Raw genomic sequence first — 117630 nt, 5'->3', positions numbered from 1 at the left:
AAGGAGGGGTCCAGTGCGTTCACAGCCTGAGTTGAAGCCAGGAATCGGGCTTAGATTTCTGGCTCTAGCGCCAGGCTTGTTAAAGTAATTTTGGGGCCATAGGACATAACATGAGTTCTGTTCAGAACACAAAGGATTGCAACAGAGAATAAAGGAATGGCTTGGGAGTTGGGTGAATTATCAGGAGAAACCCATACAAATGAGAGTGTACTGACTGAATTACCAGAGAACAGTACAAGGACAGAAACGTGAGAGCTTGACACTGTGTCATACCTTTGGGAATTTTGGGACAATGGGTTTTGAACGTTAAGGGAGTGGAAGACGGAACTCCAAATTAAGGCCATTGTTAACCAAGGGGGCAGTCAACCCTGTGTGATTAGGTTGCCTGTGAGCTGGCCAGCTCAAGCCTATTGAACGAAGGCTGGGCAGGGCTTGAGCTTGTGACTGAACCACCTGAGGGGCAATCCTGCCTAACAAAAGGTATGGGATGGCTGATGGCCCTGCCCTACCTGCGATTAGGTTTCCAGGGATCTCTGCACTGCAAGGCAGATTCCTGGATTGTCTCAGAAGGTCTGTTATTGTCCCGCAAACCTTGATCTTTGAACTTGGCCTGAATTTTGATGAGCCCTCAAGAAGCCAAAGAGTAGAACTATTGTCAGGCCCCCTGGAGAACTTGGGTCGGTCTTTCTGTTGTCTGGAACCTGATATCAATTTCTCAGTTATATTATCATACATGGGTTCCTTCCCTCAATCTCAGATAACATGTGGCCTGAGAAGATATGAAGGTGACCCAAAACCAGGCTTCCAACTCCAGACGGCTTTCAAGGTTACACTGTTGAGTGTATTTGATGTACAATGTGTAATCCGTCGTGAATCTCAGTGAGAAAGGTGGGCTATAAATAACGTAAACAAATAAACAGAAGTCCAGTTTTTCTTTTTAAAAAATCACTGAATATTACCATATGCACACCTTTATTTACTTAATTTATAGCTCACCTTTCTTGTTGAGACTCAAGGAATATAGTATAGAAAACAATTCTATCAGACAGCATAAGATATCTAATAAACAATGCAGTAGGACTAGGATTACAGAAATAGAGAACAGTGCAAATGGGAAACTGCCCCAAACACGACACATCAGAATGCAGAAAGTGTATCACAGAGACAGAAGAAACTGCAGTCAAAGCAGGTGATACATACAATCAACATGGCCACAGACTATAATCCCATTCCTTTATAAAAGTCTTTTCCTGTGCTGTCCCATTACACTGCAGTTCTAATCCCTTTATAAAAATGCCCTCCTGAAAACTGTTTTCTCTTTTTCACAAAGAATGGGACAGAGATATCCGTTACAATTCATGCGTCAGCTGTTCTACAAGCAAAGTGATAATATATTATTTACCTTTCTCACTAAGAGAACCAAAGCAGTTTACCAAAGTTAAAATGGTTAATACCCAAATCTGCCAAAAAAAAAGCAAGCAATTAAAACGGGGTACATCATCTGAAGGACCGCTCAGTGATCCGGGGAAGTCAGCATGGTTTTGTTCCTAACAGATCTTGCCAGACCAACTTGGTTTCCTTTTTTGATCGAGTGACCAGCTTACTGGATCGGGGGAACTCTGTTGACATGATTTATCTGGATTTCAGTAAAGCTTTTGATAAGGTCCCCCATGACATTCTGATGGGCAAACTGGAAGACTGTGGACTATAGGACAGTTGGGTGGATAGGGAACTGGTTGGAGGACCGCACTCAGAGTGGTGGTCAACGGCGTTTCATCAGATTGGAGGGAGGTGTCCAGTGGAGTGCCGCAGGGCTCAGTTTTGGGCCTGGTACTTTTCAATATTTTTATCAATGATCTGGATGAAGGAGTGGAAGGGCTGCTCATTAAATTTACTGATGATACCAATTTGGGAGGGGTAGCAAACACCCAAGAAGATAGAATTAAAATTCAACAAGACCTGAATACGCTGGAGAAGTGGGCAGCTGTGAATAGGATGCAATTCAACAAAGACAAGTGCACAGTATTACATCTGGGCCACAAAAATGGGAAGCACAAATACTGGATGGGGGATACACTTCTGGGCAGCAGTATATGTGAAAGGGATCTCAGGGACTGTAAACTAAATATGAGCAGTCAGTGTGATGGGGTGGCAAAAAAGGCTAATTCAATCTTGGGTTGTATCAAAGGGGCCATAGTGTTGAAATCGCAGGAGGTCATAGCCCCTCTCTATACTGCCTTGGTCAGGCCACACCTGGAGTATTGTGTGCAGTTCTGGAGGCCTCACTTCAAAAAGGATGTGGATAAAATCGAGAGGGTGCAGAGGAGAGCGACAAGAATGATCAGGGGTCTGGAGACTGAGGCCTACGAGGAAAGGCTGAGGGCCTTGGGAATGTTTAGTTTGGAGGAGGCTGAGGGGGGACATGATTGCTCTCTTTAAATATTTGAAAGGCTGTCATTTGGAGGAGGGCAGGGAGCTGTTCCAGTTGGCAGCAGAGGGTAGGACCTGAAGCAATGGGCTTAAATTACATGCACAAAGGTACCGGCTGGATATTAGGAAAAACTTTTTCACAGTCAGAGTAGTTCAAAAGTGGAATCAGCTGCCTAGGGAGGTGGTGAGCTCCCCCTCACTGGCAGTTTTCAAGAAGAAGCTGGATGAATACTTGTCAGAGATGCTTTAGGCTGATCCTGCACTGGGCAGGGGGTTGGACTAGATGGTCTGTATGGCCCCTTCCAACTCTATGATTCTATGATTTCCCACATCTCACAATTATATTCTGAATGCTGAACCCTTCCCACATCAGTTACGGGAAACATACTTTTGCCCTCTTTCTGAATAATTCTATAGGGCAAAAATTCCATAATGGATGGGGCCCCACTGGAGAAGGCCCGACTTTGAAGACATGTACAAAGAGCGGTGCTCCATAAGGCACAAAGGTCCCAGGCTATACATGCTTGTAAGGATGTGCAAAATGTCTTACCCTTAATAATAATATTTGATTTATATACTGCCCTTCAGGATGACTTAACATCCAGAGTGGTTTACAAAGTATGTTGTTATTATCCCCACAACAAGGTCACCCAGCTGGCTTCAGGCAGAGGAGTGGAGAATCAAACCAGGTTCTCCAGATTAGAGTCCCGACGCTCTTAACCACTACACCAAACTGACTGAATAACCACCAAGCGATCCCATAGTTCTCAGATCTTCAAGCAGTGACCCAGAGGCCACGTATGTGCTTGGCTGCACAATCCTATTTTGCCTGGTGAATGATCAGGCTCTATAATGAACTATCCATGGCTATGTAAAATCAATAAATATAACATGAAGGCATGGGACATCTCTTTTTCTCACCGCTGTCCCTCTGTGTTTCTTACAACTTTCAAAACTCCTTGTCTTTTCCAGTGCAGCTCCCCCAACCCCACTGATTAAAATTTGGCAGGCCTGTCAGGGACTTGGTGAGTGTTGCTTAGGTTGCCAGATCCACATCCACACTGTGCATAATAATGATGAAGGCAACAGTGCCTCTGAGTGTGCACGGGAGTGTACCATTCTGCTGTCTAATGGTGCCTCTCTGTGCTGGTCTCTGTCTTGACACTGTCTCCCAGAGGGCCTGCATAGTGCCAACCTTCTCACTTAACTTCAGCTCAAAACCATAAAGCCTTTGGCTGGCGCATGTATGTGCGCACATGTGCGCGCGCACACACTTCCTTATTGAAACAAAGCCTAAATTCACATACTAGAATTAACCGGTATTCTTCTCCTATTTGTTTCTCTCCCCTTCTTTTGTAGTCTCAAAATGTATATTGTAAGTTTCCTGCCCCTGACCTGGAAAACCCAGGCAGGCCCAATCTCATCAGGTCTCGGAACCTAAGATGGATTGTTCTTGGTTAGTAATTGGATGGGAGATCGCCAAAGAAAGTCACAGTTGCAGAGGCAGGCAATGGCAAACCACTTCTGTTACAACAAATCTGTTGGTCTTTAAGGTGTCCCAAGATTCCTTTTGGTTTTGCTGCAGCAGGAATATAGCTACTCTCTCTGGATTTTGTGATGACCAGGGTAAGTATAACATATGTGACATTAATGCAAGGTGATGGCCAAAAGACTGAGCTGTTAACTGGGAAGTCCCAGCTTCATATCTTGCCTCCACCATGAACTCAGCCACCACCAGGAGAATTCCTGGCTCAGAATTCAGTCTCTGAACTTACACCTATCATGAATGGGGTGTCTGCGGTCATAACAAACTGGCCCTGCAGTATGCAATCACGAATAGATGCAAACATGTTACAAATGCTACTCTATAAATAGCAGCTCTCCACCGCACTGAACGACTGCACGGCTGCAGCTGACCCTTTCATATCTACAATGTAGAAAAAGGTCTCCCGAGGTGGAAAATGCCACCATTCGTTTTACGGTTCCCCTTTTCAGATCCGGCACCTTTCCCTTCTCGAAGTGGAAGCACCGCCTGCCCCAGGGAACAGCCTGCCACTTCAGTCTCCAGTGCCAAACTCGGCGCCTGTATTGGATAAGCCCCACGGCTATCTGCCATGTCCAGAACCGTCACTCCTCTCTTTTCCCGGGACTCCCCAACTCGAGCGGAGCAGAACCCAGCCTGAGAAGAGGGACTCAGCCGTCCCCAGCGGTCTGTGGACATCAGCAGGCCAAGCTTGCGATTCGCAGCGGCAGATTCGCCCGCGGTCGTGGGTCGGCTGTGGCAGAGGAGAGAGCCGGATCGGCGCGCGGTCGAGAAGGACGGGGTCGGGGGAGACGGCAGCCGGCCTGCCACGGTCCAACTCGGCTGCCTGTCCGGGCCCGCTCGGTGGCGAAAGTGCGGTTGCCAAGGAGCCGCTTTACCCAGCGGGGCCTCCCCGCGCAGGAGCTGCTGCCGCCGCCGCCGCCGCCGCCGCCGGAGTCTCCTCCATTGTCCGGGCCGGGCTGGGCCCATGGGCCCCGCCGCCACCCGCACCGCCGCTCTGCAGCCCAGCCACAGCCGGCCCGGGGCCTGAGCCGCGCTCGGTGAGGGAGCCTGCGCCCGGGCGGAGAGGAGGGCAAGCGCCACGGCCTGGAGCCGCCGGCCCCGCGGGAAGGGAAGGAAGGGAAGGGGAAAGCAGCTCCATTGGAGCAGGAAGAGGTGGGGGCTGCCCGGGCAGGCAGGCGAGGGGGCAGATCCTGAGCAGGGAGGGACAGCAAGCAGGGGGCACTGCTGCTCCCTTCCAAGCCCTTCCCCACCATTCCCGTCCCTCGCATCATCAGAGTGTGACATGGAGGGAGGAAGAGGAGGGAAGGGAGACAGCCTCAGTGGTGGGGATCCTGGCGCTGCTGGCTTGCCTACTCGGAAGTAAGCGCTGCTGCGTGCAGGGGGGCTCACTCTCTTGTCAAAGCGGGCTCAGGATTGAGTCGGGACCCTGTGGAATCAGAGAGGTCGTGGAGGGTCGTTGTTTTGCTTGCATGACCCAGGGATGCAGTTTGTATACCGGCTCCTGCCCTGCACGGCCGGGGTCACCACACTGGTGGGGCAGGCAGCTCTCTTGTTCAAGGGATGTTGCGTGCCAATTGACACCTGTCTTTTTGCCCCAGCCTTCACAGCTTGGGGTGGTGGTGGTGGTGGTGCCACACAGCTGAGGAAGGCTGTTAGCATGAAAAAGGGGGGTAGCAGGTCCATTGGCATCCTACCCCCTTCCACTTGATTTCCAGTTCCCTACAGGGTCTAAGGGACCACTGAATTGAGATGGTAAGTGTGTGGGGGTGACAGAAGGCTGGCATTTCCACACCGCTCCTTCCCCGGGCTTTCTATCCAGAAGTGTACCATAGTGGTGAGGAAGACAATATAGTGTGGTTTGCTTGGCATCCCTTCCCTTTGTTGTCATTTCCTCTATACTGAGTGGGACACCATGGCACGAGTGAGGCAGTGTATACAGTGGCACTTTCCCACTTCCTTTTCTCCCGGGACTTACGTTTCCATCCCTGATGGACCCAGGGGTGCATCAGAGATAAAGAACCATGTGATATGGGTAACCAGATATCGTGGTTGTTGTTTCCTCTACAGTTAGTGGAACACTATGGGATGAAAGAGGCAGTATGCAGGATTAGCTTGAGTAAGAAAAGAAGTCCGCCACACTCACCTCATTTTCTGTCTGACTCTGTCCCATTATTTCTGTTCATATTCAGGCAAGGCAGATGTAGATAGTCTGACAACGAGGCCCTAGAGAGGCTGTGTGGAGGATTTGTATGAGTAAGAAGTTATAGTATGTGGGTATCCCTTGTTCTCGCCTTTGATTACAGTTCCTACATCTCTCTGTCTGTTACATTTTTATCATGTGGCAGAATTTGCACTCGTGTCTCTAGTCCTAATCTAACACTAGTACACCAGCTGTCACACTACATAACTAGTGGGGTACTATGGGATTGGGAGGTATTGGTGTACAGAAGTATCCTGGTTAGACTGGCACATCTCCCCCTGTGAGACAGAGAGAAAGAGATGTGGCCCCAAGAGCTTTGGAGTATGTTGTAACAGAACCACAATTGTATGGTTTATATGAGTTGTGTGTTTGGAGTCCTGTTTCTCCCCTTCACAATTTATTGTGATGATTTTAATTATGATTGTACCATGCTTTTCTTCCCAATGGGATCCAAAGTGGCTTATTTCTGTTTTCCCATCCTTCCTTTTTATCCTAACAACAGCAATCCTGTGAAGTGGGTTGGGCTGAAAGAGCGTACCTGGCCCTGTGAGCTTCCGTAACACAGTGGGGATTTGAACCTGTGTCTCCCAGATCCTAGACCAGTGCTGAATCCCTAAATCACACTTGCTGTTTCCATGTTCACCATGGCAAACAGTAGTGTTTTCACTGTGCCACACAATATGTCATCTGGCAGCGAAGAGGCAAATAAGGAGGTTCAGAAAGGCTTTGGTGAAGAAGAGGAAAGGCTTGGAAGATGGAAAACAGGAGGCTGATCAAGTCTCTGCATAGAAAGCAGAAGATATTTAGGCAAAAAATGTGGTCAGGGTGTGATGTGGGTAAACTGTCAGCCCACCTCTCTCATACTGTGTTCAGGTGACTGCTTCCCATTTTACTGGTTGTATGATTTACTACTCTAATAATAATAATAATAATTGCGCTTACATACTGCTCTTCTAGATAGATTAGTGCCTCAGCCAGGGCGGTTAGTGTTATTATTATCCCCACAATACAGCTGGGGAGCTGGGACTGAGAGGAGGGGCTGACCCAAGGCCACCTGCTGAGCTCATGGCAGTAGTGGGACTCGAACCACTACTGGTTCTAATTCACAGCCAAACCACTTAACTACAGCAGCTCTCTAAACCAAGAAGGAGTTGTACCCATTTTTTTAAAAGAAAAGTACAATTGCCCAGAGTTTTGCACGGGCGTCCCAATTTCGAACTGCAAAACCCCTGTGCAGGCCCTAGCATTCTCAGAAGTCTGTCATTTGGACTAGCAGAGATCACAGAAACAATATATCTTTCCAAGATGAGTAAGTTATGTCACAATAAACCAAGAGTCCTTTTTTCTAAGCTCCATATATGCAATTTGAGTTTGGGGTGGGAGGAGATAACTACTGGGCATTGACAGTCTAGCATCCCCACTCAATTACTTCCCCTGTATTACAGAGCTGACAGTCACCATGGGGGTGGACTTTGATGTGAAGACGTTCTGCCACAACTTACGGGCAACCAAGCCGCCGTACGAGTGTCCTGTGGGCTCCTGCCGAAAGATCTACAAGAGCTACAGCGGAATCGAGTACCATCTGTACCACTATGACCATGACAACCCACCACCCCCACAAAGCACCCCTTTGCGCAAGCACAAGAAGAAGGGCCGGCAGGGCCGCACTGCCAACAAACAATCGCCCAGCCCCTCGGAAACCTCTCAATCTCCAGGACGCGAGGTCATGACCTACGCGCAAGCCCAGCGCATGGTGGAGGTGGACCTGCATGGCCGAGTGCATCGCATCAGCATCTTTGACAATCTGGATGTGGTGTCGGAAGATGATGAGGCACCGGAAGAGGCCCCCGAGAATAACAGCAATAAAGAGAACACGGAAACCCCATCTGTGGCTCCCAAAGCTGGCAAGCACAAGAACAAGGAGAAACGCAAGGACTCCAATCACCACCACCACAGTGCCTCTGCTGGCAACACACCCAAGCTGCCAGAGGCTGTGTACCGCGAGCTGGACCAGGACACACCTGATGCGCCCCCTCGGCCCACTTCTTATTACAGGTACGACCTGAGAGCTGGGGTGCTTCATAGCACCCTAGTTGGGAAGGGCCTTCGGGAATCACTCTAACCTGATGTGTGTTGGGAGAAGGACTGCTTAAGGAGATGCCGGTGAGCATTGCTTTAAGCCACTCTACTTTCTTTTTCCAGGGTGCCTGCTCAGAATCAAACTGGACAGCCTTCCAGTGTCTTAACATGTACATTGCAGGCGCATACTGCCCTGATTCTGGTTGGGACCAGGGAGGGGGAAATTAAGAGTCTAATGCTCTTTTTGTGTGATTTTGTGTATCGAAACTGCCTTCCTGATACTGTTATTATGTATCTAGTATTTTCCGAGGAGCTCTAGGCAGTTTTCATGGTTCTCGCCTCCTCTGTTTTACCCTCAGAACAACTCTGTAATCACTGTTGCCCCTGGAATGGGGGAAAGATGAGCATCTGTTCTTTGCATGGCTTCTTTTTTCTTTTCTTTTGAGGACTGATATCCGAGGGGCCTCCCACATTGGATGAAATTGGTTTTGATTAATGGGACTGCTTGAGGTTTTGTGGAACAGTTAACTCCTCCTTCCCTCCCTCTGTGGCTCCAATCTGAACCTGCTTCCCATGTGGTTTTTATTATTTAAAAAATGTCAGGCTGATCCTGTAAGGGCTATACCATCTTGTCTGTTTTGTCCCTCACTGCACCAAGTTCCAATACAGAGACCAATGCAGTCTGTATCCCTTGGGCAAAATGAAACTTTTCCTTTCCTACAGGAGCTCTGTAGAAAGGGAACACACAGAAATGTCCTTGTCCAAATCTGTGGCATTTCATCCCACCCTTCTTCCAAGGATCTCAGGATGGACATCCATGTTGCCCTCTACTTCGTTTTATCTTCACGTCAACCCTGTGAGGTCTGCTAGGCTGTAAGAATGAATCGTCTCATTGTCACCTAGTGAACTTCATGGCAGACTTGGGATTTGATCTTGGGTCTCCCTGATTGTAGTCCAACACCCTAGCCACTATGCCATATTGGCTTCAGTTACCCCAGCACTTCCGACATAATAAAGACTTGCGGGAAGACATTGAGGGAAAAACAATTGTTAGCATATAGGGAGATGTATTTTGTTAATTTGAAAGCTTTGCTTCATCGTCACAAGTCTGGTTCACATACCCACAGTAGCAGAATATCCTGTGGCGGGAGGAAAGCCATGAGTTTTCATAATGTGGTATGGTGAGTGTTCCCCATGAGAAGCAAAATGAATCAGTTTGGCAAGAAGGCTGATGGCTTGGCTGGCAGCAGTCACAGACTTTTTCAGTCTAGTGGAAGGTCAGTTGGAACTCAGTGTTAAAATATCTGCCTTGCATGCAGAAAGTTCCAGGTTTAATCTGTGGCAGTAGGTGATGAGAAAGACCTCTACCTGAGATCCTGGAGAGATGCTGCCAGTTAGAGTAGGCAGCAGTGACCTTGATGGACCAACGGTCTGGTGCAGTAGCAGGGAGCTCATGTTTGGCCATCTTTGAGGCAATCATCAACAGCTTGCTGCAGTTACTTAGAAATTAGGGGTGAGGGTAACTTTCACCATGTGGTTGGAGGCTATTGTGATTTAGGCTACAGCTGCCAAGTTGTGTTTGAAAGCATCCACTGCATGACGCTGCAAAGCCACACAAGAGCTTAGTAACATGGGTGGGATGGAGAAATGCGGTGCTGCATAGCATCCCTGTGCACTCTCCAACCTCTTGTTTCCCCTTTGCTTTTTCTGGGTTGCACAGGTAAGACTTCCTTGGTTGTTCTCCAAACCAAGCCTGCCGCTGAGTCTCTGTTGTGTTTTTTCCCCTTCTCAGATACATTGAGAAATCAGCTGAGGAGCTGGATGAGGAGGTGGAGTATGATATGGATGAGGAAGACTACATCTGGCTGGACATTATGAATGAGCGCCGGAAGACGGAAGGTGTGACCCCCATTCCCCAGGAAGTCTTTGAATACCTGATGGACCGGCTAGAGAAGGAGTCTTACTTTGAGAGCCACAACAAGGGCGACCCCAATGCGTTGGTGGACGAGGATGCTGTCTGCTGCATCTGCAACGATGGGGAGTGTCAGAACAGCAACGTCATCCTCTTCTGCGACATGTGCAACTTGGCTGTGCACCAGGAGTGCTACGGCGTCCCTTACATCCCCGAGGGCCAGTGGTTGTGCCGCCGCTGCCTGCAATCGCCTTCCAGGGCCGTGGACTGCGCCTTGTGCCCAAACAAAGGGGGTGCTTTTAAACAGACGGACGATGGGCGTTGGGCCCATGTAGTATGTGCCCTCTGGATCCCAGAGGTTTGCTTTGCCAATACAGTGTTCCTGGAGCCCATAGACAGCATAGAGCACATCCCCCCAGCCCGCTGGAAGCTGACCTGCTACATCTGCAAGCAGCGAGGCTCCGGGGCCTGTATCCAGTGCCACAAAGCAAATTGCTACACGGCTTTCCACGTCACCTGTGCCCAGCAGGCAGGGCTGTACATGAAAATGGAGCCTGTCCGGGAGACAGGCGCGAATGGCACCTCCTTCAGCGTCCGCAAGACAGCTTACTGTGATATCCACACGCCTCCGGGCTCCATGCGGCGCCTGCCTGCTCTCTCACACAGTGAGGGGGAAGAGGAGGAAGAGGAGGAAGAGGAAGATGGGAAAGGCTGGAGCTCAGAGAAAGTGAAAAAGGCCAAGGCCAAGTCCCGAATTAAAATGAAGAAGGCGAGGAAGATTCTGGCGGAGAAAAGAGCAGCTGCTCCTGTGGTGTCAGTCCCGTGCATCCCTCCCCACAGGTAGGCACCTCCTCCATTCCCGTTGTTATATTTTGCATCTTAGTGGTTCAGAACTAGGAGAATGGCAGACCTGCTATTGTAGAAAAAGCTTCTTCTTTCAGGACCAGTGAAGAACGCCCTGGGAGGGCAGGCTGACTCTGTAGGCCTGTGTAAGTGGGGCCCAACCCACAATTCCCAGGTTTAGGTCACCTGATCATGAGACCTGAGTGTTGGCACTGCTTTTGGCTGCAATCAACATGAGATAAACAGCCTTCCCTCCTTATGAAGAGGTTATTCAGGGAGCACCTGTTTTATTTATTGCACGTGAATCCCAAGGGCTTTGTCCCATGTGGTTGCAGCTGACAACTGTTCATGCATAGACCTTGGGATCAGGTGACCTAAACCTGGGAATTCTGATTCCCCGCGCACACATAGGCCCAGCCTGCCTGTCTCTTGGTCTCTTTCAGAGGATTTCATCCAGACAGCGAAGTTCTAGTCCTGTATATCCCACGGTATTACAAAATCAGGTATCAGTTTTTCAGGCTCTGCAGCATTTTGCTTCATGAGTCATAAGATGTGTAGCAACTGTCTTCTGATTCAGAAGTCACACAAAGTATAAACAACACCTGATCGCCTGGGGCACAGTTGCCAATACATGTGGACCCTGTGACCCTTGTCCTCAGGTTCTCAAATTCAATGTCCCTATCAAGCAGCTGGTTTTCACTGCCTAAAGTCAGCTATAGGATATGTCATGCAAAAGTCATGTTGGCAAGAGGTCAACTTTATAGTCCAGTCTGACAAGCTGATATTAAATGTAGCTCCATTTGCAGCAGGCCCTACTTTGATAGTATAGTCCTAGACAAAGAGTTTAGTAGTTAGGCATATACATTCCTCTTTAGTGGAACTGGGATGCCTGTTTCTTTCTAACTAATTCCTCCCTCTGTTAGAAGAAGAGTTGAAATGTGTTAAGAATCTGAGAAATTGATGTGATAGTACAGTAGAAACTCACCTTTTGTAGGCTGGTGATTCATGGTGATTGTAGGAAATGTGGTGGTTTTGCCACTTGGAGACAGCAGGCCCTTGCGTTCCAGCTGCAAGCAGAATTCCTTCAGAATCCCCTGCCTACCAGTATTCTCAGATTTCACCATTCAGGGCGATCCCAGGAATGGATCCCCTGTGAATGGTGAGGGTCTACTGTATGCGTGAACACAGTGCAAAGCTCCTTTCTGTCATCTGTTTGGGTCCCTGTTTCATTCATCTTCTTGTGGAATTGCAAGATGGCAAAATATGCCAGGTGGAATGTTGGACCCCTTTGTCATGCTTTGTCATGCTGGCTACATTCAGACCTCTTGATATGGCACAATTTGATCAGACCCGAATTAATTGTGATGTCTGAAACCTGTGCCTGCTTGTTAACACTAAACTGGGATTTCAAACTAGGGTTTGTGGGTGGTTTGGTGGCTTGGTGTGACATCTGAATTCACATGCCATAGTCTGTTGCATTTCACTGCATCTGGCACTGACCTGGCCAGTATGGGGAGGATGGCCTCTCTGCAGGGAGGTTCAAAAGAGACAAGAAACAGACAAACCAGGGTTCAGCCTCTCAATTGAAAGACGGGGACATGCTCAGGTGAATTTGTGGCTGAGGAGGGATTTGAACTCAGGTCAGACCCAAATATTGCACACTACTTAAAATTTTTCCAGCATCATTGTCTTACGTGCTGAGTGCTTTAACGGGGGCCAAATAAAGTGGGGGAAGCATTTCCCTTCCCCCAGGCCTCTTGCTTTTTGTCCCACCACCATATTTTCCTCTATATGTCCTCAGAGACTGTTGGTGGGATGCTGGGTGAGGTACTTAGTGAGCTAAGGACAGTCTGTCTGGAGCTAGCTTGGCAAGTGTGTTTGGGTTCTGGTTCTGGGTGTTGACTGGAAGAAGCCTCATACCGTTCAGTTGAACTGAGGCTGGAGGAGACTGACTAGCCTCAGCCGTCGCCTCTCACAGCAATGGGTCTGTACACTTCTTTGCCCCCTTTTATGCCATCATGAGGCTCCTACGGGCAGCTTCTGAAGGAGGCAAAGATCAAGTGCAGCAAGATGGCTTTCATTTCTTAGTTATACACTTTTATGGTTGAAAGGTGTTGATTTCCCCTCTTGTTCCCATAAGGCTGTGAGCTATTACTATTACTTTACTGGAGGCAGCCCATGCCTTCCCTGGCTGAGTGTGAGATTTGAACTTGGGGCTTCCTCCCCACATACTGTCACTGCTTGGCTGTCCTCTTTCCCTTAGGCCTGTGGTTCAGGCAGAACGTGCCCTGCCGCTCTGGGCCTCGCCCTTCTCTATGTCTCTATGGCACAGCTGATCCCCTTCTCCTCTTCCCCTGCAGGCTTAGTAAGATCACCAACCGCTTGACCATCCAGAGGAAGAGCCAGTTCATGCAGCGTCTGCACAGCTACTGGACCTTGAAGAGACAGTCCCGCAATGGGGTCCCCTTGCTGCGCCGGCTCCAAACGCACCTCCAGTCCCACAGGAACTGCGAGCAAGGAAGAACTGCTCCTCCCCCTCCTGTATCCAAGACAGAGCAGGTGCCGCTTCTCTTGAAATTTGGGGCAGGGGATGGATATGGTTCTGGTTATTGAAGGGGGAGGGTGGGGGAGTGGCCACCTGGTGCCTGTGACTAACAGCATGGCCTCTCGCCTGGCAATCTGCTTGTGGTGCGAAGGAGCATGGGGCTGTTTAGGAAAAGTTAGGTGCAAGGTTTCCCTTAGGGTAGGGAGTGGCACTGTACTTCCCAGTTCATCTAATGGGGGGGTGAGGGGGTGGAAATGTTCAGGCTGTCACAGCGAGGCAGGTGGGGTAGTTCCTGGTTCCTGCCTTCCTTCGGGCCGTGGTTTAAATCCTTATGTCAAAAGTCCCAGGGTCAATCTGGACACCTCCCTTAAGGGATCAGCGTCAAAAAAAACTCTGCTAGGGTCGTGGAGAGTTGCTGCCCACAGGCATAAGTAACCTTGGCCAGGATATTCTGAACCCATCCTCCCCTTGCGAGCCCTCCAGATCGGCCTTTCTCACTCTGCTCTGGTGCACGCCCCCATCCTGCCCCCCGTTTTGTGGCTGCCGTGTTAGCAGGAGCGAGTGGATTGCTCTGTTTCAAGCTGTGGCAGACTGGCATGGGTGAGGGGATGCCCCTTCCTCTCATAGACTCTGATGTTCCTGCAGCGAGACAACACAGAGGATAAGAACTGGGCCTTGAAAGATCAGCTGAAATCCTGGCAGCGCCTCCGCCACGATCTGGAACGAGCGCGCTTGCTGGTGGAGTTAATTCGCAAGCGGGAGAAGCTCAAGAGAGAGACGGTAACTGCGCCGGGAAAGGGAGCTGGGGAAGGAGGCACAGGCTTCCCTTGGGAGGGGAGATGGGTGGGGCCTTCCCTGAGGGTCGAGGAGTGTGTGAGGCGGCAGGGGAAAGTATTGGACCGTGACAGGGTAGCTGGGTGGCACAGTAAGAGCAGAGCATGAGTCTTTTTCTAGGGGGAGTAGAGGGAAGAAACCACAGTCTTCCTGGGGAAGCTGTCAGGTAAGAGACGACGAGGTCTTTGGGGAGAAACAAAGATCTTCCTGGGGGAGGATCTTTGGATATGGTGCCTTCGCTGCTTGTCACTTGGTGGTAGCTAGTTCTCTCCATTGTCCTCTCCTCAAGGACCTGACTAGGGCATACAAAGCCATTACCTGACTAGGTCATACAAATGGGGACTAGGACTGCTCAGGAAGAACCTCTGTGTTTTCTAGAGCTGTGTTTTTCAGATATTGTTCCTGGGACTCCGTAAGAACACGTTGGGGGTTCTGTAACAAATTGGGCACGGGCAGCAAACTGCCCCAAAGATAGCATGCCGATCATGCCCGGGATTCTGTCGTATCGCCACCTCCTGGGGAGAAGGCCCGTGTTCCTATCTTGCATGGAGACGGCAAGGCCAACAGGCCTGCTGGCATTTAGGCAAACAGAAAGTGCACCCTAGGATATGCCATCAGGATCTACACTTACAAGAAGGAGTTTCTCCTCCAGCAGATTATTATAGAAAGTGTTCCCTGAGGGCAGGGAGTTTGAGCTCCAGTATCCTGTGAGATGAAGGCAGTATGGATCTTCAGAGCGCCTTGATCTCGTGGGCACAAATCTCAAGGGACCGGAATCTCAGGTCACAAAGCTTGTTAGCCACAAACCATCGGCAGGATAGAAGTGGCAGATAACACTGCTGAAGAATTGCTAGAATAGGCAACCTGCGGAAGGTGCCCTTTTGAACCCCCATACCCCTTCAAAGGGATGCTGCTTTTGCCACCAGTCCCCTCGCCCCCTCCTCTTTCCCGTGGGTGCTCTTGCTCTCTTTAACACCACGCTACTTCAGAGGGCCTGGCTTAGGTAAGAGCGGACCGGTCCTGAAGACTCAGGCGCTGAGCGGAACCTCCCCCTCTCTCTTTCAGATTAGAATCCAGCAAGTGGCGCTTGAGATGCAGCTGACCCCATTCCTCATCCTCCTGCGCCGGACGCTCGAGCAGCTCCAGGAGAAGGACACGGGCAACATCTTCAGCCAGCCGGTCCCGCTGTCTGAGGTAACAGAACTCTACGAAGTAAGAACCCCTCCACCCCCAATTTATACTTTGCTCTGTTCCCACCCAGCCCTGGTGCTGGTTTCTCTCCTCTCATTCATGTGCTGCACACACCCACACCATGACTTCTTGGGTCTCGTGACAGCCTTCCCTTGTGACACGTGTCTTAGCTTTGTCAAGAGGGCTGGCAGGTGCTCTGCCAGCTGCCCATATGCTGCAGCTGGGGTTGGAGTATGTTTTGAAAATTTTGGACCGGATTGTGGATAGTTTGTCACCTTGCTTCTTCATTTGCACCAGGGTGGGGTAGGGGAGAATTCCTTGATTTTTTAATTTCCTAATATTTTTGTTTTGGTCTGGGAAAAGAAAGATTGGGACAAAAGTCTTATCCCAAGCCAGGATTTGAGCCTGTTTTCAGGCTCAAGCCCAGAAAATATGAAATGGGATGAAATTGCATTCACAGGGCCAAATGTTGCCTCCGTTTCCTGCTAGTCACTGTGCTGTGTATTCCTCCTCAGTTCTATGAGACAGATTACTCTTTAAACAGAGAATCTGTGTATTCTATGGGTGACAGTAACAATACTCAGCTAGCATTGCATGGCAAAGAGTGCAGTCCTAAACAGAGTTTCCCCTTCTCACCCATTGGCTTCAAGGGGCACAGGGTACAACGCCGCTTAGGACTGCACTGCAAATTATTTTGAGAGCCAGAACAGCACAGCCATCTTTGATGGGGCTGGGCTCATTGGGCAGAGCACATGCTTTGCATGCAGAAGGTCTCCGGTTCAGTCCCTGGTGTCTCCAGTTAAAAAAGGACCTTCGGTAGCAGGTGTTAGCAGTTCAGTAGCAGGTATCTGGCTAATTGCCTAGAGAGGTGCTTCCAGTCAGAGTAGACAGCACTGAGCTAGAGGGACAAGTGGTTCAGCTTGGCAGAAGTTGGTTTCAGATGCTTAATTTTGCATTTACTGGCCTTACATCTGCGAACTTTTTCTCCATCTGCCTGCATGGACACATGTGCAGAAAACACTGGACCAAAGAGCGCACGTGCAGGGTGCCTTCACCCCAGTCTATTAATGATGGCACCTTGCACGTGCAGTCTTATGTCCAACAGTTTCTGCAAATTAACTAGGAACAGCATCTCCGTAAAGGGTGTTGAGGAGCACTCTGTCTACATTGCCTCTGGGACCCTCATGCTTTAATTTCTGATTAAAGGGTGAGGTTTCTGGGGTAATGTTGGTAGGTTGCACTTTAGCACCCTTTAAGGGCCTGCTTTTCCTTGAGTGTGTTCGGCTGAGCATAGGGATAACATAAGCCTCATTGAATTTTAGCCACTAGCAATGTGTCCTCCAGCCTGGCTGTAATATTCAAGGGTCCAAATTTAACACACAGATTTGTTAATAAGCCGTCCTAACAGTGCTTCCTTTGGGACAGTCATGTCCAAAGTCAATTATCTGTGTTTAAAAGGGAGATTTTGACTGCACTTTTAACTGTGGGGCTGTACTGGGAAAGAGGGAGTGCAGAAAGCTAACCCCACCAATCCGCTGCCTGTCCGCCTGGCAACCATCATAGGAATGAAGGGGTTAAATTTGCATGTCTCTTGTGACTAGAGATGAAACCAGCGTTTGAATGGAGGAACAAAGAGGTAGTGGACAAAGTTCGTAAGCCACCTCAAGCAGGTCTCTAGAGAAGCAGCAGATAAAAATTCCAAATAATTAAACCCCTGAGATACAAATCTGGGAAGAAGGAAGGCCTTGTCTTTACCCTCCTCAACCCTAGAATCTCGTGTTCTTCATCATATGTACTGAGCACTAAAATCTGACCTTTTAGGAGGACAACAAAGTTTGTCCCCAGCCTGGGATGTTTTAATATTTGTAGAACCTTCAGTAATGCCAAGAAGGTTTGTGTGCTATCCAAGGCCTTTTGAGAAAGGAAATTGGGGCTGAGATTAGTAGGTGGGTCACGGGAGCAGGGGCAAAGAGCTTGAGGTCTGGGCTCGTAACTATAATTGGGCCTTAGAAGACTAGCAGCACCTGCAGTGTGCTAAGGGATGAAGTAATTGAATTTGCAACTTGGGTTGAGGAATTTTTAGACATCTAGCTTGAGGTGTCTACACTGCAGCTTCCACTAAAACTAAATAAACCTGCTGTTATAAAGTGCATTAAGTTTTTGGACACTGTTCATAAACCACAGGATTGTAGCAATGCTTTGAAGTGTGTTTACTGATGTGCTGTGCGCCCACATGGACTGGCAGTACCCCTTGGAAGTGGGGAGATTGCAGCAGCTTGGGCAAGAGTTTTAAGGGCCTGTTTTTAGACTGCTTTAACGTCTCTTTTCTTGGAGCAGGTGTTTCCCTGGGTGCTGGACTCCAGGTCTCTTAGCCATGCCGCTGTCTGTCCTCTGCAGGTCCCTGACTATCTGGACCACATCAAGAAGCCAATGGACTTCTACACAATGAAGCAGAAGCTGGAGGGCTATCGCTATCTGAATCTTGATGAGTTTGAGGAAGACTTCAATCTGATCGTCAGCAACTGCTTGAAGTATAATGCCAAAGATACCATCTTTTACCGGGCAGCTGTCCGGTTGCGAGAGCAAGGGGGCGCTGTGTTGCGGCAGGCCCGCCGGCAAGCTGAAAAGATGGGCATTGATTTTGAAACTGGCATGCACTTCCCTGTGGCTGGGGATGAGGCACCACTGCGAAGCACTGAGAATGGTGAGCAGCAACACACTTGCTTCAATACCCTGAGACTGCTGGTGTTCTCAGGGAGGGCCAGAAGCGCCCGAATTGGCAGCTGCTCTGGGTTGCTAGGGCAAAATACTGCTTAGAGGCCGTGTTCAGCTAGATTGGGTCCTCCAGGAATAAAGGAGCGCCTCACTTGTCAGCCTGAAAACAACCCATATGAAATTGCAAGCCTCGCTCTATAATATCAGTAAATCACAAAGGGATTTGGCAGTGCTGGTGAAACTTCCGGCAATGCTGGACCTCTGCTTGTGCCACCAGTGTATGTTTTTAGAGAACATGAATCTCTGCTTGCTGTAGAAAAGAGCAAGAATCCAGTAACACCTGTAAGGCTAACAAAATTTGTGGTAGGGTATGAGTTTCGTGAGTCACAGCTCACTTCTTCAGATACCGTAGTTTGTGCTGCTCTGAGAGGCAGTGGCTTTTCAATCTGCCTTCAAAACAAAGTATAATCAAAAAGAGTCCAGTAGCACCTTTAAGACTAACCAATTTTATTGTAGCATAAGCTTTTGAGAATCAAGTTCTCTTCGTCAGATGCATGATACAGAGACTGGTCAAATATAGAAGAGGAGGGAGAGAAGGGGAGGAGAGAGAAGAGGCAAGTAGGGGGGGAGGGTGCAACCAAAACATTCCTTTGCTAGTATATGTAACTAGCAAAGGAATGTTTTGGTTGCACCCTCCCCTTTCCCCCCTAATTGCCTCTTCTCTCTCCCCTTCTCTCCCTCCTCTTCTATATTTGACCAGTCTCTGTATCATGCATCTGACGAAGAGAACTTGATTCTCAAAAGCTTATGCTACAATAAAATTGGTTAGTCTTAAAGGTGCTACTGGACTCTTTTTGATTTTGCTACCACAGACTAACACGGCTAACTCCTCTGCATCCAAAACAAAGTATGTAAAAATATTTGGTGTGCTTAAACATTGCTCCCCCACCCCCAATACAATATTTTGATGGAGGGGATAGAATTCAGAATTTTTTTAAAAGAAAAGATTATAAGGAGTGGTGTTGAAGAAAATGGTATAGGGAAGTGGAAATGTATGGGGAGGTGGGGCCATTCTTGCAGGAAAGTATATCCCTCTCCCACCAAAAAGGGATTTGGTCAGTGATGGCGATTTCTGAGTTTTCCAAAGACCAATTTTTCTCCATCTCTCTAGAGGTTGGAAGAGTGTTTTGCCACCCAAACTGCCCCCCCCCTTTTTTTAGAATCTGATCATTCAGTGAAGTTAGTGCCACCTAACAATTAAAGCTTTGCTTTTTTGGTGTACAGAAGGAAAACTCTGTTGGTTGAATCCTAAAGTTCACCTGTGCCTATGTCCTGTTTCTAGCAGTGGCCAGACAGATGCCACTGGGAATTTCAGTGATAACATAGCATGAAGCTCTGCACACGCACACATTACATGTATGAAAACAAAATTCAGGTCCAGTAGCACCTTAAAGACCAACTAGATTTCCAGGGTATGAGCTTTCAAGAGTCAAAGCTCCCTTCTTCAGATACATTACATATATCTTACAGACAAAATCCAAAACTGAGACATAATGGAGTGATTAGTGTGTTTCTTTCTTTACAGCATGAAAACATTTTACTTTTGCTTTATGAAAGAAATTGTGGGTGCACGTTTTACTATACCTTGACCTAAAGTATGGGCTACCAGGAGCCAGTTTGAAATGTCTGACCTGGTGGTGGAGCAGATCCAGTCCAGGGATCACCAGTTGGCCATCCCTGGACCAGCCCAGACTTTCACTTGCCTTGTTTGTGCATTGCCACCTGTTTATGTATGTATGTATGTATGTATGTATGTATGTATGTATGTATGTATGTATGTCATTTATAGTCTGCCTTTCTCACTGAGACCCAGGGTGGATTACATAGTGTGAGATTAGTATGTGGCCCCGTTGGTGAAATCCCCCTTATCAGGCTGTATTTCCCTAACCCAGATGAGGAGCGGCTGCTGTTGTCTGAGAACCAGAAGCACTTGCCCCTGGAAGACCAGCTGAACCTCCTCTTGGAGCGTCTGTCGGAGGTGAGTGCAGGGAAGCAGAGCGTAGGCCGCTGTCGACGTGCCAAGATGATCAAGAAGGAGATCACAGCGTTGCGGCGCAAGCTGGCACATCAGCGGGAGACAGGAAGAGACGGGCACTTGACCCGCATTATTCTGCCAAGCCACAATCCATGTGAAAAGGACACTCAGACTGACAGTGCGGCAGAAGAGAGCAGCAGCCAGGAAACTGGCAAAGGTAAGGGGGCTTTGAAGGCTAGTGGGTGGGCATTGACTGCATGGATTGCCTGGATTTGACTCTGGCCAGAGATTGTCTCAGGACACAAGAAGTGGCTAACAGATGTTGTGGAGTCATTCATGGGAGGATTTCCCACAAAGATTGGCATCTATCCAGGAAGCTTCAGGTGTGGGATAGCCCATCAATTTGAACTAGCTTAGGTTTCTTTCATTGATTCTGTGAAAAAGGATAGGAAGAGAGGGTCTGGGCTAAAGGTCACAGTGTAACTCTCCCTTTCTTGGCATCCATGCTTCCCAATCCAACTCCAGTCTCCACCCAGAATCTTTATAAGTGACACCTGCTGGTGCCCCATAGCCCTCTTGCATACCCTTGAAAGTGTGCACAGTCTCTCTTTTTCCCACCCCCTCCCCACACTCATTCTTTCCAAGCTCAATTGGGTGACCCATGGGCATCCTTCAACAGAATGCTCTGAAGAGCTGGTTTCCTTATAGAGAAATCGCACATTCTGCCAAAGGAGTGTCACAGACCCTGACTGTTAATGGTATAGAACAGCAGGCCTGAGAATTTCTGCAGCCGTATATTTCATTTTGCTGTGTCAGCATTTCTCACTGTTCCATCCATGAGAAAAGATAGTTGATGAATAAATGGCTACATGCCCAGACTAAATTTTACAATGACCAGAACGTAGTTTGAAACAATTATCCTTTAGAAAATCGCGCTCAGTTATCATAGGTGTCTCCGTAATGACTTCAGAAGAAACAAATTAGATGGTTTTAATACAATTGTTGCCCCATGGCGCAGAGTGGTAAGCTGCAGTACTGCAGCCCAAGCTCTGCTCACAACCTGAGTTCGATCCTGGCGGAATCCAGGTTCAGGTAACCGGCTCAAGGTTGACTCAGCCTTCCATCCTTCCGAGGTCAGTAAAATGAGTACCCAGTTTCCTGGAGGTAAAGCGTAGATGACTAGGGAAGGCAATGGCAAACCACCCCATAAAAAGTCTGCCAAGAAAATGTTGTGATGCAATGTCCCCCCGTGGGACAGTAATGACTCGGTGCTTGCACAGGGGACTACCTTTACCTAATACAATTGTGTGTGGTTCACATAATTAGACATATATAAGATAGCCATACCCTAAATACCCTTGCATCTCTCAGATTTGGGTTGCGTGAGACTCTTATCTTTCTGAAAGTGCATTAGTGAGAATTTTAGAAATGTTATTTAATTTTAAGATAGGATAAGAGATGACATGTATGCTTTTCTAGTTCTAGTTTCATTGGGATATGCTAGGATTTTTTATATTCTTGATAGTTTTATATTTAATCATTTCAAGAGTGATTAGACTGATTTTAAATAAAGATCTTAAAAGAGAACATTGAGTGATTTTTGGCTGGGATATAAAGTTTTCACAACACCTGGAATAAATAAACTTCTGACCTCTGTTCAATCAGCAGACTGATTAACTGTCAGAGATCGGTTGTTGGAGAGGATAGTCATCTCAATACAGCCCTGTGGCTTAGTGGTTAATGTGTTGCTTTAGAACAGACAAAGAGACTCCCAGTTTCCATGTGTCCATTTTGAAATTAATGCTTCCTCCGTGGGAGGGATAATACTTCGCATCAGGAGGGCAGATCTTATCTGTATGAAGGCATCAAAAAGAGCAGCTGCTCCAAGAATTTCCATGTTATATGAAACTAATAATGCAGATAAAAAATATTAATGGCCCTCCCAGAAATTGGGCACAGGAAAGATAGCTAAAAATGCCCCTTTTGGTCCTCCCCCTCCCCAGATACCTGTTTTATCTCATTGTATCCAGTCCTTCCTTTATCAGGGCAACATAATTGAGTGCCTCCTTTCTGTCTTCACCAAAAGTTTCATGTGTTGGGCAAGGATGCAAGATCTTTCCTAGCTCCATGTTGCCCAGGGACCTTCATGGCCAAGGGTGGAATTAATGCCCGTGACTCCCCCCCCTCCCCTGTCAAAATCCTTCTGCAACACCACTCTGATTTTAGGAGGGCACTTGGCTGATCAAAGGGATTACGATGGCCACCATTTTCAGTTTTTAGAGTATGTTCACTAGGTCAAAAGCAGCACCTTGAACTAGGCTTTTTAAGACTTTGCAAAGTGGATGCTGAAGTCTGCATTGAAAGTTGTTCTCTTCCCTTACGGGGACCTGAACAGCTTCTCAGCAGAGAGATCTCACAGATCAGAGAAACACTGAAACATGCCGTATAAACAGGAAAAATTGTCTTTCAAGTTCTGTCTGGCTGTCCTTCTGATGGTTCCCATTAAGTCTTGGGAAAGTAGCCCCAGTGAGAAGTGAACCAGCCCTTAGAATGGGCCCGTTCAGCTTCTCTAGGAGGAATGCTGAAATAGAATGCTCAGGTTCTGCTTCAGGCAGACTCTGGAGCGTGCGGGTTGGAAATCCTTTTAAATAAATACGAGTTCCTCTTTTGAGCAAATGCCGCCACTTGATTCCAGGCCTTGGCCCCAACTCCTCTTCTACCCCAGCACACGAAGTTGGCCGGAGGACGTCAGTGCTCTTCTCCAAGAAGAACCCCAAAACGGCTGGGCCCCCAAAGCGTCCTGGGCGGCCACCTAAGAATCGTGACAGCCAGTTGGCTGCAGGCCATGGGAACAGCCCTGTGGGACCCCCACAGCTACCGATCATGGGGGGGTCCCAACGTCAGCGCAAGAGGGTGAGGAGCCCACGACCCAGCTCCAGCTCAGATAGCGACAGCGACAAATCGGCAGAGGATGCCCCGATTGGTGAGTGAAGAATTAAATACAGATGGGGAAGGGCAGTTACAGTATGGATGCTCATGGGTCTTCCTTCTATAATGTATGCAGAGGGTACAATACACACAAGGACTTTTGCTTGCTTCAAACCAGAAGGCAGGATTCTGTACCAAAATCCACACACATGCAAGAGGGAAGTTAAATTTATTAGCTGGTGCATACAAATTTAGATTTGTTCTCAGAAGAAGTGGTAAAATTTAATGAATGTGAGTATGACCCATGCCAGGTTAAGTAGTAACTATAGTAGAATAGCACTGAGGGAAGAGGGGAGTTCTGGAGGTGACAGGAAGCACGTAGGGCACAGAAACATACACTGGGATGTATCTGGTGCAGTGGGCTTGTGAAAAGTAAAGCCCGTCTCTGGGTGACTGGAAGTTCTGCCAACCCCTTTTCTAGTCCAAGTTGCAAGCAGACAAAAGCCTGCACCTTTCAAAGCTTTTCTCTGTGATGAGGGCTAGAAACATCCTCTTTTTTAAAAGGGAAGCCAGGATTCCTTGAAGTATACACCCATCTCTGTGGTGAACTAGATTTTGCTGCTGGTAACATGATTGTTAGCTTGTCCAAAAGCAACTCTCAGTGCCGATTTGGGAGGTCACACATGGGAATGCAGAATGGGGCTTGTTTGATTTGTCCTTCCATCTGTCTGTCTCTGCCCAGACTTGGCAGCCAACGGCTTCAGCAGCAGCAACCAGCGAGAGAGTTTCCTAGTCTACCGCAATGACTACAGCCTCCCACGCAGCAGCTCTGACTCGGAGTCCAGCAGCACCAGCAGTAGCAGCGCCGCCTCCGACCATACCAGGTACCTCTGAGGCCCAGCCCGTTCCATAGAACCCGTCCCCTGCTGGCTGCAAAGATGAGAGAGCAGCGTGGATAGGAGTGGCCTGATGAGGCATTTCCCAGCTAGCAAGCTCAAAATCGGCTTTCTTTATTCTGTCACCCAAGATGGTCTTGTCTAACACTCTACTCCTTTACATCCCAACCCCTTTATAGATAAATTCACATGCTTCTGATGATGGTGTACCAAATTCACTGTGCGTAATTTAGCAAAGGTTTCAGGAGTATCTGAAGTGTGCCCACAGACTATTGTTGTGTTGTTGTAGGCACCACCATGCACTCATCCTTCCTCTTTAACTGTCCCAGTGAGAGGCAGAGATGTAAAAGAAATTTTGAAGTGCTGGAAAAACTGCCGCCCCCCCCCCCCTCCCAAAAAGAACATTTGAGGGAAAGTTTCTTACTTTCCTGTCAAACCTAAACTCATTTTACTGCTTTGACAAAGTAATATTCATTATTCTTAAAGCACACAAAATTGTAAGATTGGCATAATAATGGAATTTAAAAGTATAGAAGCCTTAGTTTTCTATAAGCAGAATTGCAAATATTTCCAGTACTTGAGAGAAAGCTGCAAATGGAATATATATTAATTTTTGACATGGGAAAAAAGTTGAACTTAAAAAACAAATTTTATGGCGAACAAAAGAAAGTGCTACTTGCAGAACCAGCCTTGTACAGTCTCAGTAGGACAACTGGCACATCTGGATATCACAGTAAACTTTATAACTTTGAAAACACAGGCCTCCTTAATGATGTATTATCATCCAATATGCTATAGCGTATTAATTGTTGCCAAAATGGTTTCTGTGTAAACAAGAAACATATCCTTTTAAATGCTGTATATGTACAGCATAGGTCGGTATTACCATTATCGTTGTCTTACATAAAAATGGTCATGGTATGCATTTTGAGTGAGTAAAGCCTTGTTGTAAAAAGCTTTTTATTGACTCCAAAAGAGAAAATATTATTTTGCCAGTGATCTCCCAAATTTCTCATTTTTCCATTAGTAAAAATTGGAGAACAGTCCTTTTAAAATCTTTTCCCCCTGTTTGGGGGGGGGGGGGGCTTTCTCAGGCCTTCACAGCACTAACAGAGGAGACCTGATTTTATTTCTTGTCCAGAATTCTACTGGAAAGGTTGGTAGTCAATCAAACTCCTGGAATGACCCTTCTCAGCACTCGTAGATTTAGGCATTCCCCACCCCTGGTCAACATTAAATGCTTTCAACGATATCCATAGGTCTGATACAGGCTCAAGCAAAAGGCAAGGGCTGGAAAATTAATATTCTCTTTCCTCCCCCTCAGCACAACTCCGTCCAAACAAGGCAGAGGGAAGCCTTCTTTCTCTCGTGTGAATTTCCCAGAGGATAGCAGTGAAGACACGTCAGGAACAGAAAACGAGTCCTATTCAGTGGGAACTGGCCGAAGTGTGGGCCATGGCAGTGAGTGTCTTGGATTGCCTTTCCCCCTGCATTCTTTCTTGAGCATACGTTCGCCAAGGGTGGCAGTGACTCCTTTGCACTCTTCTTGTGTCTCTGCGCAGTGGTGCGGAAAAGCATTAGCCGATCAGCTGGGTGGCTGTCTGAGGATGAAGATTCCCCTCTCGATGCTCTGGACCTTGTGTGGGCTAAATGCCGGGGTTACCCATCGTATCCAGCACTGGTGAGTTTTTATATATTCAACTGAAGGATCAAGTGCAGTGGGCACCTTGTTGGTCCCAGGAGTATCACGAGCAGGAAATAAAATTATGAACAAGTGGCCATCAGGAGGAACAAGACTAGAAGCCATCAGAGGTAAGTAATGAAAAGATGCGGAAATGTGCATGGCCATAACCACACTGTGTGCAGCACAGAAAAAACTACCTTATATAGAATCCAGCAGAAAAGGATATTAAACAAACAAACAAAACCCAGTGCTGCAGAGAAAAATGTGGAATGCATGCATTTTCCTTCTTAAATAAATGATTAAAAGGATGGGACTTGGTAACAACTACGAGTCACTCCCTGCCTGTGTCTGTCTCCTGGCCTGTTTGTAGCCCTGCTTTCTTCAAACTGTGCTTTTTGTATAGTGCCTGGTCAGAAAATGAGTATCAAACAATATGTAAGCTGTACCATTTCATACATATAAATGGATTTAATTTGCATAATTTGCTTCCAGCACACTGCTTGGTGCTAAGGTGGCGGTTTATTTAAGCTCACTGATGGGGGGCAGTGTTTGCAGAACCTGGGTTTTTAACATTTTTATTTATTTCGATTTATAAACTGCCCATCCTCAGGGGCTCTGGGCAGTGAACAACAGTTAAAATCAATAAAAACAAGAAAACAGTAATTCTAAAATCAACATAAAATAAGCAATAATAAAACAAATTAACCAAGTACATTAAAGTGCAATGGTGGGGAGAACCCCCCACCCCAAAGGTGGGAGGCCTACATGGCACCACCCCCTTCAACCACCAAACGCCTGGCGGAACAGCTGTCTTACAGGCCCGTTGGTTTTGCAGAATTGCCATGTTAAGCATGCATGGAAGAGAATCTGGAACTCATAAAAAATGACTTCTATGCAACCCTGAGGAATATGGACATTTGAGGGGAAATTACTTACTTTCCTATAAAACCTACACTTATTTTACTGCTTTGACAAAGTAAAATGCATTATTCTTGTATGATTGGCATAATAAAAAAGAAACCCTGAAAGCTGAAGCATTCAGGAACACCCAGTGTAGCACCCATACGTGTGCCCTTGCACCAGAAGCTGGGCAGCTTCAGGCTGTTCACAGGTAGAGGCTGTGACCCATAAACCCCGACGCCAAGTTGCCTGGGCTCCATATTACTAAGCTTCCTTTCTTTTAATGTTTGTATTTCGACATTATTTCCAAGAAATGCAGGATGTTAATGTACATGTTACGGAGAGAGTAGTCAAAACTTTGTGGGTAAATGGGGATTCAAAGCTAGAAGATTCCTGGGGATTCCTCAGTCCCGCCTTCAGGCTCCAACCCCTGTCTTTCATTCATTCCTGCAAGTGTAGCAGTGGCCTCTCTCTGGTATCTTGCATGTGCCTTCTTGTGCTTTTGTCCATGACTCTCCCTGTTGTGCTTCTTGATTGCTCTTCCTTGGTGTCTGATTTCCTCTCTCTTGCTCTTGGCAGATCATTGACCCTAAGATGCCACGGGAAGGGATGTTCCACCATGGTGTCCCCATCCCTGTACCCCCCCTTGAAGTGCTGAAGCTGGGAGAGCAGATGACTCAGGAAGCAAGGGAACATCTCTATCTGGTCCTCTTCTTTGATAACAAACGTACCTGGTAAGGGTTGAGCGTCACACTTCTATTTCTGCTTCTGGAGGGGGGAGGGATGGGTCTACCGCATAAGGAGAGGGATGGATCAAGATCTGGTAGGGAAAGTTATGAGTGGGGGTTATCCTACTATGCTGAAGTGTGGTGGTGTGTACAAGATGGGAAGAAGGGGAGGAGGAGAGAGATCCCCAATGAAGTTTGTTCCTTTTCTGCAGGCAGTGGTTGCCCCGCACCAAACTTGTGCCCCTGGGTGTGAACCAGGATCTGGACAAGGAGAAAATGCTGGAAGGGCGCAAGTCCAACATCCGCAAGTCTGTCCAGATTGCCTACCACCGCGCCATGCAGCATCGCAACAAAGTGCAAGGAGAGCAGAGCAGCGACTCCAGTGAGAGCGACTGACCCTTAACGGAGCTCCCGCCCTGGGTGCTCGCTCAGTGCAGCTGGACTGTACGGGAGAGGGGAGTGGGGAGCTCCAGCCTTGAGAAGCCTGAGCCCTTGGCCAGGCTGCGGGAACGAGTGCAGAGCACCCAGTGGCCCCTCCAGTGTGCTGGGCACACACGCAGAGCACTGTGCCCGTCACCTGGGCAAGCCTACCTCTTGTGCCAGCCTGCCCTTCCTTGTTCTATGCCTGGAATTGCCCTGACCGGCTGCATAAGCAACACCCAGCTGCCTGTATAGCTCCCAAGGACAATACCCCACTGTCTGGGTCTAGGCCTTTGTAAAATACTGTACAGTAGTGGGAGAATGTAAATTATTTGGGTTGCTCCATACACACAGAACCTGCTCCTCACCCCCCTGCCCCCCTTTCCCTGTAACGTAGCACCTAGTAGGTGCCCCGGCCTCCTCTTGGCCCAGCCCAGCCAACACTCTGCAGAGCAGGGCCCGCTGTCTTCTCACTCGCACATTTTGATACTATAGCTTTTTGGAACTCGGCTCTGCCTGACCCAACCCTGTAGGACCCCGGCTCCTCTTTCTGCAGCAGCCGGGTGGGCATTTGTACTTGTATTTATTTTGGAGGAAGATCTCTATCAATTCTTAGAAAATAAAATGACTCTTTTGGAATCAAGTGTCTCTGTCCCCTTCTTGTCAGAAAGGACAGAAGCTTTATCTTAAAAGTTCTTCCATCCATCATATGCTGTTGTCCAGTTTATTATCTGAAAGCAGGTAGCTATGTGGCACAACTCCAATTATACCACAAGACCAATTATACCACCTCTTCTGTCAGGATCACCAGTACTGTGACCACTTTGACTGTTCACTTAGCACTACTGATGTATGCTGAAAGTGGCAAAAAGTGACTCTGGAAATTCAAACATTTCTTCCCCCATGTCTACGTATGCATATGCTTCCTAGAGTTATGGGGCAGTAGATTAAAATGTCCTCAAGAGCATCTACTTAACCAAACCACACATACGACCAAATGAATTGTTTCATTACCTATCCATTGTGTTTTCCCCATACTTGTTCTAAGGAGCTTGGAGCAACACAGTGTGTTCTTCCCTCATTTTGTTCTCACAACTACAATGTGAGGTAGGTTAGGCCAAGAGTATGATTGGCCCAAGGTCACTCAATCAACTTCATGACAGAGTGAATATTTAAACCCAGGTCTCCCAGATCTTAGTCTGTAACCATTATTCAGTGCTGCATTATAGAAAACGTGTGGCCTAAACCTAAAATGTTGTAGCACTTCAGAGAATGCTTCCAGTGCTTCACTCTTTTAGATGACAGTAGCAATGGTCTTTTCTGTGCTCAGGAAAATATTCAAGCTCTGTCACATTAGAAGCACTACGTAACTGGAAGACAAACTTGCACAGCAGTAATTTTCAAAGATAAGGTGTTCATATGTTCATCCTTAGCAAGAGTAGGTGGTAGAATAAGACGGTAACTGCTAACACAGTGGTCATTTCAACAGCTGATGATGAATGGGTTGCATTTATTTGGTGCTGGTAATTCCAGAAGGGTGAGGAGCCAAGGCTCAGTAATAAGAGCATCTGCCTAGCATGCAGCATGTCCCATATTCAATCTTGCGTTAAAAGAGCTGGGTAGCAGACAATGTAAAAGACCTGCACCTAAGACCTTACAGAGCAGCTGCCAGGCACAGTAAACTGCTGACCTTGATATACCAAAGGCAACTTCATGTGTTCAGGAGGGTAGCTGTATTAATCTGTAGCAGCAAAGGTTTGTGGCACCTTAAAGACTTAACATACTTTTACTCTAGCATAAATGTATGTGGATTGGAACCCACTGCATACATCTGACAAACTCCACAAAAGCTTATGCTAGAATAAAATCTCTTGAGTCTTTAAAGTGCCACAGTTCCTTTTTGTTCCATGGCTTATTTTTAAAAGCTTTACCAGTATTCTACTTGACACTGTTGGTAGAAAGTTTGACCCTTGCTACTGCATTTGTTATGCAAGATAAGTGACAGATGACAAGAAACAAGGCCATGGAGTGATTTGAAGACAAAGCTGTACCTTGTAGTAAGTAGGAAGCCAGTGCAGGGATTTGAGGGGCATCGTATGGGCAGAGTGACCAAAGAAATAAAGAATTTTGGCAGAGTGCTGAGTAGCAAGGACCAAGATGCATCAGTGTAAAGCTAGAGATGAAGATGTTGCTATTGGACACCAGCTATCTTCAGTGTGGGAATTATCTTGTGGGTTTCCTCAAGGCACGGTCTTATCCCCCATGTTATTCAACCTCTATATAAAGCCTTTAGAACTCATTTGTAGCTATGGAATGGAATGCCATCAATATGCATCCCCAGGTCTTTTTTTATCTACGACGGACCAGGCAGCTTGTCCTGTACCTCAGCCAGCGACTTAACTACAGTGATCCAGGCAACAGTCATCTCTAGGCTGAACTACTGTAACTCACTCTACGTGGGGCTTCCCTTGAGCCTGACCCGGAAACTGCAGCTGGTTCAGAATGCAGCAGTGCGTTATTGTAACACCTATATCGCACCAGCTGCATTGGCGGTCAGTGGAGTACCTGATCAGGTTCAAGGTTTTGGTATTAACCTACAAAGCCCTATGCGGACTGGGACCAGCGTATCTGCAAGACTGCCTCTCCCCATATGTGACCCAGAGGACGCTCAGATCAGGAGAGAAACATCTATTGGTGGTCCCTGGCCCCAAGGAGGCCCACCTGACCTCAACCAGAGCATTCTTGGTCCTGGTTTCAGCCTGATGGAACTCTCTGTCCACTGAGACCAGAGCCCAGCAGGATGTGTTATTGTTTCGCTGGGCTTGTAAGACAGAGATGTTCCTCCAGGCATATGGTTGAGGTCAGGCTTGGCCTCCACTGGCCGAAAAAAAGGAGAATAAAATCTGAATCCCTCCCTACTAGGGTTGTCCACCACCTTATCTTGTTGAGCTGTCTCTGCTGCTATTGATTGCCACCATCTGAATGTATATTTTTACATGTGAGGTTTTTAAAAAGCTATTTATGGTTTTAATTGTATAAATTAATTTTAAATGTGTTTTAAAATGCTGCAATCCGCCCTGAGGCCTTCACGAGGAAGGCGGAATAGAAATCCAAATAAAATAAAAATTTTAAAAAATGTGCATGACACCCTGCTCTATATCTTGTTATCCAAATCCCCTGGTGATGCAGTAAAGTACTAAGTCCCTGCTTGACAGCTGTTGTCAACTAAGTGAAAGCAAACAGATTGTAATTGAACCCAGATAAAACATAAGTGTTTCTGGTTGGAAAAGCAGGTATCTTGAAGGATGTGCTTCCAACCTTTGACGAGGTTCAGTTGATTCTGGCTGACTCAATTAAGTATTTTTACTTCAGCGATGCTGCTAGAGAAACAAATACAGCTGCAAAAAAGGTCTTCTCACAACTCCGACTAGCCTGGAATATGGCCTTCTACCTTAACACAGCCAATCTGGCTACCTGGATTCATCGAGACTAGACTACTGTAATGCTCTCAACATAGGTCTCCCCTCAAAGTTGACTCAGAGGCTCCAGCTGATGCAGAACGCTGAGCTCATTTACTCTCAGGAGCTAGACGATGCATGCTGTTTTCTTTTGTATGGATTTTTTTATACGAAGGAGCATTCAAAGGCGGAAACAACCACCACTGTCTTCAGTCTAAAAAGGCACCAGGCATTCTACCACCTCATTCTGCTTGCGTGCTGCTCTTATCCCTTCCGTCGCCATTTCAGAGGCCCTGCCATTCGCCGCAGCCCGCTCCCATGTCAACCTAAGGCAGAAGAACTTCTTCCGGCGCCCTATACTCGCCATTTCCGCCTGGGCATAGAGACGCCAAAAGAACAGCCTAGAACGGCCAACACGGGCCTTTGTTTTCCTTCGCATGATTCCCCCCTCCCAAGGGGGGAAAGAGGGAAACTCTATGGTGATTTCGCGGGTTGGGAGCTGCGGCGCGCGCTCCCAGGGGCTGCTGCAGCGCGAGGGGCGCCGCCGCGTCGGCCGCGAGGGCACCAGAAGGAGCGACATGGACTCCCGCCCGGCGCCGCTGCCTCGCGCCACCCCCTGGCGCTCCCTGCCTTGCCCGCGCGCCGAACTCCGCCTAGACCTGGTGCTCAGCGGCGGGCAAACCTTCCGGTTAGTGCGCCGCCTGGCGGCTCCCGGTGCAGAATTGCGAGCTCCCCAGAAGGCGCTTAAGGTTTTGGGGGCAGGCAGGAACTCTGGAGGCGTCGCCCCAACCCACCCCTCTCCCATTTCTTGCCCCTAGCCAACGCCTAGGAGTCCCCATTTCTCTCTGCGTGTGTGCAGTGAGCAGATGTGTGACAGCCAGCAGTTCAGCGCGAGCAGCTTTTCTGGTCGTGGAGGTGCAGAGGTGGGGAAAGCTGTCTTAAAATTCTTGCCTCTTTTGCACTGCTTTGAGACACAAAAACTCTGCTGGATTTTTAAAAAAGGTTCAACGAGAGTTGTCAGTCTTTAATTTGGTCCCCCTAGCTGCTCATTCGATATCTCAAAGCAATGATCGGGTAAATGCTATTTACCTCCCTGCCATCCTGCTCGATTCTACCCCTTGAACCAAGACATTTCCCCCTGTCCAGTTGGTAACCTTAGTTGGAACCCTTGCTGAAAGGATAGGGAGCTGTGACTCAGTGGTGGACCACCTAGTTTGTATGCAGGTCTCAGGTTTGGCCCTTGGGAATCTCCAGTTAAAAGAGCTGGTAATAAGTGATTGGAAAAATGGCAGCCTAAGACTTGACTGCCAATGCCAGTTAAGAGTACCCAGTGCTGACCTTGATAAACTAATGTCACCATGTCAGGTTGCTGCCCATCTCCCTCCCATTTTAGCTGGCACTCTGCATGATTCTTTGCACAGTATAGTGTCTTCAAAGGACCTTCTGCCCTGCAGGTTGTTATTTATTCACCATTGTCTAAGTCTTACATGAGCCTTTGTGGTGTAGTGATTAGAGTTCAGCCTAGGAATGGGAAGATCCAGGCTCAAATCTTCACTTTGCTGTGAAGCTGGCTAGCTGACCTGGGGCCAATCACTCTTGGTGTCACCTGCCTCTGAAGTTTCTTGTAAAGATAAAATGAAGAGCCATGTTTGGTGCCTTGAGCACCTTGGAGGAAAAGCAGCATAAAACCGTGAGTGATAAATAATCAAGTAGGACAGAACTTTCTGGGAAAGCCATTTTGATTTTAGACCATTACAAGTGAGAGGACCATATCCTCTTTCCCCCCCTGAAAGCTCCTGTAATTTCTCCCTTCCTTCTCTCTTTCCCAGCCACCTAACAACCTACCTTTATTTGCCCTTCCTGTCTGCAGCTCTCTCCCCTCCCCACCCCTCAGCTGTCTCCCCCTGGTAAAACTGTGTAGTGCCAGGCTCTGGGCCGCACTAGACTCAGTTATGCAGTGCTGGCCACCAGGCTCACCCAGTTGCAGGATGTCTGCAAGGACTTGCAGAGGAACTTCACTGCTCCCTGTATCCCGCTCTCCACATTATTTCTTCTTTTCCTCCTCCTGGCAACCTGCATATCTTTACAATTCCATGCTTCATTTTCTCCTTTAATCTGCCCCCTCTCTTCTTCACTTAATCTTTTTGTGGCCCCAGGACACCCATTGAGCCCCACTTAATCTTTTTGTGGCCCCAGGAGCACCCCACCCATGGAAGAGTGGGGATTTGAATCTGGGTCTTCCAGATCCTAGTCCAAACCTAACCACTACTCCACACTGGCTTTTGTGTGGTGGCTGCTTTTGGCAAGCAGCCAGGCCTGGGTAAGTCATACAAGTCAGGTGATAACAAGTTGCCCAGCTATCAGGCCTGGGCCCATGAGGCTTTCATCTCTGAGTAGGTCCAGATCCGCCTCATTTAGCAATGTTGTTGCATCATGTGCTTTCAGAGGATGCCAGAGGTGTGTGTGTTAACCTCCAAAGCATCCTTGGAAATACAGGTCACTGTATCAGGAAATGCAGTTGTGAGATCTTAACCTCAAAAGAAGGAGACTGAGAATCCTACACAAATGAGAGTAAAGAACGTGTGTGTTATAATGGCTAGAATCTTGGACCTGTGCCCCAAACCACCACCTTATAAACCCTGGCCCAGCCATGAACCTTGCAGAGTGACTTTGGGCTGATGGCTGTCTGTTAACCTAACCTATCTCATTGAGTTACTGTGAGGATAAATTAGATTAAACTGTCCTGGGCTTCTTGGAGAAAGGATGAGAACGTGTAGATAGAAGTAATGTTTCCTCATGTGGTGAGTTGTTACTGTTTTGACTTAACATAAGAGGCACCCTGATGGTCCATCTGCTCCAGCAGCTGGTTGTTAAGTTAACTGGTTGCTGTGGAGAGCCTGCGGACAGGGCATAGAGACCTTCCCCTGAAGTTGCCTCCTAGCACTGATCTGTTGCTTCTGCATGTGAATAACAAAAACAACAACGCTTATATACCGCTCTTCTAGACAGATTAGTGCCTCACCCTGAGCGGTGAACAAGTTAGTGTTATTATTATCCCCGCAATACAGCTGTGAAGCTGAGGCTGTGAGGAGTGGCTTATCCAAGGCCACCTACTGAGCTCATGGCATTAGTGGGATTCGAACCAGTAGAGTGCTGATTCACAGCCGAACCACTTACAGGCTTTGGAGGGCTGTTTGGACCTGCCAGAATCAAAGTGAGCAAGCCAAGAGTTGCTTCGCTCAAAGTGAAAACAGGGGCCCTGTTGGGCTGTGCATAGTTGAAAACCTTAACCCCGCATTTTTTTTAAAGAATAAAGGAAGATCTTAGTCCTGATGGTTGCAGAGAGAGCATTGGAATTGTGCAGACAATGGTAGTGCTGCTGCTTCGTTTAAAGTGAGCGTGAAGATTCTACTGGGGTGGTGATTCCTCTGTTGGGCCTTGAGGCCCTGCACATGCCTGACCACTGTGTATAACCAGACCTGAGGGGTTCTCTTATAAAGAAAGCGAATAGCCTGGAGTTCTTAAATACCAGTCATCTGTGCCTGACGGCTAATTTGGCCTGTGTCCCTCTCAGGTGGTCTGAAACCAATCCTGGCTACTGGACTGGCGTGCTTGCAGGACGGGTGTGGACCCTCACACAGTCAGAGGAACATCTCTGGTACACGCTACATGAAGAGGAGAAGGAGGAGGACAGGAGAGAAGAAGACATTCTCTCCGAGCCACCGCTGAAGAAAGGCAGGAGGCATCAGCAGCTCGACACCAGCCGGGCAGGCCTGAGTGGACACTCTGGCAGAGAGCAGATCCGGGGGGTGGATGGCTTAGAGCCATCACAGATCCTCCGCGACTATTTCCAGCTACATATCAGCTTAGCTGCACTGTACCAGGGTTGGTCCTACACAGATGCCCACTTCCGGAATGTTGCGGTCAAGTTTCCTGGTAGGATTGCTCAGGAAGCAGTAGCTTGTAGGAGTTGTTTTAAGGCTGAGTATAGTGCCTTGGCTTGGAGAGCTCAGGCAAGCCCAGTCTTGTCAGATCTTGAAAGCTATGTGAGCAGAGCCGCCCTTAATTGCATGGGAGATCTCCAACAAAGATCAGGGCAGCAGAGGCAGGCAAGGCAAACCACCTCTGTTAGTCTCTTGCCATGAAAACACCACCAGGGGTCGCCATAAGTCAGCTATGACTTGGCAGCACTCTCCACCATAGTTCCAGGAAAGTGTACTGTATGTGCTCCATGGGGAATGAGCGAGAGGGTAGAAAACCTGGGTGCCTCCTGAGGTGGGGAAGCTGTACTTCATATTTTCTTTATCTGGTTGTAGAAGGCCTACAGCAATGCCCCATGATATCAGATGTGCAAGATTTCATACAAAAGCTGGTGAGGTATAGGGAATGCTTGTTTTAAGAAAACAAGCATTCTAGTCCTCATGGTGGCAGAAACAGATTTGGAATTATGTGGCAAACAAAGGGGAGGGGGAACCCACAACTCAACCTGAAATAGACTGTAAATGCTACAAGGGTCAAGCTAAAACCATAAAATATATTCAAAATAAATATTTATTATACAGTGTACACTGTCATTAAATTAAAAAATTAAAAACAAAGGGCTTGGATGTCAAGCTGCATAGAAAAGCTTTAGATAAGCTGTAACATTCTTCAAATACAGTTGATAAACATGTCAAATGACCACTCCATTGTGTGGTCTTGTGTGGGTCATTCTGTACACTGTATAATAAATATTTATTTTAAATATATTTTATGGTTTTAGCTTGACCGTTGGAATTGTGTGGGCCAGTTTTGGCTAAAGAGATGATCTGCTGCTTAGAGATCCCTGAGTGGATGCTAAGCTCTTGCAGCTACTACTGTGCATGTCAAAAGACCAGAAATATATAGCAGTCATCCAATTCATCCTGTGATATGAATCAAGGATTCCAACTTAAGTTCATCTGCACAATTGGCTTATTTTACATAATTTATACTGCCACTTATGGGGAGTTGTAGGAACATCCCATTCAGTTGCCTTGAGAACTGTAAACTTGCTTTTTTAAAAAAAGGAGTTTCTCTATGACTTGGTTACAGAATACACACACCGTCTTGGGGTTTATGAGTAGGACGACCCTATTTGTCTCTTTTCTGTGTTTGCCTGTCTGTCTGCTCAGGGGTGCGGGTGCTGCGACAGGACCCCGTGGAGTGCCTCTTCTCTTTCATTTGCACTTCCAACAACCACCTTTCGCGCATCACCAACATGATCCAGCACCTGTGCCAGGCCTTTGGGCGTCGCCTTTGTCAGCTGGACACCAAGACATACCACGCTTTCCCCTCCCTGCAGGCAATGGCAGGTAAGGATACCTTTTCACCTGGGGCACAGATTTGACCTGGACGGAAGCTGGAGAAAAATCTGTGCAGCTAAAGCCCTCGAACAGCAGAGGATGGTGTATTGGTGGTGTAGTAGTTGAAGGGTCAGACGATGGCCTGGGAGACCCAGGTTTGAATCTCTCACTCTGCCACGGAAATTCATTGGGTGAACTTGAGCCAGTCTCAATCTCAACCTGTTTTATTTAGGATAAATATTTATTTGGGTCCTCACTGGAAAGGAATGCAGGGTATAAATTTCTAAACATACAATATTACTCAGGAAGTTGTCTTTCCTTTAGAATAGTGGCAATAGATTATTCATAGTACCATGGAAAATTTGAGTGTGTTTAACAGTGCTAAAGGTCAGGTGAACGTGTAGCTCACTTTCAGAGAAACCTAAATCCACAAAGAACTCCGGAGGTAAGAATCACTCGGACTCCAAGCCTACAAGACTTAACTACTAATACTACTTTTTTAAAAGATTATTTATATATCATAGTGCAAAGTGCTAATAATGTGCAATAATTCTGAATATATTTACAGAAGAAGTAAGTCACTCTAAATCCAATATAAAGAGACATACAAAGTCAATAAACCAGCACAATCAATAAACAGTACAAGCAATAAATAGTTATAAATAATTCCTATAAAAGTCCAACTGGTGAGAAGTTCATGAATCAATAAATATTCCTTTGTTCCTTAATAGGTGATGTTTTCCGTTATGCAAAATTCCTGAGAGAGACCACCAATCGTTTTGAAAAGAACTGGGGCTGAACGTTTCTTCAATAATCTTTTTAAAATTGTAATATTAGTAGTTAAGTCTTGTAGGCTTGGAGTCTGAGTGATTCTTACCTCTGAAGTTCTTTGTGGATTTAGGTTGCTCTTTCTGGGGGAGCCCTTTTGGATTAGTATTGTCACTTTCAGAGAAAAGCAGGTCATGTCATCCAAGAATAACTGGTTTTTTTGTTGCCTGTAACACAATAGGGTGCTGCTTCTTGGATATCTAAAAAAATATGGAAATAGATTCGGGTCCAGAAGCAGTTTAAAGTCCAACTAGATTTCCAGGGCATGAGCTTTTGACTCTTGAAGGCTCGTACCCTGGAAATCTAGCTGGTCTTTAAGGTGCTACTGGACCTAAATCTTGCTCCTCTATGACAGACCAACACGGCTGCCCACCTGAAACTATCAATATGGACATAGTTACCATTTTCTTCCAGCTGCAAAAATGAAGATTGCTAAATGATGGAAATCTCTAAATGTGTCTTCAACAGAGGACTGAGAAACTGTTGGGGTGAAAGAACTACAGGGAAGGATGGTAACTTGTTCCTTCTGTGATTGGTGATTTATGAGTATTTACAAGTACAAGCATGAGGGTATAACAATAGGATGGTTTTGTTCCTGGGGTGTGTCCAACCTTGCACTTCCTTTTGCAGAAGAGGGGGTGGCGATTTCTGCCAATTCCCCACTTCCACTTTGCCCCCTGTCTATTTCCCGAGGGCCTGCTGACCCTAGAAGCACAATTGTGGGGGCTCAGTGAGCTGCAGCCGGAGGGGAAAACAGGAACGTGCCATTCTGCAAAGTCTCTGGACATTTGAATACTCCCTCTTGTCGCTATAAATTATCTATAAGCTGGGCAGTAATTTTTTTAGGTCACTGGCAAGTTAACCAGTGTTCCATTACCCATGTTTTGTACTGAAAAAAGATTAGTGTACTGTTCTTGATCTGTTTCTCTCTCTCTCTCTGTGTTTGATTATACCATTGAAAGTGAAACATACGATCTTTCTTTGGTTGTAGGGGCAGATGCAGAAGCCCGGCTGCGGGAGTTAGGTTTTGGGTATCGGGCACGGTTTGTTAGCGAGAGTGCCCGCGCTGTTTTGAAGACCCTTGGTGGTGCTGCAGGCCTGCAGCACTTGCGCACGGTTCCTTATGAGCAAGCTCGTCATGCCTTGTGTACCCTGCCTGGCGTGGGAGCCAAGGTGAGTGCTGTTGCCGTGATAACTAAAGAGCTTGTAACAAGGAGGCCTGTTATGTTACTTAGGAACTTATATGTCCCACCCTAGGGGGAAGTGAATGTGGCCCCCCAAAAACACAGCCTACCTTTATTTAGGAGAAATCATAGCTCAGCAGTGCAGAGCCCCTACTTTGCCTGCAGACTAAGTGAAATGTAGTTGCTGGCAACTCCAGTTACAAAAGACCTTGGGAAAGAGCTGTCAGAAAGGGCCTCCCAGCTAAAGAACTTGGGAGAGCTGTTGACAGCCAGCATGAATAGAACAGGGCAAGGGGACCGTGGTCAATCTGCCTCCCTTTCAGGCTGTTCCATGCAAGGATTATGGAGGGAGGTTAGGTACAGTGGTGGATATTTGTAGGGATGGCATGAGAACAACAATCACGGCGATTTGAGAGAAGAGGTTGTAGTCAAAGCGCGGAGCAGAGCTGAGTGCCCGTGAGGATTTTTAAAAATGTATTTTATTTAGACAAATGTTACGCTTCCTCTCCAGGAAATCTGCCTAAGGCATCTTACCAAATAAAACATAATAAAAATAAAACATTAAAAGACATTAATTAAAACCCAGCTTTAAAAACCTAGCCACAGTGTAAAGACATAGACTATAAAAACATAGACAGTGGCAGAAGTAGACAGACTTACGCTGTTCCAATGTCCCATGCAGGTGGCTGACTGTGTCTGTCTCATGGCACTGGACAAGGCTGAGGCGGTCCCCGTGGATACCCATATCTGGCAGGTAGCCAAGCGGTACTACGGCCAAGAGCTGGGCATGGGGGCTCGCAGTGTGACGGAACGTGTGCATCGAGAGATTGGTAAGAATGTTTGTGTGTGATGAACCAGCGTTTCTCAGAAAAGAATAGCAAAACACATCCCTCCCCAAATTCAGGCTTCAGCAGAGGGGCTATGGCACAGTGGTATGGCATCCTGCTTTGCATTGCAGAAAATCTCTGGTTCAATCCGAATCATCTTCAGTTTTTAAAAAAACACAACTGAACAGATGGGAGGGGATGTGAAAGACCTCTCCCCGAGGCCCTGGAGAGCTGCTTCCAGACCATAAAGACTATATTGGCTTTGATAGAACAATAGTGTGACTTCATATAAAGCAGCTTCCTGTGTCTGTGCATGTTCAACTTACTTGTCTACTTGTAGATATGCCATCAAGTATAGAGTGCAGTCCAGGGTATGGTGTGATACAGCAGCCTTAATTACGCTAAGCAGGTCTAGATTTTGTCCAGGCCTGGAATCGTCCTGTAAGCCACTTTGCATTCAGGATGGAAGAAAGGCAGGTTATACTTACAGTAAAATAATAGTTTGCTATAATTCTGTAGGATGTGGATTTCAGCTCCTTTCAGGAGCTGCTCGTTTTGCTTAAGGTAAAAAAGTGGAAACACTTTATTCCATGTTTATTTATTGATTACGTATATACAAGGCAAATTTTGGAGGGTGGCCCAAAGCTCTTCCATCCAGGCACTGCCCAAATCCAGCCTTACATGGCTTGAGTGGGGTGGTTGTATTGTACTTCTTCCAACTGTACCCTAGGCCAGTATGTCTGGCTGTTGCAAGTGCCCCCTGTGAGTGGCAGCCAGGATTCTTCAGATGGAAGGCGAGATTGGCTTGCAGTTAAAGAGCTTTCCGGTCAATGTGAATCAGTGGAGACCACGCACTCACCTCCCATTCCTGCCCTAACTGGAAAAGGTCACCTGTTTGCATAGGAAGCCTTAAAGTGAATTGCATTGCTACGAAACATGGCCTGGGCTCTCCCAAGAAGAGCGATCTCGCTACACCCTCTGGTCAGACTTATTCACATAGAACTCAGAAAGCTTGTTCTGTTAACAGATCCAGAGGAGTTCGCCGTGTTAGTCTGTAGTAGCAAAATAGTAAAGAGTCCAATAGCACCTTTAAGACTAACCAACTTTACTGTAGCATAAGCTTTTGAGAACCACAGTTCTCTTCGTCAGATGCATGCATCTGAAAAAGAGACCTGTGGTTCTCAAAAGCTTATGCTACAGTAAAGTTGGTTAGTCTTAAAGGTGCTACTGGACTCTACTGTTCTGTTAATGGCTCTCTTCTGCTTTCAGGGAACTTCTTCCGGAGCCTGTGGGGACCATATGCTGGCTGGGCCCAGGCGGTGAGTAACAAGCCTGAATCATGTTGATATATGTGCACATAGCTGTAGCTAATGTTGCTGTGGTGTGGCCATGGCTCAGTGTTAGGGAGTATCTTCTTTGTACAAAAAGGCTTGCATATTTTAGGCCGTGTTAAAGCAGAGTATATGCCATGTCTGGCTTGTCTTGCAAATATTGGATCTGAGTGGTGATTTCCTGCCCTCTCTTCAAAATGTCTTCAGAGAGGGGACTTCCCTTTGTGTCTGTGGCAATGCTCCCCCCTCCCTTTCCCCCTTCCAGCTAGCCTGTGGTTAGGCCAAATATTTTGCTAACTCTGATTTTCCTCCCTCACCAGGTCCTTTTTTGCGCTGATCTCAGAAAATATGAGTCTCCGGATTCAGATGCCAAATCCCAGTGTGCCAAACTCACCAAGGGCAGCCCCTCTATCCTGACATAGTAACCTCCCTTGTAACCCCTGTAGAGTTTGCAAGTCTGATCAGGCAAGTGGTATACTCTGCGGAACTGGTGCCCACTAGAAAACAGGGCCCTATTTTAACGAAGAGGGTTGCCGTGGAGCTATCCCTTAAAACTCTATGGTTTTTTCCCTCCACCAGGGGGCGTTTGTGGCATGAACTTGATGTGTAGCAGAAAAATAGGTTGTTTTTACTGTCGTCTGTCATTTTGCTTTGGCCTTGTGGGGTGCAGTGCTGGTGTGGCAGTTTGCTTGGAGGCTCATTCCATCTTTGTCAAAACCATGGCCATGGCTAGGCCTTAGCTGGAATAAGGACTGCGAGCAGTTCCCCTGCTACAAAAAAGCCGTACTTCTACGCAAAGTGATATGATGTAGAATGAGTGCCCAACAGAAACGGCTAGGCATGCTTGGGCTTCATGGAATATTGCATTCAAATGTCTGGGCCAGGGATGGCTGGCAGGCCTCCTGTAGGCCCGTAAGGGATTTCATTTGACTCCTGCTGGGCCTTGTGAGAATTCAGTCAAATTATAGTTAAAGAATTGTACCCCATTTTTTCTTGTAAACAAACGTGTGTTTTCAGACTTATATGTTCTACATTTTAGATACAACTCTCTCTGTGTATGTAAATGTATATTAATGTTTACACGTGTGCGCCAAGGGTTCTGCAAAGATGGCACCAACTGTTATTATGGAACAGACAGATTGTGAAGTGTCAGTAAAATAGAAGAGTCCAGTAGGACCTTTAAGACGAACCAACTTTACTGTAGCATAAGTTGGTTCGTCTTAAAAGGTGCTGCTGGACTCTTTTCTATTTTGCTAATACAGACTAACACGGCTAACTCCTCTGGAACTATGAAGTGTCAGTATGTGTGGCAGACTATGCTTTCATGACAGTGGGATGCTGCCTAGGGAATTCAGGGGGCTGAGGAGAAAAGTTAGCCATTCTTGTTCTTGGCCATGTTGTATATTTCTGCCCTCTGAATACTTCTGATGTGGGTCTCAATCCAGCTTAAGTTGATAATGACTAAAGTGCTTGGAAAATGATGGAACTGACTTATTGTGTGACTGTTGTGACTGACCCATTGTTTTCTGTGCGACTTTTTCATGACTAGCTTTAATAACATACTTTGTAAACCGCTCTGAGTGTATGTTAAGTTGCCCTGAAGTGTGATATATAAATCAAAGATTATTATTTAGCTGCTTATAGCCAATGTGCTTTGCTGGTGGGTTAGCACTCTGGCAACCAGGGCTTTTTTTCAGCAGGAACGCAGTGGAACGGAGTTCTGGAACCTCTTGAAAATGGTCACATGGCTGGTGGCCCCGCCCCCTGCTCTCCAGACAGAGGGGAGTTGAGATTGCCCTCCACACCGCTCAGCGGCGCGGAGGGCAATCTAAACTCCCCTCTGCCTGGAGATCAGGGGGCGGGGCCACCAGCCATGTGACCATTGTCTCCGAGTGCAACCCACTGAGTTCCACCACCTCTTTTCCCAGAAAAAAAGCCCTGCTGGCAACGGTCCCTCTGTTGTCCTGAGTGGACAGTGGAGCTGCTCAGGTTGTTTGCTGGCAGTCCAGGTGACAACACAGCTCAATCCTCATGCTTACAAAGGCCTCTTCCAAAGGGTGCCCCACTTCTGATGATGCTATGTCAGCCACTCTAGTTGCTTGGAGAAGTTGTGTCCAGAGACACTATTTCTCATCTTGTAAAATACATCTTTCTTTAGTGTCCTGGAGTTTCAACAGAAGAGCTCGCGCTTTATATGTACTGTTCTAGATTCAGTCCTTGGTGGCATCTCCAGTTTAAAGAACTTCTGGTAGCAGGATTAGCCATCTAAGACACTGAAGAGATGCTGCAAAGTGCGAGCACAAAATATGAGGCAAATGGACCAACCATCCTCTAACAGAGTATATGGCTGCCTCATAAGTTTATCTGTATGTTACTACGGCTTTTGTCTTTGGGGTTTACATAACTAGCCCCTCATGCTGTCTCTTTTTTATAGATTTCTTACTTCTTTCAGAAGCCAGAGTAGAGACTTCTCACGGTGTTGAAGTCTGGCTCTTCTCTTCATTCATCTTATCATCACCTCCATACTGAACCTAAGCTTTCTTGCCCTTCCTTCTTACTATGGTGAAATGCAGTTCACATTTGGCACTGCTCTGTAGTTAGCCTCCCCACCAGTCTTTTTTTTACTTCCTTTTTCTCTTATTCGTCTCAGTGACATGTTCTTTTTTTAATGATGAAGCTTTAAGTTATGAATTGTGTAAGCTGCCATTTGGTGGGCACAGTCTCGTCAATGTTAGAGCACTTTTGTCCTACTGATATTAGAGGGAAAGAGTTAAGGTTGTGCTCAAGTCTGGTTAAAAATCTGTGGACTTCAGAAATGTGCAGCTTTGGCAGACCCATGCCTGCGGGGTTTTGTTGTTGGTTTTTTAACCATCACTCTACCACTATCCAAACAGGCAGAAGCCTGGTCTACACATCCCAGAGAATGAGGTGGCAGAAAAGACTGTACCACTTCAGAGTGCTGGAGGTGAGGTATATTTTTCAAAGTTCTTATAGAATTAATAATTTTATGAAAATGAAAAATTAGCATAGCATGTATAGGGCTACAACAAAACCTTTTTACCCATTAGGCTAATTGTTAATATAGAGAACGTTACTACACAGAGAACTATTAAGCATATGACTCTCTTTCCCCATATTCTGAAATGGGTACAGCTCCATTCTACCAACTCATTCTATGGCCATCAGCAGTATACACTAGGGGTAAGCACTGGGGAAAATTTCGGCCCCAATTCGGGAACCCCGAATCTTTACAGATCAGGACTGATTCAGAAATTTAGACCAAGCCTGGATCAGATACCAAATCACACAGGGCAAGCCTCCCCAGATAGAAAAGCTGAAACAAAAAGTGGAAAACCACAATCCAGGAAATACTCACTGAAAGTTAACAAATTAATTAATGTCTTCTATTAAATATATAAGTGTAAAGTGTACAAGTGCAGAATCAATATAAACAATATTAATGTCTTACTCCATTAGTTGGAATAAGACATTAATATTGTTTATATTGATTCTGTATACTTTACACTTCTATATTTAATAGAAGGCATTAATTTATTAACTTTCAGTGAGTATTCTATTCCCTGGATTGTGGTTTTCCACTTTTTGTTTCAGCTGGATCAGATACCAAGCATACATCAGAACATGGTGGTAAAATTCTGAGTGGGCCGTACCACTTCTGATTGCCAGGGAACAGGACAGACTTAATGCTCCCCAATGTAAAACCTACCTGGGAAAAAAATCAGTGTATCAGGGGAAAGGTTCTAGCATAGTCTATCACAAGCGATGCCAGATTTCACTTACAGAGAATTATTAAAGTAGGGCAATATTTTGAAAAATGTACTTCTTCCCCTGTACAGTCCATTTTACCACCTCAGCACTCTGCCCCTGTAGTCCTGCCTCGTTCTTCTCCAGGTGTAGACCAGGCCTTATTCCTCATCTCATTTTTAAATTGCTTTGTGCTGTTTCTTAATATCCCTTTGTAAAGTACTTTATCTATTTCTAGGCGTTACACATGGTGGTAATAAAGTGTTTGCTCCTCTAAGCATCTCTCTTGTAGTCTTATTTGTCCTTTAGAGTGAGATCCAGAAAGATCTATAGGTGGGGTGTTGTGAAATCCATGGCAACTTCCTCCTTCCCCGCCCATCCCCCCTTCACACATACAGATGAAGTGGATAAAACCAAGCACACTTCCTTTTAATACAAGAACAAGCAACAAAATAAGAAACTTCAAGTTAGAAAGTTCCGCTTTCACCGAGAGCATAGAGGACGAGAGAGCACAATGGGGGAGCTCTGAGTTTCCAGAGGATGCAGGGGGAGCAAAGGAGGGGGAGACTAGACAGTAGGAAGGATCCAAGTTCTGCCAGATAGGTAGTGCCAGGAGCAGAGTGGGTGAAGACGGACATAGTATTTTCAGAGCAGTCACACTGGGATCTTTGCCCACAGTGTGAATCCAGCTTTGCAGACTGGTATTATGAACATACTCATCTCTGGATCGGTGAATTGCTTCCCAAGCCAAGGAGGTGTCAGCCCTCACTTTTCTCTCCCCCCATGCTTGAGCTGAGGTGTCCAATTTAAAAAAAAAAAGATGTTGGAAGATACGCACTAGCTTTTCCCCAACCTAAGAAAATTCACAAAACATTTTTAAAAACAGCTGAAAAACTGTGTTGGAGTGGGAGAGGAGTGATGTTATGGGCACTAGCCAACAGGTGCCTACCACGGCCACATTCAAACTGAACCACACTGAAAATGTGCAGAACTGATTCTATAGCTTACTTGTTTTCAGGGTGTAGATTGTGCTAGTACACAACCAAATACCATCAAGCGGGGTAGAGCTGGGCTGCACTAAAGCAGCCCTCCGTCCATCCATCTTCATTCTATTTGATAGCAGAAATGTACACACCTCACTGCAAGACAGAACAGCTGCTTCCCCAGTAAACACAGTTGCTTTGTCTCCCCCTGCTAAACATGTAACAGACCACCTGGAGCTGCCAGTTGCGCAGAACTTTCCCATGGTGTGCTACTGCTGTCTTCATTGGTCTGGACTGCAAGAGTTGATAGAGGGTGGTGGGTTTGTATTTTGCGTGCCTTCTAGAGCCATGAACCTACACCCCCTCTAGGATACATCCCCTGTGTTGTGAAGGGGGCTGGATGGCTTTGGGGGATGTTTCTTTCCTAGTCTTGGTCACCACATGATGGGGCCAAGGAGAAGGATGTCATTTTTGGCTTTGGTTGAGGGGTCAGCACAGGGCTCAGGCAGGTCCTGTTGGCTAGGGCCAGAAGCAGGCCAGTTAGTGGCGGAGGAATGAAGGGACACGCATCTCCTGGAAAGTGTGTGGCTTATGATGGATCGGCTCCCATCTGCAAGTTTGGGAGGGTGACAAACAGGGAGAACTTTGCATTCCCCTGCCACAGGGTGCAGCCACTCTTTGTTGGGAAGGGGGTGTCATGGCAGTCCCAAACCCTTCCCTGGCTCTGCACGTGGCAGCATGGTGGAGTTGGGGGCTTGGACCTGCCCACCCAGCTGAGGGTTGGTGCTGGCACTGTTGTTGGTTCCTCTGACCCGATGACGGTTCAGGCTTCAGGTTGACGGTGAGAGCCATTCCCCAAGGACTCCTCGCTGCTACTGGAACCTGAACCTGAAAAAGAGGCAGGGGTCCATCAGGATCAACTAGTAAGCATGTAACATGAAGCTGCCTTATACGGAATCAGACCATTGGACTACCAAGGCCAGTATTGTCTACAGTGACTGGCAGCAGGTATTCAGGGTCTCAGGTCTTATATATCACCACCTACAGGAGCCTTTTAACTGGAGAAATTATTCTGCCCGTAATTGTCCACTGAAAAACTGGGGGGGAGCTGGATGTCTACTACTTAGGAAGGCAGGGTTGGGACTGAGGTAGAGTTGAAAACAAAATTTGGCATACTTGCAAAATTGGTTAATATTTGACAGTTTTTGCACTGCAGATTTCAAAAGTGAGGTGCAGATCATTTGAATGCTAGGTGCGAATTCTTATCTACACATTCAAAATTTCTTGGCATAACAAGACATTAAAATACGGAAGTGAAATGTCATCAAATGCTGTTATCAAATAATCAAAGAATATTCGACATTAAGATTCACAACGGAGAATTTGGGAGAGAAGTTCTGAGTGCCAAACTGTTTCAGCTGTGGGCCTCTTCTGGACAGTGAAGGGTATACCCGAGGCCCCAGTCTCTTACCATTGCTCTCCTGCATGGCTTGACCAGGTCCGTCTTGGCTGGTTCCAAGCTGCAACTTCCTCATATGCCTCACCACAGCAGTTGCATTGAAGGCTTGCTACAAAAATTTGTGTAAAAAGGCAGACAAATGTGAAGGTGCCAAAGGAGACCCTGTGGCAGAGAGAAATCCTGAGAAGACACACAGCCCATGCCTCGGAACTGAATGCTCCCGTTTATAACAATATACCTACAGGAATATGAAACTAATTGAGGGAAACAGTCTCTTCAAACTTTCATTTTCTCCTCTGACTTGCTCAGCATTACCTGCTTGGGGTGGAGGTGGTGGTAGGCATATAAATCTTTTTTTCTATATCTAGTCATCCCTTAGATTTTTCGCCAGCGTTGTACAGTGGTTAGAGTGTTGGACTAGGATCTGGGAGACCCAGGTTCAAATCCCTGCATTGCCACGGAAGCTTGCTGGGTGACCTTGGGTCAGTCACACACTCTCAGCCTAACCTTCCTCATAGGGAAGGAGGAGGACACGAGAATGATATAAGCCTCTTTGGGTCCCCACTGGGGAGAAAGGTGGGATGTAAATGAAGCGAAAGTAAATGAATCTTGTCATTTCCCCATGTGGTTCTTTTATCCTCCCAACAACAAAGATAGGCTGTGCTGAGAATGTGGGAGTGGCCCAACGTCACCCAACCGCTTCCAAGGATTTGACGGCTGCTCTCCCTGGTCCTAATTTGACACTTGGACCTCTATACCACGGCAACCACTATGCTGCACTGACCTCTTGGTTGTGTCAATCATTCTTCATACATACTTATCGCCCCTATGGGAAGAAATGCAGGTTGTCTACTTTAGGACGCTGCTTCTCCACCAACTCTACTCTTCCACCACCATGCATTTCCTGGCTTTGCTAACACCACAGATTTTCATTCCCCCTCCCATCATGTGCTGGACAGGCTTTTGGCTTCTATGCACCTGACATGTTTCCCTCCAGTTAATTATTTATTTGGCACCTTATGAAAAATGCCAGCCTGTTTTTGTTTCGACTTGAAACACTGTCCTATGAACAGAGGCTTTGTCATGAACGCTAGCCAATCAGGATGCTAGAAACAAGAAGAACCAGTTGCTTTTTGGTGCAGTGAGGTTTGTTTGTCTTTCCAACGAGAACCGAGTTCCACTTCACAGCAGGTGCAAATTCCAGGTACTTCTGTTCACAGCTTAAGAGTGCATCTTCTACACCATAGACTTAAAACTGGCTTAGTGAATTGCTTCCGCCCCAGGGATCCTGGGAACTGTAGTTTGTGAAGGGGTGGTAGGCTAGGCCTCTAAAAGAGAATTTTTAACATCCTAACTAAACTACAGTTCTTTTGGGGAGACCCTAGTGTCTTACACACAAGTTACCTGCCTGGAGTTCAATGGTTTTGGAAAGTGCATTTTTTTTCCTGCTTCCCCACAGCATCGTGGTGCCTTTGTGCATCCCTGGGGGTTTCCCCCAGCTTCTCTCTGATCTTTCTCAAACCTGAAGTTTTAGGAAAGATTGCAGTAGAGCCAGGGTGGCTGCTGTGTGAGTGTGTTTGTATTATATGTTGCTCACATTTTCCTTGACCCTGGTCACATTTTCTGGTCACATTTTCCGTGACTGTTCCCTCAGCAGCCACTTCCTGACCACCACCACCAGGAGGCTTTTCATTTTTTTTAAAAAAAGGCACTCGAATATTGTAATATCAATAGAGCGTTGTAAGGATAGGCATAGTGGGTTCTCTAAATCCCAGCTTTCATTGCTTTTTTTAAAAGTCTCTAGCTTTTGCTTTGTCAAGATATACAGAAAAAGGCATATCTTCGCAAAAGAAGGGGCTAAAGACTTACTTTACAACGGTGTAACCATATTCTAGTGCTGGATTTAGAAAAGAAAATGCAAAAGCCTTGTTGGCCCAGGGCAGGAGGGTTCGGCAGGGAAACTGCCATGTAGGAGCCCTGGCGTTGCTGCACTTAACGGCAACAAAAATCCCATCTCTGTCTGGCAGACACACCTGTTACAAATTTAAAGTACATACATATTGGTCTATCACTCTGCTAGGCAAAGTCTGAAGCCTTCTTTCAGCCTTCCTCCATTTTAAGTGATTATTTCTCCTATGGAAGGTGCCTTAGGGCTGTGGGAAACATACCACTCTTTTAAGAAATGCATGCAAGCCTCTCTTGTGGATATTACACCACATGTAAATGTTATTAGTGGAGGCCAGAGTCAGAGAGAGAACTCAGATTTACAGTCTAGCACAATCAATGCAATTTTTTCTTTGTCAAATATAAGCACAACCTGTCGGCCCTTTTGCGTGAGAACACTCTAATGCCCGGCATGAGGGGGCATTCTCACCTTCCACTTGCTCTTGGCAAAATTCTTTTTGATCTGCTCACTAACTGACTGATGGATGTTCTTGTCCAGCGCTGTGTCTCCAGCAATCCTGCGAAGGGGAGGGAAAGCAGGTATAAAACGGCTTGGCAGAGAAGCAGATTGGAGAGGCAAGGAAGACAAAAAATACAAGCTGCTGCCATTCATAATCCGAACCCCATCCCGAAAAAACCCTCCCCAAATTCTGCACCAAGGAAACTTGAACTCTGCACGCAAAACTAGGTACACAGAGCTAGTACATGCATTTGCACTTTCACCAGGGGCAGAAGCTCCCACTGAGGTGCTGTTTTGGAGGGCTGCTCGTGGGCTGAGGAGGAAGCCAAGTACCAGCAGCTAGAGGTGCCAGCTACAGGTTGGGAAATTGAGAGGTGGAGCCTGGAGAGGGAAGGGTTTGGGGAACGGAAGGACCTTAGTCAGGTACAATGCCCAAGAGTCTACCCTCCAAAGCAGCCATTTTCTCCAGGGGAACGCATCTCTATAGTCTGGAGATGACTTGTAATTCCAGATCTCGAGGCACCACCTAGAGGCTGGCAATCCTACCAGCAACCCTTTCAGTGTTATGTGGGACACTGAGCTCTGTATGTTCCCAAGCTATTTTAATGTCCCAATCTACCCTGGACTTTCTCCTTCCCAAAATGAGGGAAGTTCAGGATGACTAGCTTTATTTACCAACATACAGACTGAGGGGGAATCACATTCTTTTCTTCATCCCCCATAATGCACTGGGGGGGAGGCAGGATGAAGAAGCAAGTGCACAAACAGTAGTTGAGCTGTGGCAATGTCCTTTCTCTTTTTCAGAATTTGACTATCAATATTGCTTTCTGGATCTTCTAATGCGGTGGTTCTTAATAGAAGGGGCAATACAGGGCCAAACTACAAGTGACAAAAGACACAGGTTGGACACTTGTAGCTTCCCTCAAGTTTTGATGGGAAATGTAGGCAGCTTGGCGGAATGTTGGACAAGTGACAGTTGAAAAGTCCATTGGACAGCAGTCAGAGAGTCAAGCTGCAAGACCAGGACGCCTACATTTCCCATCAGAACTTGAGGGAAGCTGACAAGTGTACAACCTGTGTCAGGCGTCACTTGTAGCTTGGCCCACAGTCTATACATCTTAGAGGGCATTCAGAACTTTTGGAGGGAAATGGGGGGCATGTGGGATTTTAGGCCCACTTGCTTGTAACATAACAGGTGAAGGAGAGTTGTTATAGGGTTGCCAGATCCAAGTTGAGAAATTCCTGGAGATTTTGGGGGTGGAGCTTGGAGAGGGCAAGATTTGGGGAGGGGAGGGGCCTCAATAGGATATGATACCATGTTGTTCACCCTTCTGAGCAGCCATTTTCTCCAGGGGAACTAGTCTCTGCTGCCTGGAGATCAGTTGTAATTCCGGGAGATCTCCAGCTACCACCTGGAGGCTGGCAACCCTATTAACACTGCTCATCCTACTCCGAAGATAAAACCCCAGATTTTTCTCCCAGGCCCTGAAAACATCGACACAGAGCCAATAGGAATCAAACTTAACATTAGGTAGTTAGCTGATGGCAACCAGGCACAAAGGTCTCATTGAATGTATATGTTTGAGATATTATTTATTTATTTACTTCATTTATATCCCATTGGAAAGGTGGCATATAAACATTTTTATTTATAAATAAATGGAGGCAACATTCAATAAACATGTTGTGTACTTGGTGGGGGGCAGTAGAGAATTAAAGGTGAATAACCATTGTCCCGGTGCATTCACATTCTGTTGGCGAAAAGTGGCCTGAACCCACCAATAGATAGGGTTGCCAGACTCCAGGTGGTGGCTGGAGATCTCCTGGAATTACAACTGATCTCCAGGTGACAGAAATTAGTTCCCCTGAAGAAAATGGCTGCTTTGGAGGATGGATTCTATGACATTATACTATTTTGAGGGACCTCCCCAAACCCCGCCCTCTCCAGGCTCCACCCTCAAAATCTCCAGGAATTTCCCAGCCTGGACCTGGCGACCCTACTACTACATATTCAACTACATTCCAAGCTGTCTTTATACAAAGCCGTCCAATTACAGGGCCCTCTTTTTGTCAATGATCAGACCTAGAGAAATGGCTCGCTCTCTAGGATTTTCCACACCATTGTTGCCACTACTGCTGATACAGCACAGGAGCAACAGGGCTTGCAGGTGATGGAATTATGGAATCTGGGACTTTTCAGTCTAGGAAAAAAAGGGCTAAGAGGAGGACAAGACAGAGATTTCTAAATTATGCATGGGGTGGAGAAAGTGGATAGAGAGCTTTTTCTTCTTCTCCCCTAAATTATACTAGAATGTGGGGATCCTCAAGAGTTGTCAGGTCCCCCCCATCTCTAAACTGGAGGGGGGCATGAAGAGCAAAGCACATGCCTGCGTCCCCCAGCAACGATGTCATTTCCGACAAAACTCAGAAGTGATCAGTTGTGCCAGGTGCCAATTTTTTAAAAGTCAGCCCAAAATGTTAAATTTGAGCTGGTTTTTAAAAAAATAAGCCCTGGAGCAACCTGGTGCTTCCAGGTCACACCCAGAATGATATCATAGCCAGTGTGTGTGTGTGCACTTTGTGTGTGTGACTGCTGGCCTGCCTCCCCCATTCTTGTACACCTCCCCCCCACCCCGCCCCATGCTGGCCAGGTGAATGGCAGCAGGCTGCAAAGACTGGCAGGGGCTGGGGTTGAAGTTGATGAGCAACAGCTTCAGGATGTACAAAAGGAAATCCTTCTTTACTCAATGAGTCATTAAATTGTGGAATTCACTGCTAGTGAATATAATGACGACCGTGGACACAGATGGCCTTAAAAGGGGGTTAGGTAGATGCTTGAAGGAGAGGTCCATCAATGGCCACTGGCCATGGTGACTGGAGGGAGCCTTCATTGGCAGAGGCAGGAAACCTCTGAATACCAATGGAGTAGCATCAGTGGAAAAGCTTAGGCTTCTATCATCCTGTTTATTGGGCCTCTGGGGTAACCAGCTGGCCGTGGGATGAAACAAGAAGCTGGACTAGATGGACTACTGGTCGGATTTTTTTACATTCTTGTGTTTCCCTGCCCCAGTCCCCATGGTGACTATTTCTTCTACCACTACCAGTGTATGTTTGTGTGGTGGGGTCTTTTTCCAGGATTTTCTTAAATGGTAATCAGCATAGTGATATACTATTATATCCATAAATTAATACTTCAACTAACATTTTTTTAACTCAGAAAGCGCCCCCCCCCTCCGCCCACCGTGGCATGCAGGGGGTTGGCCATCGCATGGTCCGGGGAACAGAAAATGGTTGCCATATGTGCAGTGAAGAAAGCTGACAGGAAGAAAACGGATTCATTTGAAATGTGGTGCTGGAGGAGAGTTCTGCAGATACCACGGACAGACAAAAAGACAAATAAGTGGGTACTAGATCAAATCAAGCCTGAATTCTCCCTAGAAGCTAAAATGACAAAACTGAGGCTATCGTACTTTGGTTACATTATGAGAAGACAAGATTCTCTGGAAAAGTCAATAATGCTAGAAAAAGTGGAAGGCAGTAGGAAAAGAGGAAGACCTAAAACAAGAGGGCTTGTCTCGATAAAAGAAGCCACATCCTCCAGTTTGCAGGATCTGAACAAGTCTGTTAATGATAGGACATTTTGGAGGTCTTTCATTCATAGGGTCACCATAGGTTGGAGGCGACTTGACGGCACATTAACACACACACATGTGCTGGGCAGGATAACAGGACATGCACCCACACAGCAGCCATTCCAGATTTGCTGTGATCTTTCCCAAACCTTTGCAGCAAAGCTGCTTTGGGAAAGATGATAGAAAGGCCAAGAAAAATCCAGGAGGTGTTCCATGATGTTGTGGGGAAGTGGGCCAAAAAAACCCCCAAAACTCTTTCGGGTAGCATTGGTTCTAAAACAAATAACCCATGTCAAAAAATCTCTTCTTTCCACACTTTGCTCAACACAACAGCACGGGACACAAAAGGATGCAGCATGATTTCCCCTCTGAAACTGGTAATTTTTGACAGACTGTTGGAGAGGTAGGGGAAGCATGATAGCAAGTAATGAGAAAGTGGACAATGAAACCTAACTGAAGATCACAAAGGAGGGATGTAGAGAACATATCTTGTGCTCGTTATTGGAGCCTTCACAAACAGCTGCTTGAAGTCAAGGCAGCGGGGTTAAAAGAACAAGAAATTCTTAGAAATCCAGATCCTGCCCCAGATAGCTAGATTCTGCAGCTTGGATTGTATCATTGTGACTCATTATGTAGCTCTTTGGGGCTACAGCCTTAAGTGTGCTTACTAATATACGCAGCTGTTCGGAATGTGTACGGTACTCAGTGGGAGTTACCTCTGTGAAAATGTATTTAGGACTAGGCTGTTTATATGCAAAAAGTTCAAAAGCCTGGATGTATAAACATAAGAAGCTGCCTTACACAGTCAGACCATTGGTCCATCTAGCCCAGTATTTTCAGCTCTTCACTAGAAACAACTCTCAGGAAGAAAAAAGCATTCCCCAACAGCTGTTGCCCAAGCAACCAGAGCTAGTGGGGGTTCAACATGGGGCCTTCTGCATGCAAAATATGCCTTCCACCACTGAGCTATGGACCCTACCTTATACTGAAACAGTACACTGATCTAGCTCTCTCAGTAAAGTTTACTCTTGACAGGTACCAGCTCCCCAAGGGCTGAGGCAGAGCTCTGCCCAATCTTTCTGTGAGATCCTTTGTTAACAAATTATGTCAGGGTTGAATATGTGACTTCCTACCTGCAAAGCTAGGGATCTACCACCAAGCCTCTCCCATAACAGTTCTACATATTCAGCTTCATCATAACTCCATCAGGTATGACACTACCATTTAACAAGATATTTTATTTATTTGTTTATTTGTTTATGTCATTTATCGTTCGCCTTTCTCACTGAGACTCAAGGCGGATTACATAGCATGAGATTAGTACAATCAATATCAAGGACATTTCAATAAACAATGCCATCGGATATATAAATACAAGATTACAAAGATATAACATTAGCAAAAATCCAGTACAGAGTGGAAGAAATGCTGAAACGGAGTAGAAGCAATTCTAGGACTGACATTAGATAACACAGAACTACCCAGTAGGGTCATACGTAAAGCAACAGGTACTACATAGGAGCACATACTTAAAGCGACAGAGAGGCAACATAGTGATGAAGTCTGTGGTCCTAACTCATTGGGGAAGCATTTCTCTGAGACCACCTCCCTACAATACAGCCTTCCTATCTGAGTAAAAATCCCTTTTGAAAAATTCAGTTTTGCATCATTTGTGGAAAGCCAGGAGAGTGGGGGCTCTCCTGACCGCCTCAGGCAAGAATTCAACAGCCAGACAGAAACTGAGAGACAGTCTTGCCCACAGCCACTCAAATGAATTCATCTGGGGTTTAGATCGCAGATTTGTACCCACATCTGGCCTCTGAGGAGCCTAGAGGGCTGTCATCATTCTCCTTCCCCCCTCCTCTATTTTATCCTCACATAACAACTTTGTGAGATAAGTTTGGCTGTGAGAGAGGAACTAGCCTAATGTCACCCAGTGAGCTTCATGACTGAGTGGGAATTTGAACTCGAGTCTTCACTAATTGCAGTCCAGCACTAATACTCTACAGTTCCTCTCTCATTAGTTCATGACTAATGGATTCTTCCTTACCATGGATGCTGAAGCGCCTGCTCACAGGTGAAGCGCTTCTTGGGATCCCTTTCCATTAAATGCTGGATGAAATCTTTGGCTGCAAGAAGAAGAAGTGAGAAAGTGATACCACTGGTGTCTCCTGGCCCAGCCCCACCTGATCCTATAACTCAGATTTCTCCTCACCTGATTCTGAGATGTCATCCCAGTAAGGAGAGTCAAATTCATACTCGGCCTTCAGGATCTGCTCAAAGAGCTTGGTGTCATTCTCGTCGTAGAAAGGCGGGTAGCCACATAATCTGAGGGGAGAGATTGGGGACAGGACACACGTGACTAGAAGGCACTGAGGGGGGTGGGTGGAATGAATGTGCAAGCCTGGGAACAGGCAAAACAGAGTGGAGAACTGAGGTAACGGCACAGGGGAAGGAGAGGAAGAAAAACAGATTAGGTTACTTTCTGGTTGAGATTAGAGAAGTCATGGTTGTAGAAAGAGAGGCATGGCTTTGTTTTTTAGGGCTACCAGATTCTCGCCCAGAGACAATGCGTACACTGATGCCACAAGTGGGTCTGAAGCTTTGGCACTTGCTACCTCATTGGTTATTTGCCCCTCCTATCGCTGTGGGGAAAAATGAACACATGGGGCTGTCTACTGTTGAGCTGAGCACTGTCTACTCTGTCTAGCATTGGCTCGCCTTAGTCTCAACCAAGGAAGGGTCCTTCCCAGGCTGCACCTGCTCCCTCAGTTCCATTTTAAAGTGGAGACGCCAGGGATTGAACTTGGGAGATTCTGTGTGCAAAACACGGTCTCTGCCACTGAGCCATGGATCCTCCCTCTTGCTAGTTGTAACAGATGGCAGAAGGAAGGTGGGAAAGAGAGCAGCAGAGTTGCTCAGTGCCTCAGAGTCTCCAGTAATGATCTTAGAAAAGCAAAGTAAATAATGCAAATTAACAGAAGGCATGAAAACCTGCAATGGTTTATATTGACTGCAATAGGATTCCCTTTTTTCTTGACTCGTAATTTGGGTTACTTTGGTAATCAGAGTGGGGGTTTTTTAATTGAAAAATGGAAGCCGCAGTTGCCACTTCTTGATCCTAAGGAAATCTCGTAGGCTGCTTAGCAGGAAAAGATGCAGTTTCCCCATCACAGCAACACTTGGGAGTAGAGAAGTTGCATATCGGTGAACTTCTCCCCATCAGAGTATTCATTAAAAAGGCATCAACATCCTCTGGGGCAAACCACCACCACTCCCAAGACAGAGGCTGTGTTGTTTGTGTGGGGGGTTAAGCCAGAGGCTGTGTTGTTTGTGTGTGGGGTTAAGCCAGATAGCTGTGCATGGAAGGGGATGGTGGGGAGCAGAGAGGGAGAATCAAGACATATCCTGTTATTCTATTGAGCAATGTTTGAAGCCTTCCTCCAACTTCAGTGGCTCCCCCTCCAATGGAAGAACCACTTAAGCGGAAAAGAAGTCTCCTTAGTTTGCTGGAACTTCCTCAGCCTATGATAGGAAACATGCCTGTAGGCATAAATACGGGGAAAGTGGAACTTCCCAGAAAATTCTCCAGAGGTGACCCTACAATAAACTTCTCAAGCTATGTGCAGAGGTGCAATAATTAAAGGCAGAACAGTTATGCAAACACACTTGGAAGCTGCCTTGGTCTATTAAGGCCAGTTTTGTCTGCTCTGACTGACAGCTGCTGTCCAAGGACCTCAAGCAGAGGCCTTTCCCATCATCTGCTACTTGATCCATTTAACTGGAGATGGCAGGGGCTGAATCTGGAACTTTCTGCATGCCAGACGGAGGCTCTCTCCCTAAGCCATGGCCCTTCCCAGATAAATGAGGCAGGGCATCACCCAGCATCCTGGTCCTTTGACAAACATGCACTCAGGAGTAACAGAGCCCTCCCACCCCATTGGTCTCTGTCTCCCTACTTGCCTCCCAGCACAAGTCAATACATACAAGATGTAGGCGATGACTCCAATAGACCAGCAATCAACAGCCTTGCTGTAAGGCTTCTGTGCCAACACCTCGGGCGCTGGATGAGATGCCAAGAAGAGGAGGAGAAGAAAAGAAAGCGACCCATCAGAGATTGGAACATCCCACTGACCCTGATCTAGGGCTAGCAAGATAGCCCTTGTATTGTACTAGAAATATCCTTTTAAGATGTGCCGTCCCAGGAAATCTCTCAGCCCGGGGCTGGCTGCATGGGCCCTTCACTCTCCTGCATCAGTCCCCAGGCCCAAACAAGGCCACCCCAACCTTGTCTGCCAGCATTGTTCAAGTGCCTCCTTTTCTTAACCTTTGCAGTGCTGGTTTCTAGCAGTGCCATGCCAAGCAGGGTCACTCCCTTCTAAACCCACTGATGTCAATGGACTTTGAATGGTATATCTTTGCTTAGAACTGGACTGGAGCTTCTATTTCTCCCACCTCCATTACAGAGAACTGTATTTCACAGTCAGACTTGGCCTTAATTCTCAGTACCATAAGGAAACCTGAATTTGGGCTGTACTACTTTAGAATACCAAAAGGAGCTACATTCCGCAATACAAAAAAAAAAATCTCTATAGAGAAAAGTAGCACAAGGAGAAATCTTCAGGCCTACTTTTCTTGCTAATGTTAGCTTTCCAGACACAGGGAAGTCATCTTTCCATGGAAGAGTATTCAGTTATGTCAGCCCATACTGCACCCTCATCTCCAGTTGGAAGTGGCTCAGCTCAGATGTAGGTTTACCATTTCATTTTCTCACGTTTTACTGACTGCCTTGCCTTGGTCTGCTGATTTATTGGATTATGGGAAGGAAGAAACATTGGAGACAGCACTGGGGATGGAGCATGCTGAACACTAAGACTCTGGTCCTCTTTCCACTGCACTGTCGTCAGCCCAGGTTGAAGCACAGGAACAGTATAACCCCACCCTTAGGGGGAGAGACTCCTGCTGCATGTGCACACCCGGTCTTCTCTGCCATTTCCTGATTTTTGCCTCCTCCATCTCCAGGAGGAGAGAGCAGAAACCCCTCGGCTACCACTCTCTTAATGAGGAGTTCATTCCCGCCCCCAGCAAGGGCTGCTTCAAACATTACAAATTTCCCACATTGGTAGCATTCAAACAGAAGAAAAATGTGCAAGCTGTTGCATCGAAGCACTGCACCTTTGGTGCAGCAATTATCCATGTGTGAACACACGCTGGATGGCTGCAGCCAAGCAGTTTCACAGCACATGTATGCAAGATGAAACAGACACACTGATGATGCTTGCATGTAATGGTGTGCCGTGGCTTGCAAGCTTTTTCCTACAGAGAAGTGTTACTCCTATTTTAAAGAGGCCTTATAATCCCCCTCCACTGAAGCAGGCTGCAGGCAACCAGGCCCAGCGTCCTCATTAAAATCCCACACAGCAGTGAGTCATTTTCTTTCTAGGCTACATCTGCCCTTTCCATACAGGGGAGGGGGGAAAGGCTCTGCGGCTCACCCACATAGCCGGGAGTCCCACACGCCGTGGCCATGACGCTGCCAGAGCCTTCAATTTTGGACAGCCCGAAGTCACTGATCATAATTTTGGAGTCTTCATCCAGACTGTAATAGAGCAGGTTCTCGGGCTGACGGAGGCAGAGGAAGCAGATTAACAAAACCAAACAGCACAATTAATCAAATATGCAACGAGGAAAAGATCCAAGTAAAGATGCAGAAGGAAACTTCCACAAGGGGATATTTCCAAGCTTCTCTCCCAAACAAAACAACACCGCCCATCCCATTGCCTCTGTACAAAAATACAGCAAACAGAGATCAGCCTGGCCCAAAACAGAAGATGAGAAATAAGCATGACAAATGCTGCTACAATCTGATAAAAACGTTTTGTCTCTTAAAACCATTGTCCCAGTAAGCAAGACATCATTTTCTAAAAGAACCTGAAGAAATATATGTTGGCAGGTACAGAGAACTCTGTGCTGGAGATCACTAGCCCACTTGCTGTTCTAGGAGGGGAGGGAAGCTGTGAGAGTTCACCCCTTTTTAAAAAGTGTGCAGTGTAAACATCAGCAGGCCAGTGCAGCTTTGTGACTTGGTTGGCCTGAAGATTTAACTGCGCACAAAGATTATGTGAATAGACAAGAGAGAGAAACTCATCACACTATTCTGGAACTTGTTCAAGCAACAAAGAAATGAAATTTTTTTAAAAAGTCCTTTCCACTCTTCTGGCCAGAAAGCTCCAGCACTCTAAAAACCATCTAAGGAAGCAAGAAATATCATTTCCGCAAGACAGCCCTGGAACAGGCCAAGCCATCAAGTCATGTTAAATTATTCCTGACAAAATAAGCTGACATGATGCCACCTGGCAGCCTCAGAGCTGCTGAAAACTTCTAAGAAATCCTGAACTGGATTTCAGAACTACGGAGCAACAAAGGTGACTGGACTTGGATTTTTAAGAGCCTGGAGCATTATTAGGTTGTAATCCACTTCTGGCAGAGCCAGATTTGTTTAATTGACCCTTGAGGAATCCTTAAATCAGCGATACTTGTTCAGTGGCTTAGGAATCGTATGTAGCTCTTTGACATGGCTCTTCCGAGCACTGTTCTCCAATGCAACACTTGCCCCATGTTTCACAAAAGCGGGCAAGGCTCTTGTCTGGTAGGGCTGGTGATTGGCAGGTGGTTCCCACCTTGAAACAGTTTCCGCCGGATAAACTGAGAGGCTTCCTGTGGTGCAAAACTCATGCTAGGGAAAGAAGTAAGTGTGGATCTTTCGGCTGAAGATAATTGCAAAGGTGGTGGTATGAGCCACAGAGTGAGTACCACCACTTAACTATGAAATGGGCAGTGTCTCTGATAGTTTACAGTATCCTGGACTGGAAGTGGAAAATTAAGGTTGGGGGAACACATGTCAATTTACAGCTCTCCAACTCTCCTACACTGCCCCAAGAAGAGGTGGTAAAAATTGGTCTAACCACACATGACACTGCCTCTGAGTCCACTGTGGTTCCTGTCTAATCCCACATGTGCTGCGAGTTCCATGTCTGAAACTCCCAGTGATTGAAACTTAATTCTCAGGTATGTGGAGGCTTGGTTCACATCCAGTGTGTAGAGAGAATGGGCTTGCTTGCCTGTTCTCCCGTGCCTTTTACCTGAGCTGAAACAACTCCAGGGAGCTGTTATTTGTCCCATTAGGGAAACTTCAGTGGACTGATGGCAGGGGGAGGGGGGCAGATTTCTGTGTAATCCATCAACAGATGCAAGTTTCCCAACAGGACACATAGTAGCTCCCTGAGGCTGTTCCAAGCAGGCTCTTGCATGCCTGAGAATGAAATTTTAAAAAATATGGAACTTCCAGTGCATGCCTGGTTTGACAGGACTTAGGGAAGACCAGAAAACAGCCTTGGGGACAGAAGAGCAAATGAAGGCAGTCTAAAGTAGTTTGTGTATTCAATATGCAACCTAAAATAATAATAAACTATTTCTGATGAAATGCAAATGGGATTGTTTCTTACTTTTATCCCTTTAGCATGACAGTTTGCACAGTGGACAGCTACAGGTCTGTGTGAGAAACCTGTTATGGATACATACACTCAAAGCCAGGGACACAGTTTATTTAGATTTCAGGAGACCTGAGTATCCCTCAATCATTTCAGCATCCTTGCCACATACTTGTCAGTACCCTGGGCCAAGGAAGAAATCCATGGTTAATTTAGAAAGTGATCCTAAAGACCTGTAGATATCATTCTGGGAAGAACCAATACAACAGCTTGATCAATAGCTCTAGCCGAGTACAAACCTGCATTCATCTAAAAACCAGGGACACCCCACATCTCACATTACTGTTTTCTATAGGACAAAGACAGTTCTACTGCGAAGAGATCTCTCCGAGCTGCCCATTCCAGAAAGGGTGGCATATTCTTCATTCCAATGCTTTCTGCATATCATCTAAAATATCCCAGGGTTGGCTCAGCTACAAGGATCTAACCACAATGGTCTAGATAAGAAACAGCCCCGAGCAGCAAAACAGGCTGGGATTTCTAACCTGCTAAACAGGTTTGAGTGCTCAAAGGAAAAAGATAAGGACAGAATTTATCAGAAAGGTGGACATGCCAAAGAGCCATTTTCTCTGAAGGTGGTTTGGCAAAGCTTCGCACTCAAAAGCAAAGACTGTCTCTGTACTGCGGCATTCAGTGCTGCAGAACAAGACAGGTGCTCCCTTCCCGCACCACGCTGACAACTGGAGGCCTCATCGCATCTGATGAAGTGAGCTGTGATTCACATTATGCTGTAATAAATTTTGCTAGTTTTGGGGCACCACTGGACTCTTGTTCTATATTGCTGCTACAAACTAACAGGACTACCCTTCTGGAACTGGAGGGCTTGAGTGCAAACAATGCAGCCAGTGCTGGCTGACATGTGCTGAAGAGTCAGGCAAAAGACCTGCCCAGAGACGAGATAAGTCATCGAAGAGCAGCTTTCCTGAAAGACTATGAATCTTCCTCTGTGGCAACATGCAGCCAGTGTGCAATATTATATATATATCCTCTAGAGTATGCCCAGGAAGACTAGCCAGCATCCCTCAAGAAGTAACTACACACCCCAGAACATCACCTAGAATAGGGGAAGGTGACTTTTTTGGTCCAAGTGCTGAAAAAATGCTATGTCTACCTGTAAGATGTTGATGTCCCAGCAATCAAAGGGGTTGGGAGGGAAGAGCTGAGAGGCTGTACCTGGCCAGACACCTTAGGAGCAAGCCAAGCCTCAGTAGCAGTACCACCACCACAGGGAGTTACTTTGGGCCCAGTGGGCAGCTGCACAGGTCCAGGAGGCTGTGGTGGACATAAGCCATGCCTGTCACCTTCTCTGATGCCACCACCAGTTCTAATGGTGCTGGCAGCATGTCAGGGCCTTGGCTGCTTGGCTGAAAAACCAGCCCTGAGCGCAGAGCAAAGTGGTTGGGCATGCCACAGTTTGGCACACAAAACATCGCATTGCCTACCCGGGCTATAGAACATCCCCCAGAATGCTTTGCAACTCTCAAGGTGACCCGGGACAGACAAATTAATGTGAAAAGGGCATTATTCAAATACTATAGAAAATTAAAATAAGATGTTCAGGATATAAACAAGAGTCAAGCTCCCTTTGTTAGATACAAGTAGGAATGAAGATCCCCGAGCCCTTGTATCAAGTCAGAAGGCGGGAGGGGTGCTGCAAAGAAGGGAGTCAGGATGCAAAGGTACAAAGCAAACTGTAATCAGCTTGATTACAGCAAGGGAAGAAATGAGAAAAGGATTCCCTGAAAGCAGTGTGTGGAAACCACTGGCCGAGCAAATTCAGGGCACCTGTGCTTTGCCCTTCTAAAAAGTGATCCTGGTTTGCAATGGGCAGCTTAAGAAGTGAGTGCTGACTCACAGAAACTCACGTGGAAATATATGTAGGTAGTTGTGTTGTTGCAATAGGTATGCTGCTGCTTTAAATGAACTGTATTGGTGATTTTAAATTTTTGTGCTATTAGTTTTTTTTTATATTGTTGTGCTCTGCTCTGAGCCCGCTTGTGGGGAGAGCGGAATATAATAAAATAAATATAAATAAAGTTCTTAAAATAACTCAACTTCTGTTTGATTTAGCTTATTTCTGGCCTGCTTTGTGCAATGGACACTACAGGCTACAATAAGACTGAAAGGATAAGCTAAACTGGCCAACGTTGGATACAATACAGAGAACTTTAGGATGGGCAAGAAGGCTGTTTTAGAGCAAGAACAGATGCTGGGTAAGTGGAAAAACATGTCAGGTTAGCTGCAGTCAAACTGTGGTGAAAAGACTGAGCTCAAGAATGTTATCTGAAGATCATGCAGCTTCCGCAAAAAGATATTAGCAACTTGGCTCTAAAAGATAACCTGCTATTGGCAGAGGTTGAGATGTCTGTTGATTTTACTCAGAGTAAGGCCAGAATCCAGGGTGTCCATCAAATGGCTGTGACACGATGAGGGTGATAGGACAATATGAAGAAGAAACCTTGTGGGCAGGAGGGCTTAATTCTTTTTCTGTTAGCTTTCTCACGGCAAATCTCTCCCTCCACCCTTTTGGTTTGCTGCACTGTGTGGGGAAAAACAAGAAGCAAGGGAAGGGCTAAGCAGGCACACACGCACTCTGGTGTCCAATTCTCTGTGCTGGGCATAATCTAACAGCGCCATCCTAAGCATAGCTACACCCTTCCAAGAACACTGAAGTTGATCAGCCTCAAAGGATCCTATTCTGTTTAAGATGGTATTGCCAGTAGCTGGGCCTGCCCCTAGCCTGGTCAATGGCACTCCTTTCTTCACAGGATGATCCAAATAATCTTAGTTTGGTTAGCTTACTCACTTGCTCTCTTTGATCTGGCTAGTCAAGTAGAAAGGAGCTATTTGTTTCCCTCCATTAGCTGGAAACATCCTAATATAAAATGTTTCCAGGTAGAATGAACAATCAGGTACGACCACGGATTTTTTTCAGCTGGAACACGGTGGAACGGAGTTCCAAAACCTCTTGAAAATGGTTACATGGCTGGTGGCCCTGCCCCCTGATCTCCAGACAGAGGGGAGTTGAGATTGCCCTCCATGCTGCCGAGGGCAATCTCACACACATCCCACTACCACTAGCCTTCCAACTTCTTCAGTTCCCTGAATAGTGTATTCTCTCAGCAACTGAATGCAGAATATTCTGTTCTAGGCAAAATGAAATTCTTCTCCCACCTTGCTCAATCTTTGCCATTGGGGATGTTGTGTGGAATGCAGCTAGGGCAATTACTGGATACCACCTGTGAGCAGGTGAGAAACCACTTCACCATGCCGATGGCACCTTTTTGCAGACTAACAAAACTCTTTAGTGCTGGCATTGCAGAAGGTCAGGCACACGACCTCATCAAACCCACACCTCATTTTTGAAGTAGAGCAGGATTTCTTCCCCACAGAGTCCTGACATTAGATGAATGTTTATAGATTTAGAGGTTAAACTGTTGCAATGGATGCTGAATGCGTCCTATACCATATTGTTAAAAGCTACAATGGTATGAATGGTAGCATAGCAAAATTTGCAAAACAGAATATTGGTCATGGGATAAAAAATAGTGTGTCCCCTATACTACATTATTTTGTGGAGAAGTGTATTTCTTTTTTTTTATGTATTGAACTAATATGCTCTCCAACATGCAAAGCAATACCCCATCCTGACTATTTCCTTCCCTGCCACTTCCTTAGATTTTATATCAAGGGGATAATTGCTGTTAATATGATATTGTGACCCGCCTTGAGCCCACTTGCAGGGATGGTGGGATATAAATCCAATATATAAATAAATATAAAATATAAGTCACTGTTTCTTGTTGATTATTGCTGTCTCACCAGGTTTCTGATATTCCCACACTATCTTCTGCTTTCTCTTTGAAGAAGCCACGCATTCTAAGACCCAAGTCAGAGGAAAGGAGTCTGGAGTTCTGAGCTTTGGGAGCCCCACGCATGCAAAATCCAGCCTCTCCTTTGAAGTTTCTTTCATTAGTATGTTCAAGACCCAGCACTTTTATCAGTCTTTCTTGGCATGTGATTTTCCTATGATACCTCCATGATATTGCTTCTCCATTGTCTCTGGATGCTCAGTGTCAGCTTCTGCCTCATCCTCCATTAGATGGCACAGATTAAAACTGGGGGCCCCAATCTTGTACAATGCATGGGCACTTTAGGAATGTTGAGAACAGATGGGGGAAACCCGTAACAAAAAAAGCTGCCATGGGAGGAGCAATCGCCAAAGAGTTGATGTGGGGACTCGGTTAGGAGGTTCCCACCCAAGCATTGTCCTACAATGCAGGGCTTCTCTACATCACCAGTCAATGGAGGAAATAAACTCTGAGGGCCACCTCCCCACCCCACCCTCCAATATATATAATGCTCACGGGAAAGGAGTTAATCGGCAAGCAGGCACCTGCACGTGTGTATAACTGAAATCTAAGGTGGTTATAACAAGCTGATGTCCCCGAGCAGGTGAACACACCCACCTTGAGGTCACGGTGCACGATGCCCATGTCATGCAGGTATTTGACAGCATCTAGGATCTGCCGGATGAGCTGGCTGGCGTCTCGCTCTGTATAAAATCCCTTCTCCACAATCCTGTCAAAGAGCTCCCCTCCAGAGACCCTACAATAAGGGAGAAGGCACAAATTGGTTCTACCCTGAGACTTGCCTCTGCTGCCCCCTGGAGGAGGGTGGCCCGGATTAGCTCCACCCACAGTGACTTGCTGAAAAGCCCACGGTATGCCAGGCTGTCGTTCCCCCCTCTTCCATCCCCAAAACTGAGGCTTCTAGCTCTCACTCCGCAACTTACAGCTGCATGATGAGGTAGAGATGCCCACCACTCTCGTAAATATCATCCAAAGCCACAATATTAGGGTGCTTGATCCTACCAGAAAGAGACAGAAAGATAGCATTGGGATGTGGAAAGGGTTCAAGCATCCATAAACCATCACTTTGCTATAACAAGACCTAAAGACCCGGTATTTGTCCTATAACATGCTAGTTTCTCCTCCACAGCCTGGCTGCTCTCGTGGCCCCTTCAACTTTGAAATGACGAACCTTCCCGGAGGGCAAAATTCTGTCCCCTCCACCTTCTCCAGTTTCTAGCATTGAACCCAGTAGAAGGCAGCTTCATGGGGGTGAAACCATCAGTCTATCAAGGTCAGTATTGTCCACTGGAATTTGTAGTGGCTTACCAGGGTCCCAGGCAGAGGATTTTCACATGCCCTAATTGGATTCTTTTTAAAATTGGAGATGATGGGGATTGAACCTAGGATCTTCTGCACTGAAAGCAGATTCTCTACCACTGAGCCATGTCCCCTTCCCAAGTACTTCCAGGACCAGCATCAATTGTGTAATATCCATTCCTCAAATGAGTGTTGCTGTAGAGGAAGAGACTCATGGGTAGCTTTTTTGACATGGGAAGATATGGTTCCCATGTACTCCCATGAGAGTTAGGCTTGGTTCACATGCACCATCCTCATGTGCTCACATTCCTTCCGTTTGGGGGCAAACCAGACTTTGCTGTCACATTGAACTAGCAAACTAGGGCTTGCGCTTTTCCTCCAAACAAGACATGGCCTCCGATTCTAGTTTGGAGAGCAAGCATAAACCACAAGTTGCCAAAGTAGACATTCTAGCACACTAAAGTTCGCTGTGGAACAGGAAGTCAAGGAGATAATCAAAGTAGAGAGGAAGGAGCATGCAAGTCTAAAACTTGGATCTGTCAGCCAAAGCACGGTTTGGAGACAGAAGTGAAACAGGTCCCACAGACACCTCAATTCTACAAGGGAAATGGGGGATTTACCTAGTGGGACTATGCCCCAAGTAAATAGACCCTAATGAGGAGTCTGCTACTTCAGCCTCATTTCGGTAAGCCCAGGCAGAATCACTCCCCACACTCACCATAGTGCTGTTGTAAAATAGACCTCACAGGCCTTACAATCTAGGAGGTAGAGGAATTGTCCCCAAGTCTCAAGTTACTAGACCCTAATGAGGTACTTACCTCTCTACCTGTTATTGTGGATGACAGAATGAAGCTGGAAAGGCAAACTCCTCAACAGGGTCTAATAACTTGAGATCTGGGCCAGCTGAGGCCTGATAGATGCCTGCAGGGCCTTTATTATTTATTTATTTATTTATTTATTTACTCATTTATACCCCACCTTTCTCTCCAATGGGGACTCAAAGTGGCTTACATCATTCTACTCTCCTCTATTCGATCCTCACAACAACCCTGTGAGGTAGTTAGGCTGAGAGGGTGTGACTGGCCCAAGGTCACTCAGCAAGTATCCATGGTAGAGTGAACTTGGGTCTGATCACAGTCCAACACGACAGCACATGGGCTCTCTTTTTTGGCAGTCATTGCCTCCAAACCAGGAGTACTGCGACTCGGCAACTGGATAGCAAAACAGGAAGTCTCCCAGACCAGCTCTTGCCTGTTATGAACTCCCTGGTGCCTTAAGCAAACTGCTTTTTTTCTTAGCCTCAATACATCTGCAGGGATTTGGATGCTTTACATATTATTGAGATATTGTATGTGAAAGGTGTATAAATACTCATTCTTATCATGCTGAAGCGCTGGATAGCTGTGGCCACCAAAGAAGTGAATTCTTAGAGAGGGAAAAGGGAACAAGAGTGTTTCACAAGGCAGGACGTGGCTAAAGAGGGTGATTTGCTGACATTAGCCACATTGTTTTAGAAGTCATACATGATCCAGCTTCTAAAACAGTTAAACCATAACAATATTTTTGTAAAGGTTACAGGAATGGAAGGGGGAGGGAAGCTGTGTCATTTGCAATGTCACTGGCAGCAGCCAAACGTATACTTTAAAGCCAAGCATGACCCTTTCCATGCAGATAAAAACATTCACAAGGGAGGGGGACATACAAAGAGCTAAGATACGTGTTTCTGCAAACCCAGAAGGAATCTCAGGTTTGCAAGGTGGGGGGGGGGGGGAAGGAGAGAGAAAGAAAAGAAAGGTTAAAAGCGGAGGTCTGAAACTCCCCCTCCCCAAAGTGTAACAATAACATCTGAGCATGTGCAGGCATGGAAAAACTAGAACTCCGGTGGCATTTTGCACTGCTGTATATGGCATCCAGTAACGGGAACAAGGGCTGACACGGGAGAGTCAGGAAGGAGGCAAAAAAAGAGAAGCGAGTTTGACGGAAGAAGCAGGAGTGGGGATAAGATCAAGTGAAGGAGAAACCACAGGGCTAGGGGTTGGTTAAGGGCAGGGCTTTTTTCTGGGAAAAGAGGTGGTGGAACTCAGTGGGTTGCCCTCGGAGAAAATGGTCACATGGCTGGTGGCCCCGCCCCCTGATCTCCAGACAGAGGGGAGTTGAGATTGCCCTCCGCATGGCACTGTGGGCAATCTAAACTCCCCTCTGTCTGGAGATCAGGGGGCGGGGCCACCAGCCACGTGACCATTTTCAAGAGGTTCTGGAACTCTGTTCCACCGCATTCCCCCTGAAAAAAAAGCCCTGGTTAAAGGTGAGATGGAAAGGCAAGTGCAGAGAGGGGACGGGGGCAGGAAAGACCAGGTGGTTTGCTGGCCGAGAGAGAGAGAGAGAGAGAGAGAGAGAGAGAGAGAGAGAGAGAGAAGAGCTTGGGATCCCTCCCAAGTGACTGGGCAAAGAAGTGGAGATGTAGCAAGGGACCTGGATTCCCACTGTGGTACATCACAGGTCCTCTCTTCTGTAACTTTCTATAAATGGGGTGCCATGAAAATTCTTGGAGGGGGGAAGAGTCTCTGAGGAGGCCACAGATTTAAAGTGTAAACATTGCTTTGAAGAGAGAGAGGAACACATCTGCTCAGCTCTCCTTCACTGCCAAAACAAACATTTGGGAGAAGACTGAGCTCCTCTTTGCTACCAAAACAAAATACTTGTCTGTGGAAGAGACCAGCCACACTTCCTCAGAGCTCAGTCACTTTTCTGTCCCAGTCAGTAAGGTCTAGCACCTGTGCACTGCTGCCAGGAACTGTACATGTGCAGCCCTCACTGTGGTTTGGGAGCTGTGGCAAAGCATCGGTTTTGCATGCTGAAGGTCCCAGGTCCTCCAGTTAAAGACAACACAGTAGGGGATATGAAAGGCCTCCACTCTGGAGAGCCGCTGCCTATCAGAAGAGACAATACTGACTTTGATAGACCAAGGGCCTGACTCCGTATAAGGCAGCTTGCGTTACACTACGTGAAAGAATCTTCCTTTGTTTTGCATAATCTCTTGCCTCAGAGATCACAAGGGGGTTAAGATGAGGTATACAACAAGGGCACCCAAAGTGGCACCTGGCTTGCCTAAGTTTCCCTGCCCTGTGCTTGTGCCAGAGGATGCTGATGTGGTGCCCTTACCAAGCATGAGGCAGGCACGGGAATGGTCATGTGGCTGCTCCGGGCACAAAGAGATATTGCACCCTGGGCTATTTTCAGAACAGCAGACATCCCAGCCCAAATAGGGGGACTAGGAAATTATGAACCCATATGGAAAGATAGGAAAGACTACTGAGATACGAGGAGGTCTAAATGGGGCAGGGCTGGTGGCCCATACCTACGAGCAGAGAGAGCTCCTGCACATGGGCACACTTCATATGTGCATACCTCTTTAAGGCTGCATTTGCACAAATCAAGGGGCTCAGCATTATTTACTCCTGGGGGAGCTATCTGAGAGGGAATGGCTTATTTCTAGACAGTCGACACAGGTTTTATGAATGGGTCCATTCCTGCCTTTTCTGCCTCTACAAGGGAAGAATGTGAAGCCTTGTGAGAGCATTGCAAAGTTCCTCTCTATTCAGCTCTCTTGAGAAGTGGCAGCCTTGCTTGTGGTAGACAGAGGCACCCTGGGAAAAAGATTAAACCACCCCTAGTCTGACCATGTTAACATAAGTGGAGATGGGCATTCCTGTTTTCAGAGATATTCCTTTCCCAGCTCATTTTAAGTCCACTCCCCCAACCCAGGACTGATCCTCTGCCCCTCCACACCAAGGTCCACTAAAAACTGCACACAGCAGTGGTTCCGCCCACATATTGTTATTTCCAAAGTCTGCTTGCCACATGGATCAGCCTGATCACAAGGACAACCTCCAGGCTACTAGCAGCAGCCACAGGAAATGTGCATTAACTAGACAAGCAGCATACAGCCCCCATATGGAGTTCGTGCCACACAAAGGTGTTTTCTACCTGCTTCCGCAACATGAATATAGTCAAGGCTGGTGTGCAGGAGAGCCAGCTTGTGCCTGGTTCAGCCTCAGAGAGCTTCTGATGGAGGCTTTACCAGCCACCTTGTGCCCATGCACATCCTGCCCCGATTCCAGCCACCCACCTGTTTGCACAGTGGAAACCATGTACTGTAGCTACGTGCGGTCTCTGCTTTTACAAGGGAAATTGACATTCTATACCAAGGTAACCAAACTGTGCATCCAGAAAAACCCAGTTGTTCATCTTGCTTGTTCATACCATTTTGCATAAATTTATTCTACGTCTATGACTTATGGAGAAGGGACAAGAAGGCACTGACACCCGATACCCTGACCAATGGAAAGTTTGCTCATGTTTATCTTTGGCCCCTATGATTTCACCAGTTATTGTCTGTACATTTCAACACCAGCTGTGCACTCACACCAGCTTGAAATGTGTTTGCTTTTTCAAAATGAAAGGTACCATACCTGGGACAACCACAAGGACAACCTCCAGGGAATAAAGTGCCCAATACCAAATTGCTTGCTCAGAACAACCACATCCCCAGGTACGGGGATGCACATGGATACTGCAAGCCACACACATGAAAAGTACATTAGCACAAGAAATCCTGCACCAACAAACTTCTATAGGAGAAGCGCCATGGACTAAGTCAGGCCAATAGTCAGTCTAATCTAGAACTTCCATTCCAAGTGGGAGTGACTTTCTGGGGTCTCTGGTGAAGATAATACTCAGCCTTGCTACCTGAGAGTGTTCAAGCAAGGATGCCAGGGAGCAAACCCAGGGCCTTGGTCATGTACTCTTCCACTACGGCCTTGCTGCAGCGACTGGCCATGCTACTGTACCGTGCATCTATTTTCATTGAAAGGGACCTGGAGAGAGATGCACATGGGAGAAAGAGAACACAGCTTCCAAATAGGTGGTGTGAGTATGTATAGATATTTTTTTTAAATCATTTTTTAAACCAGGGATGGAAGCTGGGACCTTAATATATGCAAAAAAATTTCTCCATCTGCTTTCCATTTTCTGATTATGACTAAAAAGCAGTGAATCAGGCGGGTGGGACGCTCCTGTGAATGCATGAAGCTGCCTTACGCTGAATCAGACCGCTGGTCCATCAAAGTCAGCCCTGTCTTTGCAGAGTCTCAGGCAGAGGTCTTTCATATCACCTGCCACCTGAGCCTCTTTTCAGACAGGCGGTGGCAGGGACTGAATCTGACACACTTTGCGTGCAAAGCAGATGCTCTGCCACTGAGCCACAACCCTCCCCTTGTGCAGGTGTGAAAGTGGAGAGCACAAACGAGAGAGGACAAGCGACCAGGGATGGCTGTGAACATCTCCCTTGGCATCAGGGTGGCCCCCTGTCTGAAAGGTGAGAGTGTGGGACTCGATCGACCTTGAACTCAAGTCCAACAAAAGCAGTTCATATGAGCGGGGTGGGGGGGAGAGACGAGAGGGGTGTAGAGCAGCAGCAGCACCACCCACTTGTGCAGCACCGCAATCTCATTCTCGATGCTGGTTTCCTTCCCCTCCAGCACCTTCTTCGCAATGCACTTGACAGCTACCAGCTTCTGCGTGGACTTCTCTTCGGCCAGCACCACTTCGGAGAAGGCGCCACTGGGAAAGAGACGGAGATGGGGGAAAAGATGAGATCCCTAATCAACTAAGAGAGAGAGTCCTTTTCTAGAAGTGAGATGTGTCGAAGGGAAAGGAACTCCTTGGAGCTCCATAGGGCCTGGCTCAGGGGCGAGGCCTGCCCAGTGACACAGAGGTGTGAGCTTGTCCCCCTCCCATCATCCTCTGCTCTGCCATCCTGTCAGCACCAGCCAGCGCCCCCCCCCCCATTACACCCAGCTGGATCTCTCACCCAGCCACTGTCACCACAGCAACCTGCAGAATCTCATCTATTTATAGGAGAACATGTGAGAGATGGCACCGGGCAGGCAGGCAGGCGAGTGTATGCCAGGAGGAAGAGGCTGGGGGTGGGAGGCGGCACTGGGCAAGGCACAGAAAGAAGGAGCCAGGTAGGAGGAGCACAGATGCTGGGCACACTGCGTTCTGGGGGGGGATGTGGCTGAGGGGGGAGATAAAGAGCTGCGCAGATGGGCTCTGTATGACTGCAAATCTAGCAGAGCTTTCTAGCATCTTACAGCGAGACAAGAAAGTAAAAAAATAATACAGAGGAGGGGTAGAGCCACAGATGTCCAACAAGGATTGGAGAAAAGAGGCATCCTTTCCTATCTCAGCACACTTTGTCTCTCATGTACACATCCATGTGCTTGTGTGTCCTTGTAGTCACAGGTGTGGGTGTGCATGTGCGCACACACATCTCTCCACAAGCCTTGAAGTGCTCTCTCTGGTGCAAGGACACAGACTGACAAAAAGAGGAAGCCACCCAGATCTCCTCCTTGCTTATCTCTAGTCTTTTGATTGCAGACCTCTGCCCCAGCAAGGACAATGATAAAAAGGGGCCTAGTGAGTTCCACCCTTGGCACAGGAAGAAGGGTTTATGATCTGTGCAGACACAGAGCTGGTGGCACAGAGCAGAGTGCAGGGAACCAGCTGTTCAAGGGCAACGGAGCACATGGTTACCCTGAACAGCATCGGCTGTATTCTGCCAGTGGACAGAGATCAGAGAAAGCTCTTGGTCCCTCCCAGAAAACTACTGCTTGCCAGCTGATCCTTATGGTCCGGGAAGAGGCTTGCTATACAGCTATGCATGAGGGAATGCGATACAGCAGCCTGGCTTGGCCGCCCCACGTTACATAAGTGGGTAATGCTGCACCTGTTTACACAAGACAAACTATCATGTAATCTGGATGGAATAGGGTTGCCAGCTCCAACTTGGGAGATTCCTGGATATTTGGAGGCAGAGGCTGAGGAAAGGCAGCATTTGGGGAGGGAAAGGAGCTTGGCGAGGATGTGCCATAGAGGTCGCCCTCTGCCATTTCCTCCAAAGGAACTGCTGGAAATCAGCTACAATTCTAAGAGAATTCTGGCCCCCACCCTGGGATTGTTAACCCTGTTCTAAAATGGACACTCCAAAAGAGCTTCCACAGTCTCCTTCTGTACTCTCAGTCACTGTTTAGAACAATCATTCCTTTGGCTTAAGCGTGGGCACTATTACTCCATTACCAACCTTGGTTGTGAGTACAAAAAAGGCTGCTGAAAATGTAAACTGCTTTAAGTGATACTGAAATCCACGTTCACAAAAGGGAGGTAAGTTGGGAAGATCTTTGGGCCAGCTGAATGCGATCAGAGATGAGCTTTTGTTCCGCCTCTATTGCAGGTATTCAGGGGTGTACACAGGGGCTCGAGCTAAAGGATGATTGCCCAGGGCTTACAGTCTGGAGCCCTGGGTGACCAGCTCAGTGGATCCAGGCCCAGCCTAGGAGCTGGAGTTGTGTTGTATATTTTTTTCTATTCAACCCAACAACATTTTTTTGGTAAGTTGCTTTGAGTCCCCAGTGGGGAGAAAAGCAGGCTAGAAATACATAAATAAATAAACAAGCCAGAGGCTGTGATCCTGTGGCCAAACCATCACCTGGCAACTGTTCCTAGTTAACAGATACCACAGGCAGGAGAAAGGTGGAAGTGTCTCACCCTCGGTGAGTCCAGGATATTTAAGGAGTTCCTAGTAGTGGGCAATAGTCACACACTGATTTTCTCTCCAAGACAGGATGATAGCAATCTCCCTGGGCTCTCACAACTGAATCCTTCCTGCAACTAACACATTTATCCCACCTAAGTGTCTTAGCCAGTCTCTAACCTGGCTGTGCTGGCACTTCAGCTCCACACACAAGCCAGTCTGAGCTACTAACCAGTCCCATTTTGGGTGTCAAACAGCCTTTGACAACTGAGCTGCAAGACAGAACTGTATCACAAGCATCCTGGGGGAAAGATGGTGTTTATAAAAGGAGACGGGCAGAGATAAAATTAAGGTCTGGTCTTGGAGAAAGGAGCCCAATTTTGCTCCTTCCTCCTCTGAAGTAGATTTCCTAAGGCAGAAACACTCAGCAAAGAGTCCTCCGATTAGTCTCCTTTGATTCAAGGCCACCAGAGAGAAAGGCGAGGCTAAACCAGGTACTTAGCCAAGTTAAGAATGTCCCGCCTCCAGCCTTAGAGTGCCCCTGGTTATAAAGCAATTGGAATAAGTCCCCTCCGCATGTTGCTGGAAGACTGGCCTCCAACTTCACTGGCAGCCTGATCTCCTGTCAATATTGACCAAGCCCTGTGCTAATATTTGAGGCCAGACATCCATCACTGGCCAACCCAGCCCAGTTACAAATTCAAGGTGGAGCATGCCTGGCAATGGGAGGGGGAAAGGTGCCTGGCAATGGGCTGAGCCCTTATTCTATACAGCCTCCTACCGGTACCGTGGGACATTAAAGCTTCCATGTGCTCCCACCACAGTGCCACCCACTGGGCTCAGCCTGACAAAAGAGAGCCCCCGCGCACTGTCCAGGGCTGCACTTTCAGAGGGGTGGGGCTTTTGCTTTAGCAGCAGATCAAAGCAGTCCAGTTCCCCAGTCCTTCTCTCCAGTACCACTACAGTGTATTAGCTATCCAGGAATGGCAAAAGGATAACGGAATGGTTCTGCAGATACCAAATGCTGAGCCACAAGGCTGAGATGGAGGGAGAGAAGCCTTAATTTGCATAATTTAACTTTTCTCTAGTCCATTTCGCATCATTTACCCCACTTTCATGTTGCAGGTTGGATTTGTTTTGTTTTACAAGAGCCGGGGAAAATAACAGGATTTTAAATTTGCATAATTTTTCTCTAGTCCGTTTTGCGTAATTTACCTTACTTTCAAATCACAGATTGGATTTGTTTTATTTTGTGAGAGCCAGGAAAAATAACAAGGAAAGGCACCGATTGGGCTGCAAGGGGGGAAAAAAACATCAGGGGGAAAGCAGCCAGACTGAAAAGAGATATTATTGCACGTGCTGAAGTCCCATCCCTGCCTGCTCAAAGCCTTGCCATTCCCCACACCGGACCCTAGATGTGCAGCCTGTGCAAACCTGTGAATGTAGGAATGTAAAAAAAGGCAGACAGGAAGTAAGAGAAAGCAAGAGCCCAGCAGGCCTGTGGCCTTCCAATAGGCTACAGTGGCCAATGGGTAGAGGGCGGGGCAAAAAGTCCAATGTACCCATCGCTGTGAAACAGAAGGATCTTGAAGACTCTACTACACAGATGGCCAGATGGAAAACAAGAGTAGAGCCTGTTGTGTCATGCTCCTCCTTCAGGCTTTGGCAAGGCTGCTGATGGGGGGGACGGGGGAATGGGCACAAATGGGCATCTGGCTGTTTCAAGCACCTGGGAGGTAAGCCACATCTATCTGACCAGAACGGGGATCAGATACATTTTGCCTGGCTAGGACTGCACTTGAGTTTGGATTCAGGGGGAAAGTTAGGGTGATGTTACTGTGAATTTAGGACTGCCCCAGTGCTTGTTTCTGCAGCTTTATAATGCCAAATTGGGAAGCCAGTGTAGTTTAGCTATTAGCGTTGGACTAGGATCTGGTAGAACCAAGTTTGTACTCCTACTTCGCCATGCCACCTGCGTGAACTTGAGTCAGGTCACTCCCTCTCAGCCTACCTCACAAGCTGGTTGCTGTGAGGATAAAATGAAAGAAAACAGTTTTGTAAAGCACTTTGGGTTCCCACTATGAAGTAGGATATAAATATCTAAATAAATAGATACAAATCTATAGTGTAAGCTAAAAGACTATTAAAAAGACACAATCATCTTCCAGAGTTTTCTCTAAGGATACTTGCCAAGGGATGAACTGGGAGGAAAAAACAGTCCTGGAAAAAGCCCTTTCCTATTGGTCTGCCCCAGCCCCGGCTCCCCAAAGGAAGGGAGAAAGGGCCAGCCTGCTTGCTCAGCTATTCCTATGCTTTGTGGGGCTCAGCCAGGCGTTGCCTTCCCTGCACAACATGGGGCTTGGCTGGGTGCTTCCCTTCTTGTCCCTGGGCTGGCGTGGCTGAGAGTAGAAGGGCTGTCCACCAATCCACCAAGAAAAATCTCCATGGCCATAATAGCCAGTCTTCCCCTGGCTTGCCCCATGTTTCTACAGTTCTGGGGACTTGGATGTCTGAAGGCAAACAAGGTATCCAGGAGTTGGAGTAACAGAAGAGACAAAGGAAGGAGGGAAAGGAATTTTAATAATTTGCTTAGAAGCCAAAATGCCTAATACCAGCCCTAGTGCCCAATATTTACAGATTCTGCCCCCGCCCCCACACACAACTGCACACAGAACAGCAGCACAGCTCTGTCGTGCTCAGTTGATAGTTAGACTCCTAAAGGTACATAAATACACAGGACACTCAAGTAAGGTAGCCAACCTCCTGGTGGGGCCAGTTCTCCCAGATTTACTATTGATCGAGATCCATTCCCCTAGAGAAAATGGTAAGCTTCAGAGGGTGGACTCTTCGGCATCACGTCCCTGCTGAGCTCCCTCGTCTCCCACAGATCTGCCCTCCCAGACTCCACTCCCAAATCTCCAGGAATTTCCTAACCTGGAGTTGGCAACCCTACACTCTAGACTTAGCAAAGATGGCCCACACCTATTATTTCCACAGGTAGTCCACAAAATGGCACTACTGGTAGCACATCAAGTTAGGAAAACGAGAGGGGGGACAGAAACAGTGTGAGGACACAAATGCTTAGGCTTCCTACCAACCAGCTTCAGCAAGGGTGTCAAGGCAGGCAGTCATTTCTGCTCTCACATTATCCTCTAGGCAGATTTCACTCAGTAATCAGACACAACACTAGGAGTTCTGTGAATGAGCTCCAGTCCAGATATATGGGGCTCTATTTGGATCAGGACCATGGTGTGAGAAGGACGGGGATTTAAATCTTCCACCTCTGCCACTTGCCCAACCTGAAATGGCCCCTGGGAGCTAATGTTTGCCCCACTGGGGTAAACATATACCACTGTACCTAGGAGAGCATACACATATGCTGTCAAGAGGGAGTCTTCTTAAATTCCCATAAAAGTTACATTTGTGTACAGTAATTTAAAAACGTGGGTTTTTAGGGCTTTTTTTACGGGGATTGTATTACATTCAGCATCTTATTCCTTTGAGGGCAAACAGGAGCTCTGTGGGGCCATTTCTGGTCAGAAACAAAATGCATGGAGGAAAGGCTTAACCCCCCTTCCTCCTTCCATGTTGCAGTCCCAATCTGAACTGGGAGACTGCAATGCCTGCTTTTTTAAAACAAAAGAACACCTGCTTGGGAGCTGATTCACATAACTCTCAGGGTCACAAGTATTTGGTCCCCTAAAAGTTTCCAAAAGGAAGTCAAAGCCCTTCCACTTTGGCAGCCTCTTCTCCCAAATAAGCCTGGTAACTACATCAAAGCTGGGGATGGAACTGGGCCCAAGAGAGTTTGCTTCCAGATTAGGAACTCTTTTTTACACTTTCAGTTACCTTGCCTTCCTTTCTTATTATCTTCACTAGGGCTGAAGTGAGTCAACAACAGAAATGGGGACTCCCAACACTCTTTTTAAAAAGCGATTAGGTAAAGAATAGCAAGGTTATAATCTCCAATGGGTGTAGTGCAGAGTTTCAGAGAGTGACCTGTGATGATGCAAGCTAACCAGCTGGGAAGCATGGCTGAAATATATTGGGAACTCCTTCTCCAGACAGGAAGTACCTCAGGTTATCAGTCTCCAGATCTGGACTGTAGAAGTCAGTCCTTCAAGGATCAGTCTTCTGCACCCTCCCCTCCCCACCCCAGTAACTGTATGACTCACGTTCCTAGCACCTCCCGGAATTCATAGATCTCCCGGATATCTTCAACTTGTTTCTTCCAACTGGGCTCCTCTTCCTCCAAAGGCATGGTTCTTCCCAGGCTGAATCAGGCAGCCCAATCTCCAGCTGGCAGGAGCAGAGGGAAAGGAAGATGTGGCAAACTCAGGGCCTATGTAAGGAAGGGCAGAAATGGTGTTAAGAATATTGAAAAGCTGAAGACAGAGGCCCAGGCTGCATCTCCAGATATAAGCACTGCTTAGAGAAGGAGAAAGGACAGGCAAGACAGGGGCAGAGGGTGCATCATATATTCAATTCTGTCCAGCCGAAGGCTTAACTACACACTGTGCGTTTACCCAGATCTCTGAGTTGGGTTGTGGGCTGGAACTTCTGTGCTTCCCAGGTGCACCCAGGCCCAATTTAGAATGGGACTACAGCACATGGGGCAAGTGGGCTTAAACCTCGCCCCGTGCCCTATTTTCCTCCAGGAAATTCAAATTGCATCACGGAACTGCTATTTGCCCCGTTAGAGAAAGTTCCATGCAGCCCATTAATACACGTTTAGTACCTTCAATGGAGCAAATAATAGTTCTCCAAGTAAGGAACACTGTGTGCACGCATACACATGTGCATGCGTGGTGGGGGGAGATTACACCTCCTCTCCCCACAAGTTATGATCCCTATGCATGCCTAAGAACACAGAACTCTGAGCAGAACCACAAGTGACAAAAGGCACAGATTGGACACTGGTCAGCTTCCCTCAAGTTTTGATGGGAAATGTAGGCATCCTGGTCTTGCAGCTTGGCTCTCTGACTGCTGTCCAATGGACTTTTCAACTGTCACTTGTCCAACATTCCACCAAGCTGCCTACATTTCCCATCAAAACTTGAGGGAAGCTGGCAAGTGTCCAACCTGTGCCTTTTGTCACTTGTGGTTCTGCTCTCTGACACCATGTCTGTTAACCTACCTGGGGAAAGCGTAGTGTGTATTTCGACCATCACATCCAAACAGAACTGGAGTTACCTGTTCCTTCCCAGAAAAAGGATCTAAGGCTGTTTGATGATTTAAATCAACAAATGGATGTTCTTCAGAGAAGTAATTTAGTTTTCAATATGTTACTTGCACTGCTAAGAGTGTCTGACCAAGGACCATGTGGCCCTTCCGAGCAGGTATAGCAGTGACCATGGCCAGAGCTAAGGTCTTCTTTTGCTTCAGCTCATCTCGCCCCATTCCCTCTCTATTGTTCTTCATTGTTATGCCCCTAAGCACAGACTTTAGCCTGTTTAATAACATTACTGCCATCTCCATGGCAACAACCATAGTTCCCACAACACTGAAAAGATACTTCCCATTTTTGCCTTACCCTGTGTCTTCTAGGGGCCAGACTTGCCCATTCTCTCCCCCGCCCAAAGACCAGACTCTATGCTCTAATGGGAGATCCAGTCAGCATTCACATAAACATAAGCAAGCAGCAATAGGTGCTTCCGCAGAGGCTGTGTGGAAAAGTGCATTGTGCCTGTGGTGCTTTATACCTCTTGCTACCTGTACTTCTGCCGTAGAATGAAAGGCAGATTTCAGTTAAAAATATATTCTGTTCGCACATGCTCTAAAAACAGAGTTACGTAATGCCATTTTCCCCTCCCGCACAAGAAGGTTGCATTTAATGAATCAGTTTGAAGGCTGTTCCTCTTTAAAGAGACGTCTGTATTCTCTCAGGGCCAAGCTATACGTACACAATTCTTTGGAATGCTTCCACATAACAACATTTCCTGCACATGGAGAGTTAGCATGTCTGGAAGAAATGTTCTGGAGATAGCATCTTCTTGTGTGGCAGTGTAAAGACTCGCGTTTTTTATTCTAGTATCAGCTTTCATGGACCAGAGGCATCTGACAATGCGTGGTGTTCTAGTCCACAGAGGCTTGTGCTAGAATAAACACTTGTGAATCTTCAAGGTGCCACAAGATTCCTAACATGCTGGTTTTCCATCTGTAGGAATTTTTCTTTCTATCTTTCTGTCTCTAGATACCCACACAAACACATGGGAAAATGCTACCAGCATTCTGAAATCATCCCAGGAAGACCTTCACACGCCATCCTTCTGCATATGCAGTTGGCTGTGTATGAAGACAGCATTAAAGTCTACACATTAAACTGAAATATAACTGTCTGGGTGAATCTAAAGAACCAAAATAATTCTTTTAGATTCCATTTTGTTAGGGCAACTGACGGCTCCTTAGCAAGAGCCAAATCTCCACCTCTCTCCAAGTTCCACAGTCTTTTTCTCTAAGCCACCTTTGCATACATATTTACCCTATCTGCCCAGGCTGCAACCTATTCTACAGCTATATGAGATAAAGAGGAAAATCAGTCATTTTCCTATGCTACATAGTCAGGTTGCCACTGGGCAGAAAGGTTTGTTGCATAGCCATTTTTTAAAACTCAAAACATCCATAGGCCATTTTAAACCAGCATGCATTCAGATGAATAAACACCTACAGCTGAATGACATCTTTAACACCCAGAGAAATGGTAACATTATTCCCTTGGTAGGATTATTCAGCCTGGACACCTTGCTAAAATGCCAGTTTGCAATCCAAATGTAAAAAGTAAATAACATAGATGAAGAACCCCTGGCAGAGCTTAAATGAGAAAGCATTCAAGGCCAGGTCTGATGAGAATAAGGGGCTTGTTACTGGGGTGGCTGTATCTTTATTGTAATTTTATGATTTGTGTTTTTAAATCTGCAATCTGCCTTGAGTCTCCATTTTAGGTATGGATGGATAAGCAGAAATGATTGTAATAAAACAACCTGTGTCAATGGTGTCCAGTTTCAGATCCCGCCCCCTCCCCCTTTTAAGGCCCAGACCTGGATAACCCCGGCGAGCCTGAGCTCTTCAGATCTCAGAAGCTAATCAGAGTTGGGCTTGGTTAGTAATTGGATGGGAGAACTTTGAGGAAAACCAGGATTGCTATGCAGAGGTAGGCAATGGCCAATGACCTCTGTTAGTCTCTTGCCTTGAAAGGTTACTGCTCAAGTTAGTGGTGTACCACAAAGCTTTCTGTGGCTAAATAGTAAAGGGGGAAGGGAGCCAAAAGACATACTGCACCAATGTCCTCGCTTCCTGTGAGGAAGTACACAGAGATAGAACTGCTCCCGAGCCACTTTTACAATTACCAGCAATCAAAAGAAGCCCTGTGCGCCACCCCACTAAACACATACAGAAAAATGCAACTATTAAGTATGTAACTACATTTTTAAAAAATTACTGGAGTACCTCTGGACATGAAAAGTTGTCTCCCCCCAACCTTAGCCAGCCCTCGTCTACCAGGAGTGAGGGGAAGGGCTTCCCTCCCTGCCTTCCAGTCCTCTCCTCAGTGTGAGACAAGGCAGGTTGGGTGAGCGTGAGATTGCCAAGGTGCCTGGAGGAGGGCCAGATGGCTGTGGAGAAAGCCAGCCCACTCTGGCCAGGTTGCTCTGTTCCTGGGCGGCTGCCATGGCAGTGGCTGTATGCTCTTTTTTCTGCAGTCAGCTTGCTCTCCTCCTGGCAACTACCAGGTGCTGGGACAACAGCGCTGAGCCTGTGGGGCAGCAGGAGTGGTGGTGGTGCTGGGGAATTGGAGAGGACAGGCCCTTCACTTCCATCCTTGGAAGGAGGCCCACATTTCAAGAACCCTCATAGCTTACTTATCATCCATCCCCTCGAGCAGTGGCTCTTTCAAGGCGGGAACCATCTGCCTACTGGGCAGTGACCTGGCTCACTTTCCTGGAACATGGGAAGGGCGCCACATTGGAGAAGAACCACAGGAATCATCTCAAAAAGCCACATATGGCTGAGCCAAAGAGTGAGTATCACTGTACTAGAGAAATACTCACATCCCCAACTTGGCTTCCGGTTTCATTTGAGAAATCCACTGATCTCTGCTTGATATGCCTGCTGGGACAGGCTGGCCCTGCTCCCAGTAGCAAGAAAAATGATGTAAGGGGGGGGATCATATTGTGGATGTAGAGCTGCTAAGTGCTTACTGAAGGTGGGAGATCCCTATATTCCCTTGCTCTGGGAAGTGGCAGGGTGAAAGTGGAGGAGCTGGAATGGGATCCCACAACGCCATTTCTGGCTGCATAACCACGTAACATCACGGTGTTACAGGATACTAGAATTCTTCAAAATTCTATGTTTTCACCATAGAGGTTTGGGGAAATCCTTGACATGGTGATATACTACATCTGGTTCTGCAGGCACAGATGAAGCTGCCGGTGAGTTTCTGCCTCCCCAGTCTCCTAGGCGGGTGGGAACAACCATGATTGGTACAAGCTGTAAACATGGTAATGCAAGGGTCCAGCTTGATGCTATGACAGTGGAACTTTCAACCGTGTTAGCAAGGACAGCTAGACAGTTCTCATGAGGCAAGGATAAAAGGTTGCCCCCCCCTCTCTCTAACCTTATTCAGAGAATGAGGTAGTAGATCAGACTGCTTCATTTCTGACTGTGTAGGGTGAATTCCAGCTCTGAATGTTCCTTCACTTAAAAAAAGAAAAGAAAAACTACAAATAGAAAGCTAGTCCAGCTAGGAAAAAACAATTGAGGCCCTCTTTTTCTTGCTGTGCTGGTGTTCAATTTGCAGGGAACTTTTTTAAAAAAATGGGGAATGATTCCAAAATGGGATCTGCAGTGTGAACTGGGACAGTCCATTCTACTGTTTTTGTTTTCCTGTTTGTGTGAACCAGACTTGACCCTAGGTCAGAGAAGCTAGGAGCTGTTTAACCCGCTCCTCTCCTTATGTGAACAGCAAAAGATGCCCCAGCAGTGGTCTCCCCTTATGCGCTTCAGTGACCTTCCCCTGCTTTGCCTGCATGTTCGTTTCTACAAACCAGCAAGTAGCTACATAAGGGATAAATGATGACAGAGCACCTATGGTTATTCACACTGAGGAGGACGGGGTTAAGGAGAAACCAACTACCATTTACAAAGGTCCACCAATATTTAAACCAGTCCTGGCTATTTTGAACAGCAACAGCTTTCTAGGACATCAGGAACAGCCCCATGCCAGAGATTTTTTTTAAAAACTAGAGATATAGGGAATTGAATTGCAGACACTGTGCAGTGGAACTGCTACCTCTGCACCCTTTATTGCCCATATACCACTCAAACACATCCTTATCAGACCTCTCTGTATTCTCCATTCATGTAACATAGAGCAGCTCCACAAAAGTCAAGAGATTTCCCATCTGATTCTCAGCTACTGGTGCAGTGGTGGATCTCATAAAGAGACAAACAATAAATAAAGACAGCTTTGCATACACAGAAGGGGACAAGCCTAGACAAAGAAAGAGAGATAGAGAGGGTGACAGTGCCATACAGATGCCAAGGTAGACATAGAGATGGTGGTGCCGTGGCAAATGCCTCCATAGGTGCTTGAACCAACAGGAGAAAAACACAGCCACGAAAGAATCAGGCACAGGGCCAACGGCACAGGCATGCATCCAGAGTTAGTCAGTGTGAGCACAGCTTTCCAGACAATGAAGTAACGAATGCCCCATCTGTATTTTTCCTCATTCACGCTAGCTGTTAGTCACACAACATGCAGGCAAGCTTGTTATCCATATGGAAAGACAGCCGAAAAATGGAGGTGGGAGAGCCACCCCTGCTCTTTCCTACTAACACACACCCTTTTAAAAATGTGCTGTGTTTTCAGGGGCAGCAGAGGAGGAACATATAACACCTGATTGAAATGGAGACAGGGGGGCTTCTGGGATGGCTTCTTGGCTGCCTCTAAGCGTGACACTTAAAAAAATAACCGCCTCTTACTAGATGAGTACTTCTGAGTCCATACAACTAATGGAGGACAACACTTAGCCAAATGGTTTCCTGAGAAAAACAGGGAGCAAACAATTAAATGACATGGGGAGAGATGTGTTACTCATGTTGACACAGGCACTGTCTAACAGGTGCCCACAACATAGGTGGGACAACAAATAGCCTGCAGAGCAGTCAGATCAGAAGCAGCAGCACTCTGTAAGTGGAAGGATCCCATTTTTCTCAAACCTCCAAACAGCATGATCTAGCATAAGCGCTGGGATAGGAGATCTCTCCGAACGAGAATGCAGGAAGAAGACGCCTAGATCTCTGATGCAAAAGAGAGAGGCTAATAGTGCTATCCTAAGCAGAGTTACACCTTCTAAGTATTCTGACTTCAGCAGACTTTAAAAGGTGCCGCTCTGCTTAGGATTGCACTGTAAATGGGGTTATTTTGATACTTCTTTTCAATTAACTGTTTATTATAGGCTTTGAACGCTTTTTATAGAACTCCCCCTTTCCCCGCTCTTCCTTTTATGTCGTATCACTCCCCCACACGCATGCTGCTCTGTAACAACCATAATGACTGTAATAAAAGAATTAAGATAATACTATCATTAAGACTTTAAGGGGGGGATTCCAGCTTTTGAGAAGTAGTGCATGAAAGGATAATTTGGAAAGATCAGGTTTCCCTATATAATGATAATTACCAAGTTATCTACTCCAAGATATGAACTTAATGGAAGAAAATCAAACAATGAGCACAGAAGTAAACAGTCACACACTTGATACACCTGCACAAGAGTAGAAGTACAAACGTAACACATACAAACGAACTGCATAACACTCACATCCAGATGCAGGCAGGTGCAATGAGAATAAAAGATTTCATACTTAACAGTTGCATGCTGCACAAGAATGCATTCATATATTGAAGCTATTAGAAAGCCAGGTCTGTGCCCACCTCTACTCTTAGACACATTCACACAACTGGATCAGACATCTGTACAAACACAAATACAGGCAGGGGAATCTATTGTGCATTCCCACCCACCAAACTCAATGCTAAGCAGCAGAGAGAGGTGCATGCCATTTCAGACAGAGGTTTATCCCCACAGAGTGTTATCAGCAAGGAGGCAGTGGTTCGGTGGTAAGCATCAGCACTGCATGCAGGTCACAGGTTTAGCTCCAGCATTCCCAGTTAAAAGGATCAGGTTCTACATGATGGGAAGACCTCTGTCTGAGACCCTGGAGAGCAGCTGCTATTAAGAAGAGACAATACCAACCTAGATAAACCAACAGTGCAATCCTAAAAAGAGTTACTCCCACCTAAGACCACTGATTTCAATGGGCTTAGACTGGAGTAACTCTTCTTAGGATTGCACTGCAAGGGTCTGGCTCAGGATACAGCAGCTTCATGTCTTCATAAAGACCATAAAGTGTTCTGTTTCAGATGCACTCGTACAACATGCCCACATGGACTCTGGGCAAGAGCAAAGGTTCACATGGAAAACTGCCAGGTATAATCATGCAGAAGTGATTTTACCAAATATGTTTCACACACAGCAAAATGAAGTGATAAGCCTCCCGAGGCAGCAGAATGGCTTGCACCACTTCAAACTTGTCAGGGTGGAGGGAGGGAACATCACATTTTCAATGTCCTCCCCCTGCATTTAAAAATTCCCTACAATTTTTTTAAAAAGTCACCTAGCCTTTCACATGCTGCGCTAATCTTTCATTTATAGTGAATTGTGAATGTTGGGAAACTTTGAAAAATGTAATCCCCTCTTCTGCAGTCGGAAGTGGCACGGTCCCTTCTACCACCTCAACACTCTGTCACCTCCTTGTTTCTGCTGCATGTGTTGAGCAAGGCCACAGCTGAACACACGATGCTGCCTTATGCCCAGTCAAGCCCTAGTCCAGGTAGCTCAGTATCTCTCCTTCTGACTGGCAGCAGCTCTCCAGGGTCTTAGAGAAAGGCCCGACACTGTTACCCAAAGACAAGGATTCAATCTGGGATCTTCTGCATGCAAAGCAGGCACGCTGTAACAGCCCCTCCCCAATAACTGGTCAGGCACATCTGGACAAGGGAGCAGGAGACATTCACACCCATTCTAGCAGATGCCCACCTTCCGTGCTCAGAACAGATACCTGCCCGCCCTCCCCCAAGAGAGGGCTGCATCGACTCAAAGCAACAATGCGCATTGGGGCAGGTGCAGAGCCAGGCAAGTTCTCTGCCCTGCAGAATGGTATCGAGGAAAGACCAGCCGCGCAGAGATGATGCGCTGGCATTCCGCTGCAGGGAAAGACCCCCGCCCCTGAATCATCTCTCTCTCTTACATATACACGCACACAGAAAAGAAAAATACAACTCGGAGAACCGTTAGGAAGAAGGAAAGCCCGCCCAGAGGCCACCATGCAACAGACAAAAACACCTGGACCCCGGCAGGTGCGGGGGCACAGAACATCTGGAGGAACAGAGCCAGGCAGACAACCCTAACCCCGCGAGAAACACTCCGGAAAGTGCCACAGCGACAGGTAGCCAGGGGCACCCTTGGCAGCCAGGGAGATGGACAACAAGCCATGGCTCGCCAATCCGCGCCCGCAGCCCCGCGCCTTACTTACATGGGGCTTGCGCGGGCTCCGCCGGGGCCGGCTGCCAGGCTGGCTGGGAGTGGCTCCTTTGTCCCCCTCCCCACTCCGCGGCGCGCAGGGCTCGAAGCAGCGTCGCTCCCCGCCGGCCCTCCAGCCGCCCCCCCAACAATGTCTCCACGAGGGGGCGGGGCTGAAATCTGCGGGCAGCCAATTCGGAGCTGGAGAGGCGGGAGCTGCCTGGCGACGGGATCAAACGAACCTTAAGCCGCCGGAGCGGGAGGGAGGGCGCGCGGGCAGAGCCGCTCCATTCATAAATACAAGCGCGCGCGCGGAGCCACCGAGGCGCAGGGTGGGCGCCGGAGCGCCAGCGGGGCCCTGCCTGGACGCTCCGGCCATTCACGAGGAAAGCCTGCGCACGACCCAAAAGGAAGCGCAGTTGCTAAAAAGCAAATGGTGCCTGCATGTCTCTCACCCCACCCCCCTGCTTGGAAATAAGACCGGACCCTCTCGGCTACACTCTGGAAGCGTAGCGTGGTTAAAACGATATACGAAAGACTGCAGCGTTCAGACGCATTCTTGTCCGTTTCACAGGGTAGGGTCCAGGAAAGCTTCCACCCCTCTATGCTCTTGTGCCATTGCTGAACCTACCCCCCCCCCAGACACACACACACACTTTTCCCCACGAGTAACTGTCGCCTTAGGTTTCTTCTATGACTCAAGGAAGGTCGTGAAGACAGATGGAATAGGAGGTCTGCTTGATGGCCTGATGCGACCCACGTGCCACTACCTTCTCGTCCAGGTCAGGAGACAGGCATGATGTGTGCTGCAAGCTTGTTCTTCCTCAGCAAACTCCCTCAAGTTACACATTAGGCCCATATCCTTCCCTCCAGCACTAACCCCCGGCCCCTCCCCCAGCATAAAAATGAGCCTAAATTAAGTCCTTTCCCTCTTGCAGATAAGTTACAAATAAGGCAGACTGGATCCCAGCCAGTTTTAATACCCCAATAGAAGGCCTCAGAAGAGTAAAAATAAAATTCCAAACACGCTTACGCACCAGCTGCTGCTGCTCCTGCAGTCACTTTATTGATATTCTGGGAGAATTCTTGCGAGGCACCACGTTGCTACAACAGCTGCATACTACAGCATGTATGGAGAACTCCTTTGATTCCTTCCCCCCTCCCCCAGTTCCAGGTTGTTCCCAAACAGCCTTATACTTTAGACTCTCAAATTCTTGCCAAGAACAGGCAAAACGGGACCACTTGTGAGACTTGCTAGTGCATGTGGTGGCATTTCAGGATGATTTTTAGAAAACCGACATGCTGTGCTTCAGGGAGCAGGGAGCAAAAGAGCCATTGAACCTTGAGAAGGCATTGGAGATTGGAGAAGGCAAGGATCTGGACATAACAGAGTCCAACATAACCACCCGTTTCCGATTCTCTCTCCAAGGTGTTCCAACTGTGCTACAGCGACCACAGTATCTGACTGAACAGAGGACAAGTCCTTCCTGGTTCAGCACTGTCTTATGACAGTGGAACAGGCAAGACAAAGTAGCAGAAATGGGGCAGGAGCCAAAGAGGGAAGGCAAGACTACGTACCTCCCCCATCTTTCAGAGGCTAATGGTGGGATGTGGCTTGCTCTTTGTCACCGGAGAGAGGAAGAGACATTGGTGGCTTTGCTCTTACCTCCCCACCCCAGAATTTTGTAGAGCTTGGCCAGCTAGGTCACTGCCACAACGAAGCATTCTCCCACAACAGTTTGCAGGAAGCAGCCTCAGGCCACTTAGCTGGCTCACTGACAGGTGGCTTTCTCTTTCCCCTTCCCTGCAGAGAAGAGATGCTCTGTGGTTGCTTGTTTCATGGTCACACAGCTCACTCTGCCATCTGAATGCTCGTTTTAAAAAAAGCCTGGCAGGAGTAAAACACAGCATTCTGGGAGAATGCCCTCCCCACCCCCCCAGCACAAAAACTCACTCTTGGCCTGTTTAATTCCATTACTGATTTGTGTATAGTTGGGATGGAGGCAGGTGAGCCAGGTGACTCAATCCAGCCCTGCAAATGTCAGGCTCCCATCTTCTCATACTGGCTCTGTTGTGCAGGTCTCCTCTGGCTTGACCCACAGCTCTGGCCCTTTCCCATTAAGAACCCAAAATCATCCTTACAGGCAGTTCCAAGAGAACAAACTCTTATGTTCTCAAGATGGGTAGGAAGAAGGGGGAGGGAGCAATGTGTGACCTTACCATCACCACAGGAAATGGCTGATCAGAAAAGGAAACCAAGCAAAGCCATCAACAGCTGCCACAGACTCAAACACTCCCCTTCCCCTATGTGCAAGGCAGCACTCCACATCCTCAGCTGGTGCTTGGACCCCCGGCAGAGTTCAACCAGTGCTATCAGGAGGTACACCGCTCCCTCTACTGTTCAACACTAGGTACTGCAGGCACCACTGAGGAAGGGGCTGGTCCCTAACAAATTCTGAGCATCACCAGCCCTTTTAACTCAGGCCTAGCCCAGAGTTGGCAGGTTAAGAGTGTACATCTGCTGCAGCAGAGGAGGCAGGAGAGGGCCATGTAGACTTTAAAGGTATATGTGGGGAAGGCTCCTCCCACACAAAAAACACATTGTCTGCAGCTGCTAGCGATTTACACAAAGCAGGGCAAGAGAGAACAGCAGTCGGTGATGGTGATGATGATGATGATGATGATAAGAAGAAGATCCAAGCCAGTGTTCAAGAACAACCCTCAGTTTATGCAGCCTTGACAGCTAATACAATGCAGAAACTCAACGAGGATTATACTTCCTGTCCCAACATCAAATCACAGCAAACAGGACCAACAAACAATCTAGGATGGAAATTGTGGCCTTTAAGCAAAAGGCAGTTCCCATCTCAATAGCACTATAACAGCAGCCATCACCTGCAGGAAGAGTGACGAGATGCCGCCGAAAGCCCAGGTTCGTCTGGGTCCTGGGCTACAGCATGGGCAAAGAGGGCACAAAGAGCACACTAGAAAGCCAACGGAGGGAGCTGCTGCAAGTCTGTATTGGTAGTGTGCACCTCCTCTTCAGAGGGGGCCTAGATTGTGGTTCGAACAGAGGAGCCTGGCCAACGTGGCTTGTATTCAGATCCCAGCGTCAACTATCTAGCAACTTAAGGATGCTTTCACGCTCCTTGAGGCTCTTCCAGGCCTGGTCTTTTTCCTTCTTGGTGGGTGTGCGCTTCTTCTGGCGTGCCGCCATGATCTTGCGGAAGGCGTCCATGACCTCGTTGTCAGCCATCCGCACCCGCTGCCGCAGCTCCTGCCTGTGCAGCTCTTCCTTGGCCAGCCTGTGACGGGTAGCAGAACAAGCAGAGGCTTTCAGCTGTGCTGCCATGCTCCCCCTTAAGCTGGCCCTACCCTGTCTGGTGAAGAGTTCCAACCCCTACAGACAGGAAGCTGGTAAAAGCCAGTGGTCTCCAGGTGGCAAAGGGGTGGGCTCCCCACTTCCCTCCGTCTCACCTGAACAGCTCAAGCTTCTTGGCTCGGTTGTGCGTGCTCAAGGCCTTGAGTTCAGCTTGCCTCTTCCGCAGCTCAGCCAACACCTCATCCTCTGAGTCTTCTGCAGGTCGGTCCTCTGACTCTAACAGGCCTTGAGCAATCAGCTCTTCTTTGATGCGACCCTCCAGAGATTTAGTGTGGGGCACGCTGGAGAGGAGACAAGTGGGGTCAGGATGAAGCAAGATACTGTGCATGCACCGTGTTAAATGAGAACCGAAAGCTCATCCATCCTGAGCACCTACATGCTGGACTCTGACCTGAGAGAGTAGCGTTCAAATCCCAGATCAGTGGTGAACGCATTTAATGAGCTTTAGACACATGACTAGATCTCAATATCAGATTCCCCAAGAGCTGTGTTCTCTGTGCTTTAAAATAAAGAACAAAAACACACACGCCCTCGACAGCAAATATTTATAATATGGTAAACAAATGCCATAGTTTTCAGATTTTGATGGGCACAATAAGCGAAGTTGTCTATGTCTACTTGTAAAATGAGCTATTTATATGCAGGTGTCATAGGTACCTAAATGGGGATAAAAGGAAGAAAACAGACTGGATCTCTGCCAAAAGGAGATAGTGTGAGCCTTGCAAATGAGGGGGTTGCACAACAGTCCCTGCCGCTTTCCCTTCCTTAACACCCCCCCAGGTGACGGCTGCACACGCATGTATCTTTAATGCTCCCCCAAGGAACACCCCTAGCAGTGGAAGGCCGCAGTCAGACATTTATTCAAATTTCACAAGAAACCTGGAAATTATGTAGCCAAGAGGAAGTGTGTGTTCCCTTCCCCATCAGCCAATGCAAGGAGCCTCCAAGATGCACAAATGGGCAGCTCATTGCTGCATCCCATGACTTCTTGGGATAGGATGCCAACTCACTGGCCATCCCACCAGCTGGCTTCTTACATTCCCTGCCTCTGTGGCTACTTCAGAGGTGATAAAGTCTGCCCAGGAAGGGATGGTGTGGGGACACTAGGCTCAGAGACAACATAATCTTTGGTGTTTGTGTGCGCACTCCCTTTCTCTCCTATCCAAGCCCAATCCCCCAATAACAGTCACTTCTGGGATGAATGGCAGTCTTTTCTCTGAAGTAAACACAGGTCAGAGGGAAATGATTAGGCTCAGAGGAAACTCCCCCTTACCAAATTCCCCTTACCCATTGTTCCATTATGGCAAGGAAGGGGGGAAGGAAAAGGGCAAGGAATAAAGCGCGTCCCTTCTATCTTGCAAGTTCCCACTTGTATTTGTTTAATTTATTTTTGCTTCTGCTAGGAGAAGAAAGAAACAAACCACATAAGTCCCGTCTCCCGACCACTGGAAATCCTACTGGCCCTTCTTTTCCCAGGCTTCTGATATTTTACCAGAAAATGCTCTCAAACATATAGACTTATCACCATGTTCAGGGTTGGAAACCTGGTGTGTTTTCTTTTTGATAATCAAGATATTGTAGCCACAGCCAGTTCCTTTGCCTGTGAGCACAACAAACCGCTGTGCATTGCCTCAGTCTCTCAAGAGGCACCATGAGCTACAGCACCACATACTGTATTCAGACCCCCTGCATCTTATGTCGACCATTCTCCCATAGTAAGCAACACCATGGCCAATGCTCACCTGAAGGGCTTGTTCTGGCTGCGAGGGGAGGTGCTGGCACCATCACCTGCAGAATCCTTGCCCGCCATCTCTGGAATGGGTGAATCTTCAATTGGGGAGATGATGTTCTCCTATGGGTGGAGGGCAGAGAGCAGAGGCTCAGACTCTTGCCTCCCAGAGATCAGGGCTGATGGAAGCTAAAGAAAGGTCTAGTCGAGACTGTCTCTATTTACCTCTACAAGTGCCTGCAGGAGACGTTGGGTCAGAGGCCCAAATGGGCAACCATCCTCTGGCTGTTCATGTTGGGAATCTGACTTCTTCAACAAAGCATCGACATCTGGAGAGGAGGAAATTAAGGGCTGGTGAGTGGGCTGGCCCAGATGGCTTCAGCCACACACAAAGGATGACGAGATCAGCGGGGAACATCTTGCAGGAGTGCACGCAAACACACACACTGCAGGGGGAGAGTTTGGAAGCAAAGTCTTGGATGCATCCTAAGGTCCGTATGAAAAACTTCTACCGAGTCAGTCCTGGCCTTGATGGACGATTGGCCTGTCAGATTTACCTGACACTGCCTTAAATCCAGCTCTCGGGCCCCAGCCCTTAGACTGGATGATTGACCTCAATGGGGGTGTGTGGTGGGAACTGGGGCTTGCATGGGACACACATTCACAGCATGAACTAACAGCCACTCTGCATGAGTTGGTACACTCCTTTAGCCTTTCCCTTTCCACATGAGATTCCACCATATTGTTCAAGATACCTTTTGTGTCCAACTCTGTCAGCGGCCCCATGATGCCTTTTTTCTTATCAGCGGCAGCTGCAGCCCGAGCCCCATCTTTCTGCTCCTCTAGCATGTCCTCCTGAGCCCAGCGCTGAGAGTAATGCTTCCCTAAGGGTGGGATCTACAAGAGTAGGACAAGGATCAGCCGGTGGGATGAGCAACGCGAGAACATACAGGCCAGCCTGAAGCAAGCAAGAGTCCTGAACAACACAGGACCCAGGTCCACACTGCCCCTCTAGCCAGGCTCATATAATTGCCCCCAGATCTAGCTGCACAATGACTTATCTCCTTCTCACTCCCTCCAAATGAGTGCCCCCCCATACTCCTGCCTCCATTTCAGATTGTCTCTGCCTGTGCTCATTTCTCCCAACTGATCTGTCCCACATCATGTGGCTCTGAAGTATGCACCCCACCCCGACTTCCAATATCAGATCCTCTGCTCTAGTAGTGTCCCCATTGATTCTAGGTAGCTAAAAACATAAAGAACTTATGGGAAGGTAGGGTGAGGAAGAGAAATTGACTCCTGGAATGCAGGACATGGCGATGAGAATGATCAGGGGTCTGGAGACTGAGCCCTATGAGGTAAAGCTGAGGGCCTTGGGAATGTTTAGTTTGGAGAAAAGGAAGCTGAGGGGGGACATGATTGCTCTCTTTAAATATTTGAAAGGCTGTCATTTGGAGGAGGGCAAGGAGCTGTTCCAGTTGGCAGCAGCGGGTAGGACGCGAAGCAATGGGCTTAAATTACATGTACAAAGGTACCGGCTGGATATTAGGAAAAACTTTTTCACAGTCAGAGTAGTTCAAAAGTGGAACCAGCTGCCTAGGGAGGTGGTGAGCTCCCCTTCACTGGCAGTTTTCAAGAAGAGGCTGGATGAATACTTGTCAGAGATGCTTTAGGCTGATCCTGCACTGGGCAGGGGGTTGGACTAGATGGTCTGTATGGACCCTTCCAACTCTATGATTCTATGACAATGCAGCCATGTGCACGCACATGCACATGCACGCACACACACAAGTTTTACCAGCAGGCAAGCATCTTAAAGCATATATTGTAGCCTGCAGTTTGAAGAGTCACTCTCATAGAAAGCAACAAGATTTACTTTGGAGCATGGTAACTTAGATAAACTGGTGAAAATACAGAAGAAGACAGCTAAAACAAGCATCTTAAGAGACAGAGAGGGTAGCATTGCCAGGTCGTAAGGCAGAGAGCTGCTCTGCTTCTCTCAACAGCCCCACAGCTGCAAACACAGGTGGAGCCACAGCTTCTCTCACTTCTGCCTATTCCTACAGCTTAATTTCCAGCCTGAGGAGCAACCACAATCCTCCAGCTGCCCCACAGCAGAAGGAGGGATGAGCAACAGGACTGGGGCCCAGTAAGGCTGCATTTTCTTTTGCTATCAAGTGGCTTTTCAAGATACAAGGTGGCATTTTGGGCTGCGGCCTGCCAACATGGGTGTTCCACTCCATCTGGTGGCAACAGAACAGCCGCCACCACGTTCCATGCTGTGGGAAATTTTAAAGGAAAGCAGCGGGGACGATACGATCTGAGAATTACAGCACAAAAAGGACCCCAGCTTACCTGCAATCCCGTGCTCTATAGCACAGGAAGCGCAATGGGAAATGCCCCTCAGGGCCCAATACCCCTGTGCCTCCATCACAGGTTATCTAGTGAAGTGGGCATCTCAGGCCAACTAAGCGATAATGGTGAACCAATGCTGTAGTTCATGAACCAAGAGACTCAAGCAAGAACAGGTTAACAGGGCATCAAAAGGGGAGCCAGTGTGCCGGATTTGGGCAGGGGAGACCCAAGTTCAAATCCCCACTTGCCATGAAACTTCCTGGGTGACCTCAGGCCAATCACTCACTCTCAACCCAAACCACATTGCAGGGATCAAAGAGAGGAGAATTACGGATGCCTCCCTGAGGAACCTGGAAGGGACAGGGTCACATTAATGCATCAAAGAAACAACTGACAGGCCTCCTCAGTCATGGGGATTTTTTTACCTTATAGTGTTCGGCCTCATCTTCTGGAGGTTTAAGGAGATCTTCCAGGGTACGCACCTCCTCAGTGGTGAGGTCAGCACAATATGGCTCCACTGAGGCCCAGAACCTACCAATGAAGTTCAGAAAGTGAACATCAGCCAATATACAGAACTGCAACCCTAGCACGTGGGGTTTCGATGGGTAACAGGAGAGAACAACCCACATCCTTCTAAGGGCTGCTCCAGGTGACAGGTGACTACATTGTAGCTGCACTTACACGAGCAACAGAAGCACCTCCTCTCTATGGGTTATTCGTGAGAAAATATATATTAATTCTCAGCGTCAGAGCACTCTTTATGAACAAGAGTCCTCCCTCTGCGTTCAGCCCACAAGGAGGCTCAAGGAAGTCATTCTGGACATCTTTTTCTGTTGTGCTTTTTTACATGCCCTTTCCAAACTCCACCCAAACCAAGGGAAGCTATCATTACACAGCAAGGGAGAGGATTGTATGTGGAGTGCAAACCAAGTGTCACTGATCTGGCCTGATCATCCCAGCATGTGCAGACATAATGGGGGCAGAGGAGGCATGAGAATGTTGCTGGAGGATCTTAGTAATAGCACTAGAATCCAGACTAGACTCTTTTAAAGGGAACACAGCCAGGCTTGCAGGTGGCTGGTAAGTAAAAGGCCAAGGAAAGAGAACACTCAATCACTTTCCTCTTTCATCCCCACATGCAGGCAGAACGGAAGTGAGGGACAGACCCACAAGACTAAGCAGGTTTGTAAAGGCCAAGAAGCACCTCCTAGAGAAGAAATGATCTTCTCTAGGGTGAAGATAAACCCTCTTAGAAAGATGTTGTTGCTTCTCCTAAACTGTAACAGGGACACAAATAAGAAAGGCTTCTCTGTGATGAAGTCTGCATGATAATATGCATGAAACATCATCTACACAGCCAAGAATTACTACAGATATTACAAGTCCAAATCCCACTCCCACATACCTGTTCGGTGCATCGTTTTTGGGAATACGGGGTACATCGATTGGGTCATCTGGGAATTCATACTCCTGGATCTTCGGCTGCAGGTTTTTGGACTTGGGTCGACCAGGGCCCTGTCCTGTGCTGTGGCCTCCTTTCCCTTCCAGCTTCTGCTTCTTGGGTTTGCCATGCTTGATAGGAGCACCCAACTCATGTTCCTTGCCCAGCTTCAGAAATCGCCGGTCCCCTTTCTTGTCTTGCCAGTCTGTCAGGATCTGGGTGGGGGAGAAACCACAGTGTTTGAAAGGCTTGAAGACTGCCGTGGCCTTGGTGACTTCTGTGCAGGGCATCCTTTCATTGCATCACCTCCTCAGAGCAGGAGAAAAGAGGAAACACTGTACAGACAAATCAAATAGTGGGGTGGGATCATCACCAATAGCGTTTATTTATTTAATTTGTTTATACCCCAACTTTCTTTCCAATAGGGAACCGAAATGGCTGACATCATTCTCCTCTCCTTTATTTTACCCTCACAACAATCCTGTGAGGTAGATTAGGCTGAGAGAGAGAGAGAGTAGGACTGGCTCAAGATCACACAGTGAGCTTCCATGGCAGAGTGGGGATTCAAACCTGGGTCTCTCAGATCCTGCTCTACACTACACCACATAGGTACATCTTGATTCTGTGCTGTGGTGCTATCCGCTCAGGTAACATTGAACAGGAGATGGGGGCGGGAGGTCTGTGGAGACCAGAGCAATGTAAGCTTATGCTCTTGGCCCAATAATTACACATGCACACACAAACAGGTAAGAAGGAGGTGTCAGTGAACGAGTCCTCCTCAAGGAAGGTAATGTCAGCCTCTGAGAATCTTAAATTTGAAGCAATATCTCTACTTATCCAGCTGCTAGGTAAGATATGCATTACAAAGCATTTTGTCCCGGCACTAACAGCTTGGTCCAAATTTATTTATGTACTAGCAACAAAGCCCATTGTGGGGGGGAAATACAACGGGCTCTAGAAAGGGCAGGACAGGCATTGCCGCCACCACTGCACCCCAACCTGGGCAGGGGGAGGGCAGGGTGGCTGGGCCTGGCATTGTCCCCTCCCCAGTGCCGGCTGATCATGGTGGGAAAGGGCTGAGAGGCAGGCCCGTCCATACTACCGCCTCCTCACCGCAATCAGGCTGCAGAGGGCTTGGCAGGTGGGCCCTTCCCTCCGCCAGCCAATCCCAGGCCTGATTTGGGCACTGCAGAGCCCAGGAGCACTGCTGGGGTGGGGGGGGGGGCCTGGAGTGCTCCTGCATTCTGCAGCCTCCTGATTTGGGCCGAACTGGGCCGCTGTGGAGCCCAGGAGTGCTGCTGGGGGGAGCAGAAAGGGCGCCTACACCCTGCAGCTGCCTGATTCAGGCCAAATTGGGTAGCTGAGTAGCTTGGGAGCACTGCCGGGGGGGGGAGGGCCCTGGAGTGCTCATGCGCTCCACAGTGGGTCAAATTGGGCCCAGTTCAGGCTGAAATAGCCCTGCTGTGGTGCACAGGAGCGTGCTGCACCATCAGAGAGTGTGCCCAGGGAGCGGCATTCCCTTGCTTCCTCCCCCACCCATTGGCTTGACCTCTGAGAGGACACAGACCAGGTCTACCTGCCCTGCAAGTCTATGGCAGATAAACCTGGGCTCTGTGGGTCCAGAGGCCAGGTCAACTCACCTTGCAAAGCCGTAGCAAGTAAACCTGGCCTTCAGCCATGCGGAGGCCAAGTCTACCTACTTTGAAAGGTCATGGCAAGTAGACCTGGCCTTCAGATACGTGGAGGCCAGGTCTACCCACCTTGCAAAGCTATGGCAAGTAAACCTGTCCTTTGGACGTGCGGAGACCAGGACTACCCACCTTGGAAAGCTATGGTGGGTAGACCTGAGCTCTGCAGGTCTGGCAGGCAAACCGTGTCACCCCCCACTCACACACCCCTCTCCCCATGGCAGATCGAGGTTTGGGGGTGGAAAGTGGCAGGGGGGAGAGCAGGCAAGCTGCAATCCCCCCCCCCCCACGGCAGATCAAGGCTTGGGGGTAGGAAGTGAGTGAGGCAGGAAAGCCACACTGACCCTCCTAGCGCCCCCTCCCCCATGGCAGATCGAGGCTTGCGGGGGAAGCCTTGGGAGGCAAAACGCAGGCAAGCCAGGCATGCCCCATGCTGGCCTGACCCAATTGGAGCTGGGGAGGGCGGAGCCGACCTGCAGGCCCTTCTGAAGCCCAGAGGCTTGCCAGGACTGTGCCTGCGCCGGTGAGTCATCATAAACACGCTTACAAAATTATGTAGTAGGATACCCCCAAACAGGGACTCAAAATGTTTTACATCATCATTATCCCTCCATTTTACCTTCGTAACAACAATCTGGTGAGGTAGGTTAGGCCAAGAGAGAAAAAGACTGGCCAATGGTCACCCAGCAAAGTAAGACAAAGTGGCTGCTGAACTCCTACTGACATACAGGCAAGCTAGAGAGTATCACGCGCTCGGACTAGCCTAGATGTCATCCTAGTCCTCACTGTATGAATGGCCTTTCCGTACTGCTGCCTGACATGGGTTCCATTTGTTCATTTGATACTTCCCACTCAAGTCTGTTGGCTCCCCCACCTCTAGACAACAGGAAACCTTTCCACGTATTATTATTCCAGCATGACTTCATGAAACATAGACCTGAAGGGAAGGAGGGAGACACACACACACACACACACTCACCTCCGGGACTCTGAACTGAGATTAGTCTTGGGGTATGAGTTCTGTTTGTAGAGTACAGCCTTCCATGGATGCATGAGAACCTTAAAGACTAACAACATCTATTTGAATATGAGCTCCTGAGTTACAGCTCATTTCTGCAGATACATGGAAATAAAAACAGGAATTCTTTTTTATGCGGAAGATTACAAGGACAAAGGAGTTAAGTGATTTGTGGAGAAAGGCCCTTTTCTTAGGGCTTTTTTTAGGTTTTGGGCTTGCAAAAACCACACATTTTGGTATTAATTTTTTTTGGGTTTTGCTCACAGGCATCCAGAGGAATGTTTATTGTTCCGAAGTATCACAAATCCAGACCCAGCCATCAAAGATTTATGAATGAAAATAGCCCTCTCCTAGCTGAAGACAATGAAAACTCACACCCATAACTGGAATCTGAAGAGACCCGGGATGCAGGAGGCTAGTTTATATCTTCCTGGAGACCTCGGGAAGGGGAGATTTGACCCAGATGGAGGTGGGCAAAAAGAGGCAATAAATTCCCTTGACACAGAAAGAATGGAGTCTGTTTTGGCTAATTTTATCGGGGTTCCATCTTGATGGCCCCCACTGACACATGGAGGAGACAAAGGGCAAGTAGTCCACAAAAAGACTTCAAGGTTATGGGAAGTTTTAGAGTGCTGTAGCTTTTAAGTTTAAAAAGCCTGCCTTAGAACAAGACCAGCCAGGGAGTGCGCAGGGCAGAAGGACACAGGACTGCATGTGGCACCATTTCTTTGCATTTATTGCTCGCTGCATCACTGCATGGACTTTCCTTTCTCAATAAATCTTTTTCTACTTTAGATGCTTTTCTACTTTAGACGTCTAAAATGGGTGCTAGAGAAGGGAGACTGTGGATTACTAGATCATTATTTCTCCAGGAGTTCACAAGTAAGGTAAGCTGTCTCCACCGTAAGAACTTGTTGGGTAGTGGGATACACAAGCATCAGCCAGAGCCTTTAAACAGCAATAGTGGAAGAGAAGCTAGAGTGCTGGGTCTCTTGGTGGGAATTTCCAAAAAATATTTATTTATTGAGGCAGTGTACAGAAAGAGAAGCACGAGAAACACCTCCAAAAGTTTGGGTGCACTCGAGAGAGCAGCAAGTCACTGCATGGAGACTTGGAACAACTGCAGAAGACTTGGACACCCCAGAAGGCCAAAACAGAATGGGGTTCACAGGTCAGAGGAATGGTTCTCTAGTACCATCTTTGCCCATGTGGGATCAATGCAACAGGTAGCATGACTGAGCTTTACCACCCAACTTTCTCATACTGGTTAGAAGGGTAAGCCACTAGACTCCTTGCGACAGCACAAGGCTATGAAACACCTCAATCTGAAATCTATTTACTCAGAAGTTAAAACTCTGATTTCAAGGGAGCCTTCAGGGTTAAGTGTATTTAGAAAGGCATCCTTAGATCATCATCTCACCCAGAATAAGGTTAAAACAAGCCATCAGCATATCAAGATTCACTCTGCTACACAAGACCAATCACTGACATTTTCAGTCACGAACTCTTTCTCTGCAGGCTTGGATCATTTGCCAAGTTTGGCTCTATCGATGGCAACATAATGAACTAAAAGCAAGTCAACAGAAATGGAATAAGGGGCTCTCTTGCAGTACTGCTGTACTTTGGTGGACTAAGAAGCAATGTGCTCCAGAGGGAATATAAGAACAAAACTTTACAGACCAGATTCTCTTATACTCAGTATCTAGTATCTATCTCAGTCCAACATGGTCCCCAGCTGACCACAAAACTGACAGTGGTAACTGGAGGACACACGCCCTATGGAGTCCGTCTGAACGGCTTCACGTCATCTATGCATAGATGTCTCTTGGGGGAAAGCTGCTTGGCTTTGGAATGGTCAATGCCTGTATTTTTGGTTGTGTGCAACTATACCAAAGCCAGAGCCATAATTGAAAGCATCTGCATCCCATGAGCCAGCTAGATTACCCTCTGACCTGTGTCTCAGCCTCCAACACCCGAAGCCGACGACTAGCAGAAGACAGCAGTGTTTCCAGCTCCAGCTGCAGGGTATCGAGTTCTTCAATGCCGATGCCATCATCCTCTGAACGGGCCAATACAGCTGTATAACGTGGGCATACCTTCAGATGATCCACAGACTTAAAATCATGGAACTGAAGGGGGCAGTCCTTCAGTTCAGACATGGTGCTGTTGGGCCTGAGGAAAAGAAAAGCAGACATTAAGGAACACCCAACAGACACAGGTGCAACACCAACAAAGACAGTATTGGGCTGGGACAGAGCGGAAAGGGGCTTGGATGCAAACTATCCTGGACATTTCTTACCCTACAGAAAACTGGGGACAGGTGACTGTTCACAGGCAGAAAAATTGCACCGATGAGGACTCAGCATAGCAGAAGTGCAAAAAATAAAGACTGAAGGAGCTAGAGCGAAGCAGAGATCTGAGGGATAGAACAAAAAAACTGAGGCGGCAAGCTTGGCTGCAGAAGAAAGGACTAAAAAATAGCAGAACAAAAGGGAGCAATGCAAGATTAAAAATACAGGAAAGAACCTGCAAAAGGGTAAGTTGAAATGAGAAACGGGTAAGGAAGGAGGGCAGGGGGGCGGGCCCTGCACGGGGAAACGAGCTAGAAGTTCAGGCACTGACAAGAAATGCAGCAACGGGGGATGAATGGGACACTCTGGAGGGGGCGCTGTCGGAAGGAGGGGCAGAGCACGGGCGCGGCTTCCTGTTCAAGGAGGCCGCTTCCCCTTTTCCTTCCAGGGCACACCCACCTCCCACGTTGCCTGAGCGGTGAGAAGGAAGGAGGCAGCAGCCCCGCGTATCCCGGGAGACACCGCAGGCGGTCGGCCGCGAGGGAGGGGCCAACCCCGCAGAGCGCAGCCCCGCTGCGAAAGGCTTCCTTCTCTTCAGTCCTACCAGCTCCCCTTCCGGCCCCGCCCCATCCTCATTGCTGAAGCTTCCTATTGGTCAGTCGCCTCCCCTCTAGGCCAGTTCCATTGGCTTAGAGTCAATCTTTCCGAGAGTGGTGTTTCCCTACTCTTCATTGGCAGGATTCTTTAATACCACGCCCCTCTCTTTCTTGATTCCATATATGGAGTCAGGGAGGCTGGGTTGTACCAACTATGAGGCAAAACGAGAGGGGGGATAACGGGACTTTTAAAAAGTGAAAAGGGGCGTGGTTCTTCCCCTGTCCCTTCTTTCTCGTTGTTCTCTTAATTCAGTGAAAGAACAAGACTCGAAACCGGGGGGAGGGGAGGGGGGGGGAGATCTCATGAGGTCCTCTCGCATCCTTCCTTGGGATGGTCCAGATATTCCGGAAGCGGTGGGCAGTTTTTGGCGGAAGGGTTGCTTCCGCTTCCGTTCCCGGGACCTAGACCCAGGCTGCTGCCGCTGCCACCGCCTTTGCTGCCATGGTGAGCGTGAGGGGGGCGGCCGGTTGGCCCACCGAGAAAAGGGGTGGAAATGTACGAGAACTGCCCGAAGGAAAGGGCAGGGAAGGAGATGGGGCTAAGTGACAGGATGGGTGGAGGCGGTGGCTGGCTAGTCCAAGGACGAGGGAGGGAGGGTGGTGGAAGGTGTGAAGGGCTCGCCCGTTGCTCTGTCTTATGCTTGTCCGTCCTTTCTCCAAGGAGCTCCGGGTGGCACCCATTTTACCCTCCATCTCAGTTTTTTTCGCAATACTCTTGTGAGGTTGCCTTGGATGCTAGAGTGCCTGGCCCAAGATTACCCAGCGAGCTGTGCAGCTGGGTGGGAATTGAAATCTACTTTGACACGCGAAGTATTACCCCAAGCTTCCTCAAACGGTGGTGGTTTCGGGGCGCTGCGTTGGTCCAAAGCAAAATCCAGAAACAAAAGCTGCATTAGATGCTTTGTTAGGATCAACCTGAATGATGCAAAATAGCGTGCAAGCTTTTGAGTGGTTTGGAACCCCTTATCAGCATGATGTCTAAAAATAATATGGGAGATGGTGTCTCGAGGCATGGTCTTCAGTTTTAGTATGTGGTGGTGGTGTCGAGGTCTAGCAGTGTTGGGAGAAATGAATCTGTGCCCTGATACTCATAATATGTAAAGGAGGATGTGAGGGTTGTCATGTCCTAAATTGGGGAGTGCCTCTTCTGGGGATCCCTTAATTCCTCGGTGCCTCATGGTTTTGCCTCCTTCCTTACAGACTGCCACCCTGCGCCCCTATCTCAATGCAGTACGCGCTACCTTGCAGGCTGCCCTGTGCCTGGAGAACTTCTCATCTCAGGTGGTGGAGCGGCACAACAAGCCGGAGGTGGAAGTCAGGTACAAAGCAGGGAGGGGTAGAAGGAGAATGAGAACATACGAGTTTTTTATTAGGAGAGGGGAATATCTCACTTCTAATTTTCAGCTCATTTGCAAGGCACTGAGCTTCAGTAGATGATTTGTCTTTGGAAATAATATTTGGTGCAAATGGAGGGTTAACATAATCAGTTTTATAACCAAAGGTTGATAGATGTAAGTGGTCTGTATAAAAATGTATCCTTGCTTCATTTTAGAAGTGAGCTGAGGAAGCCCTGTGGGGAGTAGAAAGCACAGGGAAGTGGTAAAATAGAAAAGGAGAAGTCATGAGAGAATGAATGAAAAGGCATGGCAGTTGCCATGGGAGCCAAATGCATAAAGTGGCAAAACAGTAGCTGGTTTCTAAGCGAAATAACATCTCACTCTGCCATTCAGCAGTGCCAAGGTGGTGATGGCTTTTGGCTTGTTTCTCTCATCCCATGTTATGTTGAGTTTAGGTTTCTTTTTTTTTAAGTTGTGTGTTTTTGTGTTTAATGTTGTTCCTTACTTTGAGATTGCATACTGAGTTGAAAGTATTATAAATCGTTAGAAAAATAAGGTTTCCCTTTGTATTCCCACATAAGCATGACAGCCCCCCAGGACTTCTGTAGATTCTCATTTTTTGTTTCCTCTTTTTGTTCTGTTCATCCCTGATTGCATCACTGCTAATATCCTTTGATATCTTACATTTCTGCATTGTTCCTGTTCGTGACACTTTATCGTGATCACATCAGGATAAATATTCTCATTTTATTGGTTTCTCAATAACCAATTTCCATGGCCCACGTATCATGATATTGTAGCATGGATGCTTTCATCCATTATGGTGATCTACATGGTCAAGCCAGTGATTCACAAAGTGGTTTTTAGTTGTTAGTGTAACCACATAACATGCATAATGTACAATGTACCTCTTTGTGGTTCTCTAGGTTTGCAAATCTTCCTCTATATAACAGTTTCTCAAACTCTACAAAGGTGGAGGACCCTTTCTCATTGTGCCTTTCTTTGAACATGTGGGATCCTGAATATAGGGCATGATTCAGAGAGGGTGTACACAGAATACCACATATGATCGAGGGCTTCCTTTTCTTTTGCAGTTTCTTAGATCCTCCAGAGAGTCTGCAAAGCTGCTGCCTCTGAACTGCTGATGTTTTGTTGTTGTTATGGAATCCACGGGCAGAGGGAAAGGCTTGGGATCAATGGGCTTGTTGTTGCTGACCAAGTGGAAGGGTATACTCTTGGCTGTCCAGCTGAGGAAAGCAGGAGTTGCTCAGCTTCAGGTGGAGAAGCAGGCAATCCTTCCTGTACCTGAAGATCTTCCACACCACATGAAGTCAGAGGGGGACCTACTCCACTGCTTAAGAAGCACAGAGCTGTAAAATCAATTTAGTCTTTGTAGTGATCATTGGGGGGAACTGCATTTGCCCTGATCATCTTACAGCAAGAGGCAAACATGCCCATTTTCCTGCATCACGTTCCTGCTACAGCTCTCCTTGAAGTTGTGTTCCCTTCTCACTTCTTCCTTCTTTATTTGGCTTCTCTTCCAGCCAGCTTCCTGCTTCCATCTCCATATCTTGGTGTCTAGAAGACATTAAGCTGTAGTTCTTGTCATGTGATTAGCCAGACTGTCCTGATCTCCATGGCTATCTTAAAGTTATCCAAATTGTTCTCCATGTTCCATTTCTGAACATCTTTATGTGCTTGCATAAATGATTCTTTTTTCTCTCTCTCTGTCTCTTCCTGTCCTCTTTCACTATTGGTTTAAATGCACTGAACTTTGGGTAGCATTACTTCTACCCCAGCCAGTCTAACTTCTTTCAGAAAGTGACATGATAAAATTGTGTTTATCACCTCTGCATGAGGAAATGATTCAAAGTTTGTTTTTCATAAAAAATGATTGTCAACTGTGCAGGCAAGCTGCTGACCCCTTGATTCTAGCATTAATGCATGTTTGGAGAAGCTGAAAAGAAACTGGCGTTCACAGGGTGTTGCTTGAGTCTGGACCATCATGTCTTTGACTTTTACGGTTGTACCTGTACTGGAACTCTTCAAGGCCTGGTGGCAAAGTGGCCCAGTTTCCAGCCTCTTATCCCCCATTGTTGCCACATTGACTTTCCAAGGTACACTCGAGATCTGTTCCCTTACAGTTACCCCCGGCTCTTTGCTTTTGATAGGTTTCTCTGACATTTCATTCTTGATGCATTCAGTGCTCCAAAGATGGTTGTAGACTAATCCTCATATTTTCCCATTGTAATAGTTTTTTGCAGTATTCAATGTATTCCTGTTATTTAGCGGTTTATTTTCATGATTCTATGTGGATTCTATTTGGAGCAACAAAGCTCCAAATAAAGAAGCTTGGAATGAATGCTGAAAATATTGGCCAGATGATATTTAATTTGCATGCTTTGTACTGCAGAAGATTTGGGGAGTGAGGGTTAATAGAATTTGCAATCACACTTAACTTTGCCAAGGGATATTCAGAAGAAGTATAGGTGCATGCGTGGACAGGGAAGCAAGGTGGGGGATACTGGTGAAGCATATTGGCAGTGACTCACAGAAAATTCCTCTAGATTCTTGTTTCTAAAACTTTAATAGAAACCTTTCACATTCCCTAATGCAACATTAGAGCTTTTTCTGCTTTTTCTTTATAAACAGAATTAGGACTCTTGCATGTTTTCTTTTTAAATTAAAGCTTCTCGGTTTTTTATGTTTAGGTTCATGTTCAGAGAGCAACTGTGGCCATGGGGAGGGTCTGTGGCTCAGTGGTAGAGCATCTGCTTTGCTTACAGAAGGTCCCAGCTTCAATCCCTGACATCCCCAGTTAAAAGAATGTGGTAGGAGACACGTGGGGCCTTAACCAGAGAATGTGAACAGCCACTGCCATTTAGAGACAGTACTTACCTTGATAGACCAAGAGTCTGACTCACTGTAAGATAGGTCCATGTTTGTTTGACAATATTTGTAATTATTTATACTGTTGTATATTCACACATACTGGTGGATAATTGTAGTCAGAATCCTTACTCTTCCCTCCTCCCTTGCATGGAGACCAATGAAGGAATTCTGGTTAAAGATTAGCTCAGGTTACCTGTGACAATGAAATGCAGGTGTGCAGCTTAACCAGAGTTAGTCTGTCCCGTGCTAGCCCAGGATTCTAAAGAAGGTGTAAAATCTTGTCATAATAATAACTGCGCTTATATGTCGTTCTTCTAGACAGATTAGTGTCTCGCCCAGAGCAGTGAACAAAGTTAGTGCCCTACAATACAGCTGGGGCTGAGAGGAATGGCTTACCCAAGGCCACCTACTGAGCTCACGGCAGTAGTGGGATTCGAACCAGTAGAGTGCTAATTCACAGATGAACCACTTAACCACTGTGCTATAGCAACTCTTTTGGAGAGAGAGTATGGAGAAAGCCGTCTCTGGTCACATGCCTGCACTGATGCATCATGTTTTAAACTAGGATCCATTCATTGAGCTCTGTGTGAGGAAGGAGTCACATACATATGCTCAGCAACAAGTCCCTGCCCATTCAGGTTCAATATCTGCTTGATGTGGCCTCTGAATGAAGCTCACATGTTAAAAGTGATTGCTGAAGTTGCCCGTTGCTGCACCCTGGGCATAGCAAGTGCAGAGTAGAGATGGGCACAAAATGGGAAAAAACCGAAATGAGTGTTTCATGTTTTGTCACATTCCACAAATCACGAACTTTCACGAAATTGTCCCATTTCGTGAACCGATTCATTGGTTTCGTGATTCGTCAGAACCCAGGGTACTTCAATGGCCCCCTTCATACCCAGAGATGCCAAACTCGCAGGGAGATGTCAGCAGGCTCTCCTCCACCCACCCTCACCCAACAAGCCAGCAAGGAATGCTCTAAATAAGAATATAAGCAAAGAAAATTAAAGGAAAAAAAGGTAGGCCTCAGTCAAGCTAGGCCCCAGAGCCAGGCAGTGCCCTGAGACTGGGGTTGGGTGGGGTGGAGAAAAGAAGGCACCCTCACCCAGTGACCTTCCCAGCAAGGCCAAGAGCTGAATATAAGAAAGAGGCTTTTCAGTCTCTTTTAAAGCAGCAGCAAATCCAGCCAAAATCTCCCAATTCCACTCTATCACTCCAAATCCCACAACAGGTCCTCCTTCTCTCTCTGTCTACTGGAACCAAAAAGCATGAGGCAGAGAGCTGTGCTTTATATAAGAAATGCTCACGTAGAGCAGAACAGGAGGTTTCTGGTAGGCAGACAGACCTGCCTAACAGGGTTTGGAGGGATGAGATTGAGGCTGCCATGGCTACAGAAGTCCCATCTCAGTTGCCTAGGGGATTAACCCCCCTGCTCCTTACTATATAGGGCAGAATGGAAACTCTCCAGTTGGCAGGGAGAGCTGCCTATCAAGATTATGTGGGCTAAGATTGGGGTTTCCAATGGCAACAAAAGGTCTGCAGACATTCCGGGCCTATGTTGCCTAGGGAATCAGTGGATTGGTGCCAGCCTGTCTAGCATCATGAATCATTCATGAATCGAATGAATCGGCCCCAAAAGTCGTGAATTTTGTGAAAACCGCAGCCCCATGAAACACATTTCATGAAACACGAATTGGCCCAATTCGTCACAAAATTTTATTCGTATTTCGATTCATGCCCATGTCTAGTGCAGAGATATAAAGAGAGAGATGAAGATGAGTTTTGTTGTGCTACCTCTATGTTATTTACGGGGTGGGGGTGGGTTCTGGGAAAAGAGGTGGTAGAACTCAGTGAATTGCCAGCACAGGGGGCAACTCTTGGTTGGAGGTGGTACCCCTGGTACTACATGTGTGTGCGCAAAGTGCGCGCATGTTCCTAGGACCAATGATGTTACTTTGGGGCAGCTGGAACAAGGAGGGAGTTTTTTAAAGTTTAAATCGCCCTTGGCAAAAATGATCATATGGCTGGTGGCCCTACCCCCTGATCTCCAGACAGAGGGGAGTTTAGATTGCGGCGGCGCAGAGAGCAATCTAAACTCCCCTCTGTCTGGAGATCAGGGGGCAGGGCCACCAGCCATGTGTCCATTTTCAAGTGGTTTTGAAACTCCATTCCATCGCGTTCCAGTTGAAAAAAAGCCCTGGTTATTTACAATTGCAGCAACTGTGTAGCATGCCCAAGCTCATTCACTTAGTCTATAAATCCTGAACAATCCTGGTCTGTTCAGATCAGCTCTCTATCTGCTGGGTCGTATGGATATGCATGAAATTGTACAAAGGTTTGCCCCTCCTCTTTGCAAACACCAGGATTGAGATCACTTGCATGATTTCCCCCTTTTTCTGCTGCCTACACAATCTGTGTGAGCTAAAGGTGTAGCGGTATGTGTACAAGGGGAAGCACATGCTGATTAGCCATTTGCTGAAAGAACATGGCTTCTGCTGCCAGAATGAGAAGGCTTCTATCTAGTTTCAGGCACAGTCCTAGAAAGACATTCATTGGCACTAGGTATCCATAATAACTGAAGGGCTGTATGGTCGGTCCTGTTTGAATCTTATCAGTAATGAAAAGAAGCCAAATTCTAAATCTAAAGGCTGCTAGCCAGACCAAATATATAAGTGATATAGAATCAGCTTCTAATTTAAGAGCCAAGCATATCTAGATGCTTTTAAAAAAAGAATCACTGTACAAGTAGTTAAGTTCTTGTCCGCCGCTATGAAAATACAGGATGAGATAATGTCTTGTGAATAAATTTCTCTGATGACCTCTTAACTTTTTTCATTGTCTGATGTAGTAGTAGTAGTAGTAGTAGTAGTAGTAGTAGTAGTAGTAATAATAATGTTCAATTTATATACCACCCTTCAGGACAATTTAATGCCCACTCAGAGCGGTTTACAAAGTATGCCATTATTATCCCCACAACAAAACACCCTGTGAGGTGGGAGCGGCTAAGAGAGCTCCAGAGAACTGTGACTAGCCCAAGGTCACCCAGCTGGCTTCAAGCGGAGTGGGGAATCAAACCTGGCTCTCTCGATTAGAGTCCCGCGCTCTTAACCACTACACCAAACTGGCACTACACCAAACCACTAAACCACTGGCACCAAACTACCAGGATGAATGATATATGTAGAGAGATAATTTTAAGTAATTAATGTTTTCTGTTCTGCTTCTGTATGGCTTGTGGGCCGTAATAAAGATTAACTATTCAAGCTTATTTGCCAGTTAAAGTCTTCCTTGGAAGCCCTGCTCTGTACCTCCTATCCAGGGATAATATGGGTGGGCCCCTATTTTGTTTTATATTCAGTTATAACCAGCTTTCCCCCGCCGAATGTGAACCCAAAGCAGCTTATGTTGTTCGGCTGGCCTCTATTTTATTCTCATGCCAACTTCCTGTGAGAGTAAGTTAAACTGAGAGTGAGTCACCCAGCAAGTTTCTGTGGCAGAGTAGGGATTCAGACCTGGGCCTCCTAGTCTGACACTAATGGCTATAACACATTGGTGCTGATTTTTGAAGTGACCAAAGCATTGAAACTTCCTCGGGACAGCTTAAAGTGTTCTACCAATACTTGTTCCCCAGGCATTTGCAGACATTTCCTTTCCCTTGTTCCTTAATTTTTAAAATAGTGCCTCCGTTTTAACCAATGATGGATTTTTCTTTCCAGTTTGGTAAAACTGTGTCTATTTGTGTTTTTATTAGTCATTAGTTTATTAACTATGATGTTATTGCTCTGATGTTTTTAGAACGTTGCCACTTTCATCAGTTTCCAGTTTCACTTTGCATGGCTATTGTAAGCTTTCTTGGGGATTTTTAATCGAAAGTACGGGGTAAATATTTTAAAGAAACATTAAAACATGCGCGCATATTTTGTACAAATCAGCTCTAAAAGTAGAATAATCAATCAAAAATCTGCAGACCCCTATATCAATATTTACGTAGATATTTATAACCCACTTTCTCCCCAGTAGAGACCCACAATTGCTCAATATCTCCATCTCTATTTTATCCTCACAACAACAAGCCTGTTAGCTAGGTTAGGCCGAGAGCCAAGTTACAAGTGACACCTGACACAGGTTGGACACTTGTCAGTTTACCTCAAGTTTTGATGGGAAATGTAGGTGTCCTGGTTTTACAGCTTGGCTCTCCATTACAGCTGCAAGACCAGGATGCCTACATTTCCCATCAAAACTTGAGGGAAGCTGACAAGTGTCCAACCTGTGTCAGGCGTCACTTGTAGCTTGTCTCTCAGAGAGATTGAGTGGCCCAAGGTCATGCCGCAAGCTTCCATGCTAGAGTGGTGATCTGAACCTGAGTTTCCCAGATCCAAATCAAACTACTGCACTTACAGCAGTCAGACCAGAAGCCTATAATTATTAACTGTTAAAGGCGTGTTGAAATAACAGCATCTTGACCTGGTATAAAAAGGCTAAACTACGTTCACATGAGCAAATTGCTCCAAAGGCTATATGGCTCAACTGAAAAGGGCCCCTTTCTCATGTTCCAATCCCTCTATGGATGACAGGACACAGAAGGGACTCTTATCTAAGTGTGCAAGTAGGTTGCTATGGACAAATGTGTTTTTTAAAATATCCAAGTTGGGTTGTTCAGGGAAGATGTGAAATGTGTTGCATTTAGAAAAGTATGTTTGTTGTTAAATACTTTCCTGTGCAAGTAACAAGAAGGTTGTGAATCAAACATTAAGAGATTAGAATCCAGATCTTAGAATTAAATGACATTTTTAATGTGATATTTTATGGCTTTGTGCAAAACTTTTAACAGTTTACTCTGGCTATGCCCATTTAGCCATATCTTTTAAATGTTCCCTATCAAGTATCTGAATTAATTGCTCCTATACTGTGTCCTTGGGGCAGGGAGAGATGATGCAAGGCCTTTGGGTTGTATCATGCACAGCACATCCTCCTCTCTCCTCTTCTCCCACCTCCCCCAGAACAAATCAGTTGTAAGTAAGTCGCTATGCAGCAGCCAGTGTAGGTATCTAGATAGGCCTCATGCAGCCTTACATTGTCTACTCCTAAGGGCTGTGAAAATTAGACAAATCTTGCCTTGCTCCCAGCATTGTAAGAATGCTCTGAATTTGGTGGACTAGGGAGGAAGAACCTGAAAGCTGCATGTAGACTTAAATTATGGATGTGTGGTTGTGGGAGCAAAATCTGGACAATTTTGTGTTGCCCAAAGGAGAGGATAGATGTGCCCCTCACTGTGCACTGTGGCTCTCTGATGTAGATGTCTCTGTCTCTGTGGCATTGCAGAAGCAGCAAGGAGCTGTTGTTGCAGCCTGTGATCATCAGTAGAAACGAGAAAGAGAAAGTCCTGATTGAAGGGTCCATCAACTCGGTGCGAGTCAGCATTGCTGTGAAGCAGGTATGCAAAGCCCCAGAGTGCAGGGGTGGGGGCGGGGTGGTCACCGCAGCTCAACTGGGTGGAAATGCTGATGGGTTCCCTTTCCTTTGTGCAGGCAGATGAGATTGAGAAGATCCTGTGTCACAAGTTCATGCGCTTCATGATGATGAGAGCGGAGAACTTCTTCATTTTACGCCGGAAACCTGTTGAGGTGAGGTGACCTGATCCCAGGGTTTTGGCTGCATGCAAGGGGCCAACTTGCTTGAGACTGCAGGTGACATTTGGCGCGGTTAGGATGAAGGGCCTTTGCACGCTCCTTTTATTTTTGCATTTTGGCTGGTTTGGGGAATGTTCGTGTTAACCTTGCAGATGACTTCCTCACATGATGTTTGTTCAGCAGTTGTGAGTTTCTTCCACAGGATGTGGTGGTGAATCCTAGGTAACAGATGGTTGTCTGTGGGGGTTAAGAAATCCATGGAGGTGATGTCAAGGACTGTCAGCAGCTTGTAACCTATAACAGCTTCATGGACCCTTCATGTTTGGAGGAAACATGTAACTGCAGGGGAGAGGGGTCGCCCATGCCCTGCTTATTGGATTCTGGTCTGGATGGACCTCTGATCTGGGCCAGCAGGGCTCCTCTTGTGTTCTATTCCCAGCTATGGCAATAGCTAGAAATTATCTTGAACCTTCAGCATGCCTCAAGTTGTATAATTTCAGCCTCTTTAGTCCTTGGGGGGGGGGGGGGGCTTGTTGACTAGAATTCCAGTGTGAATGCTCTTGTCTAGGGTTTTGAGTTTGTTTTTAGGGCAGCTTTACGTATACTCTTATATTCTTGGAATAATGTAAGGTGGCCCTCCTCATAATTGATGGTGTGAGATTGGTATCTAATTCAGTGTGGCTTGTCTATTTTCCTGATCCTTTTCAGTGGCCCACAATCTGGGGCAAAGGTGGCATAAACATTTTTAATAAATGGATGTTTGGATCTATTGATGCTGAGGTTAGCTCAGTCTGTCTTCCAGATGTTACGGTGCCAGAAACCCCAAACTTGTCTGCAGTTATCTTGAAGTATTATCACTTCTTGGGATAGAGAACTATTATTCTGATTTATTAATAAACAATTTTAGGGGTTCTTTCTTTTCATGCCAGTGGTGGGTAGGTGAAAATAGCAAACTGGGTGAATGATGGTTCGGTCTTTGTAAACTATGCTAATCTTGTGCTGCTCTCCTTATGTCTCAGGGCTATGACATCAGCTTCCTGATCACAAACTTCCATACAGAACAGATGTACAAGCACAAGCTGGTAGACTTTGTCATTCACTTCATGGAGGAAATTGACAAGGAAATCAGTGAGATGAAGTTGTCTGTCAATGCCAGGGCTCGTATTGTCGCAGAGGAGTTCCTCAAGAATGTAAGCTGCTTTAAGCGCTACAGCAGTGAGGCCGAAATGATGTTAACATTCACTGGAGGCTTACGGGAACTTGATGGACAGGTCAAGAGACAGCCAGCTTCTTATGTAGGATGGAGACCCATTTAGTATAAGGGGCTGGAGTGAGTAACATGGAAAGTCAAAATTATTTGGAAGTGATAAAAGGAGACCTTTGTCCCATTGAGAAGAGGTGATTCAGCCAGCTGCCTAAGTATTTTGGAACCAGCAAGGGTCTTTGTGTCACAATATTATCTTTAAGGTGGGAAGGGGAACTCTTGGTCCAAACCACTGCTTAATGGTTAAATATATCAGGAGTATTGTCGAAGGCTTTCACGGCCGGAGAACGATGGTTGTTGTGGGTTTTCCGGGCTGTATTGCCGTGGTCTTGGCATTGTAGTTCCTGGAACTACAATGCCAAGACCACGGCAATACAGCCTGGGAAACCCACAACAACCATATATCAGGAGTATTTGGAAGTCAGTGTTTCATAGCTTCATTACCATTTAGGGTCAGTATTTTATTTAGACTATTTCTATCCCATCATTCTAAAAATCTTGCTGGAGGTGGCTTAGCAGCCACAATAAAATAATATGTTAATTTAAAACAATTTACAGTATAAAACTTTAGTTGTAAACAGAGGGGTGGGCCACAGAGAGTGGTATTAAAATATCAGAAAGGTGGCAACTAAGAATCTCTCTACACAAGACTTCTGACACATGTTCTTCATATGTTGGGAGACACAATATTAGCCAGGAAGCGTTGTTTTAAATGACAGAGCTGGCCAAGATCGCTCTGGAGGGGATGGATTCTCTCACAGCCCTCCGCCATCTCTGGCATGCCAGACTGTCTCCCCTTCTGGAGCCTTTGCCCTGATGAGGCATGATTAATTCAAAGTTTTAAGCAGTGAGGTCTGTGAGAGAATCCGTCCCCTCTGGAGTGATCTCCGTCGGCTCTGTCCTCTAAAACTACACTTTCCAGCTAACATTGCATCTCCCGGCACTTGATGAACACATGCCCAAGTGTCTTGTGTAGAGAGACACTAACTTAAAGGCTTGTGAGCAGGAATGTTTCCCTGTGTGCCTGAAAGCCAGTAAAATAGGCATCAAGCAGCTTTCATTGGGGAGGATTTTCCAACAACAGGGGGAGCCACTGCTTAACTCTGTTCCTTGTCATCACTTGCCTTAATTCTGTGGGAGATGACACTAAGAGAAGGGCTTGCAATGATTAAAAACATTGAGGGAAAGGAATTGTAAATAAGCCACAGACGTTTCTGAATATATGCATTAGGACTCATTCTAACAAAGGTTCCAAAAGGAATCAGATACACTCTTAGAAGGGGTTGGAGTCTTGGAAAATTCCATGTGACATGTCTAACTCTGCCATCCTAATCAGAGTTGCACCTTTCTAAATCCATTGAAGTCAGTGGGCTTGGAAGGGTGCAACTGTGCTTAGGATGGTATTGCTGATATCTTAGGATCCCGCCTATAGCAATAAATGCAGAAGAGCTTTTGTGCATGGTGCAGGTGGAGGAGGGTGGTGGCAGTAAGGTCTTATACATCACAATTATTGTGACATTGATGGGGTGTTTGTATGTGCCTCTGGCACGTGTTTACAGTTCTTGGCTTAATCTGTTTTTTCTCTCTTTTTCCCAGTTCTAGACCAACGGGCTGGAATCCACAGCTTCGCTTTCTCATTCTCTCTGCACAGCCACTTCGCTGGGCCTACAGAGAGGGCCGCAGCTCAGGAGTGAGAGAAGAAGCAACAAGACCTGTGGAGGCTGTCCCAGCTAAATGTACACCATGCTCGCCTGCGTGCCCAAGGGAGGGAGGGTGCTTTTTAATATTTTTGGAACAAAAACTGTGCTTGTTTAAAAATGGTGTTATCTTTTTTTAAATGATCATTTGCTGTAATTTGTCTACTTGCGTCTTCTAGCAGCCAAGTTCTTGTGGGAGAAAGCGTGGGGAGGAGGATCTGTTGCTCTAGAGGCCCCTCATCCCATTGCTGCAGGAATTCCAGCTTAGTACTGCACTTGCAGTACTAAGCAGTGGGTGACCACTTTGCTCTGCTTCCCTAGCGGTGCATGGAAGTATTTGGCTGTCTGTCTGCTGGAGGTAGCAACCTTCCCTGTGGTGCCAAGTCACTTCAATCTCTAGGGAGAAAGCGTATGCTTGCAAGTAAACTTTCTACCCACCCACCCCACTTCCATAGGGACTAGAGCGCTTGAGCACAGTACTGCCTCCTGTCTCTTTACCCTTTCATTCCCTTCCATACCTGTGCCAGAGAAAGCTGGGATGGCAGAAGGGGCTGAGGCCATGTACCAGCAGCATGGGACGGAGCTGGAATCTGTAACGATTGGTTCTTTTTTGCTAAGGCACTTGCTGTAACTTTCTTACTCCTTATTAAAGTCTTCCCCCCCCCCCCTTGCCTCCTGAAGTTAAGGGTGCTTGCATGCTGTGTCCTCCCTGATCTCCTCTTAGAACTATGTTAACCTAGGAGTAGTTTTTTTTTATGGAATGTTGACACCTGATAGCCACCACTTCCTTTACACTGTAGCAAAAGGTAGGCAGCATTGTCCTGAACAAGGTATATAGCATTAGGTACTAAACGTGGGGTTATTAATGCTCTTATTCTACACTTCTCATTCATATTGATATGGAGGAGTATACGATCATAAGAAAACATATTCAGAGTCGTTCATTATTTTACTGCCCTCCTTTTACTTACAGGCAATGTAGCTGGGCATGCAGGGCTTGCTCTTATCTTTTTTTTAATGACCCATGAACAGATTGTTTAGGAGTAAGATATCTACACACCAATCCTGGCATCTGTATAGCTGTGTTCTTGCAGTCTCAATATATAGAAATATATAAATGTGATGAGCAGAGATAAGTTTCTGGAAAGTGTGTTGGTTGAGTAGGCAGAGGATTAAATCCAGATGATATTTGTGGATTCTTCGGGGGGCGGGGTGGCCGAAGGAGCATTTTGGGCTGCAGCTGTAGAGGGAGGTGAGAAAGTTGCATTCTGCTGATGTCAATGGCTTCCATCAGCAGAAATTACCACTGGATCCAAGCCAAGCAGTATGGGGGTTACTGGTTTCCCTTCTCTGAACTAGAAGCTTCTTAGAAAGTCTAGTAGTCTTCAAACTTTTCCGGACCTTGCGAGCATGGGATTCACTGAGCTGCAAACAGATGTTGGGGGAAAAAAGGAACAGGGGACTCTGTTATGACCTCATTGGTCAGGGCTAGAACTGTTAGAGCTGAGGACAGGAAATAAGCCAAGCACCACATGGTTCATCATACTGAAGAAGAAGCTAAGGAAGACTCCTCTCCATCACCAAGAAGCTTTGCTGTCCTGCTGGTTTTCTGAGCATGCATGCAATGGCAGATAGTGTGGCACCCTTGGTCTCTGTGTCCACTAATACCATTAGTACCATGAACCTTCCCAAAAGAAACAAGGCAGCTCCCTAGGGGGCTTGTGATCCGCTTGAGGGGACCTGAGCCATGGATTGAGTCCACTGGCCTAGATAAGAATAGAAGTTATTAAATCCCATTGTGTCATATGGGAAAAATGTTTGCTTTTGCTTCTGGATTTCTACAGTTTGGTGTTGATAGTGCTAAATATGAGCCCCTTTCTAGCTTCTGACTCAATGTATTCATGTGGTCTGTATCTGACACTGATAGCCTGCTGCTGAATTCCCAATCTTTCCAACTGGGATTTGAGACAGTGACCATTCATGCTGCACTTAGTCCCATCCTTCACCTTTTGCACAATGGAAAATTAGAGCAGCATCTGCCCAGAGAAATGGGGGACAAGGGGATGATAAAACTGCAGCATTACCGGCCAGAGGATGACTGATATTTCATTGCCAGTCTCATCTGTGAGTTGATGTAGATGTGCAATCAAGGAAATACAGCCACTGAGCCCATGCAACAGAAGCCTGGAATGTATAGTGATTCTGGCATCCTCTGATGTCACAGGTGAAGCATCTTAGACATTCTCTGCAGGTTCCATGCGACTGAATGACATTACAGAACCATCCTCTTTGACAGTAGGCCTCAGTTTTAGGACTGTGTTTGCTTCCAGGCTCCCACTGTCCAGTTTAGTCTTTCCACATTTTCATCTAAAAGTAAGCTTGTCCACACTTGAATTGTGAAGGGGTGGCCACATCCCTTCAATCACAGGGCAAAGCAGAGATGTGAATGACTCATCACAGGTTCCTGAGAGACTGCATGAGCCACATCTAAGGTGAGTCTTCTGTAAGTTTCAGATCTGCTAAGGGATGTGTGTACCCATCTGACTTGTGTGGTTTGTTGTTCAATGTGTGTCTCTTGTACCCTAAACCTTCTTCCCTTTTCTGACTTCTTAAAGCAGTCATTTTTCCCTTCCTGGTGTTTGACTTTATAAACCTCCCAAGGCTGATCCTAGATTGCCTGTCTTGTTCTTACTGTTGCCTGGACTACCATTTCAGACAATTGCATCTCTTCTACTAGACAGCTATCTACCTGGTCACCTCGGAGGTGCTTGATGATGAAGTCTCTCCCCCCCCTCCCAATCAAATGCATTTTTTCACAGATGGTAGCTGTTTTCACCACAAACACATTCCAACAATGCGGGGGGGGGGAGCAAACAGCATCCTCTCAGAGAACCAAGCATGAGATGGGTTAGGATGGATAAGGAATCTCGATGCCTCTTAATATACCCATATGTTTCAGGGTAAAGGCTGAGGTTCATGGTTGGGTTAAGACATGCCAACACCCTAAACTTTGTCAAGAGGCTGATAACATTCCCCCAAAATGTGTATTATTCTAATACTGAAATTAATTTTAAACCCTTTTATTTTGGGGGCTCTCATAATCTGAGACCTTAAGACAGTGTTCCCTGAGATGGGTGTGTTTGCTGTTGCCCACTTCCAGCTTTCACAAAACGTGAATGAGCCAGTCCTGTCTTTTCATCTTTTTAGAGCAGCAGGTGGTTCAAAAGAGAAAGCCCGTCTATAGGGAGTATCCCTACAGGAGAACCAACTATGCTCATCACAGGAGGACACTTGCCTGAAACTGTAACTTGTGCCTTCAGTTAAGCCACTTTTGCAGAGTGTGGGTGGGATGCCATTTAATTTTGTATTGAGAGGGGGCTGCGTTAAGTTATAGGCAGAAGTAACGAGGAAAAGGGGGCGGGGCTGGGAAAATATACCACCGAATTACACCTCTGAGGTTTTTTATATAAATAAATGTTAGGGACTGTAATATATCACTAGAAGTAAACCCGTGGCCATGTCCTCCCCATTCCTTTCGAGTTCATCGCCAAATACTTTTTGTACACATTTTGCACGCATGCGCTTTGCACAAAGGCGTTGAAGCTCCCTTTGCCCTTGGAATGGCAGGGGTGCCTGCTCTCCCTCAGCACATGTTGGCTCTCCTTAGTTTCCATGGAGACGTCAAACAGCCGCCTGGGAGCTGTGGGGAGGAGCCGGGGCCGCGCAGGCGGGAACAGGCCCTTCGGCCACTTTTCGCCCCCTCGGACATCCAGGGGGCTCGGGGAGGTGGGTCTCATTCTCTGGAAGGGGTTGAGTTGAAGGGCGAGCGAAGCGACGGGGCATGATAGGGTTGTAAAGGGAGCCAGCCAACCAAGGAGCGGAGCTTGGGTGGCAGCCGTGAAGGTGTAGCTCGCCTGGAAGGGCACACTGTGGTTGCATTGCCGGCATGCAAGTTGTGCCTCTTAGTTCTACATTGGTGGGGTGGTGGCTCAAGGAATGCACTTTGCACGTGCTCCAGAAGTGTTCTCTTTGATGGTTTCCTACATTCCAGGGCTGAGCCTCGCTCAAAGGAAACCCTGTTTGTATAGTGTGTTGGTGGGATGGCGTGGAGGCTGTTAATTTTGTAATGGGATGGTTTGGAAGTGTGGAGAAAGGGGGAGAGATATGAAAGCAGATTACACAGGTTTAGGACTGGGATGAGTGGAATATAAAAGATGGGGTTGCAGTTATTTGGAACTGTTTATCTGACAAAGAGTTTTGATTCTCTAAAGCTTGT

The 117630-nt window shown here is 47.0% G+C and overlaps 5 protein-coding genes across 11 annotated transcripts; 3 read left to right on the top strand and 2 right to left on the bottom strand.

The window, feature by feature from the left end:
• The first annotated feature begins 4926 nt into the window (after positions 1–4926).
• BRPF1 (bromodomain and PHD finger containing 1) lies at positions 4927–28517 on the top strand. Of its 3 annotated transcripts, none has more exons than XM_054978167.1 (14): positions 4927–5013; positions 7622–8231; positions 10048–11007; positions 13371–13569; positions 14201–14335; positions 15455–15601; positions 17978–18284; positions 20248–20547; positions 23026–23313; positions 24001–24142; positions 25479–25615; positions 25717–25835; positions 27318–27472; positions 27679–28517. In XM_054978167.1, the coding sequence occupies exons 2-14, from the start codon at positions 7636–7638 to the stop codon at positions 27860–27862; spliced, it is 3669 nt and encodes a 1222-aa protein (XP_054834142.1). In that variant the 5' UTR covers positions 4927–5013; positions 7622–7635; the 3' UTR covers positions 27863–28517. The 3 variants fall into 3 exon arrangements, with proteins under 3 accessions (XP_054834142.1, XP_054834144.1, XP_054834141.1); XM_054978169.1 differs by having other exon boundaries at positions 14183–14335; positions 15455–15583; XM_054978166.1 differs by having other exon boundaries at positions 14183–14335.
• Positions 28518–31836: 3319 nt separating this feature from the next.
• Positions 31837–42556, top strand: OGG1 (8-oxoguanine DNA glycosylase). Its single transcript, XM_054977758.1, has 7 exons — positions 31837–32032; positions 34919–35280; positions 36498–36677; positions 38488–38669; positions 39363–39510; positions 40777–40826; positions 41159–42556. The coding sequence occupies exons 1-7, from the start codon at positions 31923–31925 to the stop codon at positions 41258–41260; spliced, it is 1134 nt and encodes a 377-aa protein (XP_054833733.1). The 5' UTR covers positions 31837–31922; the 3' UTR covers positions 41261–42556.
• A 2455-nt stretch (positions 42557–45011) lies between these two features.
• Positions 45012–88588, bottom strand: CAMK1 (calcium/calmodulin dependent protein kinase I). Of its 4 annotated transcripts, none has more exons than XM_054977760.1 (12): positions 87012–88588; positions 77572–77738; positions 71293–71424; positions 65427–65501; positions 65101–65239; positions 58577–58703; positions 57069–57144; positions 55297–55409; positions 55132–55210; positions 49420–49507; positions 47058–47154; positions 45012–46474 (listed from the first exon to the last, which is right to left on the bottom strand). In XM_054977760.1, exons 2-12 carry the CDS (start codon positions 77655–77657, stop codon positions 46410–46412), a joined length of 1077 nt encoding a protein of 358 aa, XP_054833735.1. In that variant the 5' UTR covers positions 77658–77738; positions 87012–88588; the 3' UTR covers positions 45012–46409. The 4 variants fall into 4 exon arrangements, with proteins under 4 accessions (XP_054833735.1, XP_054833734.1, XP_054833737.1 ...); XM_054977759.1 differs by lacking the exon at positions 87012–88588 and adding an exon at positions 85988–86122; XM_054977762.1 differs by lacking the exon at positions 87012–88588 and adding an exon at positions 82008–82026.
• A 93-nt stretch (positions 88589–88681) lies between these two features.
• On the bottom strand, positions 88682–100476 carry TADA3 (transcriptional adaptor 3). 2 transcript variants are annotated; one of them, XM_054977757.1, is made up of 9 exons: positions 100338–100476; positions 99540–99759; positions 94846–95096; positions 93866–93971; positions 91841–91982; positions 91311–91414; positions 91099–91208; positions 89452–89637; positions 88682–89279 (listed from the first exon to the last, which is right to left on the bottom strand). In XM_054977757.1, the coding sequence occupies exons 2-9, from the start codon at positions 99744–99746 to the stop codon at positions 89087–89089; spliced, it is 1299 nt and encodes a 432-aa protein (XP_054833732.1). In that variant the 5' UTR covers positions 99747–99759; positions 100338–100476; the 3' UTR covers positions 88682–89086. The 2 variants fall into 2 exon arrangements, with proteins under 2 accessions (XP_054833732.1, XP_054833731.1); XM_054977756.1 differs by lacking the exon at positions 100338–100476 and having other exon boundaries at positions 99540–99782.
• Positions 100477–100885: 409 nt separating this feature from the next.
• On the top strand, positions 100886–114021 carry ARPC4 (actin related protein 2/3 complex subunit 4). Its single transcript, XM_054977395.1, has 6 exons — positions 100886–100979; positions 101735–101853; positions 110086–110197; positions 110292–110387; positions 111413–111583; positions 113254–114021. Exons 1-6 carry the CDS (start codon positions 100977–100979, stop codon positions 113257–113259), a joined length of 507 nt encoding a protein of 168 aa, XP_054833370.1. The 5' UTR covers positions 100886–100976; the 3' UTR covers positions 113260–114021.
• The last annotated feature ends 3609 nt before the right edge of the window (positions 114022–117630 follow it).

This window comes from Eublepharis macularius, chromosome 4 (genome assembly GCF_028583425.1).
Source record: "Eublepharis macularius isolate TG4126 chromosome 4, MPM_Emac_v1.0, whole genome shotgun sequence".
Classification (NCBI taxonomy): Eukaryota; Metazoa; Chordata; class Lepidosauria; order Squamata; family Eublepharidae; genus Eublepharis; species Eublepharis macularius.
Note: the sequence above shows the minus strand (reverse complement) of the source record. Positions and strands in the feature narration are given on the sequence as shown.

Coding starts and splice junctions, on each gene's coding strand:
- BRPF1 (XM_054978166.1), top strand. CDS start 7,636: ATGGGGGTGGACTTTGATGTGAAGACGTTCTGCCACAACTTACGGGCA. Junction 23,314..24,000: donor GGCAGAGGATGCCCCGATTG/GTGAGTGAAGAA, acceptor GTCTCTGCCCAG/ACTTGGCAGCCAACGGCTTC. Junction 25,616..25,716: donor CCGAAGTGTGGGCCATGGCA/GTGAGTGTCTTG, acceptor GTCTCTGCGCAG/TGGTGCGGAAAAGCATTAGC.
- OGG1 (XM_054977758.1), top strand. CDS start 31,923: ATGGACTCCCGCCCGGCGCCGCTGCCTCGCGCCACCCCCTGGCGCTCC. Junction 32,033..34,918: donor AGCGGCGGGCAAACCTTCCG/GTTAGTGCGCCG, acceptor TGTCCCTCTCAG/GTGGTCTGAAACCAATCCTG. Junction 35,281..36,497: donor TGTTGCGGTCAAGTTTCCTG/GTAGGATTGCTC, acceptor CTGTCTGCTCAG/GGGTGCGGGTGCTGCGACAG.
- CAMK1 (XM_054977760.1), bottom strand. CDS start 77,657: ATGCCTTTGGAGGAAGAGGAGCCCAGTTGGAAGAAACAAGTTGAAGAT. Junction 71,425..77,571: donor TTCCGGGAGGTGCTAGGAAC/GTGAGTCATACA, acceptor TCTCTTTCCCAG/TGGCGCCTTCTCCGAAGTGG. Junction 57,145..58,576: donor TGGGACTCCCGGCTATGTGG/GTGAGCCGCAGA, acceptor CATCTCATCCAG/CGCCCGAGGTGTTGGCACAG.
- TADA3 (XM_054977756.1), bottom strand. CDS start 99,782: ATGTCTGCTTTTCTTTTCCTCAGGCCCAACAGCACCATGTCTGAACTG. Junction 93,972..94,845: donor AAAAACGATGCACCGAACAG/GTATGTGGGAGT, acceptor CTTCATTGGTAG/GTTCTGGGCCTCAGTGGAGC. Junction 89,638..91,098: donor AGCCAGAACAAGCCCTTCAG/GTGAGCATTGGC, acceptor TCTCCTCTCCAG/CGTGCCCCACACTAAATCTC.
- ARPC4 (XM_054977395.1), top strand. Junction 101,854..110,085: donor AAGCCGGAGGTGGAAGTCAG/GTACAAAGCAGG, acceptor GTGGCATTGCAG/AAGCAGCAAGGAGCTGTTGT. Junction 110,198..110,291: donor TCAGCATTGCTGTGAAGCAG/GTATGCAAAGCC, acceptor TCCTTTGTGCAG/GCAGATGAGATTGAGAAGAT.